The sequence below is a fragment of the Aethalodelphis obliquidens genome, unplaced genomic scaffold (assembly GCF_003676395.1).
Source record: "Aethalodelphis obliquidens isolate GAN/ISIS:26980383/991018 unplaced genomic scaffold, ASM367639v1 scaffold90, whole genome shotgun sequence".
NCBI lineage: Eukaryota > Metazoa > Chordata > Mammalia > Artiodactyla > Delphinidae > Aethalodelphis > Aethalodelphis obliquidens.
Window position 1 is genome coordinate 2,231,778 of NW_020838034.1, and position 133,087 is coordinate 2,364,864.

The following is a 133,087-nucleotide window of genomic DNA, read 5'->3' on the forward strand; positions in this document are numbered from 1 at the left end:
GGTATTAACCAGAAACAGGAAGCAAAAAATTAACCAAAAACAAGAACTGAAACCTACTTAATCTCTCACTGCCTCTCAAAATGGCAAAGAGCAAATGAGCAGCTCTTATGAGGGAAACCTTCTTAAAAAGGTTAAACCAGGGCTCTGGCACTGTGAAGAACAAGGGCAGAGTGAGGGCTGAACCTGAACATGAATGACTCTGGGGAGAGGCTAACAGGAGCTGTGATGAAAGGGAGGGAAGGGGGCAAGAGGCTGATGCAATTCCTGAGCATGGCATGCAAATGAGATGAAAACAAGTTTTTTAATGTTGGAACCTCCAACAGCCACTGGAACCTAAGTGTCCCTTCATTATTATCCTTGTATTTGTGAGCGTCAAAGATGACAGCAAAAAAAAGGTTGGCAGCAGTTTCTTTTGTTAGCGCCCCCTGTCTTCAGGGAGGCAGTCACCCTTCCTGGGAGAGGAAGAGGCTCCTTTTGGAGGAACACACGTCATTGCCTGGCTCTCCCCCTCACCAGCACCCTCAGAACTGGCAGACATTAACAGACAGTACTTCCTGGGGTTCCAGGACTTTAATTTTCCCTGTTTTATCTTTTTTTTCCCTTTCTTTTTTTTTTTTTCCTTTCCTTTTTTTTTTTTTTTAACAATCAAATTTGCAGAAAACTGGCTGGGGCTGGCAGGCACTGGGCGGGGGCAGGTCCATTGAAAAATCCCCCAAATTCACGCAGAGGTTTCAGGTCATGGTTGCTGAGGTGGGGGATGAGGTCAGGGTTTGTAGAGATTTCCCAACTCACCCAAGAACTGTTTGGCCAAATGGCTGGGGAAGAGGTCAAAATGGGTCCCCCAGTACTATAGATGAGTGGAGAAGTCATTGTTCCCCCCATCCCTCAAGTTCTTCCGAGATGTAGAGATAGAAGGCTGCGATTTCTAATTGCCTACAATCTTCTCTTAAAAATATAAAACACGTGCAGTTGGCTTTGGTACAAAAAAGAAAACAACAACAACAAAGAAACATTCTGGTCCCTGTGAGTTTTTCCCCTCACCCCCCAACCCCCCTTTACGGCCACCTCAACCTGTATTCCATCAACTCTAGGAAGCCAGGTTATCTCCCTGGGGTTTCCATAGAAGACAGATAGAAGGGAGAACAGCAGTAAGAGGTTGAGGGGAAGGGGAGAGGGACATGGCCCTGACCACAGCCCTTCCTGAAGGGGCAGTAGGGTCTTATGGCTGCAGCCTCTCCTCAAAGATGGGTGTTGCTCAGGAGGGGTGCTAGAACCCAGCAGCTGCATGGTTGAGCCTGAATAAACCCCAGTAGTGTTAAAGGACAAAGCCCCCTGATCCCTATGGCTTGGTTCCCATGTCCCTGGTCCTCTAAATCTCCCCTCTCCCTCCATAACTAATAAACAATAAATAAATAAATTTTCCTAAAGTAGAGGGAAAAAGGCATGAAAAATTGGCATCTGCAGTGTAGCTTCTGGATGCCACCAGGGGGCACTGTGGCCTAATACCCCCAGCTTCCTAAATGGCGCCCCCCGCCCCCGTGTCCAAGGATCCCAAGAGCTGGCAAGGACAATCAGCAGTTCTTTCAAATGTTCCCTCGTCATTGGCAGATTGGAGTCCCCAGGTTTGCCTCCCTCAGTAATGTTCTTCAGGGGGACATGGGGTGGGGGGAGGGGCCCCCTTAGCTCTCTGAAGCTACAGGCTCCCCGTCACGGCTCTCAGTCTCTTCCGGGATGTCCTGCATTCGGGTGAAGTCTGAAGGAGGACGGGGCAAAGTTAGTGAGTGAACAGATGCTCCCGTGATCTACTGAACCGCTACACTGACGCCTCCCCGTCTGTGGGCTGAGGAGCTCAGAGAGCTGTGAGGGAGGGCAGAGGTCTGTAATCCTTGGGTGAGGGGAAAACCTCTGTCAACAAAGTAAGGTATCCACACCTAGGTACTTGTTAAGTATATGGAGACACAATTTGATTAATAAAATACAAAATATGTCAAGATTAGTATTACATGAAGTCACAGTAGCTTTGGGTTATTTTGTATTTCCTGAACCAACTATAAGAACTTGGAGGTCTTTGAAATTTTTTTACTTTGGAAATCTATTTCTGCTTGAAAAGGTTGGGAATCATGGACTTACTGGAGCAGAGACCCCTACATTCTTTGCTTCCTAGAGTCCAACTTCCTGTCTACCAGGAGGCAAAACAGGAAGCGCTCTGTGCCCCTCCCAAGAGTTACTGTAGACCTCAGTGGTTGGTTAGGGACCATCCTAAATGTTCCCATGCTTTAGGATGCAGGCTCCTTTTGGAAACCACAGCCCAAGGGTCTGTACCCAGGTTACATCCCATTTCCATTCCATGTCTCCACCAGGATCTCACCTCGTGGACTATGGGGCGGAGACAGACGGCTGCTACCTTCCTCCTCGCTGCCGGTGTCGGGGTCACTGCTATCTTGCAGCCGCTCGTCGGGGCTGCCCAGCTCCTGCCTCTCTCGATCCTCAAAGGGTCGATGGACGGAGCGAATAGTCACAGGCAAATCTAGGCGGTCGTGGCCTCGGCTGGGCTGTGGACGGCAGGCCAGAAAAGCAGGAGGCCACGGAATGAGCAGTGTGAAGATTCAACTCTCAGCACCTCTACCACTGACTGATTTCTTTCCGCACCCATTGCAACTGTTCAGTCCTCCCATCAGTATCCTATATCCTTCAAGTCTGATGCCTGATGTCATTTGGCCTCAAATCTCCAATTCCCTTCTGGTTCTCTCATGGACCCTGACGTCCACCCTGATGTCAGTTCACTACTTCAAGCTTCCTTACCTGTGGGGGGGTGAAACTCAAGTACAGGGCATCGCCTGCAGGGAGGCTACGCCGCCTCGGATCCAGAGGCCGCCGGGCCCAGGGGGCCTCAGCCGGGAGTGGTTCTGTGTGGCCCAAGGCGGCCAGCTGCCTGCGAGCCTCTTCGGCCTCCCGCTCCAGCAGGGCGCGGGCCTGCTCGCTCTCTCGGAGCCGGGCTTCCAGGCTGCCAGCCTCCGTCGCCCGCTCTTCGCCGAGGCGTCGGCAGCGCCGTAGCTCCTCTTGCAGCAGCGTGTGTTGCCGCTGCAGCAATGCCAGTTCCGTAGCCTGCTTTTCAGGAGCCACAGGGGCAGCCCCGGCTCTGCCAGCCTCCCCATCCCGGGAGTTGGCTCGGGTCAGCTTCTCCCGCCGCTCGGGGCCCTCAGGGAACCGGGCTTCCATCAAAGTGTCCTGCTGGGCCACAGCCGCCTGCGGGTGGAATGGAGACAGAGGGGTGTATCAGGACCCTGTTTCTTCTACCCCTCGCCCTCACTCCCCAGGGCCCAGGTCATGATTCCTGGAGAGCTCGAACCGGGAAGGCTTAGGAAGGCCTGTTAGGATGATTCTGTCCCACCTAAATGGGTAGCTCGGGTCTGGCTCCTCCCCTTCCCAACCTAGCCCTTGCCCCACTGACCTGTAGGCCATGTAGAAGTCCATAGAGATTGACCAATCGCTGCAACGCTTCCTGAGGACAGAGGAGAGAGTAGGAATAGAGTCCAAGCTTCAGGATGGGAGAACTGCCCAGAAGTTGAATAAGTGTGGGCGTGGGACAATAAGACTGCAGGTACTTTGAGGTGTACACGCCCCCTCCCAACTCCAAACTGGGCTCTAAATTCTCAGATGAGAGTACCCCTCCTTCAGTCTCCTATATCATCACATTCCCATCTCACCTCCTGGGGAGATCTCAGCTGATTTCCATTTCGATCCTGCAGAAACGGGCAAGGATGGGGAATCAGCAGACACACAAGTCCCTGGTGCCTGTCCCTGATAGCTCTGAGTCAAGGATCTATAGGGCAGCTGTCCCTTTCCCTCCCTCTAGCCAAGTCCTGACACCTCCTGAAACCCACCTTCTGGCTGGAGTCTGAGTCAGCTCTGCAGAGCTCAATGGAGCCATTGAAGGTTCTGGCCTCACCATCTGTTGAGAAGGGGAAAAGGATGGGCCGAACCACTTCGCCAGCACCCCGATACTACTTGGTCCCTGGTACCACCCCATTCTCTTTAACCCCTCCCACGTGCTACCTTGGTCCCCTGCCCTGGCACTCACTGGCAGTGACTCCTGGACTCGTGTTACCACCGCTGTCCGGTTCCATGGACAGGGTTGGTTCCCGGGGTGTCAAGAGCAGCTCCACTCCAGGCCCCACCAGCAGGTCTTTCAGGCCCTCCACTGCGGGGAAAGAAGAGGTGAGGACAGGAGCAACAGAGAATCCTGCGGGGGATGGGAGGGGATGCCATTCACTCAGTACACGGAACATGCGGGCATCTAGAGGAATGCCCCCTGCACATGTAGTGGGGTCTCACTGCCACCACCACATACAAGGCAAAGGTCATTAAAGGTCCCAAGGGGCAGCACAAGTACGTGCAGGATGAGAGGTGTCAAACAGCAGCAAGGACCATCTTCCCCCACAAACAACAGGCACTCAGGGGAGTTATGGCCTATGGGGCTGACATCCCCCTTGTCTGTGTGTGTCCAGGTCTAGCCACGGGTCCATATTTTGTGATGGTGAGTGGATGAGTCTGGACTCTTCCCTAGGAGCTCCCTCACCCTCACGGATGGCATCCTGCAGCAGCCGCTCGCCACGAGGGGACTCGAGGGACTCAGAGCGGAAAAGCCCCCTGGGCAGGGTGGGCAGCGGCATCCCGCTGCCGCCATCCTCTTCCACCTGGAAGTGGGTCATCTCAGCAAACAGCCCAACCTTCTCCTGCAGCAGCTCCACCAGTGCCCGGTCTTTCTGCTGCAGCTCCACTGTGGATGAGAAACAGGTGAGCACCCGGAAGAGCCAGTAGTGTAGGGGCAGCTCCAGGGGTCAGGGGCCAGGCCTGGGCAGAGTGGCAGGACTTAATTTTGGTTTTTTTGGCATATATGAAAAAGAAAATAACTTTTTTTGGGGAAAAGTAACACATGTACTTTCGTTTTAAAAACAAAAGTAAAACAATGTGTGGCAGGGACTGCAGGCTGTCCACCAGTTCCCATTCTCCCCACCTTCCTTTAATAAGAGAAGGTGTGCAAGTTTCATCTGGGCACACGGCTGCCCAGTTACACTCGACTTCCCAGCCTGGCTTGCAGCTAGGCATTGCCACGTGACTAAATTCTGGCCAACAGATGTGACAGTCTTCCAGATCTGCCCTTAAAAAAAATCGGTATAAACTCTCCTTGTTCTTTACCCCCTCCTTGCTAGCTGGGATGCAGATGTGATAGCAGGAGCTGGAGTAGTGATGGAGACACAGACATAGAGGACCTAGAGATGGGGAATCTTCACGTTGAAGAGGGCAGAACTGCACAACTACCCTGCACTTCCCACTTCTGGACTGTTATGTGGAGAGAAATAACCTACCTCGTGTAACCGACTGATTTTTGTTAATCTTTTTGTATAGCAGTTAGATCATACCCCAACTAATATAAGGCCTTATAGTAAAAAAGTAAGTTACAATCTTAACTCTGTTATTCCTACTTTCCCTGCCCAGAGGAAGCCACAGTAATAGTATCTTATCTTCCTAGAGATATTGCACACACATATACAAAATACGTATGACCTGTATCTATCCCCAATATTTTCACGCCAGTGGTAGCATATACTTTACAGTGTTTTCAACCTTGCTCTTTTCGCTTAACAATATATTTTGGTTATGGATCTACATCAGCCCTCATAGAGCCATCTCACTTTTTAGACAGTATTCCACTGTGTGGATACGTCATAAATTATTTAAACAAACCCTGTGGGTGGACTTACTCTTGATACGCCGCAGGTAAGCCTCATCCTCTGTCTCAATCAGGGGGAAGTCCTCCCTGGATGGGCATCTGGAGAGATAACAGGTTGGGTGGGGTTTAGGGAAGGAAGTCAGGTTACACACCAGGAATCTGCCTACCCTCCTTCCCAAATGTGCTCTATTTCTCCCTGGTAAGCCTCATCAGCTCCACGCCCTGGCTTCATCCACTCTTGACCCTCTCCTTTTCCTGGCACTGATCATCTGCATCTACTGGTCTGTACCTCTCCAAAGGTCACCTGGAGAGGTAGCATAGTGCAGAGGGACAGCTACAGTTTTTGGCATCAAGCACCCTGGGCTCAAATCCTGGCTCCACAATTTACCAGGTGGTAACCTCTTTATTTCCTCATGTGAGAAATGGGGATAATATCTTCCTCACAGGTTTTCCGTGAGGATTAAAGGAAATAATGTACCACTGCTTTGAACACGGCAGAAGCTCAATAAATCAATTATAATGAATAATATTATTTTTGCAACTACAAATACTAATATTATTAATAAAAAGGGCACTATAGATCTATGGCCAATGGGACAGGTACTTTGCCTTGTTTTCCTAGAATTGGTAATTTCATACTTTGCACACATTTCTGAAAAATTTGTTCAAAGTCTTAACTGCAGAAGTAAAAAAAAAAAAAAAGGTTTACATAATATAAAGTAGAGAAGAATCCATTCTCTAAAAGCTAAAAAAAAACTCATAGGACTTCCCTAGTGGCACAGTGGTTAAGAATTCGCCTGCCAATGCAGGGGACATGGGTTTGAGCCCTGGTCCGGGAAGATCCCACATGCCGCAGAGCAACTAAATCCGTGCGTCACAACTACTGAGCCTGCGCTCTAGAGCCCACGAGCCACAACTACTGAGCCCATGCACTGCAACTACTGAAGCCCGCGTGCCTAGAGCCTGAGCTCCGCAACAAGAGAAGCCACTGCGATGAGAAGCCTGTGCACCGCAACGAAGAGCAGCCCCTGCTCGCTGCAACTAGAGAAAGCCTGCACGCAGCAACAAAGACCCAAACCAGCCAAAAATAAATAAATAAATAAAATATTAAATTACTAAAAAAAAAAATCATAAACATCTTAACTGAATTTATTCTTCAGGCATAATCTTTGAGAATCCATTTTCAACATTTAATATGCACTTTACTTTTTTCATCGCAACAGACACACAGTTGACTGCCTCAAATCTAATGTGTGTCCAACAGAAGCCAAAGATCTGCTGCTTTAGCACATGAAATGATTTCCTTCTTGCCTCTGTTGTATGGAGTTTGAATTTTGCTCCTCTTACCACTAGTATCAATGCTTTCATTACCCTCTTTTTCATTTATTTCTAGAAAATAAAGGTAAAAGACAGTACAATCCAAATAATGGCCCACTGCCTACAGACTAAGACGTTAATGGAGGTGAAATTGTACTGCTGGCTGGCAGGTATGCCAGAATGTGACAGCTTAAAGTATTCCTTTGGCTTGTCAGCTCTTGCTGCATTTGGAAGGTGGTTGCGGTCGTCATCATATAAAGTGCGACTTTACAGGACAGTAGAACATAGATGACATTTCCTGCCTTGGGCCATCTTGTCTCTCCCCTGGCCTCTGCCTCTACCTCTGAACCCTGGGTTCCATTCCCTGGGAGTGCTGTGGCCTGGGGCCTGAAACTGCAGGTACTGTGAGGCCATACACACACTCACACTCGCACGCTCTGCTGAATGACGCGGATCCAGGTGCTCCGGTCATCCCGGGATGCCGTGTGGACCTCATACATCTCAGGGGGTGCCGCGCTGATCAGAAACATCCCTTTCTCCTGGTTGGCGATGTCCCGCACGATTAGATTCTGCAGTGACACCACCGAGGGCTTGTCCTGCCAGTCAGGGGAAAGGAAGGATTAAAGCTGGGAATCCTGACCCCTGGATATTTGAGTCTTCAGTCCTTCTGGAATACCCAAAGGACTGAAGAGTCAGCTGAGAATACAAGTTAAGAACCCAGGCTGCCAGCCAGACAGGACTTAGAAACGCCTGTGACCCTTGACAATTTAATTAACTTTAAGCTTTACTTTCCTCATCTACAAAAAGAGGATAATAAAGGGCCTTCCTGACAGGTGTAAAAGTGCCTGCATACAGTAACAATTTGTCTTGGCTGTTCTTATTTCTCCTTATTATATTATAGTAATGGCTACAATAACAGCTGTTTGACCCTGGAGGATTCCAGGGTTCTTCCAGGCTGGGGTAAGAAAGCAAGAAGGGCCTCAACACTTGTCTGTGCTGAGGAAGAAGAAGGTAGAAGGTCTCACCAGGGCAGGAAAGATGTACTTCTGGTCCTTCTCCTGGAGAAATACCAGCACATCTGTCATCAGCAGCATGAGCACATCTGGCAGGAGGATAAAGGCAGGACAGTCAGCATTATAGAGTGTCTGAGCAGCTGTTTCTCTTTCTCAAGGACCCGGTCTACCTCATTAGGTTAGAGCTCCTGTTTCCCCTCTTCCTGACCTCTCTCCCTCTGGTTGCTTTCTCCACTTTTGCAGACCTCCCACCTCTCCCATTCTTATAGCTCAGAAATGGGGGGTAAATGCATGTGCCATCAGATAAATCAGCTTCTTGGGCTAGAGGTGCCCATAAGCGATCACCCAATGCCTTTGGAGAAAACCCTCTTTATCCGATGAATGCGGGTTTCTTAACCTAGGGTCTACAGACCCCCTAGGATGTCTACTGTTGGGCTTCAGAGGCTCTGCAAATCCTCCGAAGTTGCATAAGCAACTTTACATATTAATATATCACATGTGTATTCTTCTGTGTGAAAGGGTCCAGAATTTTTGTGAGGGTAAAAGGATTCCCAGAGCCTTTCAGTTCCATGTTGAAAAACTAACATAAGACCTTTTTGGATATTTGGTCTAAGCTGCCCCCCACCCCAGCATATTGCCACTTCTCATTTTGTGCTCCACAGGGAGGAGAACAGTTGGGTTCCTTAGCCATCTCTCCCACCACTGAACAATCCCAATCTCCTTCAACCCCAGCAGGCCCTGCTTTCATTTTCCTTCTCTGCCCCACCTTCCAGGCTCTCAGATCCTAAGAGGTCCTACGCTTTAAGACTTAAGGGGAAATAAAGGTCAAGCCCAAGAAAGTTGGATGTCACAGTCGAGAAGACACACACTTACCCTTTGCCCTTGGAGATCTTTCTAAGTTGTGGGCACAGAGAAGGGGAGGGCTTTCAGAAATAAAGCTCTCCACCCTTGCTATTTTTAACCCCCCCATGCTTTATATTCTTAGCTTCGGCGTGGGAGGGATGGGAAGGAGAGAAAGGGATGAAGGAAAGTGGCTGGTGAAGCCTGCAATACTCAGGCTTATGAAGTGGGGATTTCATGACACAGGACAGAAGTGCAGGCAGGCTCTGGCCTCAGGTAGCACAGTATACTCCTGCCCCTCATTCCTCACCCCCATAGCGAACGTCTGCAACTCTCTTGTCTTGATTTAGGTAGGAAAGCATTGGCCAGTGCAGTCTGGGAAGAGAGCCTGGGAAAGAGTGCCCCAGCCCAACATGCCCCACCCCCTTTTCTCTTCTCCACTCAGCCCGCCCTTCGCTGGGCTCCACCCCCTCCCGTGGGCCTTCCCTAGCTGTGTTCCCAAAGCTCCTGCCCATTCCCCAGCCCTGGTGGCTGGGATTCCAGCTGGAAGAACCAACTACCCTGATCTTGTCCTCTGATCCTGGAATTGCTCTGTTTTCTTCATCAAAACCAGTAGCTTTCTGGGCATGTGAGAACCAAAGAAATGAATAAATACTGACAAGGAAGTCCTTGTATCGCCCGTGAAATCCAGAATTCAGACTTTTGTCGCAACAGAGACCACATATTTTCCTCCCACTGGGTCTCACCCTGGGTAGAGGGCTGCATTAAAAGAGGTCCTAAGGGCTGGGATGCTTCTCCTGCTTTATATCTGACCGTGGACTCTTGCCTGGCCTGCCAAGCTGACCACTGACCTTTGAAGCGCCCAGTAGCTGTCTTCCAGAGCAGGCAGCCATCGTGGATGAGCTTGCGCCGCAGAAGCTCCTCTCGGCCAAAAGGGCCCTTGCCAGGCACCGGGGCCTGGGCCCGAGGGTCCATACGGTTGTAGATCTCCTGCAGGCGGGCCCCTTTCTCCAGCTCGTGCACATCCTGGTCTACGTTGGACAGCAGCTCCTTCACCAGCCCCAGTGCCGTCGTCAGGTCCTGGCGCTCCTCCTCGATCCCTGACCGGGGGTCAGCATGAGGGAGGGATGGCTCAGCCAATCTTCAAACCAGCCCCAATTCCCACCAATCTCGATTCCCACCTTCAGAGGCTGCCCAGCATTGCACATCTGACCCTATCCCTCCCCTTGGTTATCCCGAGCCATTTCTCACCCCAGACAGCCCTCTCCCACCTTCCTCCCTCCCAGGCTCTTCCTCTCACCGTGGGAATGCTGCAGGATCCGGTTGATGAGCACCGGGTACTTGGTGATACGCTGAGTCACCAGGAGGATGCACTCCTGTACACCATGCCGCTTCAGCACGGCCGAGCGGGTCACCTTCTACAAGAGCAGAGGAGGGCTCAGGGCCAGAGCGGGGCCCGAGGGGAGGGCAACGGAAAGAACGCTGGAGCCTAAGCCCTGGTGCCAGCCCTAACTTGGCCATTTACCTCACGCCGGTCGGCATAGGTGACCCAGTCTGGAAAACGGGGACGAGAAGGTCACAGGTTTATTGTGAGGACCCAAGTAGCAAAAGCACTTGCTCTACTGCTATGAGGGGCTGCTGATGGGATCCACAAGCGGATGTGTCCACAAGGGTTGGGCCACTAGAGGAGGCTGAGTGTGGGTCCTGGAGAGGTCTGCTCACCCGGATGAACTGCTGGAAGCGTTTGTCTCGGGCATATAGCTCCTTATAGAGCTTTAAGGCCTTGGTGTGGCGGCTACAGAACTCCGAGTAGGTCTTCCGCATCTGCTCTGCGCTGGGACCTGAGAACTAGAAGTTGGGGGAGCAGGGCTGGGTCAGCATTTCCCTCAAAGCCACATCTCATCCCCAACACCCTCGGGCCTCCCACCAAATAGGCGGGCTTCCTGCCTCTCCAGCCCTCTCTGGCTCCACCCCCTAGAGTTTGATGAAATGATGAGAAATGTCCACTCTAGTCACACCTCCTCCCATGACTGCTGCCCATGGGTCCTGCCTTTTCTCACCTGGTTGATGAGCAGGTCACCCAAGCGATGGATGACGAAGTTCCGGGGGCTGCCAGGGCACAGGGCCTGGCGTCGGCGTTCTAACAGCTGGCTGAGGAAGCGGGTATGGATGTCACTGAGTTCGTCCACGCAGGGGAACAGGCCCTGGACCACTCCTGGCTCCAGCTGTAGCTCTTCCAGCATCCCCGTGCGGAAGAGGCGGGTCATGATCTTCAGGGTCCGCACATGGTGTAGCTCTGTCTGGATCAGCTCTGTGGGGACAATGGGACACCTGGCCTCTACCCTGGCTTGGCCACAATTGGTGGGGCCTAGGCTGGGGACCTCAGGGCTCATTTGAGGTTTTCAAGATCCCTTCCAGGTTAACATTCTGCATTAGTACGATCTTAGATCATTTTCTAATCATTTTTTAATCTTTATGCCGTGCCATCTTAAGCTATGAGCTGCTTTAAGGTCAAGAACCATGTGCCCCCTACATGTCTAGGTTTCCCACAGTTCCCAGTACAGTGTTGGAACAGGCAGAGAGGAAAGACTAAGAATTGACTGGAAGGAAGGGATAAAGAAGGGCCTTGGAGGTCAACAGCCCAACAGGTGGGGGCCTAGTGGCTACTTGTGGGGATGCCAGGCAGGGTCTTGAAGGCCAATAGGATAAGAGGGAAGGGTCTTGAGAGGTAGGGGCTGGCAGAGGAAGGACACAAAAAAACAGGACTGGTGACAAAAGAGAAGTCTGGGGTGGTCTTCTTGGCTCACCATAAATGACATCCTGCTGCTTCATCACCTCCTTTTTATGCTGCTGCAAAAAGTTGCTATCCACAGCAAGGCTCCAGGAATCAGCTGCAAAGTCCTTCTCATCCATCTCAAAGTCACTCATCAGCTCATTGTAGATCACCTCTGCACCTGGAAGTGAGTGGGGGAAACAACTCGGACCCCAATTCTCTTCCCTGGGTCCTGGGCCCTTCTCTAGATCCCTTCCCGCCTTGCCGTTCCCAGGACTGCTCCCACCTGCCCCTCATGCCCTGGTCTCCCTGAGGTCCGGGCACAGTCACCTTCGTCGATGAGGGATTCCACTGACAGGGTCCGGTTCCGCATGTTGAGGGAGTCTGTGGACTGGGAGAGGATCCGGCGCAGCCCCAGGGGAGACTCATCATTGAAGTGTCTGAGGGGAGTGGAGCCTGGCTGCATCACCCAACTCCGGCAAGAGTTCCCTTCCCGGGTGGGGACCCAAGGTGGGATCCCAGAGACAGTCACCCCAAGTTCTCCTTACCTGTCTGTCTATAATTCTGAACTCAGGGATGGGAAAGACCTCTCATCCCCCCGTCTCCATTGCCATACTCTGCCTGCCTTGGCTCTCCCTTCCCCAAGCAGAGGCTCACCCAGCAATGTTGGTGGTGGAAACACTTTTGGCTAAAGACAAGGAGGAGCGGCCACGGCGGGAGCCAAGCAGGGACTGTCGGAAGCTGTCGGAGGGGTAGATGGCAGAGCTGGGACGCTCCCGAGTGGTGGCTGTCAGAGGGGGGGATACCAAGTAGGCAAGCGTCAAACCTAGTGCCTTCCCAGGATTCAAGCCTCCCAGGCTCCTCCACTAGAAGCGAGGCCTCCTCTCCAGCCCCACCTTTAGCCCTGTTCTTTTTTTTTTTTTTTTTAACCCTGTTCTAGTCAAAGAAAGATGATAACAGTAATTCTACCCGTATGTTTGTGCAGTACTTTTTTTTTTTTTTGCGGTACACGGGCCTCTCACTGTTTGGCCTCTCCCGTTGCGGAGCACAGGCTCCGGATGCGCTGGCTCAGCGGCCATGACTCACGGGCCCAGCCGCTCCGCGGCATGTGGGATCTTCCCGGACTGGGGCATGAACCTGTGTCCCCTGCATCAGCAAGTGGACTTTCAACCACTGTGCCAACAGGGAAGCCCTGTGCAATACTTTTAATGTTTATAAAGAGCTTTTCTTGCCTTATCTCTTTCCCGCCACAAGACTATGAGCAATCTGCAGCTCAGGATGGTTAAGAGACTTGTCTGGGGTGACTCAGCTAATGGCTGAGCAGAGATTCGGACTCTGGTCTTATTTTTTTTTTAACATCTTTATTGGAGTATAATTGCTTTAGAATGTTGTGTTAGTTTCTGCCGTATAACAGAGTGAATCAGCTATATGTATACATATACAGACTCTGGTCTTTTTAGTAAGCACCACGCTCTTTCTGTTACACCAGATCTGTCTGAATTGGCCCTTGACAACTTCTGCCAACATTCCCAAGTGCGGTGTAAATAACTAATAATAATAATACAAGGTGTGACCAGGCTCAGATGACCAGCCATCCCAAGCCTTCGTCCCCATTTGAATTCTCCTGTCCCGCCCCTAAGCCCAAGAGTCCGGATCTCCCTTAGGATCCCACCATCAGCATCCAATTGAAAAGAGGAAGGCGCTGTGCCAGGGAACGACCTCAGGGGGGCAGCACAGCTCATGGGCTGAGAGGCCTGGGGTCCAGGGTCCTATGGGTGCTCCAGCATCCTCACTACTCACTCTTACTGCGAAGTGAAACAGACTGCAAGGCAGTGTTGTTCTTCAGCAGGGCAGCTTTCTGTTGCTGTGAGACAGAGAGCAAGAGAGAGACACCAAGAACAGCTGTCACCCTAGGGTCACCCCCATAGGCCCAGGGCAGGAGCTGGGTGGCTGGCCCCCTAGGGAGAAAGCTGGCATGATGGCTAAGGGCATCAGGGTGGCTGAGCCCAGTGCTGAGGGGATGTGTCTACAGCAACAGGCTGACCCCCTCTTGCAGGGCCTGCGGCCTGGGGTGGAGGGTCTGGGCTGCCCCTTGGTGAGGAGAGGGGCTGAGTAACACAGGGTGAGGAATGAACGGAAAAGGCATGAGGGTACCGCACACTCACTACCCTCTCCCCCAGCCCTCTGCCCTCCCTGCCATCTCACCTTCTGCTTGACCTTGGTACAGTTGGCGAGGGTGTCTTTACAGCGGTTGTGGATAGTCACATTGCAGGCTGGGAGGGTGGGGTAGAGAGGGTGATGGGAGGGCCGGGTGGTACGGGGGGGACACACCCACATGCAGACACCCATCTCCCCATGGCCACACAGCCTGAGACTCTCCCCCTTCCCAGACTCCTCGGCCATCGCCGCACCCCATTCCCTCTCCTCCCACCTCCCCCCTTCCTTCAAGCAGGAGATGAAGTGAGGGGGTATAGGTGTGGACCACAATTAAGCCATCAGGAGGGGTAGGCAGTCCTGACTCAGAGATGACCTGCGAGGTGGACTAGAGGGAAGAAGGGGTTACTGGCTGCCAGAGATGAGCTCAAGAAGCACAAAGGTGGTTGAGAATGACAGATGGCAGAGAGGACGCCCACGGAACAGAAGGTGGCACAGGAGCAGCTGGGGTGGGGGCTAGGGGCAGAGAGGGGGAAATGAACATCCCCTGAGCTTGATCCTAACCACCCCTTGAGGTAGATTCAATGATCCTCATTTCATAGATGAGGATCCTGTCTCCTGGAGAGGTTAAAACCATCTGCCAGAGGTCATACAGCTAGTGGTAGAGCTGGGGTTTAACTCAGGAGTGTCTGTGCACTTCCTGTTGAGCCATACATAGGCCCACAAACTCTGGCTAGGCCTAAGCAGTGCTAAGGCTGATGGATCCAGCGGCAGAGCGGGGGACAGACCATGCCCTGCCCCTGCCCGCCACGCCTGCCTGCCTTCTGCACTGCTCAGCTATGCTTGCTATGACTCTAGCCTCCCTTCCAGACCGGGGGAGTCTTTTTCCCCAAGTAAGGTAAACCCACAGCTCCCACACTCCATCTGCTTCTCCCTCATCACCCACCCCACCCTGCCATGGGGTAGAAGAGAAGAGGAGAGGAAAGGAAGAGTAGCTAAGCCTAGGCACTGGGACTACTGGCCGTCCCTTTCCCCAACATGCCCTCACAGCCCTTGGCCGTCTCCAGCTTCCCCTCCCCCCTCGTCCAACAACACCGGAAACTCTGCTAACTCCTTCAGACAATACCCAGCACCGTGCTTACTTCCACAAATACAAGGCGAGCAGGGTGCGGCAGAGGGGCAGACAGAAGTGGGGGCTGGAGCTGCGTCCACCCCCCCTGGAGCTCCCTTCTCCTACCCGCAGCACCCAGTGTCTCTGGATCGAACCTCCGCTATCCACCTGCTCTCAAAATAGCGCTTGCTGCCCGCCTCCCCGGTTCCCCTGGCAACAAGCTTCCAGATTGGGAATTCTGTCAGGTCTCTAGAGGGATCTAGATTGGGGTTCCCTCCTCATCCTCAAAACTCTAAGTTGAACAGTGAGGAAGTAGAGAAGCCTCGCTGGTTCTTTCTGGGGTTCCTTCGCAGCTTCCATAGAGATTTAGAAGCTAAAGCTTTTGTCCCTCTGTTCCGCTGCAGGCCACAACACCTCCGGTCCTGCGTTAATCAGAAGCAGCTCTTTGCCATAAATCTGGGTGTTGGTGGGGAGGGTAGACAGGGCAGGAGCCCTCCATGTAGGCATCTTGGGGAAGGAAGAATTCGTTGCTTGTACTTACTAAATACAGGGCTACCCTTAGATGTGGGTGAAGGTCAGGAGTTCTATCTAATCCTTATTCCCCCAACATACACATTGCTGCCATATTCTCTTTCTCACTGTGTATCAGTCAGACTAGAAATCTGAGACAGGGGGGTCCTAATCCCTAATCCTCTGCTTCAAACTGTAGAGATTTAGAGATTTCAGACTCCCCCCAGTCAATAGAAAGGGAAGGGGCAAGGGGACCCTGAAGTCCTGAACACCCAGTTCTGCCCAGGAAGACCGGCAGAACAGCTGCAAGGCCAGCAGCTTCCCACCCAGCTCCCCTATTTCTGCCCCCCCTACCCCGCATACACACAACATTCCTGCTTCTCTTCCAATCAGTTCTCCTGACCCTCAGCAGCTGTTCAGGGAGCTGGGGGATGCCCAGCGGACGACAGCTGCAAGGGGAGCCACTCCAGCCTCCCCTCCCCCATACCCCCGGCTAGTCCTGCTTAGGCCATATTCTGACTGCCACTACCCCTAGACATGAGGACAGGGAGAAAGGGATCAAGCATCTGGCCCTGGCATTTGGGCCCTGCGGGGGCTCACAGAGGAGAGTGATCCTTATGGATCCAAGGTAAAAAGAATGGAGAGAAAGATTAGGGTCAGTGGGCGCTGACTCAAGAGTGACATTCAGGGTCCAAACAACTTACTTGGGCAGATGAGGGCCTCCTTGGCTGTGATGCTCTTGTTACAGGCATAGCACATGGTCATGCCCGAAACGGAGATGGTGGTGAAGAGGTGCCCGTTGGTATAGCGGGCGTCCTTGGCTTCCTTCATTTTCTCTTTTTCCCGGGTCTGTAGAAGGGGCGAGAGAGACAGGAAGTGAGGCTGGAGGATGCCAGGGTGCCTGAGGAGTCCAGAGACACGGGCCGAGGGTGGAGGCAAGGGAGCAATGTCTGCCTGAAACACACCATTTCCTGAAGCAGAGTTTGCCGCGCTGTGTCAGAGGCAGCTGTCCAGGAGTGACCAGGCCAGCCCCGAGGGCCGAGCCCACCCCTGACCTACCTGGCCCCTGCGGCTGGGCTGCCTCCTGTTGCCGCTCATCTCCCCGGCTCTAGACCTCCGCGTCCTCACTCCACCTCCCAGCCCTAGCTCTGCTCGCCCCCGAGCTGCTGTACTCTCTTCTCTGTGCCGGGGGAAGATGCGCAGAGAGGAGGGGAGAGCAGGCGAAGCAGAAGGTGCCAGCTCACCAGCGCTTTCAAATCTATGGGAGTTAGCTCCTCTTATAACCATGACAACCAGTGTTGGAGCCGCTATCTCCGTGGCAGTGGCAGTCACAGTGGGGGGCAGGAGATCCCCTTATTAGATTGGCTGAAGGGGGCAGAATGCCTCCACTGCCACCCCCAACCAGAGGTCAGGATCCTAAACTTCTGACTCTTCCACATCTGCTCAGCCAAGGTACACGGGGCCTCTCTGTGGGAGGCAGCATGTCCCCTGCTAACCTCGAGGCAGGAGAAGCCTGGTTTCAGTCTCGGGTCACTTGTCCTCTTTGGGATCTTTAAGAAAGGAAACTGGGCCACCAAGGTCTCATTCCCGGCAGGAAGTCTCTTCTGCAGTCTAACTTTTATCCCTCTCATGCTACCCTCCAAAACCTAGGATATCTCCTTTATTCCTCCTCACCCAATTAGTCTAGGAAGTCCTTTCTAGCATCTACCCTCCATCCTCCAGCGGCAATGTCACTTCCTCCTGCTCTGGTCTCCGTCGAGATGGGGCACACTCTCCGGGCGCTTCCACAGAACCTCAGAGGCTGGCATTTCCCATCAGCTTTCTCTTCTCCTGCTTCCCCCTGACCTCTGCAGGTGAAGTGATTCTCCCTGACCTCTTTCTGTCCTTTCTCAAGCTCCTGAGCTTTCCCTGAAACTGAGGAGATAAGAAGATGGAACACCATGCTTTCCACCTATTCCAGGACCCTCCTCAGTGGTCACCTCAGATCCCTGATTTTCCCTCCACTCTTAGAGGACTGACAGCAGGAAGAGGACCTGGCAAGACCACTCCCTCCAAGGATTCCCTGCCTCTCAGAAAGCGAGATCCTGATGGCTGAGGCTGAGGGTAATGAGCCCCAAGTCAGAGGACACTGTCTGGGGCCCCGGGGCAGTGAAACAAAACTCAGAGGAGAATCCTCAGCCTGGACCTTGGAGGCCTAGTCCTGACTCTCAGCTGAAGCCACACTAGCAGTTAAGAGGTGGGGGAGGGGGGGCTTCCCTGGTGGCACAGTGGTTGAGAGTCCGTCCGCCTGCCCATGCAGGGGACACGGGTTCGTGCCCTGGTCCAGCAGGATACCACATGCCGCGGAGCGGCTGGGCCCGTGAGCCACGGCCGCTGAGCCTGCGCGTCTGGAGCCTGTGCTCTGCAACAGGAGAGGCCACGGCAGTGAGAGGCCCGCGTACCACCAAAAAAAAAAAAAAAAAAGAGGTGGGGGAGGGGAAGAAACTCACTGGCCTGGTGCAAGGGTAGAAAAGGGAAGTGTGAACGGGCTGAGTCAACAGCACAGGGGCCAAAGGGCACTGGACTATGACGCCCTAGGGTCTCAGGGCTTCCTGGTAGCCCAAGATCCTTCTCTCTCCTGCCTACCCTCAGAAGCTCCAGGTTCATCTGATGATGAGCAGAGCCTAGGTCTTCAGGTCATTTCCCATCCAATCACCCATTTTTCTTTTCTCCTCCTCTCCCATCCTCCTCCTCTTCCTATATCATAGTCTCCTTCCCATCCCCTGGCCTCCCTCCTCTCCCCCATGGCCTCCCACCTTGGCTGCCCCTTTTTCACCCTTGCTTCTCTTCTACTGCCCTTGGCCTCTCCCTGCCCTCCTCCTCCTAGACCTTGTCAAGAAAGCTGACCAACTTTTAACTCTAACCTCCCTTTTTCTATTCTGGTACCTACCTATCTGGACCACTAGAAAATTCTCCCTTTAGTCTAACCTCCATCTGCCCTGCTCCAAATTATAGTTCTTTAGGAGATCAAATCCTCCTCTGAATAACAGCCTTTATAGGACCTCAAAGTCCAAGTCCAAATAGCTCTTCTTACTGCCCTACACTCTGCCTTCTCTTCTCCTCTCCTGCTCTCCCAACCTTCTCTATGACACAAATAAAAAAGTTTGAGGAAAAAAAAAAAAAAAAAAGTTTGAGGACTCATTATGTTTGAATTAAAAGTATGCAAGCAAAAAAACGTGAAAATCACATTAAAACAGCAACACGGGGAGGGGCAAATTAGGGGTATGGGATTAAGAGACACAAACTACCATGTATAAAATAGATAATCAGGGAATTCCCTGGTGGTCCAGTGGTTAGGACTCCGCGCTTTCATTGCTGAGGGTGCGGGTTCAATCTCTGGTCGGGGAACTAAGATCCCGCAAGCCACGCAGCACGCAGCGGGACCAAAGATAAAAACAAAACAAAACAATAACAGATAAGCAGCAAGGATGTACTATATAGCATGGGGATTTATAACCGTTACCTTGTACTAACTTTAATGGAGTATATATAATCTGTAAAAATACTGAAACTAATATAATATCGTAAATCAACTATACTTCAAAAAATAAAATAAAAAGAGCAACATGTCTGAATCAGGGTCAACTCCCAAATGGGCAGTCCTGCAGATTTGCCCTAGGGCTGCTACAACTCCCCCTCCCCTCCCCTGACCTCTTCCCTCTGCTCTCAGGCCTCCAGGAGCTCTCACCTGGGAAAGAGGCGGGGGAAAAGGAGGGAGAGAACTAGGGGTAGCCAGAGAACAGGGTCTCTTGTGGCCCTTCACCTCTCTGGCATCAACATCCCACAGACGACCCAGCTACTCTGGGCCCAGGCTCCCCCACCTCCCAACACTCACCCTCTCTCCAAGTGACCCTCTCTCTAGGTGGGCCAGCAGTGGGCAGCAGCCACAGCAGCAGCACATCCCAACACGGACACTGCCCAGCAGCAGGCGGCCCTGGCACTGCCTAGCGCTATTGTCCTGGAGGCAGTCCGCACCCGCCCCAGGGCTCAGGCTGGTGAGGCTAGAAGGACACAGGGCCTGCTCACCAAGGGTGCCTGCTCCAGAGATGGAGTGAATGGGCTTGTTTGGTTCTCTGTCCTACTCTTTCCAGATCTTCTTAAGATCATCCCAGTTACCCGCCCACCCGCCAGCGGGACAGCTCTTCACCTTCATGGCCCCATCTGTCCACCAAGAAAAGGGGCCATTACTCTGCAATCCACAACACCCACCCCAACACTCAGAGGCCCTTCCTGCTTGGTTCAGTCCTCTACTGTCCAGTGTCCATAGTCTTGCTTTCTCACAAACCCTCACAGAAAGTCTTTCTTGCTATTGCTACACAATAAATGAATAAAGCACGGGAAAGCACCTAGCACAATGGCTGGTATACAACAGCCACTTAACACATGTTTAGAAAGAAAGGAAGAAAAGAAGGATGGGTGGATGGATAGACACCAAGACAAGGGGTCCCAGCAGCACCCTTGCCTCTACTCTAGGGATCCCCTCATTCCTTATCAGAGCTTCAGAGCTTTCAGTCTCCTCCTCTCTCTCTTTCCCCCCCCCCCCACCCCGGCTGCACCTCACACTTGCGGGATCTTAGTTTCCTGACCAGGGATCCAACCCGTGCCCGCTGCAGTGGAAGTACAGAGTCCTAACCACTGGACCACCAGGGAATTCTGGTCTCCTCCTCTCTTGTTTATTCTTTTCTCCCTCCTCCCAGACCTTTTCTCCTAATTCCTTTGAACTTAGGACCGGATGGTATCCTCTGAAGGTCAGAAGAAGACCAACCCAAACTCTCCTTCCACTGTCATCCCAGATCTTGGTCATTTTGGGGAAAGAAAGACTAGGCGAATGGCAGAGGACATTGAGGCTGGTGGCTCAAAGTCTCATAGAACAGAAGCAGTTTCCCCTTTCTCCGTATTTTGTCTCCCAGGCCGAGAGATGAGGAAAACAGTGACATACGTGAAGCCCAAGGAATGCCAAAGCCTGGACTTCGGCTTCCCGTTCCCCGGCGGGCAGCAGAGGATGGTGGAGCTGACCCAGAAGAGTAAGAGCCTCTCCAAGCAAAGTCTAAGCTCTCAGCTGTCCTTGTTCCTCCATTGGGTATGTCCAAACCAAGACCTCTGGAGAAGTCACGTGGTGCTCAGAATGACCTCTGCTCCAGCTGCAAGTGGCAGCAGCCCCTTCCCCAAGGTGGCGCAGCCTCTGTCCAGGCCCTTTGTTTAGGGACCAGAAGGCCCCCGGAGGGTTCCACTGGGTTTCCAGTCATCTGTAACTTAGGCCCTGGACAGCAGAGGTTCAGAGTCATAGGCTGCAAGGGGCACTGAGTCATGAGGGATGGGCTCTAAGGCTGGGAAAAGAGGAGAAAGAGGGTTCCTGGCCATGGGACTGAGAAGAGGGCTTGGGATGGTCTCAGCCAGGCTCTGCTTCCTTTATGAGCTTCCACAGACGAGATGAAGGCAGGAGGCTAAGGAGAAGGCGGCCAAACGGAAACGCTAACGCCAAAGCCAGAAACATAACACAAAAAGACATCGCTGAACACACAAAGGCACTTAACGCTTGCCTGATGAATGAAGATGAGACACCGGACAATGGGGGTGGGCACACTGGTGAAGCAGAAGAGGGGTGCTAAGGACCACAGGGAATAAAGTCGGGCTACCCTGAGACCCAGGGATCCTGGACCCCATCCTACCCCCACCCCCCACCCGGCCACACCTGTCGGGTCAGGAGAGAAAGACAAGCAGAGACGGAGTGGGGAGTGATGCAAACAGACGGGCATTTGTGCAAGCGAACAATAGCTGTGCCAGGACTCCCTGCCCTCCTGGCACAGGGCAGGCCGGCTGAGTTGGGAGGGGGGCAGCTGCTGCCTGCAGCCCCTCCCCCACCCTCCCCCAAGGAGACATAAACAAACCCAGAAGGGTCCAGCCAGTTCCTCTCAGCCATTTCTCTGACCAGCTCCAGGAACCATGACCAATCTGCTCCCTCAAGCTCCTAGATGATACTTCAAAGCACAGACTGAAGCTAAGAATAGAACTACTTCCCCGCATCCAGAGTGCAGTGAGCCCCCTACTTTGGTGGCCATAATTCAAAACAGTGACACAGAGCATCTGGGGACAGGCAGACGGACACAGACACACACGCACACCAACACACAGGTCATGTGCACGCATGGGATTCATTTCTTCAGATCTGTCCCCTCCCCGACTCCAAGCTCAGGGTTCCGGGGAAGCCAGAGGGACTGAGATGGGACCCCTCTTTAAATCCCTCGGGCAGCCCTGGCAGGTCCTTCTCTAGGCAGCATCCAACCTCCTGCAGTCACTCAGTGACTTCCTTAAGCTTTTGGCTCCCTTCCCCCATCCTTGCTTCTCCCCCTCCCCTCAGCTCTTTCCCTAACCTCCAAGAAAGGCCCCTAGAATCTTTTCCTATTCCCCCAAAAGTCTCAGCCTCCCGGGAGACCCCCAATTCCTCAACTTCCCCCGCAACCTGCCAGCACTCTCAGCTCCCTCCAGGGCTCCCCCAGCCCTCTTCTCCGGCTCCAGTTCTAGTCCTGCACACAAAGCCAGCCATCTCTCCAACACTCAGAACAAAGAAACAGTCTCTCTCCTCTCTCCCCACCACACTCCAAATCTGGGGTCCTTGAGATTCCAGGGACACCCCCCTAGCCTCCAGGGCCATCCCTGATCCTCTGGCCCCTGCCCACTCCTAGGCAGGAAAGGACCCTTTGTTCTGAGAGAGGAGACACTTAGGGTTTGGGGGGAGGAGGGAGGGAGGAACAGGGGATGAAAGAGAGAAAGGGACCTCTGGGGTTTGGGGCCTATGGAGGTAGGAAGTAGAGCAGAGAGAATGAGGGGGTGGAGGACTGAAGATAGCCTGAAAGAATAGAAATGGAGTGAAAAGAGAGGAGGCATGAGGAGGGGGAGCTGCACAGAAAGATTCTAGGAGGGTGGGAAGGAGAAAGGGACAGGTTCGACTTAAATTCCTCCTACTTCAAGGAGGTCCCGGGGAGGAAGGCAAGGAATGGCGGTGGGGGTCAGGACATAGCTCTGAACCATCCCCCCAGATAGGTAGCAGGGGAGACCATCTTCCTCAAATTATCTCGTTTCCACCGGCCCCCCTCTACTTCCCACCGCAGTATAAAAAGAAAGGAGACAGCTGGTGTGCTTGGGGGAGGGGGAAGAGGGGATCCAGGGTTTGTTGGCTAAGAATCAACTCCCCCCTTCTGTAACCACAGCTTTCCGGAGGTGGCCCTCCCCTTCCGACCAGCCCAAACTGACAACCAACCTCCTCCAGTGGCCCCTCTGCCCTCTCAGATCTACCCACTCAGCCCCTCACATCCCCACCCCCAGTCAGATCCCAACCCCCGCAAAACCAAGGCCGCCCCAGGATAGAAAAAGCCAAGCTTCTAGATTCCCAGTTCCCCCCAACTACCAAAAAAAAAAAAAAAAAAAAAAAGGCATGAGGACCCAGGTATCTGGCTCCCCAACTCCTCCCAATAATGGAAAAGGGACCCGAGTATCTACCTTCCCAGAACCCCTGTCTATAGCCCCTCTCCAGGTCTGCCCCTCGCCGGTGCCCCCATGGCTTTCCCTTTTAGGGTGGAACCAAATTTCCGTGGTTTCAAAAAACCTCTCCACCCCCCTTGGCCCTGCTCCAGGGTCTCAGCTCAAACGGTTGAAAAATAAACAGACTTTCATAGCTGGGGCCTGGCCTGGCGCAGGGTTGAGAAGAGCCTGTCTGCCACCCCACTGTTCCACTGCACTTCAGCCATCTCTCCTCTGGCCCTCTGTTTGTCTTAAGCCCTACCCAAATCCCCAGTTGCTTTCCTGTTAGCAGAATCTCATCCCAACCCCCCAAGGAAAAGTTCCAGGATGGAACCTCTCCCAACTTAGCCTCTAGATGGGTAGTCAGGCTAGGAGCTAGGAGGGAAGTGTGGGAAGGGGTTTCCACCATCTCTGAGGACTCCAAAAGGGTACTGCTCCCATGCCGGTAGACTGTGATGGTGATCAGCATAGGCTGGTGATCAGCATAGGCTGCGCGCCAGGGCAGGACACTGGGATTGGAAAGAGGCCAGAGATTAAACCAGCTATGGACTGGGTCTTGGCCTTTCCCATAATGGGTACAGTGTGGGTGCCTTGAGCAGCTGGGAGGTGCTGTCTGCATGCACCACCTTCCTCCCAGCTCTCATTTATTCACCTACAAGTCAGCTTCATCATTTCCTGGGGGCTGAGGTGTGGAGAGATCATGGCCTTTGGGAGTGCGCCTGGGTACAAAGGCAGAAATAAGGGATACTTGGAAAGGAGTGGCCAAGAGCTCAAGATGGGGGTGGGGGCTAGGGTAATTATACATCCGGACTTTTGAAATGGTAGGTGAACAGTCCCAAGATAAAGAGTTAAGAGAGCTGGGGTGGGGAGGAGGGATGAGGGCACAGTGCCAAGTGGGTCAGTCTAAAGGTTTCAGTTTGTTTCAGGCTGCAAGGACAAGGAGCTTGGAAGCTGGTGGGGCAAAAAGGGATGGGGGGACCCTCTGTGTTTCAGGAACAGGGGTGCTCTGGGCCCCAAGGATGGAAGAAAGGATCCTAGCTACACAAAGACCTCTGCTCCCTTCACCTGAGGGTGATGGCTTGGGGGAAAGTAAGCCGTCCCTAAGCTGTCCTGACCCGTCACCCGCCCACCAGAGAGAAGAACTGAATCACAGCTGGAAAGTCCATCTGCGAGGAGAGGAGGAGCTGACTGCTGTCTCGGAGGGGTGGTGATGGTGGTGGTGATGGTGGGAGGAAGCCGGGAAACCACCCCCTCCCACCCCTCCGCCGGATGGCGGGGACAAAGAGGGAACGACCAAGCCAGCGACTGCAGAGTGGGGGGATACCGAGAGCAAGCCGGTGGAACCCTGGCGGAGGGGGTTCCGGAGAGCTTTCGCCGCCCCCACCCCCCCTCGACACACACACCTCCCTCTTCCCGCTCTGTCCCTTACCGGAGCAACTTTCTTTCACGCGGCCCAAAACACCCGGTCCCGCCAGATCGGAAGCCCCTAAACCCCAGGTCCGCTGGCTCCCGGGATCCCGGCAGAGAATCTGCTCGGAGCTGGAGGCGCGGGTCGCGTCTACTGCTCCCCCAGCCCCCTCCCCACTCACTCACAGTCCCCACCCACCCCGTCCCGCCGCGTTCCCGGCCGACGCTCCGCCCGATTTTGGCGCCCAGAAAGCAGGCGGGCAGACCCGGGGGCGCTGCGGGTGCCGGGGATCGAAGGGCGCCCTGAGGACAGCGGGCAAGAGGGACAGGGGTTTCAGAGCCCACCTTGCTGGCCAGCTCTTTGCTCCGGTCGATCCGCGCCCGTGTGAGGGATTCGATCCGAGACATAATCCGATGGGGGCGGGGGGAGCCCAGGAGGACGCGGCGCGGACCCTGGCGTCCGGCTGTTTGGGGGGGAGGGCGGGGGAGGGGTCCGACCCGCACGCGTCGGTCTTGGGGACAGGAAGTCTGACTCCCCTCGCCCGGCACCCAGCGCCAGTTCCTCAAACCCGAGTCTCCACCCCCGCCCGAGCTCAGGAAGGGGGAGGCGGGGCGGAGGGAGGGCGGGTGCCGAGCGCCGGACGGGACGCTTCGGTCCGCGGAGGGGCGGCTCGCACAAGTACAAGGGGCCGTGGACTAGCTCGCCGGGCCCCTCTGCCCGTTAACCTCCAGCGCCGGGCGCCTCTAACCCCAGACGCCCGCCTCCTGGCTTCGGTTTTCCTAAAACCCACCCTGGCCCGCCTCGCAGCCCTCACCCCACCTCTGGTCTTCCCTTTCCCCTCCTCCTCCTCCTCCTCCGCAGTCCATCAGTCTAGAAAGACTCGCGGGCCGGAGGATTCCAGCCGCCCCCAGCTCTCCAGGGAACCCGGGGCCAGTTCCTTCCTGGCCTTCTGGGCCCATCAAAGCAGGCCAGAGCCACCGACCCCTTTTACGACCGGGGGCAGGCGTGGGGAGAGGGCGGAGAAATCAAAGGGGAACTAAAGGGTGGATCTTTAGAGGGCCTGAAAGGGAAGATTCACTCCTGGAGGTTGAAGAATCTGAGAGGAGAGCATTCTTCCACAAGCCCCCAACTCTCTGGGGCCTTACAAGACCGCCCTCGGCCCATCCTCTTCCCTCCTACCTCTGCCTCCACTGACTACTGGGGTGGTAGAGGGGAGGAATTCGCCACTGTTACAGAAGACTAAGAAGCTGAGGAAGTCCTTCCTTGTGTCTAACCCCAGTTCCCTCTGTTGCAAGTTAGGCTAGAACCAAAAGACCAGCAACCAGCCTTCCCCAGTCAGGGACAGTTGGAGTATGGCCAGTCTCTCCACAAGAAGGAGGGGTGCAGTAGGACATTCTTTCCGGACACTCTGCCCCAGTCTGAGGCAACTTCCACCTTTTGGGGAAAATTCCTCCTCCACTCTAATTATAATCACTCACATTGAAGTTCATTTCTGCCTCTCAGGGTCTCCCATGTCTCTGGGAGAAACAGAAGTACAGAGAGTCCTGGGACAGAGCATCTTATGTTTGCAGGGTCCCGCCTGATTTCTGGTCCCCAAAGGTGTGGAGGAAGGAGGGAGGGAGAGGAGGCCCAACCTAGACCCAGCGGCTCCCTGCCCGGGTTCAGCAGCAGGGCCTGGCTGCAGGTTTCAAGCCCAGCTCAGCACTCTTGTAGGTGCCAATTTTAGCCTCTGCCACTATTTTGGGCTCCACTGCCTGACCACTGGGCTGAGCTAGTTGGGCTCCTCACCACCACACTGCTCCTCTGGCTTCCCCTCCTGCCTAGCAACTCCTTCACCTCCTTCTTCACCCATTCCCCTATTTAGGATCCTTATATAGCAAAGACCAGAAAAAAAGGAGAGAAAATAACCATGCCCAGTTCTAGGCTGGATGGAAATTAGAAAGCAGAGAGGACTTTCCCTGGGCCATGAGGGAGGCTGACTCCTCCAGGCTTGTACCTGCAGGGGAGACCTACAGGAAGGCCCTAGGAACTCCCCCAAACCAGCAGTCTTGAGGCTCCTGGGCCCAGAACCCCAGACTTACCTCCCCCCAGTGGGCAGCCAGGGCTGAGGAATGTACTAAATTTAAAAACAGACTGCCAGAAGCCAGAATCCTGGCCTCACGGCTCCACCCACTAGGGGCCCTGAGACAAGGGGTAGGCTGAGACCTCGGCTTTTCTCCCAGGCCTGGGGTGGGAGGGTGTTTCAAGCTAAGGATGGAATCTTAAAGGGCCAAACTCCAGTCTGGATACCCAATAAACCCAGGGCCTGAATCCCAGAGTTATGTGAAGGATCTCAATCCCCAAACTCAACGTAGATGGTCTCTATGAAAGGAGAGGACTTAATCTTCCAACCCTCTTCTGTCTCCTACCCCAATCTTCAATATACTTTTCACCCATCTGCTCTTTGTTACCCTGCCTCTCACCCTATGCCCTCTCCTTCCTCTTAAGAGATGAGTAGTAAGGAAGGGGACTTGCGGGGTGGGTAAAGGAAACCGGTCTACCTTTAAGAACACATGTGCTTTTAGTGAGCTAGGCCTGCAGCTTGACTTAATTTCCATTTTCTGTATCCTCTGGAACAGTGAACCCTTTTCCTTTCTCCTTGGCATCCCCTGCCCCTTCTTCCAAACCATTTTTATCCCAATCCCTGCTCCTCCTATCCAGTGATGCTGCCCAGATTTTCAGAAATTATTTTTTTAGATACACAAAAACAAAAGCCAACCCTGATTTCTGCCAGAATCTAAAAGTAGCCACCACTTTCTTTAGCTCATTTAACTTAACAGATATGTCCCCCACATTTCAGGGGTAGGGAGGCCATCCCAGGGAAGAACCTTGTTGTCAGGGTCTTGGCCAGTAGGTGAGCAGAGAAAGCCACAGGGATACCTGGGCCCAAGTCCTACAGTTCCCAGGAGGAGGTTTACTTTTCTTCTTATTACTTTGGACCTTGTGTATTCTGGGAGGGGATGATTAAGGCATTATTGACTCCAATGGCCATCCATCAGAAATGGTGGAAGAAGCGAAGAGACGGGATAAACTATTACGTAGGTTTACTGACAGAAGCAGAGACAACAACATATAGTCAAAGCTCTAGGTTTGTAATACAGCTCCACCTTTTGCTAACTGTGGGATCTTGGGAGAGTAACCTAGGCTCTAAGTTATCTTGTCTATGAAACAGAGATTAAGGGGCTTCCCTGGTGGTGCAGTAGTTAAGATCTGCCTGCCAATGCAGGGGACACGGGTTCGAGCCCTGGTCCGGGAAGATCCCACATACCACGGAACAACTAAGCCCGTGCGCTACAACTACTGAGCCTGTGCTCTAAAGCCTGCAAGCCACAGCTACTGAAGCCCGCACACCTAGAGGCCATGCTCTGCAACAAGAGAAGCCACTGCAATGAGAAGCCTGCACACCTCAACGAAGAGTAGCCCCCACTCGCCATGACTAGAGAAAGCCGCGCACGGCCAAGAAGACCCAATGCAGCCAAAAATAAATAAATAAGTTAATTAATTAATTTTAAAAATAATAACAAATGTAAGTAAGAGATTTAAAAACAAAACAAAACACAGAGATTAAAATATTTATCTTTGCCAGAGTGTTATAAGAATTAAATGAGATGACCTCTGGAAAAGTGTTTTGTCAACTCTACAATGCTAGTCAAATAGGAAGGAATAAGCTACTTCCTTCTCTCACTGCTTGACTGAGCTTCGCTTCACCCCCACCCCTGGTGTTTACCTGCTTATGGCCCCTATCCTGAGCTGGGAGGAGGGGGAAGAAGAGATTTAGTGATGCAAGCACACACATTCATGAGGGTGGAAGCAAGATGGACCAGGAGATGACAGAGAGGGAAACAGGAAGACAGAACGACAGTCCTAGCAAGGAAAGGCAGTCGACTGGGACAATGTCCTGACGACGCTTAGCTCTTTCCTGCTGGCTGTCTGGGCTTCAGTCTCTGCCCACTTTCTCCTTCATCCCCTCACCAAACTGCTAGGCCAAGGGCGGGCAAATGCAGACCAACTGCGATCTGGATGGCCCCTAGACAGCACCGACTTCCTCTACCATTCCTACTGCAGGAAAAGAGGGTGATTCTGCTGTCAGACTCTCCTACCCTGAACAGAGAGGCTGTGGGGAGAGGGACTCAGACCCAAGGTCTGGGTGTTGGCTTTGTTCTCTTTGTAGAGAGCTCTGCTCCCCCCCACGGCAGAAAAGAAGCCTCACTGTGCCCACCTCGCCCTGCTCTCAGACTGCCTGATCTCACGCTTCAGCTCCCCGCCTGCGGCCCGCAATGAGAAGGAGCTGAGAACCTGGTTTTGTTTCTGCCCTCCCTGCCCACCCAGAGGAAGGAGAATCCTGGCTGAAAGGCTGGCAGAGAAGAGAGCGCTGGCATTGCCGGCGGGGCCAGGAGGAGCCCAGGCAACCTTACTGGGTGAGGATCCCGTGGTGCTTCGAGGTGAATCTGATGATGTCTTGTCTGGGGTTTCTCTCAATGTTCAGGAGCCGCCCCGGTGGGAAAGTACATGCATACTTGGGGAAGCCAGGAGAGGAAAAGAGGGGAGTGGCTCATTCTGCCAGTAAATGAAGAGAGTGGAAATGAATTCAAGCAGCAGGCAGAGCTCCTAGTTTCACCAGAGCCGGGGTGTTGGTAATAAGGAAGAGAGCAACGTGCCTTCACCTTCCTGGGGTCGGAACTGCACGTGGCCCCACTGGTACGGTGTGTATGCGCTTCCACAATCATACACTTTCCTGGCTTCCACTCTGCCTATGGTCTCATTTCAACTCCTTCAGCTGCCGTATCCACCCATAAAATTATGAGTGTAAAAGCACTTTGCAAACCCGAATACTCTCTGAAGAAGTAAAAAGTATTGCTGTAATTATTATGATTATTATGCCCGATGGTTAAGATTTCGGCTGCCCACCTCTCAGCTATGTGGGGCCTCCAGAGAGGGAGGGCTAGGCCACTCCTCAGCTTCTGAGGCTCCTGGCCCATCTCCCCTTCCAGCTGTCCACAGCTGGCTGCTAAGCTGGAGACATAGGGAAAGCAGAGGAAAGGTGATTTACTGGGACAGAAGGAGGGAGACTGGGAGATATACCATGTTCCCTTAAAACTTGAACCATTGCCCTGAGTCTCTGCCTACCAGCAGAAGCTGGGGAGGGGAGCAGATGGTGAGGGGGAGGGGAAGGGAACTGGGGAGGGCAGTGGGTCCCGGGCCTCCTGCTTCCCCAACTCCTACCTTGGCCTTTCCGGTCATGCCCAAGATGAAGCTGAGGGTCCGTCTCAGGGAGGAGCCTGCCCAGGTGCCTGAGCCCCCTTCCAGTTGGCTACAGCTGCAGAGAGAAAAAGAAGAGGTGAAGAGATGGAGCTGGAGCTGGAAAAGAACAACAAGATACTCCCAGAGATACGGTGGATGAAGTGCCATGACCAGGGGAGAGAGAATGGGGAGGTACGGGGGAAAGACAGAGAAGGGTGAGGAAGAGAGAGGAAGGACTCAGGAGAAAGAGGCCCCCACTCCCCTACCTCCTCGGATTTCCTAGATATGGTCACTACAGTTTCCCAGGCCCTTCTATTTATGAGGAAAACTCCAGGCTCCTCCCAGATAAATACAGACTCCCCCTTCCTACCTAATCCAGGCCCAATCTCCTCTTTCATGCTGCTTCCCAACGGAAATGATACGGGGAGGGGGGCTCTCCAAGGGCACGTTTTCCCCTCACAAAACAAGAGTCCTGTGTACGACCCTCCCTGCTGTTTGGAAAGGGCCTCTGGGCCTAACGCCAATAAGGACTGAATTTCCTGGGATTTCATCAGCCCCATCCCATGAGCTAATCCCAAACCCAGAGCCAGGAGGATGTGTCAGCTAGAGATTTTCAGGACCACAAATCAGAGCTTGATATCTTAAAGGGCCCATTACTCGCTCACACACCCACACTGTCTTAGAGGGCTAACCCACTCTAATCAGGCTTCAGCTGTAGGAGCCAAAGAAACAGGTGCTGATTTTGCATGCTTATTTACATAGATACTATGTAAATCTCCCAGCCTCCACCTCGATTCCTGAACAATATGCCTTCAGCCCCTGCCCTCTCCCCTTGGGGCGCTACAGCCCGTGCCCAGCTCTCCTTAGGGCCACTCCCCATTGGTCGATTATCTCAGCTATCCAAAGCTGGTCCATGGTCCTTGGTCACCGTCTGTCCCTAAGATTGTGCAGCAGCGAATCTGCCTGCTCACTTTTCTGACACTGACAACAGCAGTCATCCTCCACTCTCTTATTTAACAGACACCCTGGGGTCTATATACTCCTTTTCTTTCCCTCATTTCTTCTTCATCCCATGGAGCTACCGGGAAACTTCTTAGCCTTCCCCAGCCAATGAGAAGAAGGGGAATTCTATGCAGCGCAGGTAGAAGGATATTTGGAGGTCTTTCATAAGAAACGTTAAGGGGAACAATGTTTCAGGAAACAGAGACCCTTGGGGCTACAAAACCCATGGCCTAGTCCCATTGTCCCTCCCCCATCTAGGGCTTTGAAGGGCTCTGTGTCCCCCAAACTCACCTTTTGCTGAGGTCAGCAGCAGAGGACTGGGACAAATTCCCTGCCAACACAAAAGAAGACGTAAGGTGTCCAGCTAAAGTCAGACAAAGGCGCCCAGGGCTGCCTCCCCCACCCCCTCCACCTGGATCAGGTTCCCAAGCTGCAGGTGCTTGTGACGCCATTCCTGAGGGCGGGCACTGGGGAGTAGGGAAGGAGGGAGGCGTCTGAGCAGAGCAGAGCTGAAGAACTTAGGAGCCAGGGTAACAGAGCACCGGCGTTGTGTGGATAGGGGGCTGAGAGGCCAATGTCTCAGTTCCTTTTCAGTGAATGGCGAGGGCAGAGGATTCACTCTGAGCTCCCAATGCCTCTTCTTGATGACAAGGTACATTGCGGATAACTGTCCTCCATCTCTGGTGACAGGGGAAGCTAGAGAGCCTCTCTCTGTCCTATGTCCTCCTTCATTGGAAGGAGAGCCTCAGAATACCAAAGTCCTGAATTCAGATCTCTCACTTGAATAAAGGCATTTTCGGGTTTCCAAGGGTGTGTGGTTAAACATAATGCAGGACATCTGGACCCTAAACAGCTGGCTCTGAGGAGTGGGGTGAGACAGGCAGAGGAAGGGGCCACCACTGCTTTGCTCCCCACTTTTACTCACCAGCTGGATCTGAGCAGCCCAAGAAGTAATTGATGCCACTCATGGATACAGACTTGGAAAGCATGCCAGTGGGCGAGTGGTCCAAAAGGCCAGCAGATGGGTGACAGGAACGCTGACCCTAGAATCGTGTTAAGAATCCTCATGCAAAGGTGAGGCTTCATCCATCTTCCCCCCCCAAGGCTCTTCACTTTCCCACAGCAAAGCCCTTCTTCAAGGCCTTCAGGCCTTCTACCCCTCCCCACTACCCATATCTGGAACATTCCACTTGAAATAGCTGAGAAGTTATTCCTGCTATTTAGCAGTCATCACTCTGTTGCAGCTCAAACCCTGGCTGCCTTAATATAGAAAATATCTTAGAAAAGATTTACCCTGAATCATTTCCAGAGATGAAAAACTCAATATATAGAGGTCAGGCAGGTAATGAACAAACAAACACACACACACAAAAACTGGGGCAGTCTGGGTTTAAAACAATAGGGATTAGAAATATTCATAAACCCCACACCCAATCTTTCGAAAATCACCTTTTTTTTCTCAAGCCTACGTGGAGCATTACAATAACCGGCTACATATCAGTCCATAAGGCAAAATGTAACACGTTTCAGATAACCTCCATCAGAGAGATCATAGGAAACAACCCGGAAATCCCTTTTCAGTAGCTTGGATAAAAAATCTGTGGTATATTTATAAATAGAAGCATTATTCAACATTAAAAATGAACAAACTACAGTTCAGCCAACAATATGGATGAAAGAACGAAGACACAAAAGATTGATACACTTTGTGGTTACATTCATATAAAGTTTAAAACAGGCAAAACTAATTGATATTGTTTAGACATACACATAAAGGTGGTAAATCTATAGGGAAAATCGATCTCAAAAGTCAAGAAAGTGGTCCTCTCTGCCAGGAGGGAGAGGGTTATGAATGGGGAGGGACATGGGGGGGCTTCTGGGTTTGGGTGGTACTCTATTTTTTTTTAACCGGGAGTAGTTACATGGTTGTTTGCTTCCTAATTGTGCATTACGTTGTACATATAAGTTTTATATACTTCTCTGTATCTATGTTATATTTCAATTTTTTTTTAAGTTTTAAACAAATCTCCATTTTTTTTTTTGCGGTACGCGGGCCTCACCGCTGTGGCCTCTCTCGTTGCGGAGCGCAGGCTCCGGACGCGCAGGCTCAGCGGCCATGGCTCACGGGCCCAGCCACTCCGCGGCACGTGGGATCTTCCCCGACCGGAGCATGAACCCGTGTCCCCTGCATCGGCAGGCGGACTCAACCACTGCGCCACCAGGGAAGCCCCAGATTTAGAAATTTTAAAACACCCTTCTAAATAAACTTACTGGTCAAAGAAGAAATCATTATGGGAATTTAAAGGTATTTTATAACAACAATAATGAAAATACTACTCAAAAAAACTTGTGGGAGATGGCCAAAATGTATCTCAAGGATAATTTGTCGATTTAAAATGCTTAACTGAAAATTTTTTAAACTGAAAATTCATGAGCTATGCCGGCTTAAAAGGTTAGAAAAAGAACAACAAAACAAACCCAAAGTAAATAGAAGAAAGGATATGATAAAAGCAGAAATCAATGAAGTAGTAACAAATGAAATAGGATCAATAAAGCCAAGAGTTGATTTTAGGAACAGGCAAATAAAATAGACAAACCTTTGATAAGGGTGATGCACAAATAAAAGTAGAATGAAAGAGTGGACCTAACTACAGAAACAGTAGTGACCAGAAAGATAATGCTATCTACAACTTAATGCCAGTAATTTTGAAAATGCAAACAAAATAGACAAATTCTTTAAAAAAACAAACAAAATATATATAACTTACCAAAACTGAATCTAGAAGAAATAGAAAGTCTGAATGGTCCTATTAAAGAAATGGAATCAGTAGTTAATCTTTCTATAAACAAAACAAAACACACCAGGCCAAAACAGTTTTATAGCCCAGGAGCAGAGCTTTCAAGGAATAGATCACTGAAATCTTATACAAAATCTTCCAAAGAATAGAAAACAAAAACAAAAGCTTTCCAACTCTTTCTATAAGGCAAGTATAACCTTGATTCTTAAACTACACACAGACCATAGGACAAAGGAAAATTATGGCCCAATCTCTCTTATGAAAAGTACAAAAATTCCAAACACAACATTAGCAAACTGTAATAGATTTTAAATAGCCACAAATTATTTGCAGCTCCTACCATCAAGAAGGAGTCTATTTCTTCACTCAGTCACAGGCTGGCCTGTGACTTACTACGATGAATAGAATGTGGCAGAAGTAGCATGATGTGATTTTTGAGCCTACACCTCAAGAAAACTTAAAGCTTCCACTCATGCCCACTTGGAATGCTATTGCCATGTGAACAAGTCCAAGCCTAAGCCTTCTGGAGAAGCCATGTGGATAAGAACCAAAGTATCACAACGGGCAACCTGCCAACCCACAGGCATGAATACGGCTGTCCTTGACCATCAGCCCTATTCAGCCACCAGACAACTATGGCCACATAAGTGAGTCCAGGTGGAGCCAGCAGAAGAATACCCAGCTGAGCTCAGTCCAAATTAACCACCCATAGAACTGTGGGGGGAAAAAAAGGTGGTTGTTTTAAGCCACTAAGTTTGGGGTTGATCTTTTATGCAGCAATAGATAATTGATGCCACAAATAAATCCAGCAGTGTGTAAAAAAGATAATCAATCCATCATGAAAAAGTCAGACTTATCCTAAAAATATAAGGGTGGTTTAAGATGAGGAAAATCTTTAAATGTAATTTACCTCAATGACATATTAAAGGAGAAAAAACATAACCAACTCAGTAAAAGTAAAAAAATCATAGGATAAAATCTAACACTCACTCATTGTAAAACCAAAGACCTGGCAGTTACAAATGGAAGGAATCTTCCTTAACTGGATAGAGTATCTTTTAAAACCTTACAGCCAAAAATCGATTTCAATGGTGAAACATAAGATGCACTCCCTCTAAAATCAGAAACAAGACAAGGATAGCCATTATCACCATTTCTGTTCAGCACTGCAATAGAGCCCCAGCCAAGCACACACAGTAGGGCAAGAAAAAGAAATGAAATAAATAAATATTGAAAAACAAGAAAGCAAAATTCATTTAAAGATGACATATGGGCTTCCCTGGTGGCGTGGTGGTTAAGAATCCGCCTGCCAATGCAGGGTGACACGGGAAGATCCCACATGCCGTGGAGCCACTAAGCCTGTGCACCACAGCGACTGAGCCTGTGCTCTAGAGCCCGTGAGCCACAACTACTGACCCCACGTGCCACAACTACTGAAGCCCGTGTGCCTAGAGCCTGTGCTTCACAAGAGAAGCCACCACAATGAGAAGCCTGTGCACCACAAGGAAGAGTAGCCCCCACTCGCCACAACTCGAGAAAGCCCGCGCGCAGCTACGAAGACCCAATGCAGCCAAAAATAAAAATAAATAAATAAAATTTAAAAAAAAATAAAAATAAAGATGACATAATTGTCTACTTAGAAAAGCCAAAAAAATCCACAGATAAATTGTTATAACTGAAAAAAAAGAGTTTAACAAGGTAAATAACTATAATTAATTAAATTGCATTTCTATAAACCAAAAATAATTATAAAATGTAATTAATGTAATTTAAATATAAGAAAGCATTTATAATAGCAACAAAATATATAAGGCACATAGAAATAAATCTAATAAAGATTGACAAGACCTGTATGAAGGAAACAAATACTTTGTTAAAAGACATATTTTTTTAGAAAGCCTAACAAAATAGAGATATTATTTTTCATGGATAAGAAGACTCAATATCAGAAAGAAGTCAGTTTTTCCTAAATTAATCTTTTTTTTATTCATCCACCAAATATTTTCATTTTTTATTTATTTGTTTTTTCTTAACATCTTTATTGGAGTATAATTGCTTTACAATGGTGTGTTAGTTTCTGCTTTATAACAAAGTGAATCAGTTATACATATACATATGTTCCCATTTCTCTTCCCTCCTAAATTAATCTTTGAATTCAGTACAACCTCAGTCAAAATTCAGCAGAATTTTTCAGTTTTAGAAATTGATAAGCTGATTCTAAAATTCACATAGAAGTGCAGAGACTTCCCTGGTGGCCCAGTGGTTAAGAATCTGCCTTCCAATGCAGGGGACGCGGGTTTGATCCCTGGTTGTGGAACTAAGATCCCACATGCTGCAGGGCAACTAAGCCTGCGCACCGCAACTACTGAGCCTGTGCACTCTGAAGCCCGTGCACCACAACTGGAGAACCCTGCACGCTGCGATGAAGATCCCATGTGCTGCAACTAAGACCTGATGCGGCCAAATAAATAAATATTTTTATTTATTTAAAATAAAATAAAATTCACATAAAAGTGCAAAGGACCTAGAATAGCCAAGATAATCTTAAAGAAAAATAATAAAGTAGGAGGACTTACACTATTACATTTTTAAGACTTACAATAAAGCCACATTAATTAAGATAATGTGATACTGGCATAAGAATAGACAAATAGGGCTTCCCTGGTGGCGCAGTGGTTGGGAGTCCGCCTGCCGATGCAGGGGACATGGGTTCGTGCCCCGGTCCGGGAAGATCCCACATGCTGCGGAGCGGCTAGGCCCGTGAGCCATGGCCTCTGAGCCTGTGCGTCCGGAACCTGTGCTCCGCAACGGGAGAGGCCACAACAGTGAGAGGCCCACGTACCGCAAAAAAAAAAAAAAAAAAAAAAGAATAGACAAATAGATCAATGGAACAGAGAACAGTCCCCAGCAATAGACTCACACAAATATAGTCACTTGATTTTCAACAAAGTCACCACAGCAATTCAATGGGGAAAGTAAGTTTTTTAATGAAGCAACTGGATATTTACATAGGGAAAAAACCAAAACCTTGATTTCTCCCATACACAAGAACCTAGGTAATCACAGACCTAAATATGAAAGCTAAAACTATAAAGCTTCTAGAAGAAAATATCGAAGAAAAATCTTCACGTTCTTGGGGTAGGCAAGATTTCTTAAACATGACCAAAAGCACTAACCATTAAAATAATCGATAAACTGGACTTCATCTAAATTAAAAACTCATGCTTATTAAAATACACTATTAAAGTAAAAATGCAAGTCAAAGACTGAGAGAAGATACTCACAATACATATATCTGACAGAGGACTCAGATCCAGAATATATAGAGAACTCTTACAAATCAATAAGAACAAGACAAGCTGTTTTAAAAATTGAGCAAAAGACTTGAACAGACATTTCACCAAAGAAGATATTCAGATGGTCAATGAGAATATGAAAAGGTGCTCAATAAAATTTTTCAACAGGGACATGCAAATTAAAACCAAAATGAGACAATTCTAAAACACCCACCAGAATGACTAAAATTAAAATCTTGACAGTAATAACTTATAATAGAAAAGAATCTGAAAAAGAATACATATCTATCTATCTATCTATATATACATATAACTGAATCTCTTTGCTGTACACATGAAAAATTGTAAATCAACTATACTTCAATAAAAATTTAAAAAATTTTAATTTAAAATCTTGACAAAAAAAGTATAATATACCTAAGAATACATCTAATATATATCTACAAACTCTGTATGGAAAAATATTGATAAAACTTTATTAAAAGACATTAAATGAAGAAGTATACTATTTTCATGGATGGGTAGGAAGAAGCAATACTGTAAAGATGTCCACTTTCCCTAAATTAATCTTCAGAGTCAATGCAACTCCAACTAAAATCTCAAAAGTTTTTTTTAATACATGTTTTGCATGTATGTTATACTTCAATAAATATGCTCTTTTTAAATTAAGAAACTCTGTTTCTTTAAAGGCACCATAGAAGAAGGAAAAGACAAACCACTTTTCTCAATCTTTGAGAAAAGATCATTGCAACACATATAACCACAAAGGATTAGTATTCAGAATATGTAAAGAACACATTCAAAACAATAAAGTAAAAACCCTCAAAGAATCCAATAGAAAAGTGGGCAAAAGACATGAAGAGGAATTTCACAGAAGAGGAAACACAAATGACCAAGACACATATAAAAATTGCTCAATTCCATTTGTAATAAGGATAATTCAAATTAAAACCACAATGAGATTAATAACCACTAGATTGGCAAAATTAAGAAATCTGATGACTCCAAGTGTTGGAAAGCATGTGGATCAATGAGAACTCTTATATACTGCTGATGTGGGTGGAAACAGTTTGCCATTAACTTATAAAAATGAACATCTGTGTACACTATGACCCAACAGTTCTACTCCAAGGTATATACCCCAGAGAAATTCTTGCAAATGAGCACCGGAAGATGGATAAAAGGATGTTCATAATGACACTCTTCATAATAGTAAAGAATGGAAGTTATCCAAATGTCCATCAACAGAAGATTGGAATGAAAATAATTACCTATAACTATTTGTAACACATGGATAAAAATTAGAAACAGAATGCTGAGTGAAAATGCAAGTTATAGAAAATTCTGTACAATATAACATCATTGTTTTTAAAGTCAGAAACAAACAAAAAAGAAATAATACATCATTAGGTAATGCTTTGTGTTAAAACTATTTTAAAAAAAGTAAATGAGTGATTAAGAAAATTCAAGATAGTGGTTACCTCTGGTGGGAAGTCAAGGGAATAATAGAAGAGAGGAAGACATAAATAAAGATAAATGTACTGGTGATATTCTAGTTCTGGAGATGGATGGGTGATTGATTAGGCATTCATTTTAAAATACTATATTTATGACAAATGGAAAAATACAATAGAGAGTACTAGCAACTCTGGCAAACTGGAGGGTACAGCTCCCATCTAAGGACATCTGAATTTTGGAAATTGTAAACACCATGCTGGCCAAACAAAATAAATTTTGAGCTAGACTTGGCTTGGCTTTCAAACTAGTCTGAAAGCCCCAGTCTAGTTTAATGAATCTCAGACTTTTGGTCTGTGGACTTTGCTGAAGACTTATACCTATTTGCTGCTGCAGGAAGATACAAAAAAACCCCAAACATACAGACAAGGAGAAATTTAAGGGAAGTGCTTAAAGATTAGGTGAAGAGAGAAGAGGAATCAGAACAGGAAGACATAAAAAGAGAAGAAACAAAAAACCACTAGAGAAGGGGCGAAAGAAGAAGACATATAATACCAAGAAGGGGGAAGCAGGGAGAAGAGAGAGGTGGAAGAGAGAGAAAGAAGTACAAAGGAATGGAGGGGAGAAGAGAAAAAAGAAACCGTTATCTCCTGTGTGCTAGCCTCTGTACTGGGCACTTTAACACTTTTTTTTTTTTCATCTAATAATCACAACTTTAAAAGACAGTTTTTAGTATCCTGATTTTCAGAAAGCTGAAATAAATTGTTCAACTAGGAGCAGTGTGACTCCCAAATCCTGTTCTTTCTACCGTACCACATTGAATCAGATGTGAGGGAAGACCTACAGAGATGCTAATGGAGAAAAGTGGGAGCTGGGAGAAGATGGGTTTTGCTGCTTCCCTGACAGGCTGTAACAGCCCCCTCTTCTCAACCTCTCTCCCAAACCACAGGCACTTGAACAATGAGGCCGGGTGGGTACCCCTGGCCAGTTAGAGGATGTGCTGGAGGGGAGGTAACCATAAGTCACGGGCTGGAGACAGTTCCACGTACAGCTGTCCCTCATTATCCACGGGGGATTGATTCCAGGATCCTGTGGATACCAAAAGCTGAGGATGCTCAAGTCCCTTACATAAAATGGCATAATACTGAAATTTGCATACAACCTGTGTGCGTCCTCCCATATACTTTAAACCATCTCTAGATTAATTGTAATACCTAATGTAATATAAATGCCATGTAAATAGTTGTAAATGCTATATAAATATTTGCCAGCATGAGGCAAATTCAAGTTCTGCTTTTTGAAAATTTCTGGAATTTTTTTTCAAATGTTTTTGGTCCATGGTTGGTTGAATCCATGGACGCAGAACCTATGCATACAGAGGGCTGACTGTACTCAGGGACTCTTAGCTGGCAAACCCAGTGATGTCTCTAAAAGCTTTGTGTATCCTCAGTGGTCTCTGGGTCCTGGCTTGAGATCTTCCCTGTGATGTTCCCTTCAGCCAGAAGTCTGAGCAATCTCTATATCCTTTCTCACTTGATAATCCTATGATTATCTTGTTAGAGAACTACTGTTTCAGGGTACCAGATGCCTAGTTTCATCCTACAAATAATAAGTTCATCTCCAAATCTGAGAAATGTGGGGTCTACACAAAGAAGTACTTATAACACCAAGGGGAGCAGGGGCCTTTTAATGAGAGAGGAATAGAGATACCCACATCAACACAGAGACACAGACACAGAAAGGAAGGCACAGAGAGTCTCAGAGAAAGAGACAGAGGCAGGATACCAAGAGTGGGGGACAGAGCATACAGACCCAGGAAAGCAGACAGAGGAGTAGAGACACCAGATTCAGATTCCATCAGATGGAGTCAAAGTGATGCCTGGGCACAGGGAGACCCAGCAGCTTGCAGAACAGAAGAGGCACAGAGTGGTGGCTGGACAGGCAAAGGGGCAGGAGAGGGGGAGGAAGGTGGTAGCTTCCATGGGGATTTGTCTATCCATACCACGCAGGAGGGTTGGCCACCTTGGTGCTGCAGTTCCAGAAAGGGGTCCAGTTCCTCTTGGCTCTGCAGCAAGGGGGGCTCCTGGGAGCCCACACATCCCGATGCCTGCAGTTTGTTCCTGAAACACACATTGCCACCACTGCCCTCCGGTCCCAGTGGCCTGTGACAGGCACCAGGGAGGAACACTGCCTCAGCCCAGTCCTGTTGCTTGCCCCCAGCCCAGCCCTTCCGGTTAGCCTAGGCGCAGGCCAGACCCAAACTGGCTTCCCTTTGGGGCTGTGCTTTGGCAAAACTGTGGAGCTGGCTCCAGGCAAGGGTGACCCCTGCTGGTCAAAGGACAGTACTGCCCTCCAGAAAACAGCCAGCGTTCAGCAGGGAGGGAGAGGAAGGGTAAGCTGCATTCTCGCTCTTTGCCTGGTGTCTGATGCCAACCTTAGCTCCTACTAAGATAAATGGTGTGCCCAGGGCTCCCTTTCTTCTCTACCCAAGGGTCAAAATTAGTGCCTGGTAGTGAAAGGTGACACCTGGAAGACCGTGAGATACAGTCGGCACCACACAAAGCGTACTCAGAGCATCTCTGCCTTAAATTAGCCGCTCTTAGCAAGGTGCCATGAGTCCTGCGGACAAGGCTTCTCACCCAAGTTCCCTCCCAAGCCAGTTCAGGGACAAGGTCCTCTCCCCTCACACAGCCCAGCCAGCCCCGCCTAGGAGCTAGAGAAGCTTGGTCTACTCACCAGAGCTAAGAGAACTTGTCCAAGGGGACCATTGTCAAAGCAGAGAGACAGGGCCCTTCCACGGCTAGCAGGCCCTCACAGTGACCACTCACACTGAACTCTTCATGCTGACCCCTGGAGCTTCTCTTTCTGGCTTCCTCTGTCTTTGGGGATATGGTCAGTGATTTTCCAGGAGAGGGGAAGAGCTGGGTCCCTCTCTTCTAGTCTGCCAAGCTTATGTAGGCCCCTGAGCCAGAGTAGTTCTTCCCCAGTTGTAGGGCTGGACTATGATATCTAAATACCTTGGGCCTGCCTCGGCCTGGATCCAGCAGGCAGGGAGCAATTTGGGGAAGGGGGCAGGTTCCATGCCCCAACCCTGGGAGCACCTGTCTCAAGAAACCTCCCAAAGTTCTCTGGGCCTCAGTTTCCTCATCTGTAAAATGAGGTGATGGGGCCATATGATCCCTGAATCCCTTCCAGCTCTGACACTGTTGTATGGTCCTAAGAAACCCAAGTGGGAGGTGGAGGCAATAAGACCTGAGTGTCCTGCTACTCACCTCACCTCCATACCTTTCCCTCACCATCCTCACCCACCTGCCCTTGAGACCAGGTAGAAAGAAGGAGCTAGGACTATTAGGTAGAGCCACATTTTGAAAGGCAGGGTCCACCCTCCCCAAAGGCCCGCAACAGGCCTGGGTTCGGATTCTCCAGGGAAGAGACTAGGGGCCCAGGTCTCTTCAACTCCTGTCATTCCTTTCCAACCACTTCTCCGAGGTATAGGACTTGACAGAAGGAGAGACAGGAGGTCCCCTGGTGTTTTACCCGCTCAGTGGATCCTGGAGCTCCTTGCCCGGCCCCCAGCTATGTCTTTGGAAGGGGTCATAGTTGTGACTGTAGGCACGGAAAGCCCTCGACCTTCGGAGGGGTACAGCGTGGAAGCCGTCTCCCTCCTTCTTTTCTCCCTCTTCCTCATTCTCCTCCAGCTGTTCTCTGGACTCGACCACAGACAGGCAGCGTCGAGTGTGGCCTTGGGGCACCAGGTCTCCACCTGTGAGGAGCACCTCTGGGACGTCCTTGTTCATGGGAGGTACACACAGGCCAGTCTGAATCAAGAAGACAGAGAATGGTGAGTTCTAGAATTCTGGAATTTGGAACTAGAAAGGGGTCCCAGTCAGCCAGGCCTAGAGCATCCTGTCACGCCTCCTTTTACCAAGGCACAGAATTGGAGGATGGCTGGCTCAAGATCATACGAGGAATTAGTTGCAGAGTCAAGCAGAGAACTTGGGTTTTCTGACCCCCAGTCTAGTGTTCTTTCCAGTACATAATGACATCCTCATTCACTCATTATTATTCCATTTAATGAGTAGCTATATGGCAGAGGACCAAGCCAAGCAAAGAGAAATAGGTATTGTTCTTACCCTCAAGGAATTCGTTCTAGTGAGTGTGTGTGTGCGCGTGTGCATGTGTGTACATAGACAAAAGCACAAATCACAAACAACGGCCAGAGTTTGCCAAATGCCACAAGAGAAGTTTCAAAAAAAAGTCTTTGTGATGTCAAAGGAATGAGTGCATATAGCCAGTTGGAGGACTCAAAAAAGGGAAACGGAAGTAAACAGCCTTTGAGATGGGCCTGGAAGGGTGGAGTGGTTAGGATTTGGCCACGTTGGAAAGGGAGGAGTCTAGGCAAATAAAACAGCAGGGAGAAAAGGTGCATGAGTGAGAAAGTAGTATGATTTCTTCTTTCTAAGATTCTGGTCGTTTGGGGAGTAAGAGAGCCATTCTGACCTTTTCCCAAGAAGCAAAGAGAAGGGGTCCAAAACCAGCCACATTGAAATTCCTTCTCTCTCTCCCAAGTGGGCATTGGTCTCACTGCCCAGTACTCCTGGCTGCCATCAGGGCTTGCCTCAGTGTGTCTCAGATTTAAGAACCCTCAGGAGCTCTTAAAGTTGAAAATGATAAGCTCCACTCCAGAAACAAGTACCAAATACCCGAGTACTAAGGTGATGGAGGGGCGGGAAGGCAACTCACATCTACTGCATCTACCTCTGTACACCCCCTCTGGGCCCTATCTCTGTAGAACTTCTGCTAGAATGAGTTTCCCAGGCTCCTCTTCTCCCAGGGGTGAAGCAACTGAGATGTTCAGAGGACCCTGGAGGGCCAGGAAGCAGTGAGCCAGAATTCCCGCTCCTCCCAGGCTTCCTGTGAGGGTGTCAAGCCTTCCGCAAGTTATTTTACTCCCCCCCCCCCCCCCCCCCCCCCCCCCAAAGTCCAGGTTGCTGGACAGTCGTTCCTTCCAGCAACTTTTCCCTCTTCCACTGCAACCTGCCCCCACTCCACCCAGGACCACTGAGATGGCACCTGTGCCTGTGTCAGCTGCACACCTGCCTACCACAGGGAAGGAGACAAGTACTCAGGCCTCTGCAGATGGCATTCTGCTGCCCTGCTGGGTGGGTCTGAAGATAGAAAAAGAGAGGCCTAGGAAACCAGCCCAGGCCCTGTGCCTGTCCGTGCTCAGCACAGCTGGAAGCCACATAGAGGGGACCTCTCAGCCTGCTGCTGGGAGACATCCTCTCTCTGTGTCCACAAACTTGGGCCTCGTGCCATCTGATGTGCTATCTATAAACAGGATGGGATGGGACTTCCCTGGCGGTCCAGTGGTAAAGAATCCGCCTTCCAATGCAGGGGACGCAGGTTTGATCCCTGGGCAGGGAAATAAGATCCCACATGCCACGGGGCAACTAAGCCCACACACCACAACTACTGAGCTCGCGCGCCTCAACGAGAGAGCCTGCATGCTGCAAACTACAGAGGCCACGCGCACTGGAGTCTGCGCGCCACAACTAGAGAAGAGAAAACCCGCACGCCACAACTAGAGAGAAGCCTGCGCACCACAAGGAAGAGCCCGCGCACCACAACGAAAGATCCCGCATGCCTCAACGAAGATCCTGCGTGCTGCAGCTAAGACCTGACACAGCCAAAGATAAATTAAATTAATAAATAAATAATAAATCTTTTTTTAAAAAAAAAAGACTCCGCGCTCCCAATGCAGGGGGCCCGGGGTTCTATCCCTGGTCAGGAAACTAGATCCCACGTGCCGCAACTAAGAGTTCACACGCCGCAACGAAGATCCCCTGTGCCGCAACTAAGACCCGGTGCAGCCAAATAAATAAACATTTTCTTAAAAACATATTTAGAAAATAAACAGGATGGGCAGATCTGCAGGGAGCAGGACAGAGCCTGAGGGCCACAGCACGGTCCCTGCAAACCAGTGGTCTCCAAAGCTGAGATTTGGGGGCAGGGGGAGAGGGGTACTGACAAAAAGTATCGTGAGAAGCTGGGATGGAGGAAAGAGTAGGAACCAGGTATGTTCCCTAGAAAAAGAGGAGCAGGGGCTGGGAACAGGACAGAAATGGAGGGACACTGAGGGGGCACTACAAGGAACTTGGATCTGGCATTCAGTGACCTCACAAAAGAGAAAACACCATTTGACCTACACGCCCTGAACCCAGCTTCTATCTACTCTTCCCGCCCTGATTCTGCCCACAGGGCTGGATTTGATGAGATGAATGAAAAGCAGTGAATGGAAGCCCTTTCCTTTCCCTCCATCCCTGGAGATGCCGCCTGTTGGAGGTGGTACCCTGCTGCCTTGGCCTGGTGGACAGACATTTCGAATCCTGAGATCTTTATGTCTTGAAATTTCACCCTTCTTCCTCCAGCTGAGACCACCTGGAGTCTGACCTCTTCTCAAAGAATTACCCTCTTTCTGGCCTCTCTGTCATGTCATTCATGGTCTCTGCCCTCTGTGAAAATGGAATCCGCTGGGCTCCTTCTCCCTTAAATCTTCATTCCATTCCTCAGAAAGTTTTTCTTCTAAATTCCACCCCTTCATGCTGTCAGGTCAATAATTTTCATTCTATCCTTCAAAGAGATGAGGTTTAGCAAGGTTTCCTCAACCCCCTCCCAGAGATAGTCCCTCCGCCTCTTTCTGAAATTCAAGCTGGAGCCCCTGTGGTCGTGTTCCTTTCCTTGCCCCTCCTTCCATCAGCTCTCTCCCAGCCCCCTCCCATCTTTCACTAGGCTCCTGAGCTCAGGAAATGGTGCAAGGGAGCAACCAGGGCTGGGTCTCACACAATGGCTTTATTTAGCCCCAGAATGAGATCACATCGTGTCACATCACTGCTTCCGCTGAGCACAGATAGGAGATTCTGAAATAGGTCTGAGATCAGATGCTTGAGATGGGGGCAGGGGAGGAAAGCAAGAAGGGGCTCTAAGTCACTTTACTTTTCTTCCTGCCTCTGGATCAGATGGTTTTCCCATCGACACAGACCATCAGCGTCTCGTGATTCCTCCTCTGAGCGTGTGACCTCCACCAATGGCCCTAGCCATCAGTGATTCGTTAGACACTCTACCATGTGCTGAGATGGGAGCACACAATATTTTAACAGAGAGAAATCTCTCTCTCTCTCTCTTTTTTGGGTTGCACCACACGGCATGCGGGATCTTAGTTCCCCAACCAGGGATTGAACCCGTGCCCACTGCAGTGGAAGCTCGGAGTCTTAACTGCTGGACCGCCAGGGAAGTACTGAGAGAAATCTCTCTCATTCAAAACTCTGAGACCATAATTTCTTCAGGGTGCTTTGAAGTTCATCAGATTTGCTAGCTCTGCCACCTTCATAAGCCACATGACCTTGGGAACTTGCTTATTTAATGTTTTTGAGCTTCAGGATCATCTGTAAAATGGGAATGGTAATACTACCTTGTAAGGATATTGAAAGACTTGATAATGTATGTAATACAACTAACATTGTGCTTGGCACATATTGGGTACTTAGCAAATGCTACTATTATTTTTGTTGTTACTATTATTATTTAGAAGCAAAGAGAAGGCAGAGCATAGAGAAATGGAGAGCTGGAGAGAGGAATGCCCAAGACAGAAGCAGAAATAGGCATTATATGACGGTTAAAGAAGAGAGAGAGAGAATAGATAACCCACAGGCTGACACTAAAACAACTGTGATGGGGACTCATTAACATAAACAACTTCTGATAGAAAAGAGCACATAACAACCAGAGCAAGGAGGAGCCTGATGAACCCTGATGAACCTGCACTCTTCAAAGAGAAGGGATGGGGCTTCCCTGGTGGCGCAGTGGTTGAGAGTCCGCCTGCCGATGTAGGTGACAGGGGTTTGTGCCCCGGTCCGGGAAGATCCCACATGCCACGGAGCAGCTAGGCCCGTGAGCCATGGCCGCTGAGCCTGCGCTTCTGGAGCCTGTGCTCCGCAACGGGAGAGGCCACAACAGTGAGAGGCCCACGTACCGCAAAAAAATAAATAAATAAAAGAGAAGGGATGGACAATGGCCTCTGGTAGTTTAGAGCAGAGGTTGGCAAACTATAGCCTGTGGGCCAAATCTGTCCTATTTTCTTTTTTAAATGGTTGGAAAAAAATCAAAAGAAGAATACTACTTTGTGACACATAAAAATTATATGAAATTCAATTTTCAGTGCTCATAAATAAAGGGTTTTTTCTGGGGAACACAGCCATGCTCATTCATTTACATATGGTCTATGGCTGTTTTTGCATTATGACAGCAAAGTTGGTAGTTGCGACAGAGACCATATGGCCCATAAAGCCTAAAATATTTATTATCTGGGTCTCTACAGAAGAAGTTTGCAGACTTGATTTAGAGAAGCTGGGTCTCAAAATCTCAGGAAGGAGGAAAAAGAGATCAAAGAGAGACATTAAGGCTCACTGCCCACCAGCCAGGTGTCTGCAACCAGCTTGGGGGAGGAGGGACATTGAAGACCCCAGCACACCCATTTCCTAAATAGCACCTGAGCCTACAGGGGGAAGAGGCTTAACCCATGAGTGCCTACAGCACCCTGTGGGATCCTCACAACCATTTCTTGAAACAGATATTATCCCTATTTTACATAGGAAGAAACAGGCAGCACAGAGAGGGAAAGTAACTTGCTCAAGGTCACAGGGCTGTAGGAGGTGGAGCTGAGTTTTCAAAGCAGATGCATCCCAGTGTACAGCCTGAGTTCTCTGAAACAAGAAGGCAACCAATGAGAGCAAGTGGCTAGCTTTGAAAGAAAGCTGGCAATATTGTCATTCACTTCCTCATTCCTGCCCCCTCCACCCCAGCCAAAGAAAGGAAGCAGTTTCCAGAAGAAATTAGATGGGGATTCCAAAAAATTAAATTTGTCCTTTCTACTCCCTCTGCATCTTAGAAATCTGAATGAAGTGATGGTGGGGGCAGGCAGGGCCCTGCTTCTGTTTGCTGCCAGCGAACACTGGGGGTAGGAACTGCTGATAGCAACCACACAGCTAGGCACAGGGGACAGTGGGCAAGGCTAGTGGGCCCCTTCGCAGCCTGGGGGGCTCCCTGGGCCTGGCTCTGGGGTCCTAAATTTCCCAAAGGGGGCAATAATGTGGAAGACCCGAAAGAACCAGATAATAAAGAACAGGGCGGAAGGGAGAGGCCAGATGGCATGGTCTGCTGGCTTCTCTCCAGGTCTCCTAGCCCTGGGGGAACAGGGTCGTAGAAAACCCTTTGATGGTTCAAAATTTAACCTACCTGCTTCCTCTCCCATAGAAAGTAAACCATTAATCCAACAGTGTCCTGCAAAGAAGACTAAAGCAGGGCTTCAGATGAAGAAGGCCCTGGTAACCACAGTTCCTTCCCACTCCTCCCTGCTCACGAACACACCATTCTACAGCAAGTCATATAGCACCCAAGTCTCTAATTCCTCACCTCACCCTGACCTGGCTACGTCATCGCTCTATTTCTCAGTGTGAGACATATGAGATTTTGCTGTGCATTCAACACTGTATCCTGGAACTCACCCTCCTTCCCTGGCTTTCCTGTCAACTGCCAGAGAGTGGTATCACAATTCCAAAAATCAAAGAAAAGGTAAAGGGTACATAGAGAGGATTCCTCCATTCAGCAAATATTTCTTTAGCACCTACCAGGTGTCAGGCACCAAGACGAGGACCCAGAAGGGTCTATGCACAAACACAGTGGTGAGGCAAGTGTACCACCCCTCTGTGGGACAGGGGCTAGTTCAGGCAAAAGCCATCTGCCACATCAGCTTTTGGGTTGACTCCTGCTTCCACCTGCTTCCAGGGCCCATAGGGCAGAGTTGTCGATTTTATTGTTAGTACTTAATTCTGGAAGTTCAAAGCTAGAGAGCCAGGCATCCTCAGTCCTCTCATCTAACCACGTCTCCTTAGTTTTAGTTTTTAAATTTTTACTTATTTATTTTTTTGGCCACACCACACAGCATGTGGGATCTTAGTTCCCCGACCAGGGATCGAACCCATGCCCCCTGCAGTGGAAGTGTAGACTCCAAACCACTGGGCCGCCAGGGAAGTCCCATCATATCTCCTTAAAAGTCAGCCATCGGGAGGGAGACGCAAGAGGGAAGAGATATGGGGATATATGTATATGTATAGCTGATTCACTTTGTTACAGAGCAGAAACTAACACACCATTGTAAAGCAATTATACTCCAATAAAGATGTAAAAAAAAAAAAGTCAGCCATCAAGCATCTCAAACACTCACCCTAAATCACCCCCCCCCCCCTTTGATATATTAGGCTCACAAATCAGTCAGGATTTTTGCTGCTTTGGGCTTCCAAGTGTGATCATCTTTTCTCTTTTTTTAAAAAAATTTGTTTGCAAACTGAACCTAGGGATCCTATCTTCTCTTTATGCTGGGCCTGTGTGCTTATTCTACCAGAGGCTTGTTGGGACCCAGACTAGCCCATGATGTGTCGGGGCTAGAGAATAAAAGGGGGAAGACCAATCAGTCCACTTCTGCCTCCTGTCAGTTTCTTGGCATGCGTTCTGGGTGCCATGCCAGCAGGGTGGGGCAAGAGAGGGGCTGAGGTTCAGAGGGACACACCTGAGAAGACTTTGGCCACTGAGTCCCAAGGAGTTAACCCATCAGATCCCAGGGAACAGCTAAAGGCAGTGGGTGAACTAAGGAGCCCCTAATCTGAATGGATGGGGTAATCTGGAATCTGGAAGCCCCTGGCTCTCAGGTATGAGTTTGTGGCCCTTTAAATCTCACAATTAACCACCAGGGATAAAGGGAATAATGTCAGGGCCTAGAGGAAGGGGACCCAGGGTGAATTAGGATTTAAAGTTTTAAAATTCTAGCCATCCTGTTTGTCCATACCTCCTGTCTTAATGGTGCCAGATAAACTTGAGTCTGAATCCCAGTCCTATAATCTACCTCTTAATTGATGAGTGTTAGTTATTTAATTCCTCTAAACCTCAACTTTAATATGGGGATTATGATATGCTAACCCCATAGGACTGTGAGGATTAAGAATGTATATAAAGGGGGCCTCCCTGGTGGCTCAGTAGTTAAGAATCTGCCTGCCAATGCAGGGGACATGGGCTCGAGCCCTGCTCCGGGAAGATCCCACATGCTACGGAGCAACTAAGCCTGTGCACCACAACTACTGAGCCTGTGCTCTAGAGCCCACGTGCCACAACTACCGAGCCCGCGCACCTAGAGCCCGTGCTCCGCAACAAGAGAAGCCGCCACAGTGAGAAGCCTGCACACGAAGAGTAGCCCCCGCTTGACACCACTAAAGAAAGCCTTTGCGCAGCAACAAAGACCCAACGCAGCCAAAAAAAAAAAAAGGAATGTATATAAGGGAATTCCCTGGCGGTTCAGTGGTTAGGACTCTGTGCTTTCACTGCTGAGGGCCCGGGCTCAATCCCTGGTCAGGGAACTAGTGACACGGCCAAAAAAAGAAAAAAAAGTATATATAAAATCTTTGGCGTCACTTGTCCCACAAGTAGTGTTAACTGTTGGCCATTATGGTGATTTCCTATTTGCACACTTGTGCGCACACACACAGAGACACACACACTCTCAATGCACCCTAGTTACAAATGGGAGCTGAGGGCTTCCCTGGTGGCTCAGTGGTTGAGAATCCGCCTGCCAATGAAGGGGACACGAGTTCAAGCCCTGGTATGGAAAGATCCCACATGCCACGGAGCAACTAAGCCCGTGCGCCACAACTACTAAGCCTGCGCTCTACAGCCCACGTGCCACAACTACTGAGCCTGCGTGCCACAACCACTGAAGCCCACGGGCCTAGAGCCCGTGCTCTGCAACGAGAAGCCACTGCAATGAGAAGCCCGCACACCGCAGTGAAGAGTACCCCCACTCGCAGCAACCAAAGAAAGCCCGCGCACAGCAACGAAGACCCAATGCAGCCCAAAATAAAAATTAATAAAATTTTTTTTAAAAAGGGAGCTGATGGGACTTCCGTGGTGGCGCAGTGGTTAAGAATCTGCCTGCCAATACAGGGGACATGGTTTCAAGTCTTGGTCTAGGAAGATCCCACATGTCACAGAGCCACTAAGCCCGTGCGCCACAACTACTGAGCCTGCGCTCTAGAGCCTGCGAACCAAAACTACTGAGCCCATGTGCCACAACTACTGAAGCCCAAGCACCTAGAACCTGTGCTTCACAACAAGAGAAGCCACTGCAATGAGAAGCCTGCTCACTGTAATGAAGAGTAGCCCCCACTCGCTGCAACTAGAGAAAGCCCACGAGCATCAACGAAGACCCAATGCAGCCAAAAATTAATTAATTAATTAATTAATTAATTATTTTTTAAAAAGGCAGCTGAATGCAGGAGACTGGTGGAGAATTGTTCTGTCACTTCCTGGGGGTGCTGAGGGGTTCCTGAAGATCGCTGCTTCTGGGAAATGCCCATAGATGCGGTAAGGACTCAGGGAAAGGGAAGAGGGAAACTCACCAGACTTGGGAGATATCCCAAAGATGGGAGACCTGTTCTTGCCTTCGGTTGGTGACGGCAGTATAGGAAGAAGTCCCACTTCAGACAGCCCCTCTAAGAATCCAGTCCAGGACCTTAATGGGGGGGCCTCTTTCTTGGTCCTTTTAAGGGAATTGCTCATGGTCCAGAAGTTTGCATAGGAGACAGGGGGGACTCATTCCAGTCCAGATCAGCTGCCTCTCCAACTACTCTAGCCCTTCCCTTCCCCGCCCTACTTCAAACACCCTAGACAGTGCTGTGCCCAGACCTTTAACCCCTTGCGTGCCGTTGCTGGTCCCGAGGATTCCTGGGTTCCCCATCTTCAGCATCCCCCAAAGGGCAGCCCCCAGATTCAGGCACACGTAGGAACAGATACAGGAAACCAAGCTGGGGTCACTCTGAGGGGAGAGTATGTGGGAACCTGACATCCCAGGGAACCTTCACCCGCCCTCCGGCAGAGACAGGGTGGAACTGAGGGGAAAAAGAAGACAACTCAGGGAAAGGCCCACAGCTGGAACCCTACTTAACAGCAAGGTCCTACTAGGGTCAGGGAGGTCCTTTGCTCTCTCTCAAATTTGGTTTCAAAATGCTTGTCGTTCCCTTTAAGAGGCAGGTTGCAGTAGGGGGAGGAGGACAGACTGTATTTTCTGTGATGAAAGTACAGGGAGGAGCGATGACAAGGGCAGCTACATCAGAGGAGGACCCTCCTTCAGCCAACAGGAACAGGGTGAGCAGGCAGCTTGGCACACACCCGGCTCCCAACTCCCGGCGTGTTGTGGATACCAGGCACAGGATATCTGACTGGCTCTCCACCCCCTTCGCTGATAACAGCTTCTAGGGGCACTGACTCACCCTCACTGCTTCCCTGGGGCAGAGGATGGAGTGGGCAGATGTTGGACTTCCTGTGGTACCGGGGAGCCTCCTCCCTGATGGGCCTCGTGGTCCAGGGGAAAGGACATGTTGGAATCGGAAGAGCTTGGCTGCCTCTGCCAACTCACACGTTAAGGGGCCTTGGAGAAGTTCCCTAGTAGCCTCATTTCCTCCTCTGTAAAATGGGGATAGTAAATGAGATATGTACAAATAGTGGAACATAAATGCTGGGCCCATAATTGTTACTCAATAGATATGCTAGCTGCCACTTGCTGTGTCCTTGGATAAACCACTCCACTCTGCCTTTCCTGATCTATTAAATGAGATTAAATTAGGTGATCTACGGTCTATCCTTGCTCTAAAACTCTCCCTCTGCATGAGAGGAAGAGGGCAGTTGCCAGATGTGGAAACTGTGTGCCCTTTCCTACCTGGCTGGGCTCCAAACCACATGAGTGACAGTGGTTGTTTCTCACTTCACAAGAATACAGGGGAAACAGCTGCCTGTTTTACTCGTGTAGGGTCCTCAGAAATTCTCTAATTTAACAATCCTGGGATTGTCCAAATGAGGACACAGGCTCCGAGCGGGGGTGGGTGTGTGTGATTTACCTGAGGTCTGCCAGCCAGGGAGTGGCAGAACTGGGGCTGGGATCCAGCACTGCTGCCTCTGTGGTCAGTGCTGCTTCCGCCACCCTGAGCCGCTCTCTCGAGGGATCCAGCCCAGATAACTTCCCATCCTGTCCCCAAGCCGCTGCATTATCCACAGCTTCTTGGGAATCCTTATACCCATTTCCAATTAACTTTTGTCAGGTGAAGTCCCAAAGCCTAGTATGTGAAAGGGGTGGTAATCTGGGCCCTGGATCCTCCTGGTACCAGGGCTGGGTGTGGGTGAGCGGGTGCCAGCTAAAAGTTTGGACGACGTGGGAGGGATAGAGGGCTAGTTTCCAGCGGGAGGAGGGGATCTGGAACACGCTGAGAGCTGGTTGCTATCTGTTTTGCCTTTTAGGGAGGAAGCCCTCAGTTTGGGTACTCAATCTCCAGGAAGGATGTAGGGCCAGTGCTTGCTTTCCCTCTCCCTTGCAGACCTGCATGAAATCTGGAGATCAGGGGTCACATGTCCCTAGGGTAGTTTCCATTAGAGTGAAGTACCGTCTGCTGCTCATCCTCCATTAAGTTACCTCAAGAAGAGGGCTCAATCCTAAAGCAACTACTCCAGCTGAGTCTTGCCATCTATAGATTTGAGAGGCTTACATTCTTCAATGCTACTACTTAAGGGAGGCTCAAATTCCATCCTGACTCCAAGGAATTTGATCTCTCGAGAGATGCAAGTATCTAGTTTTGGCCTTTTTTCAAGGTGCCGGTGACACTGCCTTCACAATGCTTCTCTTGTCATCTGGGTCAGACCTGGGTTCCCCCCTAGTCTCCTCTGTAACAAGGGCCAGGACACAAAATGCTGAGTTCTGCAAGGAAAGGTAAAGACTGCCCCAGCTTTCAGAAAAGGAGTATCTCCCAGAGCTCAGACTGAGGGAGAAATCGCTTATGTTACCTTCCCAAGTTATGAAGTTTATCCTACCCTTTAAACCATAACCCCCACTCCTATAGGTTAACTCCTCACTGTGTTTTCAGTGGACACTACACAGATGGCAAATAGTGTGCTGGTCCAAAGACCAACAGTTCATAGTCCTAGAGGAAGACGATACATTATCAAACTAGCTCCCTCTTCCTTCCCTATGCTTGCTCTCAACCCCAAGCTTCTGACCCACTATCTTTCTCCCCATTCTCTTGAGCAAGTCCCAGGTCTCCACCAGGAACACAATGAACCAAAGCAAATATATCCTTCTTGCCCTCTGACCTGGCCAGTCCTGGGGTGTCCGAGCCGTAGGCCCTGAAAGAGGGATGTGAGCTGGTGGAGGGCTACTCCATTTGGAGCCTCCCGTTGTCTCCAGGTCCTTTTCATCCTTCTTGGGGCCCAGAGGCTCCGAAGGCTGGGCGAAGGAAAGGTTAAACTGGTTGGGCAGCACTCTCCCCCCGCCCCCCCACCAGAATCTAAGCTGGGAAACTTGGTGACAGGAACAAAGCGGGTGTTTGTTGGGTTTCTCTCCTGCCTGGGAGGCTGTTCTCGGACCACGGCATTCCTGGGTTGGACAGAGTCAGCTCAGCGTGGCTTCTCCCCACTGCTGTCGCCGCAATACCCCCTGCCTTTCCAGAGGCCGTGCTTAGGTAACAACTCAGGGGATACAGGCGCTTCTGCCTGGCCTGAGCTCAAAGCAGAGGCATTAAAAATAAGTTCAAGATGGGACTTCCCTGGCAGTCCAGTAGTTAAGACTCCACGCTTCCACTGAAGGGGACACAGGTTCAATCCCTGGTCGGGGAACTGGGATCCTGCATACCCCGCAATGTGGCCAAAATAATAATAAGTTCAAGCTCAAGAAAAGCTAGCTCTTAAACAGAGGAAGGGCTAGAATCAGGCCTAAGAGATAGTTTCTCAAGAACAGTCAGTGAATAAATCACCCCTAGAAGGTCTCCCGGGGCATGAGATCAACTGCAGAACACTTTTCCCCATTCTCTCCTCTACTGTGGAGAGGGGCTCACAGGCAAGGAAGGTTTAGGGGAATATATAGTGACTGATGAGAACAGAGAGAAATAAGGGATGGAAGCAAAGGTGTTCAGAAGGGAGGGTGCGGGGGGTGGGATATCTCTGTGGGAACGGGACCTACAATCCCTAGAGCAAGGAGGCAGGAATTCAGCTCACTTGCCCAGGAGCCTGGGAAGTCAGGGCCTGAGTACCAACAGCAACCTGAGCTCATCCAGGTGATGGGAAAACAGACAAGGCAGGGTGGCATTTGTTTTTATTAGAAAACCCCATTTGGTAAGAGCTTCCCTAAGCCAGCACAGAGACTGGGTAGCCTCCAAGAGTCCCATAGCTTTCATCTTATCTTCCACCCTCTTCTGAGAGGGGAGGGTGGGGGACGGGGTGGTGTCAGGCAGTCTCCGAAGTGCCCCCTCCTGGACCCCTGAGAGAGTTCACATCACCAGCAATGTACCCCGCGGCACCTCGGTGGTGCACCACAGGGCCCCTAGGCTCAAGGCGGTTGCCAAAGGCTTTCCTGTTTGTATGGCTTCACGATGGAACCAAGGAGGCTCTCAAAGACTCCCAGGTCTGGTCCTTCGCTCTGGTTGAGAGCAGGGCAGGATCAAGGAGGTGGCCAAGGGCTAAGGGAGAAGAGATTGCATTTGAGATACCCTTTGGAGTCTGGAAAGCACCTGTATTCCTTGGGAAGGGAGGACTGGAAGCCCCACTCAGTTCTTCTTGGTTTTGGGGGTGTCATATTTCCTCTTGCTGGAATACCACAACAGCAGGGGGATGCCGATGGAAGGGAGAGTCATGACCCCGAAGGCTGCCCAGTCCAGCTGTGGAAGACAAAGGCCTTGCTTAGAAGTCTGGATTAGGGCACAGGAGGGGACCAGGAAGGAAGGGGTCCAATGAGAAAGGGAGCAGTCCAGCCCAAATTTTAAGCAGAACCTTCGCAGGAAGGTTCCTCTCTGGCTACTCTGGACACAGAATGGCTCGCTAAAGACTAATCTATATCTTTTGAGCTATGAAACCAAAGGTCTCACCTGACCCAACCCAATCTGGAAGAGAAGCTTCTCTCTTCCAAACAATCTTTGAGGAGGGAGATGCCCAGGTCTTGCCCTAACAGTCAAGCCTCCTGCGACCTAACCCCTGCCCCCACCTCCAGCTCTCTCTTCCAGTCCTCCGTCCCACATTCTGCTCTCTGGCCTCACTAAACTACCTGCCATTCCTGGATTGCACCACGCTTTTTCTCACTTCTGAGCTACTCCCTCTTCCTAGGGTGCCTCCCCTTCCTTACCTCCTCTTTAATAAGTTAAACCTCCCTCCTCCAGAAAATCCTCCCCGACTCTCAAAGACCAGGTTAGGTGTTCCTGTTGCATCTCCTCCAGAGCCTTGTGTATGATCTCCACCACAGCACTCTTCCCCCACTGACTTGCGCTGAAGCCTCTATGAGCCCATAAGATCTTTAATGAAAGGGACTGTGTCTTGCGTTGTTTTCTCAAAGCAAAGCACAGAACTGAGCATGTAATTAGGAACCTCATAATTATTCCCTGAATGAATGAATAAATGAGTCTCCTCATTCAGTACTTTAGGCAAATCTTCGAAGAATTCTCCCCTAGACTAGACTACACCAAAGTTCCCATGTAACCTTCCCGATGCTCTGCAACTCTTTTAATCTAAGCAGATATACTTTTAATCCTCGAATTAGACCCAGGACTCCAAGATGGAGCTCTACTCAAGGCTGAGCAGAGAAAAAGGGCAGCTTTTTTTGGTTCTGGCAATTATGATCTCATTGCCAAAAATCTCTAACCGTGGTTAAATCAGGATATTTGATGGCTGTGTGTATCAGACATCAAAACACAGATATGACAAGAACCAACCAACTAAACATATCCTCTAAGGAAGCCACACAGTCCCAGAACCAAAAGCGTGTTCTACTCCCAGGGGAATGCCAAGAAGACTGTAAAGCTTACAAAATGGGGGGAGAATCTCCTATCAAACTCCCTCTGAGCCAGGATTCCTCCCTGTCCGGGTGCACTGGTAAAGCCAATCTGAAAAGTAGAAAAGAAGGGCATTAAGGCAAGTCTCCAGCTCTTTCTCATCTGGGAAAGGGCAGTTCCAACCAACCCAGTTCTAAGCAATAGATTCTTAGCTCCCAAAGGCCCAAGAAAGCAACAAGATGAGGAAAAGTTTTTGAACTAGAGAGAGCTGGATGATTCTTAGTGTGTTATAAAGATGAGTAAATTAGGAGCCAGGAGACACACGATGAGCATTTACTAAAAAAAGGTAGGACAGGTATGCAGCTGAAATTAAAGCCAAACCCTTCTATCTTAGCCTCAGACTCTAGAAAGGGTTGCTCACCACCACTGGCCCCTCTGCCCATGGCAATCATTTCCCCATTCCTCAAGTGGAAACACTCTTCTGTACCTCACAAGTTGACATGAGGCTCAAGCAAACTAATGAGAAGGATTCTGGAAAGTATAAAGCCCTACCCAAATGTACATTACTAGTGGAGGGGCTGAGTCTGCCCCACATTCCTTTGTCTTGGAGAGGAGGCCAAGAGTTTGAAGCGCATTGCAAACAACTTTGTTCTAAAGTGGCTGCTGAGCCTTTAATTTTATGTCTTTTAACCCATCAAGGACCAGGTGGAACCAGAGTCTTAGAGGTGGTTCTAAAAGCACACATGATAGAAGATATGAAAACATAACCAAGATTATAAGAATATGGTTCCACATGGTTTATAAAAAAAAGATAACTCAGAGAGTGCACTGAATGTTTGAGACTCTTGGATTTCTTTTAGCTCTATGGTTGACTCTGTTAAGTCCCTTCCTTACTGTGCACTCACTAAGTAGCCTAAAGCCCATCTGTACTTATAAATTCATGACCCAAGCTTTTTGAGGGCTAGGACAGTACCTTAATCTGCTTGGTATTTCCTAGAGTCTAGCACCTTGCAGGGGGCTCGATAAATGTCTGCTGACCTTTACATCAATCAGTCAAGAGACTGGTTATCGCTGGGTTTCTATTCTATATGGAAAACAGAAAGAAATCTAAGACAAAGTCCCTTGCTTCAAGGAGTTTATAATTAAACTGGGAGATGGGAGTGAGGGAAAGACCTAGATACAGGAAAGAGAACTAATAAAGATGGTCAATAATTAAATGTTCAAGTGGCATAGACTATAAGAGCTCTAGAAGTTTAGATGCAGTCAGTAACTGTTTAGTGAAAGAATGAGTAGGAAAGAGCGATATGAATTGTAAAAGCAGGAGACAGAATCAAGGAGATGCAGCTCAGAGCTAGGTCTTGAGGCGGCTTTGGATAATGAAGCAGAGGAGAGAGAGTACAGAGAGTACTTCATGCAGAGACCAAAGGCAAAGTGGAAAGAAGGAGCACTGAGAGCGGGGGAGGTGCCACAGGAAGGAGCTTGGTCTAATTAGGACGGAGGGTCTTCGAGGGCAGAGAGAGGAAGGGAGAGGCAGAACACAGTGAGAATGCTGGAGGGTACGGCGAGAAGAGGCAGGAAACTCAGCCTTGCTGCAAGAAGCAGGGGCATTCTAAGCAAGGGAAAGATACAGACACAGCAGAGACCAGGAATCATCTGATGGCAGCACAGAAGACAGATGGGAAAGACAATGATGGCCATAAACTGGGCAGCACATGACACTGTACAGATTAAAAGTGAAGCGGAAGGGAATGCTACAGTACTCCCCTGCCATTCATTTCAATTGCTTGATTCTGAGACTTTATAATTTGAAACATACTTCCTTCCTATTTGAAACATACTTCCTTCCTATGATGATATCTCAAGTTTTTGGTCCTTCTTATCTTCCTCAGAATTTAGCACCTGCTCTGGAGATTTTCTACAAGAGTTTTCAAAGGAAGGCAGAGCTGAGCCCCATCCAACTAAGGGTTTGGGTAACTCACCACAACGGGCCCATCCTCCTGGGCCAGATAAGTAATAGTTGCTGAGGTGAAGTTGAAATAACCAGCCTTGAGAGGGCGCAGGACCACGGTGTGGGAAACGTTGCTAGCACTGACGCAAGAGTTAAGGAGGGAAAAAGATGAAGCTACAGTTGTAACAAACTTTCAACTTAGGGACTAAACACACCATTCACAAAAAGAGTTGCCAACACATGTAATGATTTCACATCTGCAATATACTGCGAAAATAATAAACACAGGCTTTTTTTCTAAGCCTGAAGTATGTGGTATAATATGATGTCTTTCTAGCCAAGTCTTAAAGGGTCTATGACATACTCAGTATTGAGGTGTTTAAATTAAACTTTTAAAGCAATATAGGTTATGGATGAAAAATTAGTCACTTAAGGTCACAGAAAATCTTTTGCTGCCTAAAACTGCAGGAAGTTCTTGAAAATATAAAACAAAACCCCCCAAAACCCAAAGAGAACACTTACCCTTGCCAGAAAATCTAAATATACTTTAAATCACAGGGAAAAAAAAAAATCTAATTCAAAACACTCAGGAGGGCTTCCCTGGTGGCGCAGTGGTTGAGAGTCCGCCTGCCAATGCAGGGGACACGGGTTCGTGCCCCAGTCCGGGAAGATCCCACATGCCGCGGAGCGGCTGGGCCTGTGAGCCATGGCCGCTGAGCCTGCATGTCCAAAGCCTGTGTTCCGCCACAGGAGAGGCCACAACAGTGAGAGGCCCGCGTACCACAAAAAACAAACAAACAAAAAACACTCAGGAAATAACCAGTAGATCCGAATAAGGGATTTATTGAAGAAGAGTCTTTAAAAGGTCACCCAGGGGATTTCCCTGGTGGTCCAGTGGTAAAGAATCCACCTTACGATGCAGGGGATGCGAGTTCGATCCCTGGTCAGGGAACTAAGATCCCACGTGCCACAACTACTGAACTCGTGCGCCTCAACTAGAGCCCACGTGCCACTAACTACAGAGCCCAAGTGCCCTGGAGCCTGTGCGCTACAGCTAGAGAAGAGAAAGCCCACACGCCACAACTAGAGAGAAGTCCACGCACCACAACGAAGATCCCTTGTGCCGCAACTAAGACCCGACGCAGCCAAAAAAAAAAAGAGTCATCCAGGTCCTCCACCTAGCATCCCACTGAATTTCTTTTTTTTTAAATTTATTTCTTTATTTTATTTTTGGCTGCGTTGGGTCTTTGTTGCTGTGCACGGCTTTCTCTATTTGCAGCGAACGGGGGCTACCCTTCCTTGCATTGCATGGGCTTCTAACTGTGGTGGCTTCTCTTGTTGCGGAGCACAGGCTCTAGGCGTGCGGGCTTCAGTAGCTGTGGCTTGCAGGCTCTAGAGCACAAGCTCAGTAGTTGTGGCGCACGGGCTTAGCTGCTCCACGGCATGTGGGATCTTCCCAGACCAGGTCTCGAACCCGTGTCTCCTGCATTGGCAGGCGGATTCTTAACCACTGAGCCACCAGGGAAGCCCCCCACTGAATTTCTTTTAAAAGCACCTTAAACATCCTCGCCCAGCCACAAACATCTGTCTACATTCTCCCGATACAGAATGTTTTAGAACTTTATGACCTGAACTTCAGGAACCTCCTTCCTCAGGCCCACCCTAAATCATGCTCACACAATTCTCACCAGTCTCTCTTGCCCCATCTTATCCAGAGTGGCAACAAGAATGACTCTGCTGATTTGCTTCAACATTACCGCCCTCCCACCCACCACCACCAGCCTTCATCACCCAGTGTCAAGAGGATACGGAGCAATTCGGTCCCATTTGACGTTGAGCATTCCAGAGACAATGCCAAAGTCTTCTGGAGGGAAGGAATCATCAGATAATTCCACATCTAATGCAGCACTAGAAAAGGGAGGAAACGAAGAAAGGTTAGCAATGGGTATAAAATTAAAGGAATCAGCAATCAAATCTGCCTGCCTGTCCTAAAAAATCAGAACTTTAAAAGACAGATATGAGTCACAGTTATTTGGGTTTGTTGCACTGAAGAATCCCAGCCAAGGCCTGAATTCTGGGCACCAAAATACTCAAATATCTAGGAAAGAATGGGCCTGAATCCGTTTTTGCCCCAATTTCTTCTCGTGTGTGTGTGTGTGTGTGTGTGTGTGTGTGTGTAAGGAGGGGAAGAGGAGCAAGATGCATGTGGAAAAGAACATTAAAGGGAATAAAGTGAAAAAAAGACAACAAAAATGCTAATGAAAGAAAGGAAGCTGAAACTAAACCCCTGAGGTAACGAAGGATCACACATTTTCTGCCTTCTCATCTTCCTCTCCCTGTTTCACCACAATTTTTGCTTCTTCCCCACTCTGAAACTCTTCCAGCTCAAAAAGTGGAAGACGGTTTCCTGTAGCTTAGGTAAGAATGTCCTCCTCTTCCAGAAGTAGATCCAGCAGTATATTCATTCACTCATGATATCTGTTGCTGGAAATCTCCCAAAGATAAATCACTGTTGGTCCCTGTTCCCAGCTGGGAAATCTAAGAAACCTGAAAAGGGCCCAACCTATAGCTCCAGGGCCTCCTTACCTTGAGCCAACATTGTAGATGTTGTACTGTAAGGTCAGGTCTCGCCCCTCCACGGCATATCTGTTCAGCAGTGATTTGGAGGCCAAAAGCCTGGCTCCTTCCTCTGCTTGAGTGACAGCAAATAGAGCCAACGCCAGGAATGCCAGCAGCCTCATCTTTGGAGAAAAAAGCAAAGTGAGCAGTCAACCCAAGCCTGTAAAACCGGCAAGAGCTTCCTGACAGCCCTTTCTTACAAAGTCTATCAAAACTCTTTTGAGCTTATCAAAGCAGCAGCCCCTTCTACAGAGCAGTCTCTAAGCCACCAGTGCCCTGGGTGCTCCCCAACTGGTGCGATCTTCTGAGAGGACTGCATGTGGCCAGACTCCTTAGGCCGCCGGATTTCGGCCGATCTCGGACCTGCAACAGCCTCTAGCTTTCCTTCACGCAGGAGTCCCCCACGGCTGCTGCCTTCCCGCTGCTCCTCCTTCTCCACCAGCTTCCCTGTGATCCCACGCCGCGCTCGCAGGGTCCTCCCCCACGCCCCTGTATCCCATCCTCCATCCTTCCCCCGGGATCCTATTCGTCCTGGCCCTCCACATCCCTTTCTGGGGCCCTACGAGAGCTCAGTCCGCTCTGCCCCCTCCCCTCCTCTTGCCGAGACTACACGTCCTCCCGCCGGCATGCCCTCTCTCCTCCCCGCCCTCCCCGAGCTAACACTCAGCCGCTGAGTGTTGTGCGGACGTGAGACTCCCAGGCTCCCGCTGGCACCCCCAGTGCCTCGGAACTCACCGCGCGCACTCTCAAAGCCTTTCGGGGGGGCGGGGGGGGGGGCACCAACACCGGAAGAGAGCGTCAGCATCGGAAATACCGGAAGTAAGCTCTGGCCGGAAACTTTGGTGATCTGCCCGATGCCTTCTGGGAGTTGTAGTTCATAGACAAGCCCCACCTTTCCCTTTGTAGTACCCGCCCGCCTCTGGGATGCGACAGCTCCTGGAACAGGCTTGTGTGTGTATCCTCCACGCTCTTCTTTCTTTCTTTCCTGTTCTTTCTTTCACGCTTTTATTATTCTGCAGTCTAGAGTGACTTTTCATGCTGGCTTGCCGTTACTGTAGATGACCAGCACCTGATTAAGTGCTTTGCGGAACTGGCAGACCCAGAGATTAGGGTCATCTATCTAAAGTGTACTGTCGAACTAGGAATTAGAGAAAAGCTATTTCTCTCGAGGCTACTCTTCGTATTCCCAGGCGAGAAATTTAGTCATCTCTTATATCCAATAAGTCACCAAGCCCTGAACTTTCTTTAGAAGCCCTTTAAGGCCCCGCAAAAGGAGATCCTTTCTTCTCCATTCCCACTGTAACCGCTTTAGTTCATACACGTTGCGGTTGCTGTTTTTCACTGCGATGGTCTCGCTTTCTTGGGCCTTTCCCGGCGCATTTCAATCAGCTACCAGAAAAACTTCCCTAAACAGCATTTTGAACAGTAGTCTCTATGTTCAGAGGATGGACTGTGAAGTTAGGCAGTCATGAATTCAAATCTCCCTTCGGTCACTTGCTGTGTAGGTAACCTTAAGGCAAGTGTTACTTCTTTAAAATATATATATATATACACACACACACACACACACACACACATATATATTTATTTATTTATTTGACTGCGCTGGGTCTTAGATGCAGCAGGCGGGATCTTCATTTCGGCCTGAGGGATCTAGTTCCCTGACAGGGATGGAACCCGGGCCCCCTGCGTTGGGAGTGCAGAGTCTTAACCACTGGACCACGAGGGAAGTCCAAGTGTTACTTCTATAAACTTTGGTTCCCAAATCTGTGAAATGAGATAATTATAGTACTCTCAAAATGCTGGATGATCAAATAGGATAATGTATGTAAAACTCTTACATATTGTCTGGCACATTTGTGTGATCAATAAATGCTAACTATCAATATTGCTATTATCCTATCTCTGCATTGTAGCATTCCATCATTCAGTATGCACTTATTGGGCACCTAATTTGTGCCTAGTACTGTTCTAGGTACTGAGGATACAGTGATGAACAGGACAGATAAGGTTTCTACTTTCTGGGGGCTTAACATTCTTGTGGACTAATACACATCACCTGTATTTGTTTTAGTATCTCCCCCCATTCACCACCTCCCAGGTTAGAGCTCTTTGAGGACAGGTGGTCTGTTTTCTATTGCTTAGTGTCATGCCTGAGCACACAGGACATACTCCAGGAATGAATCATAACAAATTCTCTACACACAACCTTCAGTCTGCTCCTACTTCCTTTGTGTGTGGCTTCCTTCAAATGCCCTGTTGCCTCTCTTTCCTATCCAAATCCAAGCCCTCCTTCAGGGCCCCGCTCTAGTCTCATCCCCGCTGGGAAGCCTTCCTTGGCTTTGCCAGACTGCATTGCTCTTTTACAGCACCACAGATTAGGAATTTCTTTTTTTTCTGATTGTTTCTGATCTGGAAACTCTACTTTCATGATTAGATGCTACTTCTCTAGTATATACTTATCCAAAGTTCCTGCAGCGATGCTGAACACACAGAGGTGCTCAAGAAACACCTGCTGATTGGAAGAATTTTCATCATCTCCGTTTACAGTCTCCCTAATGGAATCTATTCTGACTAGAGGAGAGATTTTGAGAGTCAACTGCTGGGAATTCCCTGGTGGTCCAGTGGTTAGGACTCCACGCTTCCACTGCCAAAGAGAGAGAGAGAGAGAGAGTCAATTGCTAAGGGAAATGTTTCTGTTGAAAGACTTCCAAAAGAATACAACTTCTTCCTGCCATCCTCAAGAGGACCCCAAACCAAGAGATTGAGTAGAACTTTGTTAGATGTGCAGAGAACTGTGTGCCAGGAACAGAGGCATGCAGAGCTAGGGTGCTTACTGTGCCCCCAGGATGGTGTCACTGGTTTTAGGCCCTATTTCCTGGTGTTTAGGACAGAGCCGAAGCTGCCCACTGACCTCTCTTTTGGGATCTGCAACAAGAGGGCCACCAAGAGAGTGTGTGACCAAGCTGAGAAGGAAGTGGCAAGCTGTTTTCTTGCAAGAAAGGTAAGCACCCAGAAATAGGGCCTTGCTGACAAATCTAGGGGCCTCAGATGGGCCTACGTTAGCTAGAAGTGGTAATGGAGTGAATGTGAACCATGCCAGTTTTCAGGAAACATCCAGAATCAAAGCCGTTACAGTAACTTTGCAACAATAATTTTTTTCTCTTTTACATTCATTTGTTTTACTGTGGTAAATATACATAACATGAAATTTTTTTTTTTTTTTTTTTTTTTTTTTTTGCGGTACGCGGGCCTCTGTTGTGGTCTCTCCCGTTGCGGAGCACAGGCTCCGGACGCGCAGGCTCAGCGGCCATGGCTCGCGGGCCCAGCCGCTCCGCGGCCTGTGGGATCTTCCCGGACCAGGGCACGATCCCGTGCCCCCTGCATCGGCAGGCGGACTCTCATCCACTGTGCCACCAGGGAAGCCCCATAACATGAAATTTACTATTTTAACCATTTAAAATGTACATTCACATTGTTGTGCAGCCCTCACTACCATCCATCACCAGAACTTTTCATCTTCCCAAACTGAAACTGCATACCCATTAAACACTAACTCCCCTTCCTCCTGTCCCCAGCCCCTGGCAATTACCATTCTACTTTCTGTCTCTGTGAATTTGACTACTCTATATACCCCATGTAAGTGGAATCATACAAAAAATCATTTTTAATTTATATAAATAATACATGCTTATATTCTCATTGTTAAAAAATCAAACAATACTGAAATAGTATAAATGTCAGGATGCAAACTTACATGTCCAAGAAATGTTAACTTCCTTACTTTTCTACAATCAAACCCAATTTCTGCTTCCAGCCCCTTTTCCATCAGGTAGTAAGGACTTAAATCCCTGTTAATGTAGGGACTACCCAGCCATTTTCCTCCAGTGGTGCCTCTAGTTTTCTAGAGGGCTCCCGATGTGCCAGAGGTGTTGGGGGGAGGGGATCAGGGACTTCCGGTGCTTGGTCATCAATACTTTTCCTCTCTGGTGTCCACTGAGACATCCGGATCCTGTCTGCTCTTGGGCTGTGAGTTCACACAGAGTGCAGGTGCATCCCCCTCAGCCTTATCCCAGGCCTTCCCAGGCACAGTGTTCCTCTCTCTCCCTCTTCCTTTCCCTCCCTCTACTTTCCGTGCCTCTCTGGAGCCATAGGGAACTCAGTTGGGCTCTCTCAGGCCCTTCACCTCTTCCTTGCTATTCAGCCACTCCTCAATTCCACAAACCAGGCTGGGACCCGGGATGAGCAGAAATCCTGAAAAGTGTCCCAGACCCCCTACCTGGGCACAATATGCATTTTTGGGAGCAGGCACAAGACGCCTCTTGCTCTTGGATTCACCAACCCATCTGGGTTTCTCCTTTGCCACCCCCTCCAAATCCCAAACTATGTCAAGTCGGAGCCAGCGGAGCCTCAGAGCTCTTCTGAGGGATTTATCCACAGATAACTAAGATCCCCTCTCTCCTGTTCTCTCCTCTTTCTTTTCTTTCTCCCCAGTTTGGTTGAACTCTATCTAGATGAAATCAGTTGGGTGAGGGGATAGAAGTGATGGAAAACTGGCTCTAATGTCTCTAGTATCCTTCAACATAAATTTACTGATCATTCTCCAAAGTGCCAGACAATGTTCTGGGCCGTAGGGCAAGAGCAGTGGACAAAACAGACAAAAACTCTGCCTGTCTCTCAAAACAGACAGAATGCCATGCCTTTCTTTCTAGTGAGGCACTGTCCCATAGAACTTTCGGTGAAAATGGAAATGTTCTATAATAGCTCCACTGTCCGATATGTTAGCCGCCAGCCACATGTGGTTATTGAGCACTTGAAATGTGACTGGTCAGGCTGAAGAACTAAAATTTTTAGCTTTATTTCATTTTAACTAATTTCAAGTTAAGTTTGAATAGCCGCACGTGGTTAGTGGATTGGATAGCACAGCTCTTATATATTCCTGACACCTCTCTGGCCTTTGGCTTTGAATTCCAAAAGGCCAGGGTTTTGATACTCAGCAAACCTTTTCTCTGCTTTCTTCTGAAACAACACTTCTCCCCATCACTGGGAGAACTCACGGTCTGAGGTAAAGCATATTGGACAGCTCCCAGCGAGTCCCCAGGAAATGCCCAGATCTCGACTGATTCCACTGACTGCCTGAACCCAGGGAAGACACCTTCCCTGTGGTAGATGCTTCTGGGTGTACAAAGCACAGAGTGCTCCCCTTCCTGCCCTCCCCCTTACTCCCAGTCTTCCAACTCATTAAGGGGGAAGGAAGCTGCACCTCCTTTGGAGGGCTAAAGAGAGCCAATAGGAGAGTGTGGTACCAAGGACTCCTGTGTCTCCCTTAGCCCCTTCACCTTTTTGTCCTGCCAACCACACCCTCATCTCTAGGAATGAGGAGCTATTTTAGCATAAGAGCACGTCATCCCTGTGCTCTGAGAGACGGTCTCTATGAGCAAGAGAGTGGCTTGTTGGATGGTTGGTTGGTTTGCAGATGCCACACTCTGAAGAAGACATGGCTTGATTCACTGTGAGGCCCCCAGGAAGCAGTCAGAAATAGCAATCCCCCCACGTTACCACAGAAAGAAGCAATGGAAAGAAGTAGGGCCTGGGACTTCCCTGGTGGAGCAGTGGCTGAGAATTCACCTGCCAATGCAGGGGACACGGGTTCAATCCCTGGTCCAGGAAGATCCCACATGCTGCGGAGCAACTAAGCCTGTGCGCCACAACTACTGAGCCCGTGAGCCACAACTACTGAAGCCTGCGCGCCTAGAGCCCGTGCTCCGCAGCAAGAGAAGCCACCGCAATGAGAAGCCCGCGCACCTCAAGGAAGAATAGCCCCCACTCACCACAACCAGAGAAAGCCCGTGCGCAGCAACGAAGACCCAATGCAGCCAAAATAAATAAATTAATTAATTAAAAAAAAACTTAGGGCTTTCCTGGTGGCACAGTGGTTGAGAGTCCGCCTGCCGATGCAGGGCACACAGGTTCGTGCCCCAGTCCGAGAAGATCCCACATGCCGCAGAGCGGCTGGGCCCGTGAGCCATGGCCGCTGAGCCCGCACTTCCGGAGCCTGTGCTCTGCAACGGGAGAGGCCACAACAGTGAGAGGCCCACACACTGCAAAAAAAAAAAAAAAAAAAAAAAAAAAATTAAAAAAAAAATGTCACTTAAAAAAAAAAAAAAGACGTAGGGCCTCAGTGGAAGAACTGAAAGTAAATAAAGAAAGGAAAAAAGGGACTTCCAAATATCTGCTACAGGCTGACTTTAGAAGGCAACATTGGGGGAAAAGTGAATCCATACATGTCCCACCTCTCAGGCCAGGAGTCTATGTGTGTTAATGACCAACTACTAATGGGTCTGTTTTCTTTCAGATAATAAACTGTGCCCACCCATTCATCCTTCCAGACACCAGGGCATGACTGGCAGTATTGGCGAGCTCCTGCTCTCTGCTCCCACTCAGCTACTGCACCCACCATGCTTTCGTAAGGTGAGTTGTCACCAAGTCTGTTCCCTCGCTGGATGGTGAGCATCTAGAGGGCAGGGACACACCTTGAGTTTGTTGAGTGGCTACGCTGTAGATAGTTATTGAACAGAACTGAGTGATGGTGGGGAAAGAAAAGCAGTGCAACTGACCACGCAATAGTTAGGTTTGGCTGGAAATGGAGGAGAGGTGGGAAAAGAAGGCCAGGTTACAGAGCCGAGAACATTGTCTAGCATATGCCCCACGCGCAATTTTTTATTCTGAAAAACTTGAAACCTATAGAAACTTGAAAGATTGGCTCAATTAACACCTGTATGCCTTTCACTTAGATTTACCAGCTGCTAACCTTTTGTTCATTTACTTTATCTCTCTCTATATAAACTAATATATGTGTGTACACAGACACACACACACACACACACACACACACACACTACACATTCACTTATACATTTTTTGGAACCATTCAAGCATCAGTTGCACATCATGATACTCCATCCCTGTGTACGTCAGCATGTATCTCCCAAGAACAGGAACATTCTCTTCTGTAAGCCCAATAACATTGTCACACCCAGGAAGTTTGACACATAAAATACTATTTTCAGATAGAATCCATATGCAATTTTTGCCAAAATGCCCTTTAAGACTTAAAAAAAAAAATCTAGGATCCTAGGGCTTCCCTGGTGGCGCAGTGGTTGAGAGTCCGCCTGCCGATGCAGGGGACACGGGTTCGTGCCCCGGTCGGGGAAGATCCCACATGCCGCAGAGCGGCTGGGCCCGTGAGCCATGGCCGCTGAGCCTGCACTTCCGGAGCCTGTGCTCCGCAACGGGAGAGGCCACAGCAGTGAGAGGCCCGCGTACCGCAAAAAAAAAAAAAAATCTAGGATCCTATCAATGATCATACATCGCAGCATTGCCTTTGATGAGTGCCGCCAATTCAACGAAATGAGTTTCTCCCAGAGAGAGTGTGGAGAGAAAAAAAAATGCGTGGAGGATATAGCCTTGGTTACTACCTCCCCAGACTGAGAGGACGGGAGGAGAAAGGGAAGAGAAGGCTCAGACAGAGCTCAGTCTCTTGAAACAGACACTGAAGTGTCCCGTCTAAGTCTTTGGATCCCTTGAATATCTCAGACAGACCTGGCTACCCAAAGTTGGTTATGGACTTCTGTCTGCTTCATGCCAAATTTCTCTCCAGCACATGTGGATTCCTAGGTGGATTCTGGAATCTGTATCTGCCATGTCTAGGTGCCCTTTGGGGTTTTGTCCCATTTTTTAGAATTTGGTCACAGTGTCTCTTTTTAAGCCCAGTCTTCTTATTCTGATCACTGGTGGGGGCCAGGGGAGGGAGATGAGCAGATCCAGCCTCCTCTTGCTGAAAAGTGAAGGAGAAGGAGTTACTCCTTCCAGAAAAAAATGCCAACAGTAATAGTAGTCACAGCTTACATCTACTGAGTACTTACTACATGCCACTTGTAAGAATTTATATCTCATTTAAACCTCATTAGAACCCGGTAAGCTCAATACTATTATTGTCCCCATTTTTCAGATGAAGAAACAGAGACATGAGCAAGTTAAGTAACTCTCCCAGGATCACATAAGTGGGAAGCAGAGATGCTAGAGTTTGAGCTCAGTTTGTCTGACTCAAGATCTCACACAGAGAATTGCCTCCCAGTTAGCTACCCCATTTTTATGAGTCCTCCAAGGTATCCTTTCAACATTCACATGATGTTAAACACACATGATATGTGAACTTATTTGCTTGTTTACACACAATAAACTGTACATATTTAAAGTGTACAATTTGATGTTTTGACATATATTTATACTCATGAAACCATCACCCACAATCAAGATAATAAACATATCCATCACCCCCAAATATGAACAACCAGGATTTCTAGAACAGATAAATTGGAGGGTTATTACTTGACTTCTAAAATGAGTCTTTATTTAACCAAAGTATTTGCATTAGGATCCTTTTAAAATAATGAGCTCTCTTCTAATGCATTCAGAATACACCTGCATATCCTTTGCTGACACTGATTTGTAACTTCTCTTTGGTAATTTTTTTTAAAATAAATTTATTTATTTATTTTTGGCTGTGTTGGGTCTTCGTTGCTGCGCATGGGCTTTCTCTAGTTGTGGCGAGCGGCGGCTACTCTTCGTCGTGGTGCCCGGGCTTCTCATTGCAGTGGCTTCTCTTGTTGTGGAGCACGGGCTCTAGGCATGCGGGGGCTTCAGTAGTTGTGGCACGTGGGCTTCAGTAGTTGTGGCACATGGGCTCAGTAGTTGTGGCTCGCGGGCTCTAGAGTGCAGGCTCAGTAGTTGCGCACGGGCTTAGTTGCTCCACGGCATATGGGATCTTCCCAGACTAGGGCTCGAACCCGTGTCCCCTGCTTTGGCAGGCGGATTCTTAACCACTGCGCCACCAGGGAAGCCTGAGAAAGAGTCTTGATGTAACTCATGAGGGAGGCTTCAAGGCCTAATCTTCCAGGTTTCAACTCCAGATTTGTCTCGTTTCCTTCTTCGTAACCCTTAGCTCTGTACAGCAAAGCTTTTGAGCTTGTAGCAAACAAAAAGACTGGAACGAAAACTGCCCAGAGGGAACTTAGAAGTCATTTTTAAGATCGTGATCGTTCCCGGCAACAAAGTTTAAGGCTAGCTCCCTAATTTATATTGCTATCTCACTTTTCCTTCCTCAGCTTGAGCAAAGGAGAAGAGGAACCCTTACCCTCCAGAGCCTCCCCAAGCCCACCCCCCTTGCCCACATACACACTAATCATTCAGAAGGAATCTTAGAAATCAGGAAACCTGTCTTAGGGCAGGTTCCCTAGAAGCTGAGCCTGAGATGGAGGTTCTTGTGTGAGGATTTTATTGAGAGAATGCTCTCAGGAGAAGGAAAGGGAGTGAGGGAAGCAGGATAGGGCAGGGGAAGAAAGCTAAGCAGGGTTGTTAACAGTTAAGTCTGCCTCTGCCTGATCCTAAGGAACTCTGAAGCCTGAGTTACATCACAAAATTGGTTGCACTTTTGAGGCAAGAGGTTGGCCTTTTGTAAGCCCATATCAGTCAATCACTGCGGGCTGCCCTAGGTTCTCCAGTGAAGCAGCCTCCCTATTGAATGAGGGCAATTCTCCGGTGAAGGGGCTGTTTAGCTGTTAGCAATCAACCCCACCGTAGCTGGGAATGGGTGTGTGGCCCCATAAAGGGAATCTGGGCAGGGCAACTCTATAATTCATTGAGATTCATGTATTTCCTAGTATATATTTAATTTTTGTAAATGTCTCAGATGTGCTTGAAAAGTGTATTCCAGTAAAGTGCATAAAAGTTAACATAAAAATGGGGGAGAAAGGACGGCTCTTCCTTGCAGAAGAACCGCAACAAACACATGTAGAAGAAATGAAGGAGATAGAAAACCACTATTAAAACACCAGAGTCATAATTGTTGGGGCAAGACCTGACCATGGAGGGTGAAATTAGTGGGTGAAAATCTGAGGAGAAACAGGATACTTGCACAGTCTCAAAGTATCTCCTTCAAGATATTTATTAACTACATAGGTAAAAATAATAACTTTACAGGGGGAAACCCAGCAGACCCCATACCCTTTTAACTAAGTTATCAAGGTTAACGTTACCATTAATAAGACACAGTGATATTGTATATCCCTGATATGTTGTGCTGAGAAGGCACCTATGTCAAAATGCATAACCTCCCTTTAAGCATAAGAAATATCAGACAAACCCAAATTGAGGGATATTGTACAAAATGATTGACCAGTACTCTTCAAAATTGCCAAGGCTTGAACAGACTTGTGGTTGCCCTGCGGGGGGGGGGCGTGGTGGTGAGGGAGGGATGGAGTGGGAGTTTGGGGTTAGCAGATGCAAACTATTATATATAGAATGGATAAACAACAAGATCCTACTGTATAGCACAGGGAACTCTATTCAATATCCTGTGATAAACCATAATGGAAAAGAGTATGAAAAAGAATATATATATATATATACGTATAACTGAATCACTCTGCTGTACAGCAGAAACTAACGCAACATTGTAAATCAACCGTACTTCAATCAAATAAATTTTAATTAATTAATTAAAAATAAAAACATTCACCAAGGGGGACTTCCCTGGTGGTGCAGTGGTTAAGAATCCGCTTGCCAATGCAGGGGACACGTGTTCGATCCCTGATCCGGGAAGATCCCACATGCCGTGGAGCAACTAAGCCTGTGCACCACAACTACTGAGCCTGCGCACCACAACTACTGAGCCCGCGCACCACAACTACTGAAGCCCAGGCGCCTAGAGCCTGTGCTCCACAACAAGAGAAGCCACCGCAATGAGAAGCAGTGGAAGGGTAGCCCTCGCTCTCTGCAACTAGAGAAAGCCTGTGCACAACAAGGAAGATCCAACGCAACCAAAAAATAAATAAAATTGAAAAAAATATATTTACCAACAAAAAAGGCTGTAAAAGACTTTGGAAAGATTGAGGAACTGTCACATATTAAAGGAGACTAAGGAGACATGACAATTAAATGCAATGTGGGATTCTGGATTGGATCCTGGAACAGAAAAAAAGGCCATTAATAGACAAAGTGGTAAAATTCAAATAAAGTCTGTAGTATAGCTCATGTTATCGTACCAATGTTAATTCGTTTTGATAATTGTACTGTGGTTATGCAAGATACTAACAATAGGATAAACTGGGTGCAGAACACATGGGAACTGTTCTATTTTTGCAACTTTTCTGTAAGTGCAAAATTATTTCAAAACACAACATTAAATAAATAAATGCTCACTCTAAGAAATTACAGTAGCCACTGCTCAGGTCAAGAAATGAACATTATCAGTACCCCTGAATTATCCCACATGTCCTTCTTCCGAATCACAACTTCTTTCTTCCCATACAGGTAACTGCTATGGTGACTGTTACGGTAATTACTTCCTTGCTTTGCATTACAGATTTTCCTTCCAGGCAACCATCCTTAAAAAGTAAAGTTTAATGTTGCCTGTTTTGGAGTTTTATATACATGAAATCATAGACCATATATTCGTTTGTGTTTCCCTGTTTGCTTTGTTGTATTTATTTTTTATTTCATTAATTAAATTTATTGCGGTAAAATATACAACATAAAATTCACCATCTTAACCTTTACGCGGGCCTCTCACTATTGTGGCCTCTCCCGTTGCGGAGCACAGGCTCCGGACGCGCAGGCTCAGTGGCCATGGCTCATGGGTCCGGGATCTTCCCGGACTGGGGCACGAACCCGTGTCCCCTGCATCGGCAGGCGGACTCTCAACCACTGCGCCACCAGGGAAGCCCATCTTAACTGATTTTAAGTGCACAGTTTAGCAGTATTGAATACATTCACATTGTTGTACAACCATCACTACCCCCATTTCCAGAACCCTTTTCATCTTGTAAAACTGAAACTCTATACTCATTAAATAATAACTCTCCGTTTTCCTCTCCCTTCAGCCCCTGGCAACCACCATTATACTTTAGGTCTTTATGAGTTTGACTGCTCTAAGTACCTCATACAATCATACAGTATTTGTCTTTTCTTGTGACTGGTTTATTTCACAGCATAATATCTTCAAGTTTCATCCATGCTGTAGCATATTACATAATTTCCTTCCTTTTTAAGGCTGAATGATATTCCATTGTATGTATATACAACATTTTGCATATCCATTCATCCATCAGTGGACATTTGGGTTACTTCCGCGTTTTAGCTATTGTGAATAATGCTGCTATGAACATAGGTGTACGAGTTATCTCTTTATGACCCTGCTTTCAATTCTTTCGGGTATATACCCAGAAGTAGAATTGCTGGATCATAGTGGTAATTCTATTTTTAATTTTTTGACAAACCACCACCATACTCTTTTCCATAGCAGCTGTACCAGTTCAAATTCCCACCAACAGTGCACAGAGTTCCAATTTCTCCACATCTTTGCCAACACTTGTTGTTTTCTGTTTTTTTTGTTTTTGTTTTATAGTAGCCATCCTAATGGGTGTGAGGTGGTATCTCACTGTAGTTTTACTTTGCATTTCCCTAATAATTAGTCATCTTATCATGTGTTTATTAGCCATCTGTATTATCCTCTTTTGAGAAATGTCAATTCAAGTCCTTTGCCCATTTTTGAATTGGGTTGTATGTTTCATTGTTGTTGAGTTTTAGGAGTTTTCTATATATTCTCTATATATTTCTATACATTCTATATCCCTCATCAGATATATGATTTGTTGTGGTTTTTATTTCATTAATTTTTTTATAATAGTATACAACCTCATGAGTTAGTGGTGAGATTTTTTTTAATATTTAGTATTTATTTATTTTTTCTGTACCGGGTTTTAGTTGTGGCACACGGGATCTTTAGTTGCAACATGTGGACTCTTAGTTGCGGCATGCACAAAGGATCTAGTTCTCCGACCAGGGATCGATCCTGAGCCCCCTGCTTTGGGAGCGTGGAGCCTTACCCACTGGACCACCTATTTCGTTGATTTTTGCTCTTCTCTTTATTTTTCTATCCTTCTACATTCTTTGGGTTTATTTTGCTATTCTTTTTTTTAACTTTCTGAGCTGGTTGCTTAACCCATTACTTTTCAAACTTTCTTCTTTTCCAATATATGCATTTAATGCTACAAAATTTTCTCCGCATACTGGTTTAACTGCCTCCCATCAGTTTTTACAGGTAATTTTTTATTATTTAGTTTTTAAATATTTTATAATTTACATTGTTATTTCTTTTTTGACCCATGGTTTACTTATTAGTATATATCCTTATTTCCAAAAATCTTGGGGTCTAGAAAACTGCATTATGATTAGAGGTCATACTTTGTATTATTTGTCCTTTAAAATTCATTGAAAATTGCTCTCTTTTTTCCAGCATATATTTAATGTTTGTAGATATTCCATGTATGCTTGAAAAATATATATATATATTCTATACTTTATTGGATGCAGCATTATATGTACTGTTTTTCACTGAAACTAAGATGCACCCAATATTTTTTTGCTATGGCTGCCTTTAAAAAGTACCACAAACCAGGTGGCTTAAACAATAGGAATTTATTGTCTCACAATTCTGGAGGTTAGCAGTACGAGACCAAGGTGTTGGCAGGGTTGGTGCCTTCCGAGGGCTGGAGGAAGAATATGTTCCATGCTTCTTCCCTAGCATCTGGTGGTTTGCTGGTAATTTTTGGTGTTCCTTTACTTCTACAAACATCACCCTGCCTTCATCTTCAAACGATGTTCTTCCTCTTTGCCTGTCTCTGTCCAAAAGTCCCCTTTTTTATTTATTTATTTATTTATTTTTAACTTTGGCTGCGTTGGGTCTTCGTTGCTGCGTGCAGGCTCTCTCTAGTTGCAGAGAGTGGGGGCTCCTCTTGTTGTGGAGCACAGGCTCTAGGCACGCGCGCGGGCTTTAGTTGTGGCATGTGAGCTCAGTAGCTGTGAGCTCGTGGGCTGCAGAGCGCAGGCTCCATAGCCGTGGCGCCTGGGCTTAGCTGCTCCGCAGCATGTGGGATCATCCCAGACCAGGGCTCGAACCCGTGTCCCCTGCATTGGCAGGCGGACTCCCAACCACTGTGCCACCAGGGAAGTCCGAAAAGTCCCCTTTTTTAAAAGGGACAAGTCTAATTGGGCTAGGGGCCCACCCTACTCCAGTATAACCTTAATTAATTTCATCTGCAATGACCCTCTTTCCACATAAGGTTACATTCCAAGGTACTGAGAGTTAGGACTTTAACATATGAATTTTTGAGGGACACAATCCAACCTATAACACACTGTTACTTTACTTACTATCAAAACGTTTTAACATGCTGCCAATTAAACTATGACTCAATACCAGGAAACCAACAGATTAAAAAACAAAACAAAACTTCCTTTCAGAGTTGTTAAAATGTGAAAAAATCTGTATCTTAGAATGAATTAACATCGATATTTTTTCCCTGCCTATTCTATCAATTACAGAGAGAGGTATTCAAATCTACAATTGAGGGTTTTTCTAATTCTCTTCAAAGTGCTCTCAATTTTTTTCTTTTTATATATTGAGGCCATGTTATTAGATGCATAAATATTTAGGATTATTATATTTTCTGGTGAATTTTACCTTTTATCATTATGAATTAACTCTTTTTGTCTTTTTTAAAAATTTTATTTATTTTTTATTTTTATTTATGGCTGTGTTGGGTCTTTGTTGCTGCGCGCGGGCTTTCTCTAGTTGCGGTGAGTGGGGGATACTGTTCGTTGTGGTGCGCGGGCTTCTCACTGCACTGGCTTCTCTTGTTGCAGAGCACGGGCTCTAGGTGCGCAGGCTTCAGTAGTTGTGGCACGCAGCCTCAGTAGTTGTGGCACGCGAGCTCTAGAGTGCAGGCTCAGTAGTTGCGGCGCATGGGCTTCCTTGCTCTGCGGTATGTGGGATCTTCCTGGACCAGGGCTCGAACCCGTGTCCCCTGCATTGGCAGGCAGATTCTTAACCACTGCGCCACCAGGGAAGCCCAACTCTTTATCTCTTAGTGTTAATTTCTGCCTGAAATTCTAGCTGGTCTATTATTAATATAGCTATCCTAGTTTTCTTCTGGTTTGTGTTTGTACAGTTTATCTTTTTCCAAACTTTTACTTTCAATCTTTCTGTTTTCTTATGTTCTGTAAATGTCTTATTGTCAGCATACTGTTAGGCTGTTGCCCTCACCCCCAGCTCCACCCACTGGGGAATTCAGAATGTTTCACTTAAAAGGGAGTGATTAAAACTAGTCCCTTGCCATGCTTCTCTGGGACACGAGCTTCTCTTTGAGGCTGGGCCATAACCCTCCTCCCCCATCACTCTGCAGACAGGGCTATGTCCCAGGAGGTGGCGAGGTCTCTGGGACCAAAAAGCACAAAGCAGCTGGCCTGTGACCCACCCACCATGGCCCCTGTGAGTGCCCCTGGGGTGTCTTGACCCCTGCTCAGGCTCAGGGAAGGCTCAGTGCCTCACCTCCTTCCAGAGGTGGGCCACCAGTGGGCCCAGGGCCTCCTGGATTTGGCTTCTGGGTCCCCAGTAGATGTAGGGTGGGGTATGGATTGGGCTGTCCTGCAGGCTCACATCAGAGCCTCCATTTGCAAGATCTTCAGAGCCTTGTAGTTAGATTTTTATTTTATTGATCCAGGCTGACAATCTTTGACTTTTTTTTTTTAATAAATTTTATTTATTTATTTTTTGGCTATGTTGCGTCTTCACTGCTGCGTACCCTGCTTATGTACAGTTTCTTTTGCCTTTAGTCTTATAGATTCCACTAATTTGCAAGTTACTTAGGTAACAACTTACCACCCATCCTTCAGTGAAGTTATTCCGTGAATTTGTAGTATAGTTAGATTCTCTGGTTACATTCATTTCATCCTGGGATCCCCTGACTTCCCTTTTTTTTTTTGGCCTCACCATGCGGCATGTGGAACATCCCCGACCAGAGATTGAACCCAAGCCCCCTGCAGTGGAAGCTCGGAGTCTTAAGCCCTGGACCACCAGGGAAGTCCTATATGGTTTTTTTTAGTTTGCATATATTAATGTTTACTCTTTGTGTAGTAAAGTTCTATGGGTTTTGGCAAATGCATATTGTTGGGTATCCAACATTACAGGATCAAACAGAATAGTCTCACCATCCTAGAAAATCTCTTGTACTTCTTGACATGTTTGGGTTTTTTTTTCCCCTTGTCTTGTTTTTGAAAGGTAATTTTTATCTTATTTTCCCCCGTATTAGTTTGGTAGTTATACATTGTTTTTCTGTTTAGTGGTTTAGCAAAACATTCATCCTTGCCTTACCAACGCCTAACATTAACTGACACTTTACTTTCTACCAGCACAATGCGAAGACCTTAGTATACTCCAACTCCATTTACCACTGCCTTTCTGACTCCTATGCTGGTGTGTGACACACTTTAATTCCTCGTCTATACATTTTAACACCATGAGACTTTATCATCTTTGTTTTACAGTCAATGTTTATTTAGATTTACATACATATTTACCACTTTCATTGTTCCTCCTTTTATTTATTTTTTCCTTTTTATTATGACTGAAGATTAATTACCCTTTGGAATTTCCCTTAATGTGAGACTGCTGGTGGTGGACTGTTTTTGTCTGAAAATATTTTTATTTTACTTTCATTTTTGAAAGATATTTTCACTGGGCAGCTACCTTCTTTAAGCACAGGGAAGATGGCATTCCCTCCTCTGTCTTCCAGTTTTGCTGTTGAGATGTAAGTAGTAGTCTGTTGCTCCTTTGAGGATAAACTATCTTTATTCCTTAGGTGCTTTAAAATATTTTTTTTTTGCTTTTGCCTTTTTGCAGAGTGCAAGTTTAATTCATTGGGCTTCCTGAATCTGTGACTTGATGGATGTTTTCATCAGTTATAGATAATTCTGACACTATTTCTTCAGATTGCTTTTTCCCCTTTCTCTCTTCTCCTTGGACTCCAATTAAGCATAATTTAGCCCAACTTACTGTCTCTTCTGTATTTTCCATCCTCTTATTTTTCCAAGGTTCATTCTGTTTCTATAATTGACCAGTTCTCTCCTTAGCTATGTCTAATCTGCTATTAAACCCATCTATTGAGACCTTAATTTCATTTATTTTATTTTTCTAGCTAAAATTTCTATTTGGTCCTTTTCCAGTTGTGCTATGTCTGTTTGTGTTGTTTCAGGTCTCTGCTGAAATTTCCAAGCCTCGCTTTTATCTTCTTGAAATACGAAGCAGTTGTTTTCATTTCTGTATAACTCCAATATACGGAATTGTCCATTTGTTGTCTCTCATTTCCTTGTTTTTGGTCTGTCATTTGCTTGCTTTCGTTTTCATTGCCTTATTTCTTCAAGAGCTCGACTAATTGACTAATTCTTATTGTGGCTGATGTTATATTTGAAAAATTATTAATTATAATACTTTTGAGGTCTAGATTGTTGTTAAGTTCCTTGAGATTTCTGCTTGCTTCTACCAAGTATCTGGAGATGCTAGCAATCTGGGATCATCTTATTCCAAGTTTGAGACTTGAGAATTTCTGGACCACCCAGAATGTTGGGACACTAGGCTGCAGAATATGAGGACTGGTTTACTTCCGATTCATCCTTAGGGGTTCTTAGTCCAAGTGGATCTTTACCAGCATCGCTATCTTTAGCTGTCCCCAGATTCCAATTTTTTGTTCCTCTAGCTCCTAATCCTTCAAGGCCCTCAAAACCACAGCTTAGCCTCTCAGCAGCCTTTTCCCAACTGGAAAAGCCCCCTGGGCAAAGGCAGCCTTTAGGGCCTTCTTTTCTTTCTGGATTCCCAGCCAATCTTGTTAACCCTTTGATTTTTTGATAGTTTTCATATTTAAAATTTCTGAGAGTGCTGGTCTGAAACATCCAGCCTACCACTATCAGAAGTGGAACCTCCCACTCGCTTTATTCTGATATCACAGAGCTCTAATCCATAACCTCACTACACAAAAGATAAAACCGAATACATATGAAAAGACTTCCTTAAATTCACATATTTAGTGGTAGAGCTAGGTTTAGCCTCAGAGCTCAAGACTAATAACTGTTAAACTCCACTTGCATTAGGTCTGGATACAAGGGTTTCTCTTGTTTTGACCTTTTTCCCTGGGGTAAGGAGAGAGCAGTCTTGCCAAAAGATCAGAGGATGGAAGTAAGGACTTAGCCATATTCCCGGCACCTTTCATACATTCTTCTCCCAGCCCTGACCTATGGGGGAGCAGGGGTGGGATCTGATAACTTATGGTCTGGCGATGGGGAGTAGAAGAAAGCAATCCTTCCCATTCCTAAACTACAGATTATAGATATCCCCACGATCAGTTATCCCTTGTTTCTGAACACCTGTGGTAACCGAACCCAACTTCAAATTCCTCTAGATCCCACTTTACAAAAGTCCTCTAAAACCAAGAAGTTGTCTTCAGCCAGCCTCCTCTCCCCCAGAAAACAAACACCAAGACACCCTCACAACAAAGACCACACCATTTATTTACAAAGGCCAGTGTGGGAGTTGGGGGAGGTAGGGAGGGAAAGCCACACAGACATCCTCTCTGGACTGCTTGAGACCCTTTCCCACTTGGAGAAAATTCTGTTCCTCTTGCCTCCATATTCCCAGCAATGGATCCTCCAAGCAGCTGGGCTAAGTAGCAGATAGAGGAGGTGATACGAGCCTCCTCTGTGCTCCAATAGAGCAATGTCCAATTCCAGATCAAAGGCATCATTGCTGCCCTCTCCTTTCCTTCCTCAAATAGAACTTTCTGGCCTGGAGGGAAACAGTGAAAACTCAAAGGGCAGGAGCTAAGACGCCAAAGGTCAGGGGTTCTAGAGGGAAAGACTCCTCCCCTACTATTTCCCGAAGCAATGCGGGGAGGGGTAATAAGGGTGCTGGTCACAGCCCTGACAGCTTCAGAAGAGGTACCCACACTACCCTTGGCTTACCCAGTATCCAGAAGCCCAGGGGATCTAGCTCTCCAGGCTGTATTTATTCCTGACCTAGACTGGCCCTTTTGCCTACTTTTCTCTGGTGGGAGAAAACTCTAAATAAACCAGAAATCGACAAGGGATCCACCCTCCCACTCAACTCACATGCACATGTGTGTGTGCATGCATGCATGCACCCACCCACCCCCACACACACCCACTGCTAAGACAGACCCCAATCCTCTTCATGTCTTTTGAGGGGAGCTTAAATTACTGGTACCTGGAGACACAGACAGGTCCTGGGTTCATGGAAATGTGTGTGTATATATATAAGCATGTGTGTTTGCGGAAACGGAACCAACATAACCCCTTGTGAGCCGTATTGTTTAGCTTCATTGAGCCCTTTTCTTCCACTCAAATTCCGCTAACATCTCTTAAGTCTCCTTTGCCAGGCCTGAGCCTGGACTCTCCGGCCTAAAAGAACTATTAGTTCTTCCATTCCCTAACTGTCAGTTCCAACTTCCAAGTCCTCTACTCAGGCTCTTTCCCTGATTGCCTTCCTCCAGAAAATCTCATTCCCTCCTCCCCTCATTGGGCTGGTCCAGGGCCTGTTAATTCGTGCTCCAAAGGGCTGTGTCTCACCTCTCCCTTCAGACGGGGAGAACAGGCATCTTCCTTCCTCTGGAAGTCCCAACAGACCCCATGAAAAAGTGCTGGGTGAAGTGAACAGAACAGGGGGTGAGGAGGAAAATCACAGCCTGTTTCACCTGCCCCTCCTTCAGAGCATGGAAGTCTAGCATTGGTTAGGCTAGAGGTGGGAAGGGATGGGGGAGAGAAAGAAGGAAGAGTTACCAAAAGTAAACATAAGACAATCAAAACCCTAGTGGTACAGACGGAAGACCCTGTTCCAGTAAAGCAGAGAGTCGGTTCCTCCTTCAGCTCTGCACTGCCACTGAGAAGTCTGAAGGTTGCAAAGGTGAAGGCGGGGAGGGCCAAGGAGGAGGGGCCAATCAACAAAACTGTGAGAACTGTTTAAATAGCTCTGCTAGAGCAGGACCAGGAGAGAAGGTTCTACAAGAGGTGCAGAAGTAAAACTGGAATTCTCAGAGCTACGGGGCTGGGGCCCACGCCTCTAAAGTCACCCTGCCGTCTGGAGAGGACAAGGGAGAAGACAGAAGGGATGACAAGCTGCAGAGGGTCGGAACCAAACGCTGGCATCAAGGGACAGGACAGGCAGGAGGCATGGGCGGAGGGATTAGGACAGCTGAGAGCCCAGGAGTCTCTCGATAGCTGCGTTGATGTCCCCTCCTGTGGCGATCAGGGCCTGCAGGTTGGCCTCACGATTGATGAAGCCCATGGAGTTGAGCTGCTCCAGCTGCTGCTGAAATCTCACTTCTGGCGTCTGCACCTGGAGGGGACAGGCCTTTTGAAGCGGGCACAGGACCAACGCCAGGGGGCCTATCTGATTCTGAGCGTTTATAATGGTGAGAAGAAGACATCCTCAGAGTCAACCAATGGGGCAGGGGTCGGTGAGCTGCAAACAGAGGCCAAGGAGCCGGCGTCCCAAGTCACTAAACAACTGTGTCATCATAAGACGGGGGGCATCTTTCTCAAGATTTCGAAGTAATGGATAGGCCTAGATCAGCCGATATTCCCAACTGCTTTCCATCAACACTCTGGAGATGTTAACAGGCAATCCAAAAGCCAAATGTTCTGTGGTTGCTAAATACCACCTCCAAACCCCCTCCTTCCTGGCAGTCAACACACACACGGCCATAGTAAAGGTCAGAGAAGGGCCCCAGGAAAGCAAGAACCTGCTAATTGTGTTTAACCAATCAACAAACACGGTTATTTATGAAAGAGAAAGCTTTTCGTTTTTGACACTCCTATAAACATCTCCTGGAAATGTTTTCCCCAAGGCATGTTTAGGAGGCACTAGCCTAGATCATGAACAGAAAACTCAGAGCTGAAAGGAGCACAGCAATCACAGAGGCCCCCAACACGCAGTACAAGAGCCGTTTCCAATGCTCCGTGCTGTTTTTCATCACGGTCCACACAATTTAAGCTGGACTGGGCCTTGGGGATCCCTTCATCCAGCCCCCTCAGTGCCTTGCACAGAGCTGGGCACACTTATATTCCTGTTGAAAGGCTTTTCCCAGATGAGTCACAGAGGCCATAGAAGGGATAAGGGGCTCATCCCTGCTCCTCCCCCAAACCCCAGGCCTTGACTATGTGGCCCACGGCTCTGGTCACCTCACCTCCCAGAATCCTCCTCTCTTGTCACAGAGAGGGAGGCTACTTTAATTATCAAAAGGGTCCTCTGATGTAAGCAGAAATGGTGTAACAGTAGTTAAAGTGTAAATTCTGGAGCCAGCATGCCTCAGTTTGAATTTTAGCTCCATTACTTACTAGATATGCGACTCTGAGCAAGCCAATTAACCTCTCTGGGCTTTAGTTTTCCCCTTTTGTAACACAGAAATAATAATAATAGCTTCCTGGCAAGGCTGTTGTGGAGAATAAAGTAAATGAGCTCTTATACATAAGGCACACAGACCAGCACCCAGCTGACCCAGTAAGTGCCATTACTAGTCTCATCTCCATTTCACAGCTGTGGAAACTAAACTTACGAAGGTCGGTAACTTGCCCAAGGCTAGAAAGTAGCAGACCAGGAACCAAAGCCAGGTCTGGCTGACTCCAAAGCCTGCTCTGCTGTCTCCATTCTACTGCCACCCTGAACACTGCAGGGTCCCAGCGCCAGCCCCGCTGCCCCATGTACCTGTGAGTTTCCACTTCCAGCCAAAAGCTGGATCATCTGCTGCATGAGCTGCTGCTGAGCACTGGAGGCCCCTGTTGGAGAGGATGTGGCTGGCGGGGCTGGCAAGGAGGTGGGGGCCTCAGGCGCAGACCCAGCGTTGCTGCCTGTAGAGGAGGCTGGGGTCCGGGACATCCCAAAAGAGCCAAGGCTGCAGGCAGGAGAGACCGAGAGGTGGGAGATGGCCTCTGAGAAAGGGATGGCAATGTGAGATCCAGAAGGAAAAGCAGTTGGAAGGAACAGGAAAAAGACCCTCAGAGACACAAGGGCTGCTCAGAGAGTGGCAGAGAAAGGGGTTGAGGGGGAGGACTAGCCAGAACCTTGCTGCCCACCTGCCACCGACCCTCACCTGGGTACCAGTCCGGGGGCCTCGGTCTGCAAGGTCTGCAGTCCCTGCTGGATCTGCAGCAGCGCCTGCATGGCTCGGGGATTGGTAAGAATGGAGAGTGACTCCGGGTTCTGCATCTGGTGGGAAACAGCAGAGAAAGGCAACAGGAGGTACCAGGAGACAGGAGGCAGCCTAGACCCTGAGTCCAGAGCCAAGCACGGCCCCTCCTTTAAGTTCCACCCACTGGGCCTCGGGGTCTACCCCGGCCCTCAACCTCCGCCCGTCTAGGCTCCTCACTCACCTGCTGCAGGAAGACTGGGAGCTGCAGGCGGAGCTGCTCCTGCAGCTGGGGGTTCCCCGCGAAGAGCGGCACGTTCACCATCATCTGCCAGGGTGAAGGCAGTAGGGGAGGCCTGGGCCTACCCACCCCCAGAATGCCCCCACGGCCTCATCTCCCTTGGCACCCCCTCCACTGCAGGAAATCTGGCCAGCTTTTCCAAGGCTCTCAAAGTATCCTGAAGGCCTAAGTGGGACAGTGAGAGGAAATGGAACTATACTCTGGACGAGGATGAGTCAGGAGCCAGTCTGACGAGGATGATGACAGCTAACATTTCCGAGTACGTAGGGCTTACTACGTGCCATGCCATGTTCTAAACACTTTATGGTATTAACTCAACGCTCACAACTCTGAGGCAGGAACTATTGTTATTACCATTTTACAGAGGAAACTGGGGTTAAATAACTTGCTTGGCTCACGCAGCTAGGAAGTGGCAGAGCTCAATACAGAAACCCGGCGGTCTGGCTCCAGAGCGTTTTGATCATCGCAAGCAACAGCCCCCAACACACTCCCCTCGTGCCAGTTCCATACCTGAGCAGCAAAGTCGGGGTTCTGGGCAAGCGTTTGCATCATGCTGCGCATGTAAGGGGCTGAGATCACATTCTGCATCAGCTGGGGGTTCTCAGAGATCTGCTGGAGGAGGGCCTGCATTTCCGGGCTGTTGAACATCCCTAGGACAAGAAGGAAAAAACAAGAGAAGAGGGGTCCAGATGGAAACCAGATGCCTCACTTCCATCTACATTACTTCAGGCACTGAGTGGTTACAAAACTCAGAGAGGCCACGGTCAAATGGGCACCCAAGTACTGGGGCGTGGGTCCAAGTCTCTCTTGACTCCGAGGTCATCTCGCCCGGCTTTGTCCTGGCCCCTTCCCCAACTACTCTGCTAAGGACAAGCCAGTTGCAAACTGGATCTGATTCATGCCCCTCTGGACTGTTCCTGCCACAGGTCAGATGTCAGAGTTGGAAAGGATTTGACTAAAGATCATCCAGTTCAATGGTTTTCAAACTTGTCTTAGCAGCAGAGACCCTTTCCTCAAACCAAATCTCACTTGGAAACCAAGTATGTCAGTGGTCTGGTTGGAGCCAGGGCAGGAGGCCTGGAGCCTTTCGCTTTTGGTCTTCCCTCATCCTGGAGATGGGCCAGAGCCCTCAAGACTCAGAAGTAATTTTAAAACCATGGATCAGGTTCAAGTACCTTATTTATGAAATAAGCACATAGAGGGGAAGGGACTTTCCCAATCAAGATGCTCCCCAGGGTACAGAGAAATCAGAGCATCTACCACACATCCCTAGAGCCATATGCATAGTCATAGTCCAGACAAATGGGGCATCTCCCAGGGTTGTGCAGTGCATAACCTGTACCTCTGTACAAGGCAGCTCTGCACATCCCTCTCCCCCAGCCCACAGCTACCTGCCCCCTGATTCCTCTCCCACACCCCATTCCCAGTCTGACCCATTTACTCTGGATAGTACCAGCAGTGTTGAAAGAGCTTAGGAAGTGGGGCCTGGTTTACTCATAAGCCTTTACTTAGGTCACTCCTAGGGACATCAGGACAGGGCCAGAACCAACCCTTACCCTGAGGGGTCGAGCCACTACTCCAGGCTACAGAGCCCCCTCTGTGGCTTCAATACAGTCTCACCTCTGTCTTCAATATTCTGGAGCAGTGTGAACCCCATTCAGTCCTGGGGCAGAGGGACTGCCCTGGTGACCCCACTAAGCTCCTTCCACCCTAGGACATACCTGACCCCAGGCTAGCCGCATTGATCCCAAAGGGGTTCGAGACTGTCGGGTGCACCTGGCTGGTCCCCGATCCTCCGGTGCCCTCCCCACCGGACCCGGGGGCCTGGGAGGTGGGGGGCGAGGGGCTCCAGGGGTTAGGGAGGGGCTCTCGATTCTCAGTCCGCAGAGGCTGGGAGGATGAGCTGTCGGAGTTCCCGGCCAGGGAAGAGAAGGGATTGTTGCCAAACTGGGAGGAGGGAAAGGTTTTGGGTTAAGGACTGAAACAAATCCTTAAGGGCTAGGCCCTTTCTTTCTTCTCACCTAATAGCCTCCCCTTCCCCGGGAAAGGGAGAGAGATCTAAAACCTTGGAGGTCCTCAGGTCAATTTCTAGCCCCACAATGGGCAACTTCACCCTCATCCTGCAGGGTGGGAGCTGCCTGCTGATGACTGGATAACTGAACCCCTCAGATAACTGGAAACGTCACTTCTCCCCTGGTGGCTCTAAATATTTGGTATCTAATCTCCTCTGTGCTCTATAGTATCAATACTTTACACACACCTTTCCCATTGTGTAGTGAGATATTTGTTTTCCTTAGCTCTTAAGGGGCAGAGACGATGTCAGAGTCACCTTTGCACCCCTGGCCCCTGACACTAGTAGGTGCTCAATAGGTAATTATTGGCTTGATGGGAGCTGGCTCTCTACTTCGACCCCGATCTGCCTCTAGCTCTCCCTTTTCCAGCCACCTTGGTCTAAGACTAACTCCACTGAACCCTCTCCCTCACCCCCAGGTCCCCCACGTGGCATTCTGTCCATCCAGGCATGCCACAATGGAGCCCCTTAGTGGGCACACCTCTGGCTGAGCACACCTCTGGCTAAGCACACCTCCCTAGGTCTTCTCCTTCTGTTGCTTCCTCCATGTAATCTCCTCCTTCCCCTCCCTCCCCACAGCCTATCTCCTCAGACTGGCTGCTTCAGCTAAACAGTCCCCCTCAGCACCAGGCCCCCAACTATGTTATCCAGGATCGTCTCAGGGTCTGCACCCCACCATATGGTGGGCTGCCCACGGCAGCACCCACATGTCCTCCCTCTGGACCCGCCAACACCCACGCAGGAGGTACCTGAGCAGCCTCAGCCCCTCCCCACCATGGAGTTTCGTATCTAGTCACTTTTCCTGTTTATTCAAAGTGGGTCGTGGGAACCAGGGTTGACCAAGGACCCTCCTGCTCTGAGCTGTGGTTCCTTCACCCTACCAGATACCTGTTCAGGTAACAGGGATTGCAGGCCAGGGTTCATGCACCACAGTTTCAGTCTTTGTCAACGTTTCAGATTTCCTGTTCAGGTAACTTGCCTAGCACCCAAACCCACCTAGTTCTGGGTCCTGCTTTGCTCTTCCCCATACACCCTAAGGCCTGAATTTCTTTCCCTGAACTCCCAAAAGTTATAATAGCTGCCATTTATTGAGCACCTACTATGTGCCTGACCCATTTATTCTAATGTTTACACTATCCCTCTAATACTCCAGTTCTCAAAGTGTGGTCCTAGGACCCCTGCAAGGTTTACAAGCCATTTTTATAATCCTAAGATGTTATTTGCTTTTTTCACTCTCATTCTCTCATAAGTATTCAGTGGAGTTTTCCAAAGGCTATGTAACATGTGACATTGCAACGGACTGAATGCAGAAGCAGATCTGAGACTCCAGCTGTCTTGTAGTAAGCCAGACATTCAAGAGATCTGCAAAAAAGTCAAACAAGGCCATTCTTTCCTCTAAAGTTTTGTTTTGGAAAATAAAGTTATTTTTCAAAAGAATATGCTATTTATGTTAATGTATAATGGATTGTTATTTTTAAATGAGTTAATAAATAAATTTTTTTTTACTTCTCAGTTTTAATTTCAGATACAGTGAATATCAATAGGCCTAACCCACAAAAACAAAAGCTTCTGGAGTCCTCAATAATTTTTAAGTGTATAAAGGGGTTCAGAGGGGAATTCCCTAGCGGTCTAGTGGTTAGGACTCTGAGCTTCCACTGCAGGGGGCTCGGGTTCAATCCCTGGTTGGGGAACTAAGACTCCCGCATTCCACATGGTGTGGCCAAAAAAAAAAAAATTTTTTTTTTTTAAATTAAACAAAAAATAAATAAAGGGGTCCAGAGACCAAAATGATTGAGAATACTGCTATAACACATTGTCTCCATTTTGCAAATGAGGAAGTGAAGACTCAGGGAGGTTAAGCAACTCACTTAAGATCACACCACTGAAGTATGATGGAGCAGGTATTTGAATCCAGGTTTGTTGATGCCAAACGTTATGTTCTTTTAGTTGAACCAGTGGTTCACACACCTTAGAGTACATCAGAATTAGCTGGGTGCTTGTTATAAAGCCTTGCTCAACTACCTGAATTTTTTTTAACCAGGTACATACATTACTTTGATATACATTTTTAATTAAATACTTATATAAAATTAAACTTAAAATAAATTAAGTTCTTTAAAAACTCACAGTTGATCCCTATAGCACTTTCTAAAATTTGAAAGAGCAATGGCAAGAATAACCAAGAGGATGGTGAAGTATAAGCTGGAAGGGGGGAGGGGAGGTTCACCCTACCTGATGCCCAGACTTAATTAAGACAATGTGGCATCATCGTAGGGACAGGGTCAACAAGGCACACTCATCTGTGGAGACTTGGTGTAGGGCAGAAACGGCATGAACAAGGAATCTGCTGGGATAGCCGGGCCACTCAGGATATGGTGCTTTTTCCTTTCCACAAGGAAGAAGGAATGTGAGGCCCCACCCTCCCACTTGGGTGCTGGTTGGGGATGGTGGGGCATTCAGTCTGTGAAAGTCCATGAAGCTGTACACTTATGATATGTGCACCTTTCTGCAACTATATTATTCTTCAATAAAACATTTTTAGATTTTTTTAAAAAACAAGTTTAAAATTATATGAACAGCATGATACCACTTCTATAAGGTTGAAAATATGCAAAACAAGGCCAGAGATTGTTTATGGATTCATACATAGGTAATTAAAAGAATCGAAATGACAAACACCAACTTCAGGGTGGTAGTTAGCTCCGGAGAGGGAAAGAGAGGTATAAGATGGGGGAGGGGTATGTGAAGGCTGCAATTCTATGTGTAATATCTTATTTGCTACTGTTTAATACGCCTAGGAAAACATACAAAATACTAACAACATTTGTTAACTCTGGGGTGGAAAAGAGGTGGCTGGGAGATGGAAATAGCAGGATCCCTTGTGTGTACTTTTGTTGAGCCTATATACCTTTCTATACTTTTTAAATACCCTTTTGTTTACTTTGTGTAACTTTTGAGTTTTGAAACAGGTAAATGTATACTGTATTTAGTGTAAGCTAAACTTTAAAAAAAGAACCCAAAAAGACACTAAAACTATATATGGCAACATTTTAGGGCCACAAGGATACAAGAGAATGCTATACTTTTTGTATATTTGGAAAGAATTCTTAAAGCCTTTTTTAAAGTGTGTATTCCCAGGACTTGATTCCAGAGATTGACTCAATAAGTAGCTCAAAGGTGGGGACCAGGAATCTCATGGTTAACAAGCTCCCCAGGTGATTCTGATGCAGGTGATCTGTGGACCACACTTGAGACACACTGTGCTAGGGCTGGCTGTTTGACCCCAGGCGTGCCCCACAACCTCTGAGCCCTTGGTGCAAGAAGTTTGTCAGAACAATGTCAAATCCCTTGGATACTACCCATTGCCCACTCCCCTAGGGAACTCTGCTATCTTCTGCCCTAGTGCCTCAGTCCCATGCAAGTTGGACCATCCCTGGCTATGCAGCGTGAGAACCACTTTTAAGCCAAGGCCCACCCTCAGGGGGCTAGGGAAGGAAAGAGGAGCAGACAGCACCTCAGTCTTGCCTGGGTCTGGGGTAGGTAATCCTAAGTCCAGACTGCCCTCCCACAGCCCAGCCCCTGGCCCCACCTGTTCCCGGGCAGCGCTAAACATGGGCTCCTGGATGTCCGTGTACATGCGGCGGAGGGCATTATACCCTCCAGGGATGCTCTCCAGGTTGCTTAGGGCCCGGTCCTGGTTCCGCATCATCTCCTGCATCATGGCTGGATTCCGAGCAAGCTCCATCGTCTGGTGGAAAAGGGAAAGAGAGAGAATGGCCCTGGAACCAGGGGATCACCAAGCTTGGAAAAGAGTGGGCCCTGATGAGGAGGTCTGCATCAGGACCAGGGTCCAGGGCCTAGGAACTGACCCATAGTGGCAGGAAGTAGGGTGAACTGGACTTCCTTCCTCTACTGTCACCTTGGCTCTAACCCTGTCTCCCTATGGGTATTCTGGTTGACTTTTGGGGTACAATGATCCCAGATGGGGTGAGGGGAGCAGTTTCCCTCCCTCAGGTTCAGAGGATCCTCAGAAGTGTCAGGGAGCACAAGGAAGTTGAATAAGAAAGGACATGAGAAAAAAGAAGAAGCAAAAGAGAAAATTAACATCTACTGAGCAGTTACAACATACAGGCACTGGGCTAAGTACTTTACAGAATTCAAATCATTTAATACCCACAATAACCATCCCATGTAGGTATTTCTGTCCCTATTTAGCAGATGAGAAAATAGGCTCAGAGACTCATTGCCTGGGACACACAGCCAGTTAGTGGTGGAGACAGGGTTCAAGGCCAGATTGGTCTGTCTGACCGAGACCAGACTATGGCTTCTGGTAAATGACAAGTTGGGGAGGGAAAGGATTCAAGCTGGGACAATGCTACCAACACCTTCTAGATCTCACCCCAGGTCTTTGGCCTCACTGAATCTTGAGAAACAGGATGGGGGCTTTCTCTTGGGAACCAATGGCTCACTTTCAATAAGGAAGGGGTGACCTATGTCAGCTCTAGGGGATAGCAGTACATAACAGATAAAATGAGCATAGCTGCTTCTTGTTCCCATCCAATTTGGAATGCCTTCCCTGTCCTTCTTCCCAAATTTGCTCCATACTTGCCTCTTCTAAGACACTTTTATGTCTATGATAAGATTCTGATCTCTTATCCCACAATTCGTTCATTTAATAAGTACTTATTGAGTGACTACTATATACCAGGCACTGTTCTAGGCAGTGAACAAAACACTTGCAAATCCTTGCCCTCTGGAACTTATCTTCTGGTGAGTCTAGCACTAGTGTCCACAGCTCTGCTGAGATCGTCTACCCTCGTCCCATCCCCTGGTGGATGGCCACGAGATGGAGCTCCCAAAGACCAACACCAAATCACCTCCCCTGGGTCTCCCTTACCCACCAGGCCCTGTCCAGACACAATGCTCCCCAATCCTCCTATTATCTTTCATTCCCAGACCTTTGTACTTGCTGTCCCTCAGCCCTGAATACTCTTCTCTTTTTCTTCCTCTGGTTCATTCTTCCTCTTTTGGGTCTCTGCTTGGGTGACACTTCCTTTAGGGCCTCCTCTGAGCCCCAGGTAGGATCAGGAGCCCTTCTGTGTGCTTCTAGGGGATACTGTGACTATCTCTATAATAGCACCGACCACACTTTGTTATAACAGCCTGCTTACTTGTCCCACTTCCCTTTGAGACCAGAAGTTCCTGGAAAGCTAGGACTATGTCTTTTCATCACTGTACCCCCAGGGCTCAAAACATGGCTGCTGAATGAATGAATGAATGAACAAGTCAAGGTAGGACAAGGTGGGAAAAGGCCAGGCAGGGCACAGCTGGGCACCAGGTGCCCTCCACAATCCCAACCTTCTCTCAGACCCACCTGCCTCATGAGCTCAGGGTTGTTAAGCATGTGGCTGATCTCGGGGTTCCGCTCCATCAGCTGCTGCATCTGGGGGTTGGCCATGATCATGTGGCGCATCAGGTCGGGGTTAGACATCATGTCCTGGACCAGGGGGTTCTCCATGATCTGTGACAGCATCTCAGGATTGGACATCAGCTGCCTCTGCATCTGCTGCTGCAGCTCCATGAAGTTGGCAGAGCCCAGGCCCAGGCTGCCCAGGCCCAGGATGCCCCCAAAGCCAGCTGGGGGGAGGGGGCAGGGTCACAGTCTGTCACAAGACTCTTCCCCTACCTGGCCAGAGCCACTGAAGTCAAGTCTCCAGGATGGGCCCCTTCTGCTTCTCACATCTCCCTTTTCCAATCATTTCCACAGCCCCAGCCCTGATCCACTGCTGGCAAAGAGATGTGAGCCTACTAGACTGAGACCTCTTTGATGGCCAAGGCTGACAGGCAGGCACAATACTGAGCACAGAGAGGGTAAGCAGTGATGGCCTACTGAATGAGCAAATAAATATTCCCCAACCGGCTACTGTTGGACCCACCTTTTTCCCAAACTCCAATATCTTTACCCAGGGTTCCCCACATCCCCAGCCCCATTTCTCCCCTCACTCTTTTTTTTTTTTTTTTGGCGGTACACGGGCCTCTCACTGCCATGGCCTCTCCCGCCACGGAGCACAGGCTCTGGACGCGCAGGCCCAGCGGCCACGGCTCATGGGCCCAGCCAGCCCGCGGCACGTGGGATCCTCCAGGACCGGGGCACGAACCTGCGCCGCCTGCATCGGCAGGCGGACTCCCAACCACTGCGCCACCAGGGAAGCCCCTCTCCCCTCACTCTTAACATTTTGCCATGCTCTCCTCTTCTGGGAAGCCCTCACAAACTGGTTTCTTCCCCCTCTTGGCTCAAGTACCAATGTCTGGACCCCTATGTCCAGGGGTCCCCAATCCCCATCAAATCAGGAGCAGGGACCATATTTTCCCCTCTTGGTTCTCCCACAATCCACAGCCCAAAACAGGACAGTGCCTTCCACCCTAAAGGCTTACAGAGTATGGATGCAGTGGCACTGGGAGGTCCCTCCCCAGTCCCTGGGGAGGTACCCCCGCCACTGCTCCTTCGGCTTCCACTGCCAGTATCCGAAGTGGCACTGCCAGAAGTGGAGGGCTGAGCAGAAGTGGCGGGTGAAGCAGGCGTGGTGGAGGGCGCTGAGGCTGGGTCTGGAGTGGAAGGGGAAGAAGCAGTGGCAGTAGCCGGATCTTGAACCCTGAGGACAGAAAGAAAAATCCTAGTTGAAGTGAACACAAAAGGGAAGACAATGATTTCTATGTTTGCTGTGCAGGTACAGCCCTAACCCAAGCCACCTCCTAAGCAACCTTGAGGCTGGGGGAGGGTGAGGCTGGGGGCAGTCAGTAAATCAGACAGAGGAAGAGAGGAGCGAGTATCCTCTATCTTCAGGGTATTCAGGGAGAGGTAAATCAGGTTCCCTTCCCCTGCAGATGAGATCACAGGGCTTCCTGGCAATCCATCCAAGAGCCACCTTCCTGGGCCTTGGCATAGGCCTTAGATGTACAGTTGAACAATGGGTGAGAAAGTATCAGATGGGGAAAAAAATGCCCAATCCGAAGCTGGACCTGCTCTTCTCCTGAACTTACTTCTGAGGGGTCTTGATGACCAGATGGACAGTGAGCCCATCCTTGATCCCATGCTGGTTCAGTGTGTCCCCATCCTTGAGGATCTTGCCTGCGAAGATCAGGACCAGCTGATCCTGCTGAGCCTTAAATCTCCGGGAGATTTCCTCTTTGAACTGTGATCGAGAGGCAAAGGTCACTGTGGAGGCTGCCTGGGCTCCTCCAACCAGGGACCCTGCCTCTTCTTCAAAGCCTCTGCATTCCCTTGCCCCCATCTCTAGTCGTGGGAAGTCCTTTCAGCAGTCCTGACTGCACCCCTCCAGCTGCAATAAGCAGCCCCTTTCTTAACCAAGGAGTGGACCAGTGAGAAGCTCCTCTCAGCTCTACCCCAGGGTCTCCCACCCTAGAAAGCCCTTGCTTCTATCTGCCACTCCTTCTTCAGTCCATCCACCCAGTTTCCTGTGACCATACTACCTGGGCAGTTCTCTCCATCCCAACTCCTTCAACAGCCTTGGGCCCAGGCCCTATCTCCCTTCAGCCTTCTCTTTCCTCTCTTTATTCCCAGAGTTCCTGTAACAACTACAACAAATAGATCCTACTTATAACGGCACTAACTATTCACTAGTTAAGAGTCTAAGTCCCATGAGATACATGTTAATTATTATCTCCATTTTAAAGATGAGAAAACTGAGGATCAGAACAATTAGGTAACTGGCACTGGGCAGACTGGAACTCAGGTCTTGACATCAAAGCCCCAGGCTCTTAACCAAATACATGGGGCCACTCAGTTAGGACTGATTTCAAATTCAGCTTTGCAGGCAAAAATTATTTAAATTCTGGAATGTAGTCATTTTATAAGGTGGGAGAGGGGCAATGACGGCACTAAAGGCTGGCTTGGGGGAGAGTTAGACTCCCCAAATCTATCAGCAACACCCCTATCAACCCAACCAAATCAAACCCACACTCTAAGTAAAAAGAGTGCACTTGTTAAGCAAAGGCAGCTTCCAGATCCCTCCCTTCCAACCAGACGCCTATCTTAAGCCCCGCCTCTGTGAAATTCTGGAGCAGCCACAGGGGGGTGGTGAACACAGGCAATATTCCCTCATTCACTCATTCAACACATTTTTATTGAGCACCTACTGCACACTGTGTAAATCCCAGAGGGGCTGAGAATCAAATGTAACCACCTTGATTGGAAAGAGTAGGAAACATCCGGGCAGAGGGAAATCCTGCCCGCTGGTCGGGCGTGAGAATGCTGGGCGTTCTCTGAGGCGCACAGTAGCAGCCCGGAGCTCTCCCCAACCTGCGCCTCCCGCCCGCTCAGCTCCTTGCCCGGCCCCCACTCTGACTCGGCGCCTCGAACCCCGACCAGTAACTGGGGCGAATACTCCCCTCAAACCCAGGGTCCTTCCCCCTTCCCTGTGCAAGGTGTTCTCTTCGCACTCTCCACCACGCCCCCAGCCCAGGCCACAAGGCAAATCCCCGGCCTCCCTTCCCCAACACGCGCCACGCTCCCCCAGACCACCCCCGCAGGACGCCCCCTACCCTCCCGCCCTTCCCTTCCGCTCCTCCGAGTGCGTGCTGGGCCCCCGCCCTCCTCTCCCCGGCCCTCCCGTACACCGCACCGTCTCAGAGCCACCCCCCTCTTCGCAGACCCCTCCTCCGCGCTCACCCCCACCCCCGCCACCCGTACTACCTCTTTGACCGAGGCTCGATCGCAGATCACAATTTCCTCCTTGTCCTTGGGGGTCTTGACGGTGACCCGAATGGGGGGCCTCGTCTCGGCCCCGCTCGGCTCCGCCATGCCGCCGCCGCCACCCGGCCGCCCGCCAGCCCGCCCCGGCTCCTCCTTCTCCCCGCCCGGCCGGCCGTCCGGGCTCGGCTCCGGCGCCTCCAACACTCCCCTCTCCCCTCCCCTTCCCAAGGTTTCACCGCCCCCTCCGGACCAGCCTCAGCCACAGCGCCCCGGGCGGACTGGGGGGGGCCACTGCAGCGGGGTCCGCCCAGGACTGAGCCCGGGGTCCGGCAGCTTTGACAGGGCCTTGCTGGGTTGCGGCCCCCGAGGGGTTCGGGGCGGAGGCGGGGCGTGTCCGTCACTGCGGGACGGGGGCCGAACTAGCCCGCCCGAGCCGAGTTGAAGTCCACCCGGGCCCAAAGCTGCCCCCGCCCCTCTGCGGGTTAAGTCCCGTTCCGGGACAAAGGACTTTCTGTGTCGCCGCTTTATCTCCGTTCCCTGTGATAACTGGTCTTTCTCGGGAAGCGCAAATTCTTTCTAGGCCTGAGACCTCTCCCGACTTTGAGGTTGAATTTTCCCACTTCTGGATGTCCACCTAAAACCTTGTCTCTAGGATTGACTTTATTCCCCTGAGAGTAGTGGCCTGCCCGAAGTCTATTAAGTACAGTTCTAGAGACCTGAATTTTGCCTGCGTGGCCCTTCTGAGCCTTGGTTTCCTCAATAGTATCTATCGCCTCATCTCACAGAACTGTGCATAATGTAGAAATTTACTTTGAAAAGTAACCAAAGGTGTGCCCGACAAATATAGGGATTTTATTTTCTTTTAACTACTGAATCGTGAATTGTCAAGCGGATATGACTTTTCTCTGCCCGAGGGGGTTAAATGTCCTTCCAGTACTGCCTCTGTCCTTTTTCTCCCGCTCTTTTCCCCCAGAACCGCGTGGTCGCACTGGAAAAAACGAACTGTAGTTCCCAGGGTGCCTCGCGAAATCGCAAAGAACTACAATTCCCAGGGTACTCCGCGGTGGGGCGGGGTTGAGTCAGAACCACAAAGCCAGGCCAGAAAACTACAACTCCCAGGGCGTTCCGGAGCAGGGCAGCTGGACTACGGGAAGCGGCGGGCGGAGGGCGGCAGTAGGAAACTCGGGGATCTGGGTGCAAAAGCCCAGGGATAGGAGCTGCAGGCATGCTGCGTCCCAAGGCTTTGACTCAGGTGCTAAGCCAGGCCAACACTGGAGGCGTCCAGAGCACCCTGTGAGTGCGGACCGAGAACCCGAGTGGCGAGCACTGGCGTGGGGCAGCGCGCGACTCTCCGAGGGAGGGGTGGGGAAGGGAGGAGGTGGCAGAGGGAGCAGCAGCTAGGTGAACTGGCCGGAGGGCCCCTCTCGAAAAGAGAAACCGACGTAGTGGGTGCTCGGGGCACGTTGTAGCACACACTCAGCCCAGACGCTTGCTTTCTAGAAGGGCCAGTGGCGGGAGTTAGGATGGGAGCCCAGGCGTTTGACTCCCCGTCCTGAGCACGTTGATATCCCTCCTGCTCCTTCGCCAGGCTGCTGAATAACGAGGGATCTCTGTTGGCCTACTCCGGTTACGGGGATACGGACGCCCGGGTCACCGCTGCCATCGCCAGTAACATCTGGGCGGCCTACGACCGGAACGGGAACCAAGCGTTTAATGAAGACAATCTCAAATTCATCCTCATGGACTGCATGGTATGGAGAAGGGAGCCACTTCCTCTTTCTCTAAGGGCATCCCCAAGGGGCGACCTGGACCCCATCCTGGATGGTTGGAGGGGCAGGGACAGGATCTCTGGAAGATTACTAAGAGTCGGTCTGCAGCAGCATTTATAATAGGCAGGACCCTATGCATCAAGTGGTGATGAGAAAGGAGTCCTGGACCTGAGGTCTGGCTGGGGTTCTGGTCTCAGCCAGCCACTTATCATTTGTGGAATCTTGGGTAAGTCACTTAACCTCTCTGGGCTTTCTTAACCACACCTCCAAGGTGAAAACAATAATCCCCATCACCACACCATGCACACAGGGTTGTTGTGATCAAATGAAAGGGTGGATATAAACGAGTGATATGCAGACACAAAGTGTTGTCATCTGAGATTCACAGACTCAGAAGCATGGCAGAGACTCCAGACCCTAGTCCAATTCCTTCAGTTTACAGAGGAACGCGATGCAGTCCAGAAAGGGGAAGTGGCCATTAGACTGTGAACTTCTTGGAAACAGAAACTGTCTCATTCACCTTTCTATCTGTTCAGTCAACAAATTTTTAGATCCCTGCAGTGTTCTCAGGACTGGGGAAAAAGTAGCAAACAAGACAGACAAAAACTACAGCCCTAATGCAGCTTACAGTCTTACATATGCCTTAAATTAAGTAAAATATGTATGTTTATAAAATAAGTTCGTAAATATGTTTTGTAACATGTATGTAAGTGTAAAAAGTAGTATGTTAGGTATTGAAAATGCTGTGGAGAAAAAGCAAAAAGGAAGTGAGATAGGATGTTTGTGTCAAGGACTGTCTCACTGAAAAGGTGACATCTCATCAAAGATCTAAAAGATCTAAAGGAAGTTGGCAAGCCATGTGGCTCTCTGGGTTAAGAACATTTCTTTTTTTTTTTTTAATTAATTTATTTATTTTTGGCTGCATCAGATCTTCGTTGCTGCGCACGGGCTTTCTCTAGTTGCAGTGAGAGGGGGCTACTCTTTGTTGAAGTGCACGGGCTTCTCATTGCGGTGGCTTCTCTTGTTGCGGAGCACAGGCTCTAGGCACTCAGGCTTCAGTAGTTGTGGCTCGTGGGCTTAGTTGCTCCGCAGCATGTGGGATCTTCCTGGACCAGGGCTCAAACCTGTGTCCCCTGCATTGGCAGGTGGATCCTTAACAACTGCGCCACCATGGAAGTCCAAGAACATTTCTGATAGAGAGAACAGTAAGTGCAAACGCCCTGAGGCAGAATGATGCCTGGTCAGAGATCAACAAAGTTGAAGTGGCTGGAGTAGCATGAGAATGGGAGAGGTTAGTATATGAGGTACCCAGAGAGGCAGGGGGTGCAGCATCTGGTTCCAAGCACACAGTGGATGCTTAGCGAAAGCTTGCTGAACCAAATTGAAAAAGCCCCAAGACTGAACTCTCCAGGAAGGATTTCCACTGTAACTCAGCCACCTACCTCTTCCTCACTCCCTCCTTAACCAAGGATACTAGTTCCACTGATGATTCCTAGGGTGCCTACCCTAGAGCTGGTGCTATAAAGGCGATAGCTTTCAAATGTTCTGACCACAACCCAGCCATAAGAAATATATTTTAAGTCAGAGTCCAGTAAAATGAAAGTTTCATGAAACAGTACTTCCCTTACTATATGCAATATACTTCATTTCCCTTCTTTTTTTTGGCCGTGCCGCACAGCTTGCGGGATCTTAGTTCCCCGACCAGGAATTGAACCTGGGCTCCAGCAGTGATGGCGCCGAGTCCTAACCACTGGACCACGGAATTCCCCTTCTTTTTCTTTTAATGCTGATCAACTTCTTAATTGATCTGGGGTCAGTTAACCCTGGGGCCAAACCTACAGTTTGAAAAACATTACGTTGGGTAGTGAGGAGAAGTATAAGTTGGGTTACTGCTCTTCCCTTACCATAATGATAATAACTGTATAATAAGCCATAATAATAACATCACCCATCTGGACAGCCCTTTGCAGATACAAAACTCCTTCCTGTGTATTAGCATCTTCACCAGCTGGAGTGAGGTACGGGTTACAGAAAGAGTAACTGAGCTTCTGGGAGATTGAGTTTCCCAGGGCAACTTGGTTAGTAGGTGGCTGTGCTGAGGCTGGAATGGCCTCAGAACTTCACGTCCAGGTCTGTGGCCAAAGTTCCCCAGCAGAAGCTCCTGCTGTGCCCAGGACATGGAAGGAAGATACAGTCTCTCTCAAGAAGAGCCCATGGGGGAAGCGGGGCAAAGGGTGCAAGCAGAGCATCACATCCCCTGATATCACCCCCACCAGGAGGGCCGTGTAGCCATCACTCGAGTGGCCAACCTTCTACTGTGCATGTATGCCAAGGAGACTGTTGGCTTCGGAATGCTCAAGGCCAAGGTGTGTATGTGCCCATCCCTGTAAAACCCTGGGTCCAGCCTTCATGCTGCGTCATTGTGTCCACTCCCATCCCCACCACCTTCCCAGAGTCGTTCTCGTGTCACCCAATCCACGTCTGGTGCGGGCTAACACTGGAGGCTGGGGGCTGGGGGCTCGGCATTAGGAGTAGACCTGAATTTAAGATCCCTCCAATGGCAGGCCTTGTGTGGGACTGGTTTCTCCTCCCTTTCTCGCAGGCCCAGGCCTTGGTGCAGTACCTGGAGGAGCCTCTCACCCAAGTAGCAGCATCGTAATGGGTGTTGGTGGAAGCAGGGGTTCAGAAAAGAGAGATGACCTTTTGGAGGGGCAGGGCCCCCTGGGGAAGCCTTCCTGGATGTGGAGGGTTGGGGGGACTTTGTTCTTCCCAAGAATAAACTTCAACTCCTGTCTTGTGTCTTGGCTGCTTTCTTGGATGGGGGGGAATCAGAGGAGATAGGAAGGAGCAGGGATTGCTTATAAGGTTCTTCATGTTTTGCAAGTGAGGGGCTTCCCACTCACTCCTTCTCCACGACCTCCAACACCAAAAGGTTATTGGCAGTGATGCCTCAGGTCCCTTGGCCTCTCCAGCGGTGTGACCTCACCTGGCCGCCGCCACTCAGAGAAGAATCTTACCCACCTGTTGGCAAAACCTAGGGAGTGGGCTTCCCTGGTGGCGCAGTGGTTGAGAGTCCGCCTGCCAGTGCAGGGGACGCGGGTTCGTGCCCTGGTCCGGGAAGATCCCACATGCCGTGGAGCGGCTAGGCCTGTGAGCCATGGCCGCTGAGCCTGCGCGTCTGGAGCCTGTGCTCCGCAACGGGAGAGGCCTGCATACCGCAAACAAAACAAAACAAAACAAAAAACCTTGGGAGTGAGCTGAGAGGAACAAGGGGCTGGTGGGGGTCATGTTGGACAGAGAGAAAACAGGGCGTGGGAGTTCAGTGTCCTTCAGTCCTGAAGTCCCTTGGGGGACACCTTTTCTACTCTTGGTTGGGAGAGTGCCCCCTAGCGGCCTACAAGGGCCACCCCTTCCCTCTTCTCCAGGCATTCACAAGCTCACACAGACCTTCTCCAGATCAGGAAGCCCTTTGCAGACAGGAGGGCTTCTCTCTGAAGCCTCAGGTCCTGGGGAAGGAGTAGAAAAAATCCAGAAGTCCTGTCACTGCACTCAGACCCCTCACCTCATCTGCTGTTTCTGCCCCAGGTCTCCCCCTATCCAGCGTCCTTAGAACAAGGCTGGATGGGGAGCTACCAGCCCCTTTCCTAGTGCTGTAGGAAGGGACCCATCCCAGGCAAGCAGGTAGGTTGCAAGTTCCAGCTCCACCCAGGATGAGGAACTGCCCATCCCAGGCCCTGGGCTGTCAGGGAGCGGCAGAAGTTGCTATATCTAAGATGCACCTCCCAGAGCTCTGCGCTGCAGCAGGGTGACCCCAGCCCCTCCTCACGACAGCCCTTCCTCTTGTGCCCCCAGTTACCCCTCACCACAGGCTCTGCGGAAAAGCGGCAGGCCGAGTAGCTTCCTGCTCCCCAAGGGACTATTACTCACTGGTGGCTGGGCCCCCCATTGCCACAGGTCCCAGGAACCTAGCACCGCGAATTCTGTCCTCTCAGCTGGTTCTGTGAAGGTCCTGTCCCTGTCCCAGCTGCCTCCATTGTCACTCCCTTGAGCCTGCCTGCTGCCTGCTTGCAGGAGCCCAGGCTGAGAGCAGACACCCAACCTGTCTAACCTGTCTGACGTCATTGTCTCTCCACCCACCTGGGCCCCAGGTCTCCAGCCGCTCACTGTTCCTGTTCTCAGCTTCCGTCCTCTCAGCTTCCTTACAGCACCGCCACCTGCCAGAGCTGAGCCCCCCTAGGCCCTGGCTAGCCTGAAGCCGGCCCTCGATCCCTCTGGCTGCAGAAGTCTCTTTACTCCCGATGAGAGGAAGGCCGGATCCAGGTCTCTTGAGAGCTGAGGGTTGACGGCATTGAACCAACGCACAGACCCGTCACCTCTGGCCTCGAAGACACTTGTGCCCTCCATGTGGAGCCAAGATGGGGAACAGAAACGAGGAAGATTATAACTTTGTCTTCAAGGGTGAGTCGGGGTCCGTAGAGAAAGAGGAACGCCTGAGAGAGACCCAGGAAGAGCACAACAGAGCCAGAGGCCCCTTCCTGCTTTTTAATCACTTAGCAGGACCTACCTCCTAGGGCTCATCATTCCTTTGGATAAGAAAGAAAGCCTAAGGAGTGGGGGAGGGTCTGTTTACTGGCGCTGCCAGAATGCTCTAGTAAATAATGCTGATCACCCCTTAATGGTACCAAGTTAGGCTCCTCTGCCCTGTTCCTAATGGAAGCCCAAACCCCTAGGAATATTCAGCCACTGCAGCACCAGAGATGGAGGATTCCCTCCTGAGAAGAAGGGGAAACAAGCCGACTTAAGAGGAAGAAAGTCACCTTTCTAGGCAACTGTACAGGAAAGGAGAGATAGGATAGATCTATCCCGTCGTAGCGCTGGAGAAAGCCATAGGGAAGATGTAATGATTGGGAGAAGGGTCTAACAGAACCTGGAGGACCCCCAGCACCATGGCTTTGTCTGTCTGCCCCTTGGGCTCAAATACCAGCAGCTGGGTTCAACTTGGCTGTCCCTGGAAGCCCGCATGTATCTTTCCTGCTCCTTTATCTCGCCCCTGTGTTTGGTCAGTCTAGTGTTCCCCACCCCCACCTGCACACCTCCTTCAGGGCAGGGTGGACTGGCTGCCCTATGGTTCCCTCTCCAGCCACCCCACCCCACTGCCTCTCCCAGCCTCGGCCCCGCCCTCACTTGAGCTGGGACTCTCAGTCGACCAGGGTTTTGGGGAACCTGTACTCCCAGCATCTTTCCCAGGAAGGGAGACAGAGTAAGGGTTAGCAGTAGACTGGGGCAATACTACTCCTATCGTTTATTGAACCCTTGCTATGTGCCAGCCAGTGGCTCATTAATCACCATAACAACCCCAAAATTGTCTTTCATTTTGAAAGCATGAGTTCAGATCTCAGCCCGGCCGTTTACGAGTTATTACAGGTTGGGGTCACTAGAAGCAGACACTGAGAAGTTTGGGGCGTAAGATGTTTATTGTGGCCCAACAGCAGTGAAAGGAAGAGGCAGGACGCAGGATTGGGCAGAGGGAGAAGTCACACTACAAGGCAAGATCACAAAGCCTTGGCCGAGGGCAGGCAGCTCTGGGTTCCCCTCGCCTTGCTCGGGCGCTGCGTGCAGACTGCCCAGGAAAGGTATGACCTCAGGTGAGGCTACCCTCTGCATCAGAAGCAGATGCTGAAGGAGCCAACAGCTGAAGGCTGTGTGCTGACTGCACTGCCTGCGGCTGGGGGCAAGTCCTTCCTAGAAGGCTCATCTGAGCAGCACAGCTCGTGTTTACCACACTAGCTGTGCCATCTTGTGCAAATCATTTAACCCCCCTGTAAAAATGGGGTGATACTAATAATGGTACTTGCCTTATGGCATTGTTGTGAGGATTAAATGAGTTAATATGTGTAAAGCCTTCAGGATGGTGCCTGGCACACAGTAGGCGCTCAATAAATGTTAACCATTAGCATCTCCATTTTACAGATGAGGATGAGACACAGAGCAAATAGCTTACAAAAGGTCACTAAGTCAGTACTCAAAGCCAAGTCTGTCTGACTCCAAAGCCCTTGCCCTGAGCCCCTTTTGGGCCAGAGGATAGGGCTCAGAGCACACCCACTGGGAGGGATGAGATGGGGATGAGGTTCCCAGTAGGGGAGAGGCAGGACACACAAACACACACACACACACACACACACACACACGTCCACACAACCTCTTATCCACACACACCCATATAGCTCCCAGCTCTTTCCTGCACTAAACAAATAGGGAATTTTTTAAGTTGGAGGGGGCCTTTAAAGGTTTTATAAACAGGGAAACTGAGACCCAGAAAAGGTGAGCCACTTGTTCAGGGTCACACAGCTAGTCAGAGGCTGAGTGGGGACCAGCGCCCAGCATATGTGGTGTCCAGTCCTGGGGTGCCTGCCTGCCTTTCCAGAACCGCCCTGGGTAGCTCAGGGCCAGTGTGATTATGAGCTGTACTTACAGCAGCCCCACATTCTAACCCCGGTCCCAACTCACCCATGGTGGGTAAGGCTGGGCCCTGGGTGCTGCCCTCCAGCCTAAACGCTCTTCACGGCCCCGCTGGTGGCTCCTTGTCCCTGGAAACCTAAAGGTAAAAGCACTGTTCTACCAACAACAGTAACGACAGTAACAGTTTTGCACACTCACTATATCCTGGGCAATATCTCGTTTACTTCTTGCAACAATCCGTAAGATAGATGCTATTGTTATTACCACTTTTTCATAAGAAAAAGGTCAGAGAGGATAATAGCTTGCTGAAGGACACACATAACTGGTCCCACACCCAGTCCCACGGTCTTAACCATACAAGACTGCCCCTTCTTGGGGACAACTGGATCCCAACTTCTTGTACACATACATCCATACCTTTCCCCCACCTACAGACGTGTCACCTGCCAAACTTTCTCCTCACCCACGCTTCTGTTCACACCTCTGCTCCCCACGCAGAGACACACAAACCTCCCACTTGTCCTTCCAGCTCGTATACATAGAAACACGCACAATGTTCTCATACTCCCCCACCCAGAAATGTGCAACCTCCCCCCAGGCCCCTACCCTCCCTCCTTCCTCACAGCCCTGAATGCCAATACCCACAAACAGCCCATAGACGTCACTCTATCACCATATTCGCAGGTCGACTCTGCAGCCACGTCACAACACACCAGGCCTAGAACTCTTAAACGGCCTGTTTCAAACTCTCAGCCCTTCTGCCCCGCCCCCGCCGATGGATGCATTCATGTAGAGTTGCAGACCCTAGCCTCTGCCAGGAGACCTGGCTCCCTCCTCAGTTTTCTGAGCTCAGCTCCCCTTTTCGGATGGGCAGACCCTCCAAGCTCAGCCCTTATCTCTCCACTCCTTCAGTGGTGCTGATCGGCGAGTCAGGCGTGGGGAAGACCAATCTGCTATCCCGATTCACTCGCAATGAGTTCAGCCACGACAGCCGTACCACCATCGGGGTTGAGTTCTCCACCCGCACTGTCATGCTGGGCACCGCCGCTGTCAAGGCTCAGATCTGGGACACGGCTGGCCTGGAGCGGTATCGAGCCATCACCTCGGCGTGAGCTGGGGTTGGGGGTCTCCTGGGGCGCGGGGGTGCTGGGGAAGTCAGGGCACACCTCTGGAGGAGAGGTGGAGGAGGAGAAGGAGGCAAGGACCCTCAGCAGCAAGTTCCCTGAATGGGACCACAGGCCACTGCGCCCGAGTCAGGAGACGTGAGTACTGTGAGCTACGAACAGTCTGAGACAGGCTGCGGTGATACTGACTGCTGGACCTAAACACAAGGGTCATCGCCACCACTTACTTAAGTCTTTGCTATGTGCCCAGGAAGGTACAAGGCACTTTACATTGGGCATTTTATGTAATCCTCAAAGTACCACAGGAGTAGGGTGCTATCATTAATTCCTCTTTAAATACGAGAAGTTTGAGTCTCAAGCAGATGAAATCAGGGTGCAGCTGGGATGGGGGCAGGTTCCGCGGTCAAGAGCACCCCCTCACTTCTGCACAGTGCTTTGCACTTGGCAGCCTTCACTGTCTAACCACAAGGTGAAGGGCTGGACCCCTCAGCTGCATTTTACAAAGACTCAGAGGACATAGAGGAACGTAGGTCTCCTGACACCAGACACAGAGTGTCTCCCAGTCAGTGTTAGGCCAAAGGTGGTGTGTGTGTGCGTGTGTGTGTGTGTGTGTGTGTGTAGTGGGGGACAGCACAGGAGTCAGGGGCTTTGTTTATACATACCCATTACTCTTGCGCTGGTCACCTGACTCTTTTTTTAAAACGTTTATTTTATTTATTTATTTTTGGCTGTGCTGGATCTTCGTTGCTGCACACGGGCTTTCTCTAGTTGCAGTGAGCGGGGGCTACACTTCATTGCGGTACGCGGGCTTCTCATTGCGGTGGCTTCTTTTGTTGAGGAGCACGGGCTCTAGGCGCGAGGGCTTCAGTAGTTGCGGCTCACGGGCTCTAGAGCGCAGGCTCAGTAGCTGTGGCGCACGGGCTTAGTTGATCCGCAGCATGTGGGATCTTCCCAGACCAGGGCTCAAACCCATGTCCCCTGCATTGGCAGGCGGATACTTAACCACTGCGCCACCAGGGAAGTCCTGGTCACCTGACTCTTATGAGCCTCAGTTGACTCTTCAATGACATGGGAGTAATTAGATACCGCCAGTCTGAAGAAGCTCCATCTAACTCCAAGAGTGAGACTGGGTGCTTGCAAGGATGCCTCAGATGATAGGGGAGATTTAGCTAGTCCTAGAAAGACGGCCATGAGAGAGAAGACACTGTGGGTCAAGATCTTAGAGGTGGGACATCTAGGAGGCTGTCTTGACCAGAGCCCTGGTATACATTGGTGAATAGCAGGGGCTAAAATCAGAAAAAAAGACCTGGAGAAGCAGAAGGGCTAGGAAGGAGGAGGGAGCCAGTGGTTTTGGAGAAGGGAGGTGAGTCTTCGGAGGCTCCAAGACCAGTATTCCTGGAGGGTGCTCAGCTTCGGACATGGGAGCTTTGGGCTGCCCTGTGCGGTTTGGGTCTCTGGACTCTAGTTTTCATATTTCCCCATCTCTGGTACTCATCTCTGGCTTTTGGCTTGAGGGCTCTGCTCTGAGGCTGGGCCTGATGGCCCTGACCTTGCCTCTGTCCACCCCACTACCCCCCACCCAGGTACTATCGTGGTGCGGTGGGGGCCCTACTGGTGTTTGACCTAACCAAGCACCAGACCTATGCCGTGGTGGAGCGCTGGCTGAAGGAGCTCTACGACCACGCCGAGGCCACGATCGTCGTCATGCTCGTTGGTAACAAGAGTGACCTCAGCCAGGCCCGAGAGGTGCCTACTGACGAGGCCCGCATGTTCGCTGGTGAGAGCCCACCGTGACCCAGCCTGACCCCTCCAGCCCTGCCGATGCAATCCCAGATCCCACCTCCCCAGCCCCTGTTCCCACCGTAGGGCTCCGGCCTGGACGTCCTCCGCAGGATCCCCTACCTCTATCTCATCTTCCTCAGAATCTCCTAGACCCTCCCCTCTGTGACCCCGTGTCCCTCTTTATGTCCCACCACTTGCCCTGAGATTGTCTTTATGGGCAATTATTCATAGTTGGTTTTAGGACAGCCCACCCTGCGATGCTCAGAGATCTTAAGTGTAGCAGGTGGGCTCCCCTTGACCACCTGCAGTCACACTTTCCCCAGGCTTTCTGGGGTTTAGAGGCAACAAGATACAGTGGTTAAGGGTGTAGGCTGTGGAGTCCCATGGCCCAGCTTCACATCTCTTGGCCAATGACTAGCTGTGGGACACCAAGCAAGTTCTTTATTCATTCTCTCTGCTTCTGGGCTTCAGTTTCCTCTTCTATAAGAAAGGGTTAGTATTCAAACCTACCTCACAGGTTGTTTTAAGTTTTATATGAGCTACACATGCCAAGGGTTTAGTGCATAGCAAATGTACATGGTAAACATGAAGTAAATATTATTATTATCGCGTTGGCCCTCCACAGCTAATGGTGTGCTTCCTTTCCTGTCAGAAAACAATGGGCTGCTATTCTTGGAGACCTCGGCCCTGGATTCCACCAACGTTGAGCTGGCCTTTGAGACTGTCCTCAAAGGTAGAGCCCCTGCCATTCGGCAGGCACCCCATCCCATCCGTGAGCCTCTGTGGACAGTGTGAGGAACGCAGACACCCAGCCCTCGCCCGCCCCAGCTGATTCCTCAGCCCCTCTGTCGACCCCCAGCCTTCTTAGAGCCTCCCTAGTATGCCCCCCACCCCCTCAGCTGGAGCTTAGGGAAATAAGCAGAAGGCCACACTTACCAGGGAGCTGAGTCTTAGCCCTTCTCCACCCACGTAAGTAGAAGGGACCCAGGTGCCCAAACTCCTCTTCCTTCTAGCAGAACCCCCGGTGTTCAGAAAGGGGCATGTGCAGTGTGTATGCGGAGGGCGGGCTCTAAATCTTCATCTGACCTGACCACTGCCCTCTGCCCTCACAGAGATCTTCGCCAAGGTGTCCAAGCAGAGGCAGAACAGCACCCGGACCAATGCCCTCACCCTGGGCAGTGAGCCGGGCCCTGGTGAGAAGAGGGCCTGTTGCATCAGCCTCTGACCTGCCCCTGCTGGCGCTCTGGTGTCCCCCATTCCCACCCCAGATCCAGGAGCTTTCCCTGTCCTGTGGTTCCAGATGTCAGAGTGGCCGGTCCCTGTTCGCAGCCCCGCAGAGCTCTAAGGTCTTCATGCGCTGCCCCTCCTCCCCACATATCTCTATTATCGGTCACCCCCTCACAGAATAGGGCCCCCCAATAAAGCTGTGTTTTGTATCAAGACCTGGACATCCTGCTGCTTCCTTGTGCCTCCCCTTCATCTCTGGCCCAGTTCCCCTCCCCCTCCCCCTCCCTCCATCCTCCCCACCATACACTGCCCCCCAGGGCCAGCTGCCTCTGGAGTCCAGGGACAGTGCCAAGGGGGTGGGAGGGGCCCGCCCTTCCCTCTGCCAACCCCCAGGGCAGGTAGGGGAGGGAGGACAGCATGGCAGAGAGGGGGTATCTGGAAGGCAAGACAAAAGGAAACCATCGGCGGGTACCATCTGGTGCCCAGGGCCCTGGTGCCAAGAACTGAGGGCACTCCAATGCCAGGGGTGAGGGGAGGAGGCGGGAGTCAGGGCTGGCCCTGTCTGTGTGTGCTGGGGAAGGGGTTTTAAGCCTGGGAGGTGGCAGGTCTAAGTGTTCCTTCCAGGTTTCTGCCTGACCCCGAAGAGGGGGTGTGGTGTGTAGGGATGGATTGAACCTGGTGGGGATGAGTGGGGAGTGCTGGGCTCTCAGCTCTCTGCCCCTTCTCCATCGAGTCCACGAGCTGGCTGTCCGGGGAGCGTCGAGGTCACCCAGCCTCGCCTTCCCCTGTTCTGCAGGGCAGAGTGGAAGGAGGTCTGCTGGCACCCCCAAGGAACGGAAGGCGAGAAAAAAAGAGAGGTTGAGCACTTGGAGACGCAAGTAGGGAACTGTGGAGAGCAGACAGGAGCCGTCCACTTCCTGCAAGGTGAGCAGGGTCGCCCAGAATCACACCAGAGAAAACCCCACTCACCCCAAGGTGGTTCAGACTCGCATGCAGAGAAAAGAGGCCAGAGCCTTAAGTAATAATACTTTTAATAAAATTAAGTTCTTAATAGCACATTTAATACATTAACCCTCCCCCTTCTTGGTTTCTCTGTGTTTTGTGCAACATCACTTTGACTTGATTATTCATGGGTCCGTTTTTTTCCCGCCTTTATTTTGCTTTTGAAACGTTTTTCCTTGGTGGATTTGTAACGTTTCTTCACTAGATGCCTCAAATTAAGTCTGACCACAATCCTATTCTACTTTCTACAGTGGAGAGACCACTCCCCCTGCCCCAGGGCTGTCTCCCCCCACCCACCCTACCCCACCCGTACCCTCGCGCGGGGAAGGGGAAGCCCTCCCCACCCCAGACGCTACCTTCCCAAACTAGCGGGGTTTCTAGGACAAAAAGAGCAGGGGGGATATCTGTCCCTAGGTGGGGTGAGAAGAGTAAACTGGGGAGAGGGAGATGTGTGTTTGGGGTCTAGGGCCAGGGAGGGCCATGAGTCATTGGTGTCATGGAACAGGCTCTTCTTGCCAAGAACCAAGGGGCCTCCACACCCCCTTGGATAGGAGGGAGGGGCCCGACCTGACTGCAAGCTGGGGTTGGTAGAAGGCAAGTGCTTAAAAAACAAGTTGATTTCTCACAAGCGAAAGCCAAGCTCCCCAGTTTTCTGTGGGGAGGGCGATGTGCCCTGGGGCAGGGCACAGTGGACGACCCCTACCTGAACACTTACAGATGGAGGTGGACTAGAACAGAGCATTAGGGTCAGGGTCACCCAAAGTCGCTGCTGCCCTCCCCCTGCCTTTGTACCCTTGGGGACCAGTTCTCCCAGGCCTTTAAGGGCAGCATCTCTGCTCTACCCCAGTGGGTGGGAAGTCCTTCTTGGAATCTAACTTCTATGAGATAATAAAGCACTTTTGCAAACCTGTAAAGCACAGTGCAGCTTTAAAGGAGAACGATTATCGAGTTGGTTCCTCCACCTGCTGCCATGGAGGTCAGAAGCTAAGTAGAATATTGGGTGGGAACAAGGAAGGGGGACAGACCACCCCCTCAGTCCCCTTGAAGCTCTGAGAAGGAAGCATGTGCATGTGTGTCTGTTGGTGAAATGACCTACCAGGCTCTTGAATCAACCTGAGGTGGAGTGGATTGAGGTTATACTTCAAGAAGGACTTCCTCAGTTAGGCCCGGGAGAAGTTGCCTCAGGAGGGTTGGAGCTGGGCAGTCTCCATCCTCCCAGAGAACCCCAAGAGGACATATTCGGAGTAAGGGCTGCCCAACAGACAGGGAAGGCCAGGATGGCCAGGCCCTCAGGTACTGGGGTGCAGGTGAATGTGCTCTCCCTCCTCTGCTGTCCCTAGCCCAGCCCTCCTCTGGTTGAAATGACCACTGTTCATCCTTTCAAAGACCCTGGGAACTGAGCCCCTTATCTATTTGTCCTATAATTTAAAAATCCAAGGATTCTCAGAATCAACCCCAGCAGACTGGAAGGAAGCTCCTAACCTTACCTAGCAACCTGCTCCCACCCTGATATCTGAAGATGGAGCGGCTTAGGGTGGACTCAGCCACTTCCCTCCTCTATTTTCCTTTTCGTTATGACTTTTATACATTCTACTGGACCCAGGGGCCCTCAATGCTACTAACCTTTAAGCTATCTGAATATCATCTACTAAGTAACTAGTAATTCTTTCTCTTTTTCTCTAGGATTATATGAAATAAATTTGAATTATTATTATTATTATAATTATTATTTTGTAGTATTCTTTTCTTTTAAACCCCTCGGTTTCTTTCTTTTTCTTCTCTCTCTCATTTTTGGTTAAAAAAACAAACAAACAAAAAAAACTATTTCTCTTAAATCTCACACCTCTCTGAGGGTTCCCGTAGGCCTGCTAGGCCTCAGTTCTGGACTTCCCCTTCTCACTCGCCCCTGGGACAGGGCAGGGGAAGGGGGGGACACCCCAGGATCCTCAGTCCTCAGTCCTCCAGCTTCTTCCTTTCTCCTTAATCCCTTTCTTTGTTTGGCTCTGCCGGCTCCCCCGAGGGGGAGGGGTAGAGGGGAGAGGGAGCCCCGGGAGTGAAATCCAATCTACTTGCAGGGCCCCCGAGGGACCAAGTTCCCCTAGCCCCTGTCTCCACCATCCATCCCAGGATGCTCCCCCGGAAAAGCAAATGACATTCCTCCCCAAAAAAAAAGTGGGGGGAAAAAGGAACGTAAACCCGAACATATATTAAAAACACTTTTTTAAGATTTAACTCTGAATACAAATGTATTTTTTTTCTTCTCTCCCTACATATATTCTAAACCTTCTAAAGTTTTTTTATTTTTTTTAAGGATCACTTTATCATAAAATAAAATATCCTTTTCATATAATAAATTACCTAATAAAAAGTCTTTTTTTTCATATTAGCCCAGGTTCTTTGCTACATTTATACGGTAATAAACGCCTTTATTAAAATAGAATATTAAATTATAAAGAACTGCTTTTTTTTTTTTTTTTTTTTTTTTTTTGCTATTTTTGTTTTCTCTCCTCTGTGTTGGTCACCTATCTCGCTCCCTCTCACGCTCTCTTTCTCTCCTCTATCTTGTCTCTCACTATGTGTTTTGCGTTTGTTTCTAGGTTTGGCTCAATTAGTAAGAGTGGGATTGAATTTTCCGAGCCCCCTAGTGTAACAGTCTTCTGCCTTTGTGGGTAGAGTGGAGAGGGGGAGGGGGATCGACAGACAGACATCCCATCTTCCCACCCCCCTCCCCACCCCCCCTCGGCGACCGAGGGGTGCCCATTTGGTTTGGTTTCTATTGTACAGACATCTCAGGATGGCTCACATTGGCGGGAAGGAGGGAAGTTGTCACAGGCCAGTGTTCCTGGCTGTGACCTCCTTCCGCTCCCCTCCCTGGCTGGTGGTCTGGAGGGGAAGGCTGAGGAGAGGTGAGTTAATTCACAACAGGAGGAAGGAGAGGAGGAAATCCCCTCTGTACCCCCATCCCTGCACCCCCTCTCCATCCAGGAAGAATGGGACTCCAGAGCTTAAGTGCTCAGAGATCACTTAGAAGAGTCCCACCCTACTATATACAAGAATCTCCTAGGACCCCCCTGGGACTCCCATCCCCCATCCTCTCCTGGCCCGGCCAGCGGAACCCAGGAGGGCGGGAGGCTGGTGGCTGCCCCAGATGAGCAGTAGGGAAGCAGCAAAGGGGGTACAAGGCCTAAAATCATACATGATTCTCAGAACAGGCCCTTCTATACCCCAATCCTGCTTGGCTCTGGACTGACCCCTGTCTGAAGGCCTGGTCTCTCTCCTCAACCACAATGAGTGAGACACAGACTTCATGATTAGCGTGCTAATAAGGGTTCAGGTCAGGTCCAGAGAGGGGCGCATGGAGTGGGGCACTGCAGGGGAGGAGGAGCAGCCCCTCCCCCCAGCAGCCTCTCCTATGGCCTCAGGCCCTTTCCTGCTCAAAACTGCAGACACACTACCCTGGCTCTCCCCTCCCACCACCAGAAAATCCAGCCCAAGTACTGTTCCCTAAATGTAATGCCCCAAGATGATAAAGGTGGAGGTTTGACCCTTTATGTAACCCAGTATTGGTCCCCTCCTCAAATTTTCACTGAGAACGGGGATACATTCCATCAAGAATTTGAGGTGTTTCTTTGGAGGAGTAGGAGAGAGGGCCTCCGGATGCCAGAAGAGGAATTAGGGGGGACCATCAAATTGTTCTTCCCCCTACTTCTCCCCAGGGGGATGGTGTCCCCAAAGCTGGGCTGGAAGGAGCAGGAGGGAGGGGGGAGAAGGGAAGAAAGAGAAAGAGCAAGACAGGGCTGGTTGTGACAGCCAGCAAGGGGAAGCAAAGAGGAGAGTTGGGGGAGAGAACAAAGGAGTGAGGAAAACCCAAAGGGAAGAAAGATGGGGAGGAGAGAGTGGAGGGAAAAGCTGCAAGGGGCAGAGAGGGGCACCCCCTCTCCAGATTCCTCTAGCCCAGCATTGTGGGGATAGATGAGTTCTGAGCCCTTTATTGGTCGACATACTTCCTCCCCTTCCCCCTTAGAAAATCTATCCCGACTTCCGAAAGGGCCCCAACCCCCTTATACTGCTGGAAACCCAGGAACAGATTCCCAAACAGGATATGGCGGTGGAGGGTCTAAAGGGTCGTGGTTGGAGGTCAGAGATCAGGACCAGAGGGCTTGGGGATCGTTAGAGCACCTCTAGATACAGATGGTAATTCTCCCTCTCCCTTTCCCCATCCCCTCCACAGAGGAAAGGGTAGTGTGACACACACAAGGGTAGGTGGAGAGGGGGTCAGGATACCTTCGCGGCCACCTCTGGCAAAACAAAAGTTTCTCTTAGCTGCTTCCAGACTGAAGGGTGTGTTGAGGTATCAGAGTTGTAACTCTAGTAAAATTTCCGGCCTGGCCCCCTCCCAACCTTTCCAGGACAGGGTGACCAGAGGCTCTGAAAGTGGTCCACCCTTCAACCACCATCGCCTCCCCTCCCCCCTCCCCAGAGAGCGAGTATCTCTAAGCACCTTGCCCCTCAAATCACTGATTTCCAAAAGGCCCTAGTGGAACACAGCTCCAAGAAGGGCCCCTGGGAGGTGGCCCCAGGAGGCAAGGGGCAGGGGGCTTAGGAAAATATTCGGATGGCTTGCGTGGCTGTGATGTGGCAGACGGGACACTCCGGGTCCGTCCTCTCGCAGATGCGTACTGCACACTCCATGCAGAAGAGGTTGTGTCCGCAGGGCACGAGTGCGGCAGTCACCTCACTCTCGAAGCACACCATGCAATCCCGCCCGCCGCCGGGGCTCCGCAGGCCGCCCCCACCAAGTTTAGAGAAGCCCTGGAGCGGCTCTCCCGGCGGGCGTCTCGGGAGTCCTGCCAGCTCAGGCCCCGCAGAGGCGGCAGGAGAGCGGTGCGCGCCCGGGGGCCCGGCGCGGGCCTTGGCGGAAGAGGAGGAGGAGGAAGAGGCGGAAGAGAAGAGCACCGAGGTGGGCGTGGCGTTCTCCTGGCCCGCCCAGAGAGGGGGGCTAGTCTCCGCCACCCCGTAATACACGTCCTGCTTGCCCACGCCGTAGCCGGGAAACAGGTACCCGCCGTAGCCAAAGTCCCCTCCCTGCTCGCCCAGGCGCGGGGCCTCAAAACCAGAGTCCACTCCACACTCGCCGATGCAGCCCAGACTGTTCTGCCTGAAGGTGGAGAGGGGCTTGCAGCCAGGCGGGTGCACCCGCCAGGCCTCGGAGTAGCGGCTATCAAGCGCGGCGTCGGGGCTCCCAGCCAGGAAGTCGTTTTCATTGTTGTACTCGAGGATCTTGCCCGTGCGGACCGCGATGTGCGTCTCGATCTCCTCGCGCGCACGCTCCACGTTGCCCGGAGCACCGGTGATCTCGAACACCGGGTCTCGGTCCCGGCTTGGCGTGATAATGTACGTGTTGGTCTGCTGCTGGATGCGTTTGATGGTTGCCCCCTTGGGGCCCACCACCAGCCCCACCACGCGGTAGGGCACCCGCACACGAATAGTCACTTGGCCGGGCAGAGCAGGCGCCACGCCAAAGGCGGCGCCCGACTTGTTGCGGGAGGCCCGGATCATGGAGAAGTGCTCAGCTGCTGAGATGATTTCGCGTCGGGCTGTGGCCACGTCCTCCCGCCGCCCGGTCACCATGAACACTGGCTCCTCGCCTCGCACCGGCGTCTTGATGTAGGTGTTGGTCTTGGCCCTCAGAGCCTTAATCTTGCAGCCTGGGATAGGTTGGGAAGGGAAGAGAGAGAAAGAAACTCACCGGGCAAGAAGGTTTGTGCTGAGTCCAACAAGCTCCTGCTCCTGCTCAGATACTCAGCCCCCCAGGAGCCTCTGTCTACCCTTTGAACCCCGCCCCCCCAATCCACCCTAACCGGAACAATTCACTCATCGTATCTTAAACCTACCCAACGTCTCTATCAACCACAGATCGTCAAATGTCCCAACATTCCCTTGAATTCCATTCAGGACCTCCAAATTCACGCACTCTTTGAAATCCTGAAAAAATCACTGACCCTCCAGACGAGGTGCTAACCTCAAACCTACTCACTAACTCCTCTCCAACCACGAGTCATTCCCACAATTTCTCTACTGATTTCTGGCTACTCAAACTTCCAAATCACTTAATCACCCCACCCTGCCCTGCAACTGCAATCTCCGATCTGTCACTGATCTTGATCTTTCCTCAGAACTGCAATGGACCCAGCAACCCACAATCTACTCCTTACTTGATCTCCATGCCTTAAAAGTGTCCTCCAGTCTACTCTGGGACCACTGACCCCCAGCTGCTCCCATGCCTTCCACCATGAGTGTCTCTCAGTGGGTCCCAAATTCATAGCAAGTTTTCAGCAACTAGTGGAGTGTGGGAGACTGGGAAGGGTCTGAGAATCAGAGTTTCAAGAGGGAAAGGAGGATAATGATGTGTGGTGCCTGACCCCATGGACACTCCTGCCACCCTGTCCCCTGGGGGCAGGAGAGCCAAGATGGGCTGGGAGCTGAGTAGGGTGGGGAAGAAGGTGTTCTGGACCTGTACTCTTGCTTTGAAGGAGTGGGTTCAAGGTAAGAGGTTGGGGAGAGAGGCAGAAAGAGAAATGAGAAAGGCCCAGACAAAGAGAGACAAAGAGGGAGAAGGGGAAAGAGAAAAGTGAGGGAGGCTGGGGTGGCCACACTGCAGTTTAAAGGTGGCAGACCTTGATGGCTGACTGAACAAGCCTCTCTCCTCCTCTCCCACTTCCCTCTCCCTGCCCCTAGCTTCACACAGAACCTCAGAGACTCACATGCTTTCTCGAAGCACACATGCTACGTGTGTGAGTTTGCGCGTGCGCACACACACACGGACCTAGGAGCCGTGATGCAGTGTGCCTTTATCTAAGTGATACTTGTGGTGCAAACCTAATGTACACTTTCACATACCCCTCTCTCCCATACACACAGATTCCCTGCGTTTCAACCTTTCATCCGTCCCACTCTTCCATCCCCATCATTCCCAGCACACAAGCAGCACATTCCTATACACACCTGCCCACAACTTTGGTCTCCATTCACATTTAGACACGTTCACACCCCTCTCCAGATACACATTCACCATTCCCTTCCTCGCTCCCCAACCAACGCCAGTGGTCCTAGTTTTCCGATTCTGCCCCAACCCTCCAACCACAGGCCTGGGGTGAGCTCATCTTTTTTTCCCTCTCCTTCCTCCACTCCAGATGGCTTCTTCTCCAGATTGGCATGTGGGAGGAGAGAGTGGGTTGGGGGCAGCTCTCCTCACCTTCAAGAGACCTCAGGAAGGAGAATTTGCTCCTCCCTTTTTGTCTTCAGACCTCTTGGCAGCTGAGAAGTCCTACCTGTTGTCCAGCCCACATCCTTGCTGCTCTAATGTCAGTAAATGACTGCTCTATTTGTGAGGCATGGAGGGTTAAGGAACAGTGAAGCCCCTTCTCCTACAACTTCTAATCGCACGGCATCTGATAGGCATCGGGGTTCTGGCTCTAAGTTTTGAGCCCATAAACTTACGCGAGAGCTAGGTGCCTTTAGGGACTGGAGTTAGGGTGAGGAGGACAGGCCGGGTATAAAACTAAGGAGAAAAGCTAGAGGCCTGGAGGTGCAGAACTGGTGGTGGACCTCGTCCTGGGTTTCGCAACCCTGAAGAAGCATCTCTTGAAGGGAAGACCCAGTTGGCTTCACCTTCCTAGAGGTCAAATAGAGGAGCACTGACACTGCAGCAGGAGGAGGGAGGTTAGACAAGAGAAAGGACTTCCATTTACTAAAGGAATGAGGGAGAGGCCTATCTTCTCTGAATAGGAGAAATCCCCCTACTTTTATGAGAGACAGGCCCATCTGATGCGGAGGCAGAAGAGGAAAGAATGACTCTATGAAATTCCGGGGCCTCCCAAGACCACCCCCGCACCCAAGAAAAGATATCAGTGTCCCCACCCAATTCCAGGGCTCTGGGTCCCTAGTTTCTGGCAACAAGAGGAAATTCAACTTTTAAAACCAGAAATCTCAAGAGATGGAGTGCCCAGGAGGATGAGGGCTATGCCTGGGAGTGGCATCTTCCCCTCCTCCATTCTGGATCTCCCTGCAAAATCCCCCCAACCCCCCACACTTCTGGTAGATGAGGTGAGATGTGGAGTAGGGGCCCTCCTGGCTTGCCTCCCCTCTTCCCCGGCCAGCAGCCGGCCTCCTCCCTCACTCCCAGCCGGAATGCAGCTCCTCTATTGTTCCCCACTGTGGGACAGCTCCTCCCCTGCTCCTCCCCCACCCCACACCTCCCCAGCCCAGCCCCCTTGCAATTTCCAAATCCCACCCCCCAACTCCCCTTTGGGAAACTGGGAGAGGGAAGGGTCCCCAGGATCCCGTCTGCTCAATCTGGACCCTCACCAACACTCCCACCCCCACCCGCCCAGGGATGCTGGAGCGGAGGAGGGTGTGGTATCAGACATACTACACTGGATTAATTCTACACCCACACCCCCCTCCCCCCAACAACACACCCAGACACATGCCCTCCACCAAATCTCCAGGTGAAGGTTTCTTACCCCCCAGCATGCCCTCACCCACTCCGTCCTACTCTCTCACTACCAGAGAACCCTCTCCAGGCCTCTGGCCCCTGGCCGTGGCCAGCCCAGAACAAAAGCCTGAGAGGGAGGAGGAGAGGTCCACACCAGGACGTGGCACTTCATTGGAGGCGCCCCTTCCAAAACCCCACAGACCATTCAACTTTGGTGTGTGGGTGACCACAGCACTCCCTCCTCCCAGCAGCCCCCCTTTCCCACCTCACCCCCAGGCTGGGACCCTCCCATGAGCCACACCCCCTTCCATTCCTACACTCAGCCCAACAAAGAGATAGATACTCAGTCTAGCTTCCCAGGCCAGGTCTCCCCCAAAGTCTGTAACTCCAGGCGGTTGGGGGTCCCAGGGGTGCCCCCTCCCCAAAACCACTAGCAAATGCCGGAGTTGGGGCTTCTGAGTAACTCTTTGCACATTCCACCAGTTTTTCTGTCTACGAGTGGACACCCCCTCCGGACAGCCTCCCCGGATTGGAAGACCGATCCCCCTCCCTTTTCCCTCTCTCCACGAGAGGATATTTCTTTGTCTAAGGGCAGAGCCCTGGGGGAGGAAGGATCTGGAGAACAGTCCCAACTGGGGGGGTGGGGGTAGCAGGGAACTTTGTGGCACTTGGAAATCAGGGTAGGGGGCGGGTCCCCCTTTGTGGGGAAGGGACAGAGCCAGAGGCGGGCAAGAAGGGAGGAAATGAACTTTCCGTGGTAGGGATGGGGTGCCCCCCACTCCAATCCCTCTCCGCGGTCCCGGCGCCCGCTTACCTTGCCTGCCCACGATCTCGGCCACGTGCTCGGAGGTGGGCACGGGTACACACTCGGTGGTGTTGCTGCTGCCCTTCAGGCGCAGCTCGGCCTCTTTGTAGAGAGCGCAGAGCTTGGCGTCGCTGGCCCCTTTGGGGGCGGTGGGGGGTTGGGGCGTCTGCGCCGCGGGGGCCGCCGTCGGGGCGGCCGGGGGCGCCGCGGGCGGCGGCGGCGGGGCCGGCTGCGGGGGGGCGGCCGGCTGCGCGGGGGCGCCGCCCCCCCCACCTCCCCCGTCCTCGCCCGCCGTGGGGGCGGGGGGCTCCCCCAAACCCAGGAGGCAGAGTTGATCGAGAGCCAGCTGAAGGGCGCGCTCGTCTTCCAGCAGCCCTCGGTCCTTAGCGCTTCCCCCGAAACATCCTAGTTCTCCAAAGCCCCCATTTCTTTCCATTATTCCAGATACCACTAGACTAGGCATGGCGAAACAAAAGCTGGGGGAGAGAGAGAGAGGGAGAGAGAGAGAGAGAGAGAGAGGTGGTGGAAGGGAAAAGAGGAGAGAGGAGGGGAGGGGAGAGGAGAGGAGGGGGGTGTGTGGGGAGGGGGGAACAAAGAACTGGGGAGGGGGGAAGAAAGCGAGATAGAAAGATAGACCCTCCCCCTAAGCCCCCCTCCCCAAACACCCTGTAACCCGACTCCCCTCGCCCCAGCCCCCAGGGTGGGGGTGGGGGGAAAAAGAAGCAAAGCCAAGAAAGCAGATCTCCTCTCCTCTCCGGGGGTGACGGGGGGCGGGGGGCTGCGGGATTTCTGCCCCCACCCCTCCCGCCTCGGTCCCGGGAGTCTCTAGACCCCACCGTCCAGACGCCCCCCTTAGGCTCCCGCACCGAGCCCCAGTCCAGGAGCGGCGCTCAGTGGCCCCCAATAGAGCCCAGCCCCTTCCAGCGCTCAAACTCTTTTGTTTTAAATGAACTGGATGGAGCAGCATGGAACTGACGGGAGGGGGGCGCGCCGGGGGCGCCCGGGGCATGCCGGGAGTTGTAGTTTCCCGCCCTCGGGGACGCGGGGACGAATTCCTTGACCCGAGGAAGATATGGATGTGCCTTCGGTCTTTACTCGCGGCTGGGAGGCGAAGCTGGGGGTGGGATGGAAGTCAAGGTCCCTCATTTTTCCAAGAGGCGGGCACCGGGAGAGGAGTCAGTGTACAGAAACAGAACGTGTTGAAAAAAGGCTAATGGAATGTGCCCCCCTCCCAAGACGGGCTCCTTCCCGATCCGGGCAGGTCTTTGGTCCCTTTTTCTTATGGTAATGAGGGGGGGGGCGAGAGGGCGGGGAGCGGTCCCGGCTGGGTCACTGCGGCTTTCTGTCGCTCGCTCTCTCTCTCGCTCTCGCTCTCTCTCCCCTCTTCCCCCTCCCTGCCGCGCTCCCTCTCCGCTCTCAGCTCCCCCCTCCCGCTCTCCCAGAGTCGATCCCGGCTCTGGGCCGCGGGGAGAGGTTCTCCGCAGAGCAGACAAAGCCCGCAGCCGCGATGCGGGGAGAACACGGCTGGGCGCGCTGGGGGGGCCGGGATGGGGTGCCGGCTTGGAGGGTGGGACCCCTTGGTAAAAGACGGGGTCCCCTCATCTCCAAGCGGCAAGCCATCCCCCCTCGTCCTCTCCCGCTCCCCCAGTCTCGGAGATCTGAGAGGCACCGACTGGGAGGTGAGTTAGTTAACATCCTTCTGATCAGTAGAGGGGAGCTGGGAGGGCTGTGGAGAGATGAAGTGAGGAGGATGAAGGGGTGGAGGGAGAGGAGAGAAGTGGGGGGACAGAGAGTGAGGAGGCAAGGGAAGTCTTAAAGGCATGATGTGACTTAACAGTTTCGGGTGAGAGCCAGGAGCTTTGGGTGCGACAGAAGGAGGAAAGAGAGACTGGATGGAATGGAAACCCAGACTTCTTCAGGCCTGGGCCATATATGTAGCTTGCGGGTGATCTGTTCTTTAGCCTTCACCATCATCCCACCTCTCCCCCACTGAAAACCCATTAATTCAGCTCCTTTGACTCTGGAAATTTGGTGAAAGTAAAAATCAGTTTTTAAGGCATGAATCGGACAGTTGGGCACTTTTAGGGGAGTTTGTGGAAGTTGGAGTGTAATGCAATCTTTTCTCCCCTTACCCCATAGCTTCAACATTTCTTTTGTTACCCTTTTTATGCCTGGGTCTTTCCCAGTAGGAGAAGGGATGGCACTGCAGCTTGAGGGCTTGAGGTCAGACTTTTAAGAACTTCCCAAAAGTTTTATAAGAATGGGTGGGTGAGCTACAGTGGTAAGGTGTCCTTTTCTGGAGTGCCTTGGAAACCAAAAATCTGAACTAGTTTGTGAGGTAAAGTCCTGCTTGGAGGCAGGGGAACAGAGGAGATGACCTCATAGACCAGGCACTGTGAGGCCGTGAGGGCTGAGCTGCAAGCCCAGTTCCCTAAATTGATTCTTGGAGAGAGTAAATTTGCACACCAATGGGAGGGTGGGAGCCAGCGTGGAGGATCACAGGAGGGGTTGGGGGTTGGCACACTGCGGGGCTCTTGCTTCTTTGCCTGGCAGAAGATGCAGGGAAGGGGAGCCATGACTGAGAAACCCCGGAAGCCCCGGGAATTGGAGAAGGGGTGCCCTCTGGATCGAGGATTTAACATAAAGTTAACAACAGACCTTCTTGGATTGGGTGCTCCCGCCTCTAAGCAAGAGTGGGCGAGGAAGAATTGGAGAGACATAGCCCTGTGGGAGTGGCTGTTTCCTGCTCTTGTCCCCTCTCCTTCTGCCCCAGGAACTTGGATTGGGGGAACCAGGCTTGGATTGGGGGAACCAGGGAAAGCGTCCTACTCTGTGGACCAGGTGACTGTTTTTCACATGAACAGAAATCGCAAACGGTTGCATAGGACTGATTGTGTGCCAGGCCTTTCTGTCACCAGCCGGTCTGAGCCTTCCTGTCCCCTCTGAAATGAGATTCCCTCTAGACACTCACTCCTGAATTTGCCCTGCTTCCCACTTTCCTCCCCACTAAGCTAATTAAAGCAGGAGGTTAATGACCAAAGAAGCCTTGGGGGTTTGTCCAGGGAGGAAAACAAAGGACAGAAACAAGTGTGTGCGAGTGGGGAGGGGACAGCTGCTGAATGGGAAGGGACAGACTAAGGGGCAGGGTAGGGGAAGGGGCAGTCCCTGCTGGACCCCCGCTCACTGATCCAACAAGGACTAATCAGCCCCCTTGGGTGTGTTCATGTACCATGGGTCCACCCTCAGGCTCCCACTGACTCCAAATAGCCAAGGTGAGAGAGGCAAACGTGAACCTGGCACCTGGAGGGCAGGACGTGTGTGTGAGCGCACTTAGGTCTGGGGCTTGGCTGTGCACATAGAGGCATGTGCCTGCAGATTGTGCGGGGTACATCCACCCACAGGGGGCCTGCCAGAGTGCCCAGTGGCAGCAGAGCCTGGCGATGGGCACCTTGAGGAGCCAGGTTCTCAGGAGGTTTTTTTTTTTTTTTTGGCTGTAGGATCTTAGTTCCCTGGCCAGGGATTGAACCCATGCCCTTGGCAGTGAAAGCTCGAGTCCTAACCACTGGACTGCCAGGGAATTCCCTCGGGAGGGGTTTTGATGAGTCCTTCCCTCACTCCCAGAGGCTGGTGCCCTCCTTTGTTCAGGGGACTCCCCTCCTCCACTGACATTTGTGTTGGCCAAGCTGAGTTTCTGTCCAGGGGCCCTCCTTTTCCTCTCTCCCCCGCCTGCCCATTCTAGAATTAGGCCCATGAGGGCTGAAGGCCTTACTTAAACAATTTTGCTTGGAACTAGGTAGCTATGCCCGCCCCACCCCAGCCCTCACTCTGCCCATGACCAGCAAGGTGTGTAGGTGGCATATCTCTCCCCTTCAGGACCTTGGAGGACAGGACTGTGTGTCTCATCTTTTTTTTTTTTTTTTTTTTTTTTGCTGTACGCGGGCCTCTCACCGTTGTGGAGCACAGGCTCCGGACACACAGGCTCAGTGGCCATGGCTCACGGGCCCAGCTGCTCCGCGGCATGTGGGATCTTCCCGGACCAGGGCACGAACCCGTGTCCCCTGCATCGGCAGGCGGACTCTCAACCACTGCGCCACCAGGGAAGCCCTGTGTGTCTCATCTTTGTCATTGTCTCCTACCCTAGTCCCCCAGTACCTAGCACACGGCCCTGCCCAGAGCAGAAGCTCAGTAAGGGTGTAGTGAGTGTAACTGTGCATTCCAAGCTTCGTGATGTAGGAGGAAGGAGCGGACCTCTGGAGCCAAACATGCTGGGTGTTAATTCTGCCCCTTGAGCAGTCAATTACTGCTGAGCCTCGATTTCCTCATCTCTCAAATGGAAATAATAAGCCAAGTTCCTAGCACAGTGCCTGGCTCATTTAAGGTGTTCAATCAATGTTAGTTTGGGGGCCCTGGTTGCTCTCCCCTGGCAATTGACTTTACCTAGACTGTGGTCTTCATTAATTAATTTTAATTAATTCATTCAGCTAACTACTTCCTATTGAGCTCTTAGGATGTGCCAGGCACTGGAGGAGGTCCTGACCCACTGTGAGTCATTTGAAGATAGTTCTAGATCTAGACTTGCAGAAATAAGATCATCCCAAACAAACAGCAGATAAATCCAAAAATAATTCCTGTTGAGCACTGGAGTGCAGGTGAACTCTATATGTCTCTAGCACACACACAGCCTCAGGCCTGAGGAACAAAGGACCCTGTGGAGTCGTTGAGTTGGCTGTATGAGCGTGTGTGTCTATGTGCAGGTGTATCTGTGTGTGTGTGTGTGTGTGTGTGTGTGTGTACACAGGTCTGGCTGCAAGGCAGGAAAGGTGACCCAGTTGAGAGTGGGATGGCCCAGAACTCAAGTGGAGGCTGAAAGACAGGAGTGGGATGGGTGATCCAGACTGTGCTTATCTGTGTGTGGAGCTGTGTCCCTTTTCTTCTTCCAGCAAACCTGGGCACCTATTATTGCTGTCGTACCAAGGGATGGGGCACAAACCTAACACCTGCCCCTCCTCTGCCCTATTCTCAGAGCCCCCAGGGAGGGAGGCAGACACAGGAGGCTACCATCAAGGTTGCCCTAGCAAGCTGGCTGGCCCTTATAGAGGTTATCTCATGCATCTCCCTACTCCTCTCGGGATGCCTTCTCCATCTGTCTTAATCAGCTAGGCCTCCTGTCCTGTACTTTATGGGGTTTATGTTTTCTTTTCTTAATACCCCTCCCTATGGGAAGTCTACCTTGTGATCTAAACACCATTCGTCCTGCTGAGAGTGCAGCCAGTTTTCTCTCTGTTGCTGGAATACACTCAACTCATTAATTTCTTTCCTTCTTTCTTCCTTGCTTCCTTCCCTCCTTCCCTCCTTTCTTTCTTTCTTTCTTCCTCTCTTTCTTTCTTTCTTTCTCTCCCTCTCTCTCTCTCCCTTTCTCTTTCTTTCTTTCTTTCTTTCTTTCTTTCTTTCTTTCTTTCTTTCTTTCTTTCTTTCTCTCTCTCTCTCTCTCTCTCTCTCTCTTTCTTTCTTTCTTTCTTTCTCTCCCTCTCTCCCTTTCTTTCTTTCTTTTCTTTCTTTCTTTCTTTCCGGCCACACCACACGGCTTGTAGGATCTTAGTTCCCCGACCAGGGATTGAACCCAGGCCATTGGCAGTGAGGCAGTGAGAACACAGAGTTAACCACTGGACCACCAGGGAATTCCCCTCAACTCATTAATTTCAATCAGTGAGAATGTATTGGGTAAAATTCTCTAGGACACACAAAAGAAGTAACAGACTTGATCTCTGCCCTCAGCAAGACACAGAAACTAGCCTACATGACCCAGAGAACACGGACAAACAGGATTAAACGTGAGGGCAAAACAGTCTTTGGTACTTGGAGGCCTACAGAGATTGGAGAAGAGAGGAGGTCTCTCTGGGTCCTTCCACTGTTGTGGGCCCAATCTCCAAGGGCTTTGGACCTGGACAGACAGGTCTGTCTCTGCTCCTCCCCTGGGACCACTCCAGCACTCCCCCTAGCAGGTCCCCTGCACTCTCTGATTTCCCTAGGGAGAGCAGCTCCGAGGGGCTGGGGCAGAACTAGGGTCCCCCAGGACAGCTGGCTGGCAGGGCCCCTCTGGGATTCAGGGCCGGACCCAGGTGTCCGGGAGGCAAGTGATACCAGAGCTGTGACAGTTGGTCCCCAGATTCCTCACCCAGTGGCGCCAGCTCTGGTTTCGGGCTGAGGCAAGGGAGGGGGAGGGGCACCTGGTGCCAGGCAGGGCTGGGTGTTCTCTTGGGGCAGGGAGAAGGAGGCAGTAAACATGCCCTTGCTAGGTTGTTGGGGAGGGATTTTTCCAGTGCCCTCTCTGTGCCAGGCACTGTACTGGATACTAACAGGGGATACTGAAGCATAAGACACAATCTGGCACAGGTGAATTAATGGATATAAAAGACTGTATAGAATGTCATAGGTGGACTAGAAACTAAATGAATGAATGAATAGATTCACCAGTTATCTAATGACCTTGTTTTACAGAGAGGAAGATTGAGGCCCAGAGAACTCAGGTCCTATGACTCTCTTGTGCCTTTTGTTCCATCATGCTTCCTTTTTCAGGAAAGGGAAGAGGAAGTTAGAGAGAGAGGGGTGGGAAGAGGGACTTTCCAATTCCTGAGTTTCCTTATTTCCAGGCTCTCTTCTTGGTGTTTACAGACTTGATCTCATTTAATCCTCTTACAACTCTGTGAGGCTGGAATTGCCATCTCTGCTTAACCTCAGGGACCTAAGGCTCAGAGAGGTTAAGTAACTTGCTCAGGTCACACAGCTGGTAAATGGACACTCCAGTGTTCAAAGACAGATCTGTTTGACTCCGGAGCCTAGGACCCCAGAAGTGAACAGTGATACCCAGTGAGTAGTCTGGAGGCCGAGGAGAGAGTGATCACTGAAGTTGGACCAGGAGAGGCTTCCTGGATCTGGAGTCCCTGAAGGATGAGTGAGGCTCGTGCAAAGGGAGAGGACTGGAGATTGATGTCAGAGGTGCCCAGGAGGCTTGCTGGTTGGGAAAGTGGCCTGCTTGCCTGGATCCTGAGGAGCTCCAGGGACAGGTGGAGGAAAAGCACCTTTGAACTTTGGCCACGAGGTGGCGCTGCAGGCCAGTTACTGGGAGCTGCTCCAGCGTGGGCTTGCACACTAGGACCCAGAGGTTTCTTCCCTGCCAGTTAGGGATCCACGCCCAGTCCTGCCTCCTCAAGTGTCATCTCAAGCTTCCACCTTTCCCTTTTCTGGAGGGGCATCCACCAAGTGGGAGACAAGGAGGCTACCAGTCTATTCCTGACTAAGGACAAAAAGCCAGGTGGCCGTGACCTGGGCATCCCCATGGTCTGACCAGCTCTGCAGGTCATCCTGAGCCCCCTCCAGCTGCTTAAGACTGGTTAATGTCCAGTTGCCCTCTTGAGTCCCTGGCAGACACTCATCGGGGCCAGGCTAACCAAACAGACATTTGAGTACAACCGACCTGGGTCTGAAGCAGAATAATAATAAAACCTACCTAATAAGGAGTTAAAAAGTTTTCATCCAATAAACACATATTGAACACTTGCTGTGTCAGGCACTGTTCCAGGCATTGGAGATATATCATTGAACATGACAAAGTCCTTACTCTCATGGACCTGATATTCTGTGGGGGAGGGGAGACAGAGTGAACAAGTAGATCATGTAATTTATGGTAGTGGTAATCGCTGTGAGGAAAAACAAAGCAGGATTTGGGGTTAGAAAGCTGTGAGATGGTTAATTTAGAAAGAATGGTCATGTTGTGAGAATTTAACTGGACATATATAAAGCACAGTGCCTGGCATTGAGTTAGCAATTGTTACGATTATTTTGTTCCCTTTGCTTCTGCCCTTCTCCATCCCCATCTTCCTCTGTCTCACATTCTCCCTGCCTTTTCCCAGTAGTCCCCCCAGGGAAAACAGGTGCTGGCTTGGAACCAGGAGTCCTGAGTTTTTAGTCCTGGCTCTGCCACAACAGTCCAAACTGGCTCTCCCCTCCCCTGCTTCTGGTAAATGACATCACCCTCCACCTGGTTGCTCAAGCCGGAAATCTGGAGCTATCTGTCATCCCTGCCTTTTCCCTAACTTCCTCGCATCTAGTCCATCAACCAATTCTGTCAACTACACCTCAAAACATTTCTCAAATCCATCAACTTCCCACCTCCACTGCTACTCTCCTGATCCAAGCCATCATCCTCTCCTGCCTGCAATAGTCTCTAGCTGGTCTCTCTCCTCCATTCTTGTCTCCCCTGCCCCCTCCAATCCATTCTCCACATGGTGGCCAGAGAGATAATTTTTAAAAAACAAATATGATCATGAAACTCTCCTTCTTAAAACACTGTATTGGCCCCCCATTGTCATTAGATCCAAGACCAAACTCCTTAGTGTGATTTAGAATATCCTTCACATTCTGGCCCTTGCCCAGCAGTCAGCTGATCCTGCCCTCCCTCTCACCCTCCACTCCAGCTACATGAGCCCTCTTTCAGGGCTTAGAGCACACCATGTTCTGCCCATCATCCAGCTTTGGCCTGCGCTGTCCCATCTGCTGTTCCCTCACCCTTCGCCTGGCTCATGCTGGTTCATGTTGTGGGACTCAAATTCCATGTCACTTTCCCTGGGAAATCTCTCCTGGTCATTTTTGGAGATCTCTTAACCATTCCGCACACTATATTGTAACTGTCCATTTACACTTCTGTCTCCCCAAGTACCTGGGAGCCCCTTGAGGACAGGGACCGGCTCTAGTCCACTCCTGTATTCCCAGCACCTGTGCCGGCACACAGTAGGTGCCCAATGTTTGCTGCTTGGAAGCTGCGTGCGCGCGCTCATCCATACTTCCCTCTTGAACAGCCTCTTCCCTTGACCCCCCATGCCCCACCATACCTCCCACCCTCCACACCCAGCTGCATCTCTCCCCTCCCCTCCCAAGCGCCACCCCTGGGCCCTCACAGCCATCCCTTGTCTGATCTCCAGAGGGGTGCCGTTTGCATGATGCTTGGCATATACCTTCACTGGGTTGGAACCAGGAGTCCTCCTCTCGCCAATGCCTAGTCCGGAACACATTCACAGCAGGAACTCCATAATGGTGCTGATTCACTGGTGTGACTTCTGACTGATGGCTCAGAAGGGATCTCTAAGCATGTAAACCCCTCCCCTCAGTCACTGCTGGTAAAAGGAGTCTTGGACCCAGTAGGCCCTTGAGAGTGCAAAGAAGTACACATAGATCATGTGCTCCTGCCAGGTCCTCTCATCCCCCTACGCCTTTGCAGGTGCTATTCTCTCTGCCTCCAACACTCTCTCCCCCATCATCTTGTCTATCTCCCACTCATCCTTCCCACTCACTCCTGAGCTCAGGAGTCATGTCCTCTGAGAGGCCTTCCTGACCGTGCTCGTGGACTTCAGTGCTCCTCCTGAGTCTGCTGTGGCCCACAGTGCCGTCGCAGCCAGTGTACATGTTCTGTATGCTACTCCAGACTTCAAGCTCCCCCAGGACAAGGGACATGTCTTGCCAAAGCCTAGCGGAGGGGGCACTCAATACAAATTTATTAAGTGAATGATTAATTGAATGAGTAAGAGGAAGAAAATTACTGTGTGATACTGAGTCAGTCACTCCCCATCTTTGGGCCTCAGTTTCCTCTTCTGTGAAGTAGGGACAGGAGACGGTAGAACAGAGGTGTGCTTGCACATATTTAATAACAGGGGTGGGGTGGGGGGGAAGTCCTGGTTTGTGACAGTTGTCAATTTCCAAGGTGTAAATTCTCTCACCATGGCTGATTTCAATGTGAACAATGGGTTCTTACCAGCAGGCTTAAGCTCCCTCCAGCTCAGGACTACAGATGGGGTGGCTTGGGCCAGAGGGACTTCAAGGCACTTTTTCATTCCAACATCCTTGCACAAGGCCCCTTCTCCAGAGCCTGAGGGAGGTCAGGCTGTTTCCCAGTTGTACTTATACCCAGGCTGCCAGTTATACCCTTATTGCCAGTTTTCTAGAGGCACATCCATGCCCATTCCAGGTGGGTAACTATACATGTCTCTCCCAGGCAGCCTTCCCAGACTGCTCTAGACCTGTTGGTTGGCCCAAGCCCTGACATCAGACCTGTGCAGAGGGGTCACCTACCCTGCTCTCCCGGTGTTTCTGGGTCCCACCTTCCCACACTGATGGGCTCCCTTAGAGAAGGGGCTGAGTCCAGTCTCAGTTTTTATCTTGCTGGACCTCTGACCTCTGACCCTGCTGGCCCCTCCTTCCTTCTCTATACCCTTTATTTCCTCCCCAGCTTTTCTCCTACCTCCCTGGGTGCTCCTTTTCAGTTTCCTTTGCCCGTCTCTCCCCCTGTTTCCACAGGGCCAGTGATTTCCAGGCCTGTAGTTTCCTCCACCTGGAACACACTTTCTTCTCCCTTTCTGCCCAGCTATTCAAGCGAGAGCCCGTAGTGTCCTCCACACCTGGGCTACAGGTGGGCAGGTGGCCTATTACTGGTGAGCTCTATGCAAATTAACTACTGTTTCTGAATTTGTTTTCCCCATCTATAAAATGAAGATAAGGGTAGCAATTACCTCATGGGATTGTTATGTGATAGTGGCAAGAGGCATGTAAAGTACTAACATAGCGTCTAGTACACAGAAAGTGCTTAATAAATGTTGGTGATTATTATTCAGGACTTAGCTTAGTCACCCCTTGCTCCGGGGAACCGCAGCCTGCGTTAGGTGCCTGGTTCTCTGCCCCCGCCAACCCTCGCATCCCGAGCTGCGCCTTTTGAGGCACTCATGACAGTTTAATTGCTTGTTCCACAAGGACAAGAGCTATTTGGGGCACACAGATGGTAAATATCTGTGAATGAATGAATGAACTAATGATGTGAATGACTGTCTCCCCTGGCAGGACACAGAGCCAGGGCCTTCTGCCACTCAGGGCTAGCCTGGACACGCCCACCCTTGAGGAGGTGGGGCTGGTACCCCCGGGCCAGCAGGTGGCGCCAGCGCCCGTCAGTCTCCGTCCGTGGCCACCTCCCTTGCCCTCGCTGGTTTTACAACCCCACGCTGACGGAATTTGAAATGGGCAGGAAAGGTGGGGTCCTGAGGCCCGCAGGGGCAGCCGGGGCTGAAGTTCAGTCATCCCTCACGGGCAGACGTTTTTCCAGGAGGTGCCCAGACTAACTTGGCAGGGAAGGGAGTGGAGGCCGCTGGGGAAGAGGGCCCTGCTGAGGGGCTGTGGGCACAGATCCTGAAGTGGGGACAAGGTTGATGGTATCCTGGGGACATGAAATGAGAAGCTGTTCAATCAGTGAGTCAAAAGCCGAGATCTAGGAACCAGACACAGTGTGGGGAACAATGTGATGAAATCAATCAGTGAGAGAGGAAGAGGAGGTCCGGTTTCTATGACAATGGTAGTGTTTGTGGCAAGCTGGGGACTCCTGGGACCCCAGGGCCTGTGAACAGTGATTCTCCACAGGAACGGGAAAGCTGCAGAGGGACTGTATGCTGGGGACCGGATGCCCTGTGATTCCTTCTTGGTGCTCAGCACGTGTTCTCCCAACCACAGCTCCTGAACCTGTGCTCTTTCAGATGCTGCGAGGGGCGCTGAGCCCTGACAAGAGGCAGGCCCTGTGCTCCTCACCGTACATGCACATTTCACTTATTGCTCACAACGGCCCTCTGGAATTAGTGTTACCCCATTTTACAGAAGAGGAAATTGTCAGGCTGGCCAAGGGTGACAAAAGTAGGACATGAGTGGTAGAGCCAGGATTGGAACCTGGGCTAGTCTGACTCTAACCATCCTGTGAAGACCCAGAAAGCAGAAAAAGAAGAAGAGGGGCATGGAAGTTAGATCATGTTTGACCCCTACTCTCCACTCCCAGCCCCTGCTAGAGCCTGGGAATTCCCAGCATCCTCCAGTCATTGTCAGGACAGTTTCATTCTTGTGTAGCTGTGGGGCCGCCACAATTTCAGTATGAAAGGGGGTATCCCTGTCTCATCCCCTAATGACATGCAAGAAGGAACTGTAGCTCTTCATCATCTCTTCCCCTGCAGCAGAAGGGATGGAGGTTGGAAGTGCCTTGGAAATCTTCCAGTCCAGTCCACTTGTTTTGCAGATGAGGAAACCGAGACCCATAGAAAGGAAGCAATTTCTCCAAGGTCACAGAGCGAATTAATGGAAAAGAGAACTAGATCCTCTGTCTTCAAAGTTCTGTGATCCCAGAAAGAACCTTCTTAAATTTGGCACTGGGTTCTTAGATTGGAGTCAGGCAGAGGAACAGAGGGAGGACAGCAGATTAAATGGGAAAACCTAACATAGTATATAGCCCGTGGAAAGAAGGTACACAGCTCATGCCCCACCTGTCTACCACGTTACAACAGCAATGATAGTGGGGGGATCATCAGAAAGACTTATCACATATGTATGTCAGGGGGTAGAGGATCTTTGGTCAAAGTGGACTGCGTGATCTTTAGCAAATCACTTACCCTCTCTGAGCTCCAGTGATAATGTGGGGTACCCTACCTCCAGGGTTTTAGGGATGATGGATGGGATGGTGGGCAAGTTTTTATGAATTATGGGGTGACATGAATGTTCTTGGTTGTCAGGGAAGGCAAGTCACGTATAGTGGGACTGGAGATAGAGTTGCCCTGGAGTGCAGAGGTAGGGGATAAGCTGAGGTGCTTGACCCTTGATCCTTAGGAGAGCAAGGAAGCCACATGAACCTTCGACATGCTCACTGCAGGCAGCAATTCTCTTCCCTGGGGGAAGGGGGAGGTGGGCAGCAGGTTCCTGCAGACCCTGGGGGTGCCCAGAGGCTGTGGGAAGCTGAGGACTAATTAGCTCTCACTCCCTAATTGGACTTAATTGCCTGCTTGTGATCAGCAATTAGGAGGCTCCATCAATTAGCACAGGGAGGGTGAATGGTTCAGCCCGGGCTGGTCAGGGCTCCCCTTCAGGAGGGGAGGGAGGCAGGCAGGTGGAACGGTGGTCCCATGGGGAAGTTGCCTCACTGCCCAGGCCCTTACCGCCCAGCCCCTTCTGCCCCTGTGAGGGAGGGGCTGGGAGCTTTCAGGCCTCCCACCTGGACTGTGGCTTCTCTGACCTTGGTTTACCCACTCTCACCGGCTTTCTGACTTCTGTCTAGAGGAGATGGCATCTGGCTGGGCCTGGCTCCACCACTGGCTCCTTTGCAACTTTGGGGTTGAGAGTGTGGGCTTCCAAGCCAGGTCTCTAGGGTTTGAATCCCAGCTCCACCACTGATTGGTTGTGTGACCCTGGACCCACTGTGCTTTGTAAAATGGAGCTGATAATAACAGTCCTTCCCATGCAGGGTCATAGTGAGGATCAGGTGAATAATGCACCTGCTCTATTTAGACCAGTGCCTGGCATCGTCAGCACTCAGTGTTAGCTGTTATTATAATCCCTGCTCCAAACCTCAGCTTCTCCATCTGTTAAATGACAGACTGAAGTAGTGTTTACTGAAAAATGCCAGGGTCCCACCCTAGATGAATTATTGAATCAAAATACCCAAACTTTGGGTGCTGGCGGTTTTGAAAGGCCCCTCCCCAAGCAATTCTGATGCCCAGTGAGGGTTGAGACCACAGGGTTCCCCCCAGTCATGACCCCTGAAAACCCTCGAATAAATCCCACCCCACCCTCACCCCCGTTCTGGACAGCGGCTCCCTGTCCTGTGCCACACAGGACCCCCTGCATGGCCCTGGAGCTTCTGCCATTTGGTTGAGAGCCAGCTGTGTGGCCAGAAGCCGGTCTCTCTCCACTCACTTGGACCAAGTCCCCTTCCATAAAATGAGAATAATGACCTTGCCCAGCTCAACTCCCAGCGCTGTCCAGAGGTAATGTTTCAAGAGTGATAGGACTGGGGCTTCCCTGGTGGCGCAGTGGTTGAGAGTCTGCCTGCCGATGCAGGGGACACGGGTTCGTGCCCCGGTCCGGGAAGATCCCACATGCCGCGGAGCGGCTGGGCCCATGAGCCATAGCCGCTGAGCCTGCGCGTCCAGAGTCTGTGCTCCACAACTGGAGAGGCCACAACAGTGAGAGGCCCGCGTACCGCAAAAAAAAAGCGATAGGACCTGCTGTAAAGGTAGGCAATTATATTGTTCCTTCCCTCAGTAGACATTTATTGACGGCCTAGTATATAAGCCATCTCCTTTACACACAGTGATGACAGAGTTATAAGCTCCTGGAGAGATTGGTCCTGAACCATCAGACAAGTCAGGTTCTTGGGCCAGTCTCTTTTTTTTAGCTCCTGCTGGGTATCAAATGAGCCAATGAGTGGAAAGAACCTAGAACAGGCCCTGTCCCATAGAAAGCGCTCTGTAAACAGTAGCCGTTGTTACTACTGGTATTGGGACTATGCCCTGGGCTGGGCGTGGAGAGAGGCCTGGTTGCAGAGCGAGCACACATAGAGCTCCGATACCGGGAGGCAGTGAGGGGCACGTGGGAGGAAGGCAGGGCTAGAATTAGGTGCTGAAGAGCGGGGTGTGTGGACAAAGTACAGGGAGGAGTTGAGCTTAGGGAGTGCTGGTTCAGGAGGGAGGTCTGTTGAGATGCTCAGCTCACATGTGAACAGAGAAACTTCTCTGTCCCAGGCACTGTGCTGGGTGCTGGGAATACTGGGGAGGGCCAAACCCACCCAGCCTCTACCCTCAAGGAGTTCCCCTAATGTGGGAAGACAGAGGCGAACACAGTGTCAATTTCGTGTGACAGGAGATGTTGAGGGCTTAGCGGGACACCTAACCCAGACCTAGTGGCACTTTTTAGCTGAGCCTGGAGGGTGAGTAGGAGTTGGTCAGAGGGCAAAGCATGTGCCAAGTCCAGGAAGGTTAGCTTAGAAGAAACGAGAGAGATCCAGATTGCTGGAATCTAGAGGGCAAGCAGTGAGGCTGGAGATAACAAACAGAGCCTGGGCCATGGAGGGCTTTACAGACCAGCTCAAGGAATTTGGACTTTACCCCAAATATAGTTGGGGAAGTGCTGTTAGTTTGAAGTCTTGTGGAAACAGGCTGAGGTTTACATTTTGGAAAGATGGCTGCGGTTTAGGGAGGAGAAAGGATCAGGGCAGAGGCAAAGGTGGAAGCAGGAAGGCTGGCCGGGAGGCTCCTGCAGTTTCTCAGGCGAGGGCTGTTGGTACTCAGAGCCACGGAGCTGGGAGTTCCCTTGCGGTCCGGTGGTTAGGACTCCGTGCTCTCACTGCCGAGGGGCTGGGTCCGATCCCCAGTTGGGGAGCTAAATCCCACAGGCCGTGTGGTGTGGCCAAAAAACGAAACGAAACGAACAGAACCACGGAGCTGGAGGCAGAAGGGAGAGAGATTCTGGGTCCACAGAATGTGGGGGGTCACTGGCCAGGGGAGACAGAGGGGGTGAGGCTGAGGAAGGAGGAACAGAGTGGGGCTGGGGTGGTGTTGGGGAGACATGAAGAACTCCATCTGGGACATCCAAGGAGGGGTGGCAAGTGTGGAAGCTCGGGAATCGCCCCTGACCTGGGAATCCTTGGAGGCCTCTTCCAAGAACTCTCTGGAGTGGAAGGGCCCCTCACCTATGGCCCAGTGCCAGGCTCCCCTTTCGCTGGCCTCTCCTGGACAGGCTGGGACTTCCTGGCCCAGAGACACCATGTTGGGGCAGGCCTGCCTGGATCCTCTCCAGCCCAAAGGGAGAGAGGTGCCCATGTGCCAGCTCCAGGACACATGTTTTGGGGAAAGAGCAGTGGAGGCAGTGAGTTCAGGGAGCTCCACTTCCTATCCCACCTCCCCGGGCCTCTGGCCTCCGTTGTGGCCCTGGGAACAGATTCCAAGGAGGAGGCCAGAAGGCGAGCTCTCTGGGCCTGGGCTATACAGGGCAGCAGGGTGCAGCGGCCACACTGTAGTTTCGGCAGTGGTTGTGTGAATGAATTCTCCTTCCTCCCTTCACTTGAGCATCTAAGTGTTTGGAAGCCGAATTCTCCCTGGCCCGAGGTGTTCCCAGTGGATGGATCACCGTACGCTCGTCTGCCCCAGGCCCGGCGCTCATCTCCATTTCTAGACCCCTCCTGCGGCGCCTCTCTGCCTTCTTCAGCCTGCTCTGTGCCCTCCCTCATTAAACGTGGTTTCTGTAGAATGTGATTTGAATTAACTCTTGGGAGAAAAATCACAGAAACCAGGAAAGGGGGGCCATGGGGAGGGGGCAGTGAGTCATGTTTCCGTGTGTATTTTTCAAACTTTCCAGTGGGAGTTTGGAAAGCAACACTCTTTCGGTTGCCAGCTTGGACCTGGCTCTGCAAGGGTCCCTCGGTCTGTTTCTATAGGGCTGTGCCCTGGCCCACCCTTCAGGTCTGCTTTGCTTCCTGGGATCCCAACCCCTTCTCCCTCTGGGCCGGCTCATGCTGTGGACGGGTGCGGGGAAGGCCCTCCTGGTGTGGCGCTTCAGTCTCGCCTCTGTTGTCATTTCACAGTGATGGCCCTCCATCTACGTCCATTCCAGGGTGGACCCATGGGGCCTGCAGCCACTCTGGCCAACCCTTCAGCCCTCAAGAACCTCCATCAGCACCAGGGAG

General features: G+C 50.4%; 6 protein-coding genes and 2 long non-coding RNA genes across 15 annotated transcripts; 4 read left to right on the plus strand and 4 right to left on the minus strand.

Moving 5' to 3' along the window:
• Window positions 1–282: 282 nt before the first annotated feature.
• On the minus strand, window positions 283–42,061 carry ARHGEF2 (Rho/Rac guanine nucleotide exchange factor 2). Of its 4 annotated transcripts, XM_027095435.1 has the most exons (26): window positions 41,786–42,061; window positions 40,251–40,368; window positions 31,625–31,742; window positions 30,991–31,030; window positions 29,680–29,773; window positions 16,157–16,301; window positions 13,883–13,950; window positions 13,478–13,541; window positions 12,335–12,464; window positions 12,008–12,117; window positions 11,712–11,858; window positions 10,965–11,215; window positions 10,627–10,752; window positions 10,205–10,322; window positions 9,756–10,004; window positions 8,077–8,153; window positions 7,478–7,647; window positions 5,766–5,833; window positions 4,580–4,780; window positions 4,082–4,201; window positions 3,885–3,952; window positions 3,708–3,743; window positions 3,452–3,502; window positions 2,803–3,246; window positions 2,369–2,552; window positions 283–1,753 (listed from the first exon to the last, which is right to left on the minus strand). In XM_027095435.1, the coding sequence occupies exons 1-26, from the start codon at window positions 42,043–42,045 to the stop codon at window positions 1,680–1,682; spliced, it is 3,531 nt and encodes a 1,176-aa protein (XP_026951236.1). In that variant the 5' UTR covers window positions 42,046–42,061; the 3' UTR covers window positions 283–1,679. The 4 variants fall into 4 exon arrangements, with proteins under 4 accessions (XP_026951236.1, XP_026951237.1, XP_026951239.1 ...); XM_027095436.1 differs by lacking the exons at window positions 40,251–40,368; window positions 41,786–42,061 and adding an exon at window positions 32,149–32,382; XM_027095438.1 differs by lacking the exons at window positions 30,991–31,030; window positions 31,625–31,742; window positions 40,251–40,368; window positions 41,786–42,061 and adding an exon at window positions 30,068–30,191.
• On the plus strand, window positions 31,281–59,894 carry LOC113614115 (uncharacterized). Its single transcript, XR_003430451.1, has 3 exons — window positions 31,281–31,351; window positions 41,947–42,089; window positions 59,815–59,894. It is a non-coding gene; the product is annotated as an uncharacterized LOC113614115 (long non-coding RNA).
• SSR2 (signal sequence receptor subunit 2) lies at window positions 54,469–61,535 on the minus strand. Of its 3 annotated transcripts, none has more exons than XM_027095442.1 (6): window positions 61,454–61,535; window positions 60,686–60,840; window positions 59,909–60,007; window positions 58,131–58,239; window positions 56,185–56,262; window positions 54,469–55,047 (listed from the first exon to the last, which is right to left on the minus strand). In XM_027095442.1, the coding sequence occupies exons 2-6, from the start codon at window positions 60,838–60,840 to the stop codon at window positions 54,937–54,939; spliced, it is 552 nt and encodes a 183-aa protein (XP_026951243.1). In that variant the 5' UTR covers window positions 61,454–61,535; the 3' UTR covers window positions 54,469–54,936. The 3 variants fall into 3 exon arrangements, with proteins under 3 accessions (XP_026951243.1, XP_026951242.1, XP_026951244.1); XM_027095441.1 differs by lacking the exon at window positions 61,454–61,535 and adding an exon at window positions 61,380–61,448; XM_027095443.1 differs by lacking the exon at window positions 61,454–61,535 and adding an exon at window positions 61,082–61,098.
• A 17,621-nt stretch (window positions 61,536–79,156) lies between these two features.
• Window positions 79,157–94,115, minus strand: UBQLN4 (ubiquilin 4). 3 transcript variants are annotated; one of them, XM_027095401.1, is made up of 11 exons: window positions 93,895–94,115; window positions 92,223–92,374; window positions 91,617–91,834; window positions 90,556–90,818; window positions 88,771–88,929; window positions 84,832–85,057; window positions 83,621–83,760; window positions 83,054–83,137; window positions 82,774–82,889; window positions 82,389–82,575; window positions 79,157–81,020 (listed from the first exon to the last, which is right to left on the minus strand). In XM_027095401.1, exons 1-11 carry the CDS (start codon window positions 94,000–94,002, stop codon window positions 80,868–80,870), a joined length of 1,806 nt encoding a protein of 601 aa, XP_026951202.1. In that variant the 5' UTR covers window positions 94,003–94,115; the 3' UTR covers window positions 79,157–80,867. The 3 variants fall into 3 exon arrangements, with proteins under 3 accessions (XP_026951202.1, XP_026951203.1, XP_026951204.1); XM_027095402.1 differs by lacking the exon at window positions 83,054–83,137 and having other exon boundaries at window positions 93,895–94,002; XM_027095403.1 differs by lacking the exon at window positions 79,157–81,020 and having other exon boundaries at window positions 82,395–82,612; window positions 93,895–94,002.
• An 800-nt stretch (window positions 94,116–94,915) lies between these two features.
• On the plus strand, window positions 94,916–98,456 carry LAMTOR2 (late endosomal/lysosomal adaptor, MAPK and MTOR activator 2). The gene is made up of 4 exons (XM_027095406.1): window positions 94,916–95,187; window positions 95,483–95,645; window positions 97,940–98,029; window positions 98,266–98,456. Exons 1-4 carry the CDS (start codon window positions 95,120–95,122, stop codon window positions 98,320–98,322), a joined length of 378 nt encoding a protein of 125 aa, XP_026951207.1. The 5' UTR covers window positions 94,916–95,119; the 3' UTR covers window positions 98,323–98,456.
• Window positions 95,652–97,589, plus strand: LOC113614099 (uncharacterized). The gene is made up of 2 exons (XR_003430449.1): window positions 95,652–95,889; window positions 96,809–97,589. It is a non-coding gene; the product is annotated as an uncharacterized LOC113614099 (long non-coding RNA).
• Window positions 98,457–99,831: 1,375 nt separating the features above from the next.
• RAB25 (RAB25, member RAS oncogene family) lies at window positions 99,832–106,470 on the plus strand. The gene is made up of 5 exons (XM_027095405.1): window positions 99,832–100,121; window positions 103,035–103,230; window positions 104,830–105,023; window positions 105,681–105,761; window positions 106,141–106,470. The coding sequence occupies exons 1-5, from the start codon at window positions 100,079–100,081 to the stop codon at window positions 106,251–106,253; spliced, it is 627 nt and encodes a 208-aa protein (XP_026951206.1). The 5' UTR covers window positions 99,832–100,078; the 3' UTR covers window positions 106,254–106,470.
• Window positions 106,471–110,604: 4,134 nt separating this feature from the next.
• On the minus strand, window positions 110,605–118,237 carry MEX3A (mex-3 RNA binding family member A). Its single transcript, XM_027095404.1, has 2 exons — window positions 116,569–118,237; window positions 110,605–112,965 (listed from the first exon to the last, which is right to left on the minus strand). Exons 1-2 carry the CDS (start codon window positions 117,020–117,022, stop codon window positions 111,857–111,859), a joined length of 1,563 nt encoding a protein of 520 aa, XP_026951205.1. The 5' UTR covers window positions 117,023–118,237; the 3' UTR covers window positions 110,605–111,856.
• Window positions 118,238–133,087: the final 14,850 nt, after the last annotated feature.

What these genes read in the sequence shown, in the direction of transcription:
- LAMTOR2 (XM_027095406.1), top strand. Translation starts at nt 95,120, where the DNA reads ATGCTGCGTCCCAAGGCTTTGACTCAGGTGCTAAGCCAGGCCAACACT. An exon ending in GGAGGCGTCCAGAGCACCCT is followed by an intron (nt 95,188 to 95,482) that starts GTGAGTGCGGAC and finishes CTCCTTCGCCAG; the next exon opens with GCTGCTGAATAACGAGGGAT. An exon ending in TCATCCTCATGGACTGCATG is followed by an intron (nt 95,646 to 97,939) that starts GTATGGAGAAGG and finishes CACCCCCACCAG; the next exon opens with GAGGGCCGTGTAGCCATCAC.
- RAB25 (XM_027095405.1), top strand. Translation starts at nt 100,079, where the DNA reads ATGGGGAACAGAAACGAGGAAGATTATAACTTTGTCTTCAAGG. An exon ending in TTATAACTTTGTCTTCAAGG is followed by an intron (nt 100,122 to 103,034) that starts GTGAGTCGGGGT and finishes CCACTCCTTCAG; the next exon opens with TGGTGCTGATCGGCGAGTCA. An exon ending in TATCGAGCCATCACCTCGGC is followed by an intron (nt 103,231 to 104,829) that starts GTGAGCTGGGGT and finishes CCCCCCACCCAG; the next exon opens with GTACTATCGTGGTGCGGTGG.
- UBQLN4 (XM_027095401.1), bottom strand. Translation starts at nt 94,002, where the DNA reads ATGGCGGAGCCGAGCGGGGCCGAGACGAGGCCCCCCATTCGGGTCACC. An exon ending in GTCATCAAGACCCCTCAGAA is followed by an intron (nt 91,835 to 92,222) that starts GTAAGTTCAGGA and finishes TTCTGTCCTCAG; the next exon opens with GGTTCAAGATCCGGCTACTG. An exon ending in ACCCCGACTTTGCTGCTCAG is followed by an intron (nt 83,138 to 83,620) that starts GTATGGAACTGG and finishes TCACCCTGGCAG; the next exon opens with ATGATGGTGAACGTGCCGCT.
- MEX3A (XM_027095404.1), bottom strand. Translation starts at nt 117,022, where the DNA reads ATGCCTAGTCTAGTGGTATCTGGAATAATGGAAAGAAATGGGGGCTTT. An exon ending in CGAGATCGTGGGCAGGCAAG is followed by an intron (nt 112,966 to 116,568) that starts GTAAGCGGGCGC and finishes AACCTATCCCAG; the next exon opens with GCTGCAAGATTAAGGCTCTG.
- ARHGEF2 (XM_027095435.1), bottom strand. Translation starts at nt 42,045, where the DNA reads ATGAACAAGGACGTCCCAGAGGTGCTCCTCACAGGTGGAGACCTGGTG. An exon ending in GGGCTGCTCAGATCCAGCTG is followed by an intron (nt 31,031 to 31,624) that starts GTGAGTAAAAGT and finishes TTGTGTTGGCAG; the next exon opens with GGAATTTGTCCCAGTCCTCT. An exon ending in GCATGACCGGAAAGGCCAAG is followed by an intron (nt 16,302 to 29,679) that starts GTAGGAGTTGGG and finishes CCCCTTCTACAG; the next exon opens with ACCCGGGAAAAAGAGAAAAT.
- SSR2 (XM_027095442.1), bottom strand. Translation starts at nt 60,840, where the DNA reads ATGAGGCTGCTGGCATTCCTGGCGTTGGCTCTATTTGCTGTCACTCAA. An exon ending in AAATGGGACCGAATTGCTCC is followed by an intron (nt 58,240 to 59,908) that starts GTATCCTCTTGA and finishes CTCTTGCGTCAG; the next exon opens with TGCTAGCAACGTTTCCCACA. An exon ending in AGGAGGATGGGCCCGTTGTG is followed by an intron (nt 56,263 to 58,130) that starts GTGAGTTACCCA and finishes TCTACTTTTCAG; the next exon opens with ATTGGCTTTACCAGTGCACC.